Here is a 144,179-nt window from a genome sequence, read left to right on the forward strand (position 1 = left end):
CGATTGGGGGCTTCGGCGTACGCCTACTTCCTGGATATGTTAGATTATCTGGTTGTGGGGTCACCGAACCTGATCGGATGCTGCTATGTCTTATGGGTGAGTTCTCTCAACTTTGCCTTTTTCTCTTTTCCCTCTTTTTTTTTGTTTTTATTTTATTCTTATTTTTTTGAGCTCATTTATGATTGCCTATTGCAGACGTGGAGCTATGAGATCCTTCGGTTTCGGGTCCCTACTTTCAGACCTGGGGATGACCTCGGAACCACCTTTCCTCGGACTACGCGATGGCATAAGTCCCACTTGCTCAGGAGCGATCGCCATAAGGACCTTGGGTCCATTCGCGGCCTCCTAACGAGCTGCAGCCGACCGAGGTAAATTTAAAGTGATTGTTTATCTTATTTTCTCTTTTCTCCTCTTTCTTTTTATTTTTGCATTGATCTGGTGTCGCTCTTGACAGGCTTCTCTCCGTCCTTATTTGGGGGAGGTGATTTTAGCGCCGGATATGTTTGACAGGGCCTCAGCTCTCTCCACTCGCAGGGTCCTTTTTGAGGGCCCATGGGGGTTTGCTTTTTACTTGGGAGAGCGAGTGTCCCTATAGTGGTCCGAGGCTCGCTTGGTGCCCTGCCCTCCTCTGCTCGGGTCCATCGCCAGCCTTGATGGATCGGGATGAGATCAAGCCTTTGGAGGGTTGGTGAGCCCGCGATTGGGTTGGTGCTAGCCGAGACGGACTACACCGACTTCCTTCTTCGAGAGACAGGTTTCGTCCCCTCACCCGCGAGGGTCCTCGAGTAAGATCTCCTCCATTTTCCCCTCTTCTCCTCGATTGTTAATCTATCTTTTATTCGATGTGTTTCTCCTCTTGACGGTTTCGAGTGTCGCCCCATGATTCCGGGGTCTATGGTGGTGGGAGTTCTTCGCGCCTCCCAAGTAGGGGAGGTGGAGTCGGTGTTGGGCCTTACGGAGAGGTTCCAGACCTGCTGATTGCTGGTCAGACGACCACATCCCAGGGTATCGTTTGTGGTTCATTCGCCACCACGAGCCTTGGATGGTTGAGGTCATCTTATCACCCCCTCGGGCTGCAGATACGGACCTAGGCCTCCCTCTTCCTTATGATGGGGTAAGCACATCCGACTTTCCTAACTTCATCCATTATTTTTCAAACTCTTGACATCTTGGGTGGTTATCATGTTTAGCTGGATGCGAGCCGATACGCCGATATGAGGCGCATGATGGCGAGCATGGATGAGATGATCATCTCGCGTGTGGACACGGGCCATAGTATGGTAATGCTTCGTCTCTTCCCCCCCCTTTCTTCTTTCTTCTTTTTCTTTTTTTATTTCAATTTTTTATTATTGTTATTTCTTGCTTAACTTTTGATTTTCCTCTCTCTCTCTTTCTCTCTCCTTTTTTAGAGGGTTGAGCTCGACCATTGTCGGAGAGAGATTGAGAGACTCAGGCTTGCAAATGATCAGCTGCAGTTCAACCTTGCGCGGGCTGAGGTCGAGAGGGATGCCTTGATAGCGTCCCAAAGCGGAGAGGGGGGAGGCTTGGATGTTGACGATTACTCCCCTGAGTCATGACCGCTCCTCTTTTTACTAGTTTTTTTTATTTTTTTTTTATTATTTATTTTTTTTTTATTTGGAAATATTGTTACACTTATGTACATTTATTTTCCTTCCCTTCTCTTTTTTGTTTACACACTTTGGTATGGATACTGGTGCAATTTTTATGTACACGTTTCTTCTTCTTTTTTTTGTACACAAACGAATTGTCTATGAATTCATTGGATATTTCTTTCTTTGAAATGCACATGAGACTCCATCCCTTTTCTTAGAAGCACAATTTCCATTGGTGAATGGTTCCATTACATGAGCAAGGATAGAGAAATTGATAAAAGAAAGACAAACAAGTAAAGATAGGAACATCCAATTGATATCACTTATTTGTAACATTTTTCGGATAATAGCATCACCACTTCTTGTGTCACATCTCTGAGGTTCTGAAATTTTCCATCTTAGGTTGTTCCTGCCTCGGAGATACTAAGGAAGTGATATAAAAATTGATGTGAGTTAAACCCATGAATGTCACATAATTGTTCCCTGATGTTTTTGATTTTTCTCTCTCGGCCTTCATCCAAGGGCAGTTCCACTGGATTTCTTGGACATCTCTCTCCTCCAAATATTTCTTCCAGTCTTGGACCTTGTGGAATTCTGACTTTTCCCTCTGTATGTGTAATGCATAGGCCGGAGATGAGGACACGGAATTGTTGTGACCAGTTTTAGTTTTTCCATCAACCACATTTGGAATACCGCCGGAGATCCATGAAGGAAGTCTGTACCGGACTTCTGAGACTGACTCATGGTATCGAACCCTTTAAATGTTTCTGCTAAAATGGTAGGAGCGATGTCGCATCCTTCTTCAATTTGCCTCACCACTTCTGCAATTATTGGCGACATGCCTTTTCCTGGAGATGCTAACAAGTACCTCCCAATCATACAGAATAAGTATGCCCACCTTTTGCGTCGGATCTGTCTTTCTTCTTCAAATCCATTGTTGTTGAAGATCTTCACAACTTTTAACGCATCCACCTTGTCATAATTGAGAACTTGCTTTAACTTCTTCTTATTCATGGCAAAGAAATCTCCCAAATTTTTGAAGAGCTGTTCTTTCTTCATAGTTGGGAGGAACTACTTTCCTTGAGGGGGTGACATCATGCAAGCCCGGAATTCTTCAATGGTCGGAGCCAACCAGACTTTTCCGAAGTGAAACGCGTGCAATTGGGGGTTCCAGCACTTCGACACTTCCCTTAGTAAATCATGATGGAGCTTGAAGCAACCAATCCTTCCCAATACTATCAGATGGTGATTCTCTAGGAGTGTAGGCTCGTCCACATTCATCCGGAGAGTCCACCGACGCAATCGCTCGTCGAGTCCTTCTTTCTTTGGTCCTCTCATGCTACCTGTATCAAGGATTGGGTTAGCATTTTGCGACACAGAATGAATAAATCCTTTGTTAATAACCAGCTCTAGATGACTTTTACTCCTAAGCTAGGTCAAGGATGGAAGGCCAAATGGCGAGATTTACCCATATGTGCAAGGGACGCCGGCTGGCAGAATTTATGGGAGGAAACCGATACAATGCCCTCTTTTTTTTTTGAGACCGTACCCGAATACATCGAGTTGCCTACGTATCCCTTCGGAGGAATCAGGTCGAACGTAGTTCAAATTGCTTCACATATCTCAGACAAAATACTTCTTTAGCTGGTCCATATTAACCAGACCTCAAAGATCTTCTCCGTCAAGATCAGAGAGTTGGACCGCCTGTCCTGGCAATATGGTCTTGACTTTGTAGGGTCTACTCCAATTGGGTCAGAATTTTCCTCTTGGGTCGTGGATTGGAGCTCTTGCTCTCTAAGGACCAAATCTCCCTCCTCAATGCTCGAGTGCGGACACCTTTATTGAATGCCCTAGCCATTCTTTGCTGATATTTCTTGAGATTATCCATGGCCTTCATCCTTTTCTCATCCAGGAGATTGAGCTCTTCGTACCTGGCCCTTACCCATTCTCCTTACGGCAATTGACTATCGAGTAAGACTCGAAGAGAAGGGACCTGAATTTCTACGTAATACGGCTTCCATCCCATATACCCGGAGAATAGGGGGTAGCTCCGGTAGAGGTTCGGATAGATGTCCGATATGCCCATAAAGCTAGTGGAAGTTTCTCTGCCGAGTCATTGTGTGTATCTGCCATCTTTTGCAATATGACCTTCATATTCTTGTTGGCTGCTTCTCTTTGCTCCATTAGTACGTGGTCGGTAAGTAGTAGACTTATGCCTCTTAATGCCAAATTGGTTATAGAGTTCTTCCACTTTTCCCCTGAAATGCAGACCTTGATCGAAATCATTGTGACGACCCGTATCTGCAGATGAGATTCTCTTTTATGAACTTTGCCACCTTGGCGGAAGTTAGGACTGCGTAAGATTGAGCCTCTACCCATTTTGTGAAATAGTCGATGGCGACTAACACGAATTGATGTCCATTTGAAGCCTTTGGAGTTATTTTTCCAATCACATCAATTCCCCAGGTAGAAAATGGCCAAGGGGCATTTAATGAGTGCAACTCTGTCGAAGGAATATGAATGATGTTGGCAAATACCTGGCATTTATGACATTGCCTTATGAAGGTAGCACATTCAGCTTCCATAGTGGCCCAATAGTATCCCATCCTGAGAATTTTCTTGGTCAGCATCCTTGCATTCATGTGTGGTCCACATATTCCTTGATGGATTTCTTCCATAATGATTTGAGCCTGATCCTCATCCACACATAATAGTTGGACACCATCATAAGACCTCTTATACAACAAGTTTCCTTGGAGGATGAACTGAGTGGCATATTTTCGTAAATGCCTCTTCTCTCTTTCTGAAAACTCTTCAGGATATCTCCTTTCCTTGATGTAGTCGACCACTGGAGCATACCAAGGTCTTCCATCCTCGGTGAGCGTATTGACTGGTTCTCCATATGCTGAGCAAGTCCTTCTTTCTATTAGGAAGGGTTGGATCTTGTCTCGAGTATCACATTCTACCATGGACGCCAAAGTGGCTAAAGCATCGGCGAACCGATTGCTATCCTGAGGCGAATACTCAAAAGAAACTTCCTTGAAGCATTACGTCAGTTGTTCCGAGATAGACTTGGTAGGGCTTCAACTTCTCATCCTTAGTCTTCCACTTTCCTTGTGTTTGACAGATTACCACAGAGGAATCCCCATAAACTTTAATTTTGTCAACTCCTACAGACAGAGCCATTTCTAACCCAATAGCACAAGCTTCATACTCTGCTATGTTATTGGTACAACTAAATTCCAATCTGAAGGCCATCGACAAGTAAAAGTCTTCTGGGGTTATCAATAACACCCCTGCGCCAAATCCTTTTTGATTGGCGGCTCTGTCAAAGTACAGTTGCCACCCCCTAGTTGGTCCGGCTTCTACGGAGTACAAATCTTCATCTGGGAAGAGGTCATCTGTTGCTCGGGAATCATGCTCTGAGGGAAATGCTGCTAGATGGTCAGAGATTGCTCGCCCTTTCACAGACTTTTGACTGACATAAGTTATGTCGAATTCTGATAATAGCAACAACCACCTAGCCATCCTTCCTGTCAATGCTGGTTTCTCGAAGAGGTACTTAATGGGATCCATACGAGAGATCAACCTGACGGGATGTGACACCATGTAGTGCCTCAGGCGCTTAGTTACCCAAACCAGAGATGTACATATCTTTTCTACTGGGGCATATCGAGTTTCATACTCGATGAATTTCTTGCTCACATAGTAGATCGCATGCTCTACTCCATCCGCCTTGCCAACTTGGGCCATCATTGATCCGACCGCTGTTTCTCCTACTGACAAATATAGGAGCAAAGATTCACCGAACACTGGAGGGACAAGTATGGGAGGAGAAAGTAGATACTCTTTGATCTTCATAAAGGCATCTTGACATTTCTCGTTCCATTCTCTCGGCTCTTTCTTCCTTAGGAGTTTGAAGATAGGTTCACAAGTGGATGTCAACCGAGATATGAATTTGCTGATGTACTGGATGTGGCCCAAAAACCCTCGAACCTCTTTTTCTGTCCGAGGTGGTGGCATTTCCGTGATGGCTTTTATCTTGTCAAGGTCCACTTCTATCCCTCTCTCGCTGACAAGAAATCCCAGTAATTTTCCTGCTTTGGCCCCAAACACACACTTCTGAGGGTTCAGCCTTAGCTTGTATTCTTTGATTCTTTCAAAGAACTTTCTGAGAGCTGCAACATGGCCTTGTCGGTCAATGGATTTGACTATCATATCATCGACATATACCTCTACTTCTTTGTGTATCATGTCGTGTAGGATAGCCGTGGCCGCTCTTTGATATATTGCCCCAGCATTTTTCAACCCAAAAGGCATTACTTTGTAATAAAATGTGCCCCAGGGTGTGGTGAAGGCAGTTTTCTCCCTGTCCTCCGGGCACATACTAATTTGGTTATATCCTGAGAAACCATCCATGAAGGACAGTAGAGCCTGGCCTGCAGTGTTGTCTACCAAAATGTCAATGTGGGGTAACGGAAAATCATCCTTCGGGCTGACCCTATTTAGGTCACGAAAATCCATACACATTCTGACCTTCCCATCTTTCTTAGGGACTGGGACAATATTGGACAACCATTGAGGGTACTGAGTTACTTGAAGAAATCCTGCATTCCATTGTTTGATTACTTCTTCCCTGATCTTCTCACTCCATTTTGACCGCATACTTCTTAACTTCTGCTTGACTGGGCGAGCCTCCGGATATATTGGTAATTCATGTTGCACAATCTTTGGATCGATGCCGGGCATATCCTTGTAGGACCAAGTGAAGACTTCCTCAAATTCCTTGAGGAGAGAGATCATTTGGGATGTTTCGTTATTGTTGAGAGAAGCACCAATTTTGATTATTCGAGGGCATTGATCGGTCCTTATATTTACGGGGTGGGTATCCTCTTGGACGGGTTGAGCTCTTCTTTGCTCCAATTGTTCTAACAGATTACGATGTTCTAAGACATTATCATCATCAGAAGAATAGGAAGAAGAAGAAGAAACATACTCAGAATCAGTAATTTCATTCATGATAAGGGGAAGAGTACAGATAGACCCAATGGACTGGACATTTCCACCGGACTCAGATACTGACTGAATCTGAGACTTAGACTGGACTATGCTAGAGCTGGTTACAACTTCAGATTCATCAATATGGAAATCCTCCATCATTCTTGCCCAATTCGCTATGGATCCTTAGAGAGGTTGTATGAGAAGATGTGGTGCCGGTCCTTCTTCTTCTTCTTCAATGATCACTGCTACTTCGAACAGTTTGCCGATCCCTTGATCCCCTGTGACTTCCTTCTTGCTGGCTTGATCCAATTCCATGGCTATCCGATCGCCCGTTCTTAAAGAATATTTCAAGTCCTGGTAGACGTTCGCCCTGTTCTTGATCGAACCATGGTTCTGGATTTCCACAGTAAGGGAAGTCTTCTCCCTCTTTCACGAAGTACCCGTTCAGGGTCTTGAAATATGGCTCACCATTTGCCGCACTATTCGTCTGTCCTGTGGCTTTCTTCCCTGGGTTCTTCAGGTTAAACCCTAATCCACAACGGTTGGCATTGGCTGGTATCTCCGGGAATGCCAGTACCCCTTGTTGGTTTTTACCCAATCCTAATCCAGGGAAATATTTCATCTTTCTCATAATCTTTACAGAGGGTCCGCTCCATATTGTCAGGAATTTCCCTAGACTCTGGTCTTCTTCACTTGCTGAGGTAGTACAAATGTGGCCAATTTCAAACCCACCCAGTTGCACTTCTTGCGAGGATGAACCACCTACTTCAATGTTGGCCAAAGTGTGTACCATTTTCGGGTCTCCAAAAATGGTAATCACTTTCTGATCATATATGAACTTCAGCTTTTGATGAAGACTTGATGCTAGGGCTCCCGTTGAATGTAGCCATGGTCTTCCAAGCAACATATTGAAGGATGCTTGAATGTCGATGACTTGGAAGTCTATGGTAAAGCAGGCTGGTCCAATCTTGACACTGGTGGTAAGAATCCCAATTACCTCCCTTCTAAAATTGTCGTATGCCCTGATGGTTTGATTGGACGACTTCATTTTGTCTAGAGGTAAACCCATGCATCTGGCTGCTTTGAGGGGCATCACATTGAGGCGGACCCATTGTCTATCGAACACAGGGGACTGATTCTTGTTACATTCCACCGTAATGTAAAGTGCCCGGTTGTGATTCTTTCCTCCGGGGTAAATCCTCTTCGAGAAAAAGAGTGACTGAATGGCATAAGTGGCCCCCACTATGTGAGATAATTCTTCAGGCCCCATTTCTATGGGCACTTGAACCTTGGTAAGAGCTTTGGAACGCTTCTCGGTGGGTTGGTGATGCCATTAATAAACCCCAGATTGAGATGTTGGCTTGGGCTTTCTTCAATTGGTCTAGTACTCGGTTTTACGGCTCAACAAGCTGTGGACTGGCTAGACCGATATTTTTCCACATCAACTCTTTATTCTTGAAGTTTCAGCCACTCCTGGTTTCGCCACCTCGACTCTCTTTCTTTAATGACCAACCGGACTGGGCAAAAGTCCCCATCTTCTTCGTCACTATCAGTGATGATAAGAGGACCCTTGGGACAAATTCGGGTTTTACCTCCTTCATCAGACAAGGCCACGATAGGCTTCCGGGCTTGATTTAGGATTCCTGACAGGGTTTCTCGCTTTTCAGCAACCTGCTGGACTGTATGGGGTTCTTCTGGCATCAATTGGCCAATGGCATGAAAGGCTTCCGAAGCCGCTTGGTACATCTTCCTTGCTTCCGCCAATGACTCATAGAAGCTGCGATCCTTCTTTTCTCCTTGAGAAACTGAACTTTCAGACCTCTTTTCTGGGGTTGAAATAACTGGGTGGATATTCCCTGTTGGGTCATTTACTGCTTCTCCCTCATTGACATGACACATATAGAAATCATCATGTGCTCTTGCCCATGCGCGGTATTCTCTGTCACCCTGATAGGGAGACGAGGGAGGAGTCCCACACAGGTCTTATGTCAAGGCCAAAGTTAACTTTACAGAGTTTTCCAAATGGCGAATTGCTTGAGGGAGCGCCCACTGTTCTCTAACAGATTCCAGCTGTTGAAGCTCCTCCTGGTACTTATCATCCAAGACCACTGTCCTCATGAGTGTTTCCTGGATTTTATCTACATCCCGGTGGATCTTGTTCACCCGGAATGATAATTCCCATGGTGCGGGTCCACAAATGTTCTCATACTTCTCCAGACGTGTCCTTGGTTGCCAAGGTTCCTCATCCTCCGTTTCTTCTTCCCCTTCAGACACTTCAACATTGGATTCCTCTGATGCAGATTCTTGCTCACTTTCATCTTCTTCAGATGATTGTTCTTCTTCCAACGGCTCTTCCCCTTCATCATCGATGTCCATAGAAAAGATACCTCTGGTGGGGTCAATCTGAAATTCCCCGAGGCTGATATCATTGATCCATGCGTCCCATGTTTCACTTCTTGGGGTGGATGCGGATAGGAGAATGAATCGAATACAAGACCAGGTCTTACGGAGGAGTTCGAGCAGATCACGAGGCCAAAGCATTGACTAACCAAGTCATATTTTTCAGCTCATGGAGGGTTCGAGCGAGTTCATCGCTCTCATTTGGCATCACCAAGCTCTCACAACGTCTTGCAAAGTTACTACACACCGGATCGGAAAAGAGAAGTAGCCTTGTACAGGATCTCTTGAGTATGGGTGGAAACGTCGAGTATATCTGTGACTTGATAGAAGGAGCTCATGTTCCAACGCTCGAAATCTTCTCTGGACACCGTCCAATCGCCTCTGGGAACCTCTGGAGATGATATCTCCTCATCATCTCTGCTTTCATACTCATCTGATGATAGGGGTTGAATAAGGCCGGTAGGGTCATTATTATGATCGCTTCCGATGTTATTTACCCAATCCATCTCTTCTACTCCTTCGTCCTCCATCGTTGGACTTTGCTCGGCATACTCTATCCATCCCTCTTGGATATCTTGGTCGTCTTCCTCATACGAGCTGTTGTCAATATCTCCCCTTACATGGGCAAGAGAGACTTCTTTGGTCGAGCTTGTCCAATAGCTAATCTTGAGACTGCTTTAAGGAGCGAGGTGTGACTCTGGTGATTTCGGTCCCTTCTTCTTCTTCGGGAACCATGTGAGATATTTCGGATGATGAGAAACCATACTTGCACAATGGTGTCATTATCTCAAGACCCTCTAATCCATACTCCAAGAAATCCAACTTCCGAAGCCAGTTGATGGATGCTATACCTCTACCTTGGTCACATGGTTGCCCGCCTGTTCAGATATTCCCGTCACAGTTGGTTCGGGCGCAATAAACGCAAATCTGCATCCTTTCTGCCCTTGCTTGCTGTGACTGCTCATCTCTTCCTGAATACCACGAGATGGGCCGGATCAATGTGGTAGGATCTTGGAATGGTGTCTCTTCCTGCAGCATGTTCACTGATCCCGTAGACGACTCTGGGGAATAGGTCCCCTTTACCAATGGTTGTGAGATTTTCCATGCAGGTATCTGGTATTCTGCCCATGTGGCACCTTCTGACTTTGGATGATAGAAAGGGGAATCGGGCCGATCCACTTCCTGAGACACCTCCTCTCGAATCTGTGGTTCTTTTTCCTCCTTAAGTTTCTTGGTCAACATTGCTATATAGACGTGTGCCTTCATTAGCTTCCTCTTCCCGACTGGTTGAATCAAGGTAGTAGGATCTGCTTGCTCGGCATCCTCTTGAATCATATTTACTCCATGGTTAGGTAGAGGATTTGTGGTGACATTTGGCGGCTGCTTCTTCTGAAGTTTAATTTTACCCTCGTCAATCAAGTCCTGGATTGCATGCTTAAGAGCTAGGCACCTATCCGTATGATGGCCTTGTTGGTCGTGGTAATGACAGTACAGATTGGGCTTATACCAGGTAGGTGGATTGTTCAAATCCACAGGCTTAGGAGGAACGGAATTGATCATTCCCTGTTTCTTGAGCTTGGTGAATAACAACAAGGGCATCATTCCTTCAAAGTTGAAATTCCTCTGGGTGCTTGATTCGATTTGGATCACGAGAGGGGTGGATCTGTGGCTACCACCGGACTTACGCCGCTGGCTGCTTGTCCCTACACATTTCCTCCTTTGGCTCTTGGGCTTTTCCTTGCGAATAGCTTCACGATGCTTCACGGGTCATACCCGATTTTGCCTTTCTTTAAAGATCTTATCTTCAATCTTCTTCCCGATTGTCATAAGAGCATCAAATGTTTTGATGTCTTTGGTAGTATATCTTCTCACGGTACTCCCCATACAGATTTTCTAACAATATCTCGACTGCTCCTCCTCGGTGGGCGGTTCCACATTTTTGCGGTCTTCTCCCTGAACCGCATGATGTAGTTTGAGAACTCTTCATTTGGTTCTTGCCTCAAGGTTTCCAATTCTCTTCGAGTAATATCCATCTCAGTGTTGTATGAATATTGCTTAGTGAAGGCTTTAACCACAGAGGCCCATGACTGGGTTTGGGTGTGATCAAGCTAGGTTAACCACCTCAAAGCAGATCCGGCCAAAGAATATAAGAACGCCTGTCCCATTTGGTTTTCAGAAAGTCCCCATGATCTGGCAATGGTGGCAAAAATCTTGAGATGAGCCCTAGGATCTCCCGATCCGTCGAACTTATCCAATTTTCATTTGAAATCTTTGGGGATTTTCCCTTCGGGAAAGAACACCAGGTCTTCTTCATCTTTTTCTTTGACTCTGCCCTTGACAACCACTTCCAACTCGGCTACTTTTTCACTCATTTTCTTCTCCCTTTCAGTCTCAGGAGGGTCCATAGGGTGGCTATCTTCCCCTTCTTCTACTGGTATGATGATTGGAGTCTTGAGGGTTGCGGGGTTAGTTTTTCGGACTTCTTGCTCTGCTGGTTCAGCTATGGATCCGCCCCTAGATAGTTCATTGACTGACTGAACTAGTTGTGCCATGAGTTGGTGCATTTGGGCCATGTCTACTTGCAACCTATCCACTCGATCTTCGACGTGACTTTCAGACAAGTGATCCTCCGGAGGATTCATGTTACTCACAAATGATATCTCAGAAGATGAACTAGAAGACTGAGAAGGAATCAGGGATCTTGAGGAGAATGGTGGGTTGGCTCGAATCAACCTTCCATCGCGTCGGACCCAGATGGATAAGGACGGAGTCGTGCTTCTACGAAAGAGAGAAGAATACCTAGTTTAGACCCTAAGAAGGCTAAAGAAGAATTTTATTTTATTTATCTATTTTTTTTTTCCTTTTGAGTTTTTTTTTTGATTTTTTTTTTGGTATTTTATAACATTTGTTTCATTTTATTATTTTATTCGACTCAAGTAATCGGAGTGATCATCGAGTTTCAGCGGACTCTTTCGAGACCGGACTTGAATGCCGTCATTGCCCAAGCATTTCGAACACAACAACAAAAAAACAAACAAAAGAAAGATCCTAGTTACGGGTCATTGATGATTATGTCTAGAGTCAAGATGAGACGCCTTCTTTTTTTTTTTTTCGAGGGACATGTAAGGTTCCATTATATGGAAGTGGACTTCCATTTTTCTTTGAGGGACTATCATGGGACTATGGAATTCCTTATCTTTGATGGTATCTCATATCAAAACCAGGTTAATCATCAAATGACCCTAAACTCGGTCTTTCTTACAGCTAACAAATGTTAGTTTGTGTCGTACCCTAATCATATGTGGTCTATTTTCCTACATGATGCATATAATGGGTAGGCTTCCATAGGACAGAATAAGGCCACCCTTGAGAACCGATATACCTATCGCTCGTGGTCGCGAATTGTAGGCACGTGGTTCTTTTGACATACACGGAGAATAGGTCACACAAACTCGAGTAATCGAGCTAGTGCCTTTTTGAGCGGCAGAGCACTCCACAACACACTAATGAATACCCTCGCTGGTGATTCTAAACTCGTCGAGTAAATATCAAGATAGCCGCGCGAATTACCCATGACTACTCATGGGGTCCAACGACTAACTACGGGGGTAAGAGGAGTTTCTATGCGGTGTATGTGTGCAAGAAAGTGGTACAGGAAGCGGCTATCATCCGATCTCAGAGTACTTAGCATGACGTGCCTCACCTCCCCGGGGCTAAAGGCACGACAGGGAGTACCCTCGCCGTTTGATTTCACTTCGAGCACTATGCATGATGCGGTTAGTACACACAAGGGTTAGCCAGACAAATATATTATGGTATTTGTTTTTTTTTTTTTTTTGTATTTTGTTTTGTATATTTTTTTTTTGTTTATAAAAGTTTAGAGAGAACATTCTGTCATTTATTGATAGCACTTATTTAGAGAGTTTGACCTCGGGTGGACATTTGTCCACCATCTCCCCAGTGAAGTCGCCACTGTAAGTACAGCAGTCCTTCGGGACGAAGGTCATCCTCGGCCCTTTTGTTGGCGTATTGGCACCATAGGGTTTTGGGAGATACATGTGTGTGTGTATGGATGTGGATATCATTGTCAATGTATGATGAATAGGGGATTGGGATCATGCATTAAAAATGTTAACATAATGAGAAGTCGCCACCTAGGGTTAGGGCCTAGGACCCATTAAGTGTAGCCCTACCCGTGGTGAGCGGAATCGGGCTACGTGACTCCATATGGTCTGACCAAAGGTTCGGGTAAGGGGTCAGGTTACGAGTGTGGGAAGGTGTTAGGCACCCACCTTGCCCGGTCGAAGCCGGTCTCTCTGTGTTATATGCTACGTAAGGACGAATGTTGTTTCTCTCTTATTACGGGGATGGGGGATATTATGAACTACATTCAGATGCTATGAATTAAACTAAAGTACAATAAACTACATTATATATATGAAAAGTGCAGACTAAAGCGGTAAAATATGAAAGGACTACATTGGATCGACAAAAATGCAATAATTATACCTGTATGGTTATATGCCCCTGGCTCAGGGGAGATGGACGAATGGACCGATGCTGCTTCTTTCTCGATAGAGTAACGGCTCTTTCGAGTGATTTGGAAAAGAGTAAACAGACAGAATAACGTCTGTAACTAGGGAGCTTCGATAGTTATCCGTGCACAGATGGGATACCAAAGCTAATGAGCCAAAGCGCTCTATACTCAGAGGGACAATCGAAGGATCTGTCCACCCCAGGAAAACCTCACATACTCACACACTCATGAGAGAAGGAGGAGAAATGAGGGTGAAAAGGGAGAAAAGATGCTAGGAATCACTTGGGGAGGGTCTCTCTACCCAAAATTCCTTGGGAAGTGTGGGAGGGGACCCTCCTATTTATAGGGAGGGACCTTTTCTCTCTCCTGGCCGAAGAAGTCCTCTACAGTGCCGTGGGGGACTTTTCCACGGCGCCGTGGGTGACGTCAGCAGGCTGATGTCACACCCCCTCATAGCGCCGTGGAAATCTGATACACCTCCCCACGGCGCCGTGGGAAGAGTCCACGGTGCCATGGGCGCACAGTGCCATTTTTCCTTGTTTTTGGGCCTAAAATGGGCCATTTTGTGCTCAGCATGGTTCTTGGTCTTATGGACCAGGTATCTTTGGGTCTGAAAAGAGGGGGGGTGCGTCATCCATCGTCCATGTCCCGTTGTCATCATCGCCAATTAGGAGGTGACAAAAATCAGCGTCTACAGTTTGCCCCTCTTTGGCCGAGGCCTGTGCCAATCGCCGAAGGGTAAAGACAAAAGACCAACTAATTTTGTCACCAAAAGCATGTACTACTGGCGCTTTGCTCAAAGGCGGCAAAGTTGCTAAAAATAGACGGTTAATCGTGATGAAATCTTTCGATAATCCTCAAAAGAAAAACTCGAAAGAACCAAATCTTTATCTTGTGAGCATTGCTCAAACAATTTTTGAGGGTGATAAGGCACCGCTCGACCAAAGACCTAGGTAAGGCACCACTCGGCCCACCAGATTGAATATGAGGGACTCCACTGGGATAAAATTTTTGGGGGTGATAAGGCACCACTCAACCGAAGATCTAAATAAGGCACCACTCGGCCCGAAGATCCGATTTGAGGGTGATAAGGCACCACTCGACTGAAGATCTAGATAAGGCACCACTCGGCCCGAAGATCCAGTTTGAGGGTGATAAGGCACCACTCTACCAAAAGTCAAACTTGGATGGTTATAAGGTTCCACTCGACCGAAACCATCAAGTTTGGAGGGTGATAAGGCACCACTCGACTGAAGATCTAGATGAGGCACCACTCAGCCCGAAGATCCAATTTGAGGGTGATAAGGCACCACTCAACCAAAAGTCAAACTTGGATGGTTATAAGGTTCCACTCGACCGAAACCATCAAGTTTGGAGGGTGATAAGGCACCACTCGACCGAAGATCTAGATAAGGCACCACTCGGCCCGAAGATCCAATTTGAGGGTGATAAGGCACCACTCGACCAAAAGTCAAACTTGGATGGTTATAAGGTTCCACTCGACCGAAACCATCAAGTTTGGAGGGTGATAAGGCACCACTCGACTGAAGATCTAGATGAGGCACCACTCGGCCCGAAGATCCAATTTGAGGGTGATAAGGCACCACTCAACCAAAAGTCAAACTTGGATGGTTATAAGGTTCCACTCGACCGAAACCATCAAGTTTGGAGGGTGATAAGGCACCACTCGATCAAGATCTAGATAAGGCACCACTCGGCCCGAAGATCCAATTTGAGGGTGATAAGGCACCACTCGACCAAAAGTCAAACTTGGATGGTTATAAGGTTCCACTCGACGAAAGTTAGTATTGAGAGATTTCACTAGGGATATTTTATATATATATATATATATATATATATATATATATATATATATATATATATATATATATATTTTTTTTTTTATTTTTATTTCTATTTCTATTTTTATTTTATTTTTTTTTATTTATTTTTATTTTTTTTTATGGTCCACGGTGCCGTGTGCGGGTCCGCACGGCCCAGTGTATGGGCGACACCGTGCTTGCACGGCCCCGTGTGCACGGCTCCGTGCCAGACTTCAAGGCTCCATGGGCCATCCTCCACGGTGCCGTGGGCTGCTGTTCCACGGGACCGTGGAGAATTCCACGGCGCCGTGGGCGCGATAGAGAATTTATAAATAGAGGGTTCTCTCCCTCATTCCTTCACTCCCATTTCTGCTGCGAAGCTCTGCTATTTTTGATTTTTGACTTCAAACCCTTTTTATTTGCTCACACCAAGTCTTTCCGTCGACAAGGACGCCAGTCTCACCGGGAGCCGCTACTCGGTACCACTGTTCGCGATGCACGGGCTGCATGATATCTTTCAGGGGTCACCCTGGCCGACACGGCCCGCCATGGTTGCCACTCCATATGGGGCCAGGTCAGTATTCTTACTCTTTCCCTTTCAATTTATGCATTCATTTATATTAGCTTCATACCTTACCTCATAGATTAGAGGTAAGGTCCCTAGACTCTGCCCCAAGCTCCTAATGGCACGCAAATCCAAGTAATGCCCCTAGATATCATCCTAGGCACCTAGTAGCACACAAATCACAGCGAGGCCGTTAGACACTACCCTAAGGGTCCTTTAGCACGCAAATCAAGGTAACGCCTCTAGATACTCTCCTAGGCACCCAGTGGCACGTAAATCAAAGCAAGGCCATCAGACACTATCCTAAGTGCCCTTTGGCACGTAAATCAAGGTAATGCCTCTAGATACCCTCTTAGGCACCCAATGGCATGCAAATCAAAGCAAGGCCATCAAACACCACCTTAAGTGTCCTTCGTCATGCAAATCTAGGTAACGCCTCTAGATACCCTCCTAGGCACCTAGTGACACACAAATCAAAGCGAGGCCATCAGACACTACCCTTAAGTGTCCTTTGGCATGCAAATCAAGGTAACGCCTCTAGATACCCTCTTAGGCACCCAATGGCACGCAAATCAAAGCAAGGCCATCAGACACCATCTTAAGTGTCCTTTGGCATGCAAATCAAGGTAACGCCTCTAGATACCCTCCTAAGCACCCAGTGGCACGCAAATTAAAGCGAGGCCATCAGACACCACCTTAAGTGTCCTTTGTCATGCAAATCTAGGTAATGCCTCTAGATACCCTCTTAGGCACCCAGTGGCACGCAAATTAAAGCGAGGCCATCAGACACTACCCTAAGTGTCCTTTGGTACGCAAATCTGGGTGACGCCCCCTTTTACAGCCTCTCCCTCTTTCTCTCTTTTTTCTTCTTCTTTTTATTTTATTTTATTTAATTGTTTAATTGTTGTCCTCACTATCTCAGCTAACCATTTGCCTTATTTTTCTTTGCAGGGCAGCTCCCTTCCTTCGTCCAAGAAATATTGTGGGCTGGAGGCAGTTTCAGAGTGGTACCGCACACTTTGCCCAGCGGTACAGTCACGGGTTGTTCGGACCGGGCTAGGGCACGTCGCCTCGTCCCTGGCTCGCGAGTTGGACAGTCCGACTGTGAGAGCTCTGATAGAGAGGTGGTGGCCGAGCACCCATACATTTGACCTTCCCTTTGGTGAGGCGACGGTCACCCCCTTAGATTTCTACATGATCACGGGACTCCCCTTTGGTGGATTACCCGTGACACTGACTCCGGAGGAGAGGATTATAGCCTCGGCAGAGCCATCAGAGCGCCTGGAGTACTACAAGCAGCAGTTGGGGATTGCCGTTACAGGGAGAGAGATCCCCGCGTCGGTCCTAAGGGGTAGCTGGGATGAGAGGGTTGTTACAGACCAGTCGTCGTCCGTCCTTCAGGATCAGCATGCTCGATGCTTCCTCCTATTCTTGCTGGCAGAGGTGATCTTCAGCGATATAACGGGTACGATGACAGTCGACGCCACGTATGTTCGCTTCTTTGAGCATTTTGACGTGGCCGCGGGCTACGATTGGGGGGGCTCGGTGTACGTCTACTTCCTGGATATGTTAGATTATCTGGTTGTGGGGTCACCGAACCTGATCGGATGCTGCTATGTCTTATGGGTGAGTTTTCTCAACTTTGCCTTTTTGTCTTTCCCCTTTTTTTTTTTATTTTACTCTTACTTTTTTTTGAGCTCATTTATGATTGCCTATTGTAGACGTGGAGCTATGAGATCCTTCGGTTTTGGGTCCCTACTTTCAGACCTGGGGATGACCCCGAAACCACCTTTCCTCGGACTACGCGATGGCATAAGTCCCACTTGCTCAGGAGCGGTCGCCATAAGGACCTTGGGTCCATTCGCGGCCTCCTGAACGAGCTGCAGCCGACCGAGGTAAATTTAAAGTGATTGTTTATCTTATTTTCTCTTTTCTCCTCTTTCTTTTTATTTTTGCATTGATCTGGTGTCTCTCTTGACAGGCTTCTCTTCGTCCTTATTTGGGGGAGGTGATTTTAGAGCCGGATATGTTTGACAGGGCCTCAGCTCTCTCCACTCGCAGGGTCCTTTTGAGGGCCCATGGGGGTTTGCTTTTTACTTGGGAGAGCGAGTGTCCCTGCAGTGGTCTGAGGCTCGCTTGGTGCCCTGCTCTCCTCCTGCTCGGGTTCATCAGCCAGCCTTGATGGATCGGGATGAGATCAGGCACTGGAGGGTTGGTGAGCCCGCGATTGGGTTGGTGCTAGCCGAGACGGACTACACCGACTTCCTTCTCCGAGAGATAGTTTGCGTCCCCCTCACCCGCGAGGGTCCTCAGGTAAGATCTCCTCCATTTTCCCCTATTCTTCTCAGATTGTTAATCTATCTTTTATTCTGATGTGTTTCTCCTCTTGACAGTTTCCAAGTCGCCCCATGACTCCAGGGGTCTATGGTGGTGGGAGTTCTTCTCGCGCCTCCCGAGTAGGGGAGGTGGAGTCAGGTGTTGGGCCTTCTGGAGAGGTTCCAGCCCTGCGGATTGCTGGTCCAGACGACCACATCCTAGGGTATAGTTCGTGGTTCATTCGCCACCACGAGCCTAGGATGGTTGAGGTCATCTTACCACCCCCTCGGGCTGCAGATACGGACCTAGGCCTCCCTCTTCCTTATGACGGGGTAAGCACATCCGACTTTCCTAACTTCATCCATTATTTTTCAAACTCTTGACATCTTGGGTGGTTATCATGTTTAGGTGGATGCGAGCCGATACGCCGATATGAGGCGCATGATGGCGAGCATGGATGAGATGATCATCTCGCGTGTGGACGCGGGCCATAGTATGGTAATGCTTCATCTCTTCCCCCCCCCCCCCCTTTCTTCTTTCTTCTTTTTCTTTTTTTATTTCAATTTTTTATTATTGTTATTTCTTGCTTATCTTTTGATTTTCCTCTCTCTCTCTTTCTCTCTCCTTTTTTAGAGGGTTGAGCTCGACCATTGTCGGAGAGAGATTGAGAGACTCAGGCTTGCAAATGATCAGCTGCAGTTCAACCTTACGCGGGCTGAGGTCGAGAGGGATGCCTTGATAGCGTCCCAAAGCGGAGAGGGGGGAGGCTTGGATGTTGACGATTACTCCCCTGAGTCATGACCGCTCCTCTATTTTATTATTTTATTATTATTTTTTTTTTTTATTTGGAAATATTGTTACACTTATGTACATTTATTTTCCTTCCCTTCTCTTTTTTGTTTATACACTTTGGTATGGATACTGGTGCAATTTTTATGTACACGTTTCTTCTTCTTTTTTTTGTACACAAACGAATTGTCTATGAATTCATTGGATATTTCTTTCTTTGAAATGCACATGAGACTCCATCCCTTTTCTTAGAAGCACAAATTCCATTGGTGAATGGTTCCATTACATGAGCAAGGACAGAGAAATTGAGAAAAGAAAGACAAACAAGTAAAGATAGGAACATCCAATTGATATCACTTATTTGTAACATTTTTTGGATAATAGCATCACCACTTCTTGTGTCACATCTTTGAGGTTCTGAAATTTTTCATCTTAGGTCGTTCCTGCCTCGGAGATACTAAGGAAGTGATATAAAAACTGATGTGAGTTAAACCCATGAATCTCACATAATTGTTTCCTGATGTTTTTGATTTTTCTCTCTCGGCCTTCATCCAAGGGCAGTTCCACTGGATTTCTTGGACATCTCTCTCCTCCAAATATTTCTTCCAGTCTTGGACCCTGTGGAGTTCTGACTTTTCCCTCTGTATTTGATAATGCATAGGCCGGAGATGAGGACACGGAATTGTTGTGACCAGTTTTAGTTTTTCCATCAACCACATTTGGAATACCGCCAGAGATCCATGAAGGAAGTCTGTACCGTACTTCTGAGACTGACTCATGGTATCAAACCCTTTGAATGTTTCTGCTAAAACGGTAGGAGCGATGTCGCATCCTTCTTCAATTTGCCTCACCACTTCTGCAATTATTGGCGGCATGCCTTTTCCTGGAGATGCTAACAAGTACCTCCCAATCATACAGAATAAGTATGCCCACCTTCTGCATCGGATCTGTCTTTCTTCTTCAAATCCATTGTTGTTGAAGATCTTCACAACTTTTAACGCATCCACCTTGTCATAATTGAGAACTTGCTTTAACTCCTTCTTATTCATGGCAAAGAAATCTCCCAAATTCTTGAAGAGCTGTTCTTTCTTCATAGTTGGGAGGAACGACTTTTCTCAAGGGGGTGACATCATGCAAGCCCGGAATTCTTCAATGGTTGGAGCCAGCCAGACTTTTCCGAAGTGAAACGCGTGCAATTGGGGGTTCCAGCACTTCGACACTTCCCTTAGTAAATCATGATGGAGCTTGAAGCAACCAATCCTTCCCAATACTATCAGATGGTGATCCTCTAGGAGTGTAGGCTCGTCCACATTCATCTGGAGAGTCCACTGACGCAACTGCTCGTCGAGTCCTTCTTTCTTTGGTCCTCTCATGCTACCTGTATCAAGGATTGGGTTAGCATTTTGCGACACAGAATGAATAAATCCTTTGTTAATAACCAGCTCTAGATGACTTTTACTCCTAAGCTAGGTCAAGGATGGAAGGCCAAATGGCGAGATTTACCCATATGTGCAAAGGACGCCGGCTGGCGGAATTTATGGGAGGAAACCGATACAATGCCTTCTTTTTTTTCTTTTCTTTTTTCTTTTTCTCTTTTTTTTTTGAGACCGTACCCGAATACATCGAGTTGCCTACGTATCCCTTCGGAGGAATAAGGTCGAACGTAGTTCAAATTGCTTCACATATCTCAGACAAAATACTTCTTTAGCTGGTCCATATTGACTAGACCCCGAAGATCTTCTCCATCAAGATCAGAGAGTTGGACCGCCTGTACTGGCAATATAGTCTTGACTTTGTAGGGTCCACTCCAATTGGATCGGAATTTTCCTCTTGGGTCGTGGATTGGAGCTCGCTGCTATCTAAGGACCAAATCTCCCTCCTCAATGCTCCTAGTGCGGACACCTTTATTGAATGCCCTAGCCATTCTTTGCTGATATTTCTTGAGATTATCCATGGCCTTCATCCTTTTCTCATCCAGGAGATTGAGCTCTTCGTACCTGGCCCTTACCCATTCTCCTTCTGGCAGTTGACTATCGAGTAAGACTCGAAGAGAAGGGACCTGAATTTCTACCGGTAATACGGCTTCCATCCCATATACCAGAGAATAGGGGGTAGCTCCGGTAGAGGTTCGGATAGATGTCCGATATGCCCATAAAGCTAGTGGAAGTTTCTCTGCCCAATCATTGTGTGTATCTGCCATCTTTTGCAATATGACCTTCTTATTCTTGTTGGCTGCTTCTACTGCTCCATTAGTCTGTAGTCGGTAAGTAGTAAACTTATGCCTCTTAATGCCAAATTGGTTACAAAGTTCTTCAACTTTTCCCCTGAAATGTAGACCTTGATCTAAAATCAACTATTGCGGCACCCCGTATCCGCAGAGGAGATTCTCTTTTATGAACTTTGCCACCTTGGTGGAAGTTAGGACTGCGTAAGATTGAGCCTCTACCCATTTTGTGAAATAGTCGATGGCGACTAACACGAATTGATGTCCATTTGAAGTCTTTGGAGTTATTTTTCCAACCACATCAATTCCCCAGGTAGAAAATGGCCAAAGGGCATTTAATGAGTACAACTCTGTTGGAGGAATATGAATGATGTTGGCAAATACCTGGCATTTATGACATCGCCTTACGAAGGTAGCACATTCAGCTTCCATAGTGGCCCAATAGTATCCCATCCTGAGAATTTTCTTGGCCAGCATCCTTGCATTCATGTGTGGTCCACATATTCCTTGATGGATTTCTTCCATAATGATTTGAGCCTGATCCTCATCCACACATAATAGTTGGATACCATCATAAGACCTCTTATACAACAAGTTTCCTTGGAGGATGAACGAGTGGCATATTTTCGTAAATGCCTCTTCTCTCTTTCTGAAAACTCTTCAGGATATCTCCTTTCCTTGATGTAGTCGACCACTGGAGCATACCAAGGTCTTCCATCCTCGGTGAGCGTATTGACTGGTTCTCCATATGCTGGGCAAGTCTTTCTTTCTATTAGGAAGGGCTGGATCTTGTCTTGAGTATCACATTCTACCATGGACGCCAAAGTGGCTAAAGCATCGACGAACCGATTGCTATCCCTAGGCAGATACTCAAAAGAAACTTCCTTGAAGCATTGCGTCAGTTGTTCCAGATAGACTTGGTAGGGCTTCAACTTCTCATCCTTAGTCTTCCACTTTCCTTGTGTTTGACAGATTACCACAGAGGAATCCCCGTAAACTTTAATTTTGTCAACTCCTACAGACAGAGCCATTTCTAACCCAATAGCACAAGCTTCATACTCTGCTATGTTATTGGTACAACTAAATTCCAATCTGAAGGCCATCGGCAAGTAAAAGTCTTCTGGGGTTATCAATAACACCCCTGCGCCAAATCCTTTTTGATTGGCGGCTCCATCAAAGTACAGTTGCCACCCCCTAGTTGGTCCGGCTTCTACGGAGTACAAATCTTCATTTGGGAAGAGGTCATCTGTTGCTCGGGAATCATGCTCTGAGGGAAATGCTACTAGATGGTCAGAGATTGCTCGCCCTTTCACAGACTTTTGACTGACATAAGTTATGTCGAATTCTGATAATAGCAACAACCACCTAGCCATCCTTCCTGTCAATGCTGGTTTCTCGAAGAGGTACTTAATGGGATCCATACGAGAGATCAACCTGATGGGATGTGACACCATGTAGTGCCTCAGGCTCTTAGTTACCCAAACCAGAGATGTACATGTCTTTTCTACTGGGGCATATCGAGTTTCATACTCGATGAATTTCCTGCTCACATAGTAGATTGCATGCTCTTCTCCATCCGCCTTGCCAACTTGGGCCATCATTGATCCGATCGCTGTTTCTCCTACTGACAAATATAGGAGCAAAGGTTCACCGAACACTGGAGGGACAAGTATGGGAGGAGAAAGTAGATACTCTTTGATCTTCATAAAGGCATCTTGACATTTCTCGTTCCATTCTCTCAGCTCTTTCTTCCTTAGGAGTTTGAAGATAGGTTCACAAGTGGATGTCAACCGAGATATGAATCTGCTGATGTACTGGATGCAGCCCAAAAACCCTCGTACCTCTTTTTCTGTCCGAGGTGTTGGCATTTCCGTGATGGCTTTTATCTTGTCAGGGTCCACTTCTATCCCTCTCTCGCTGACAAGAAATCCCAGTAATTTTCCTGCTTTGGCCCCAAACACACACTTCTGCAGGTTCAGCCTTAGCTTGTATTCTTTGATTCTTTCAAAGAACTTTCTAAGAGCTGCAACATGGCCTTGTCGGTCAATAGATTTGACTATCATATCATCGACATATACCTCTACTTCTTTGTGTATCATGTCATGTAGGATAGCCGTGGCCGCTCTTTGATATGTTGCCCCAGCATTTTTCAACCCAAAAGGCATTACTTTGTAACAAAACGTGCCCCAGGGTGTGGTGAAGGCAGTTTTCTCCCTGTCCTCCGAGCACATACTAATTTGGTTATATCCTGAGAAACCATCCATGAAGGACAGTAGAGCATGGCCTGCAGTGTTGTCTACCAAAATGTCAATGTGGGGTAACGGAAAATCATCCTTCGGGCTGACCCTGTTTAGGTCACGAAAATCCACACACATTCTGACCTTCCCATCTTTCTTAGGGACTGGGACAATATTGGACAACCATTGAGGGTACTGAGTTACTTGAAGAAATCCTGCATTCCATTGTTTGATTACTTCTTCCCTGATCTTCTCACTCCATTCCGGCCGCATCCTTCTTAACTTCTGCTTGACTGGGCGAGCCTCCGGATATGTTGGTAATTCATGTTGCACAATCTTTGGATCGATGCCGGGCATATCTTTGTAGGACCAGGCAAAGACTTCCTCAAATTCCTTGAGGAGAGAGATCATTCGGGATGTTTCGTTATTGTTGAGAGAAGCACCAATTTTGATTATTCGAGGGCATTAATCAGTCCCTATATTTATGGGGTGGGTATCCTCTCGGACGGGTTGAGCTCTTCTTTGCTCTAATTGTTCTAACAGATTACGATGTTCTAAGACATTATCATCATCAGAAGAATAGGAAGGAGAAGAAGAAACATACTCAGAATCAGTAATTTCATTCATGATAAGGGGAAGAGTACAGACAGACCCAATGGACTGGACATTTCCACCGGACTCAGATACAGACTTAGACAGGACTATGCTAGAGCTGGTTACAACTTCAGATTCATTAATATGGAAATCCTCCATCATTCTTGCCCAATTCGCTATGGATCCTTGGAGAGGTTGTATGAGAAGATGTGGTGCTGGTCCTTCTTCTTCTTCTTCAATGATCACTGCTACTTCGAACAGTTTGCCAATCCCTTGATCCCCTGTGACTTCCTTCTTGCTGGCTTGATCCAATTCCATGGCTATCCAGTCTACTTCGTTCTTAAAGAATATTTCAAGTCCTGGTAGACATTCGCCCTGTTCTTGATCGAACTATGGTTCTGGATTTCCACAGTAAGGGAAGTCTTCTCCCTCTTTCATGAAGTACCCGTTCAGGGTCTTGAAATATGGCTCACCATTTGCCACAGTATTCGTCTGTCCTGTGGCTTTCTTCCCTGGGTTCTTCAGGTTAAACCCTAATCCACAACGGTTAGCATTGGCTGGTATCTCCGAGAATGCCGGTACCCCTTGTTGGTTTTTACCCAATCCCAATCCAGGAAAATATTTCATCTTTCTCATAATCTTTACAGAGGCTTCGCTCCATATTGTCAGGAACTTCCCTAGACTCTGGTCTTCTTCACTTGCAGAGGTAGTACAAATGTGGCCGATTTCAAACCCACCCAGTTGCACTTCTTGCGAGGATGAACCGCCTACTTCAATGTTGGCCAAAGTGTGTACCCTTTTCGGGTCTCCAAAAATGGTAATCATTTTCTGATCATATATGAACTTCAGCTTTTGATGAAGACTTTATGCTAGGGCTCCTGTTGAATGTAGCCATGGTCTTCCAAGCAACATATTGAAGGATGCTTGAATGTCGATGACTTAGAAGTCTATGGTAAAGCAGGCTGGTCCAATCTTGACACTGGTGGTAAGAATCCCAATTACCTCCCTTCTGGAATTGTCGTATGCCCTGATGGTTTGACTGGACGACTTCATTTTGTCTAGAGGTAAACCCATGGATCTGGCTGCTTTGAGGGGCATCACATTGAGGGCGGACCCATTGTCTATCAGAACCTGGGGGACCTGATTCTTGTTATATTCCACCGTAATGTAAAGTGCCCAGTTGTGATTCTTTCCTCCTGGGGGTAAATCCTCTTCTGAGAAAAAAAGTGACTGAATGGCATAAGTGGCCCCCACTATGTGAGATAATTCTTCAGCCCCATTTCTTTGGGCACTTGAACCTTGGTAAGAGCTTTGAAACACTTCTCGGTGGGTTGGTGATGCGATAATAAACCCTGATTGAGATGTTGGCTTGGGCTTTCTTCAATTGGTCTAGTACTCGGTTTTTGGCTCAACAACTGCCGTGGACTGGCTAGACTGATATTTTTCCACTGTCAACTCTTTATTCTTGAAGTTTCGGCCACTCCTGGTTTCTGCCACCTCTGACTCTCTTTCTTTAATGACCAACCGGACTGGGCAAAAGTCCCCATCTTCTTCGTCACTATCAGTGATGATAAGAGGACCCTTGGGACAAATTCGGTTTTACCTCCTTCATCGACAAGGCCACGATAGGCTTGGGCTTGATTTAGGATTCTTGACAGGTTTCTCGCCAAACCTCTGGACTGTATGGGGTTCTTCTGGTATCAATTGGCCAATGGCATGAAAGGCTTCCGAAGCCGCTTGGTACATCTTCCTTGCTTCCGCCAATGACTCATAGAAGCTGCGATCCTTCTTTTCTCCTTGAGAAACTGAACTTTCAGACCTCTTTTCTGGGGTTGAAATAACTGGGTGGATATTCCCTGTTGGGTCATTTACTGCTTCTCCCTCATTGACATGACACATATAGAAATCATCATGTGCTCTTGCCCATGCGCGGTATTCTCTGTCACCCTAATACGGAGACGAGGGAGGAGTCCCACACAGGTCTTGTGTCAAGGCCAAAGTTAACTTTACAGAGTTTTCCAAATGGCGAATTGCTTGAGGGAGCGCCCACTGTTCTCTAATAGATTCTAGCTGTTGAAGCTCCTCCTGGTACTTATCATCCAAGACCACCGTCCTCATGAGTGTTTCCTGGATTTTATCTACATCCTGGTGGATCTTGTTCACCCGGAATGATAATTCCCATGGTGCGGGTCCACAAATGTTCTCATATTTCTCCAGACGTGTCCTTGGTTGCCAAGGTTCCTCATCCTCCATTTCTTCTTCCCCTTCAGACACTTCAACATTGGATTCCTCTGATGCAGATTCTTGCTCATTTTCATCTTCTTCAGATAATTGTTCTTCTTCCAACAGCTCTTCCCCTTCATCATCGATGTTCATAGGAAAGATACCTCTGGTGGGGTCAATCTGAAATTTCCCGAGGCTGATATCATTGATCCATGCATCCCATGTTTCACTTCTTCGGGGTGGATCTGGATAGGAAATGAATCTGAATACAAGATCAGGTCTTCTGGAGGAGTTCCGAACAGATCACAGGCCAAAGCATTGACTAACCAAGTCATATTTTTCAGCTCATGGAGGGTTCGAGCGAGTTCATCACTCTCATTTGGCATCACTAAGCTCTCACAACGTGCTACGAAGTTACTACACACCAGATCTAGAAATAGAGAAGTAGCCTTGTACAGGATCACTTGAGTATGGGTGGAAACGTCGAGTATATCTGCAACTTGATAGAAGGCGCTCATGTTCCAACGCTTGAAATCTTCTCTGGACACCGTCCAATCGCCTCTGGGAACCTCTGGAGATGATATCTCCTCATCATCTCTGCTTTCATACTCATCTGATGATAGGGGTTGAATAAGGCCGGTAGGGTCATTATTATCATCGCTTCCGATGTTATTTACCCAATCCATCTCTTCTACTCCTTCGTCCTCCATCATTGGACTTAGCTCAGCATACTCTATCCATCCCTCGTGGATATCTTGGTCGTCTTCCTCATCTGAGCTGTTGTCAATATCTCCCCTTACATGGGCAAGAGAGACTTCTTTGGTCAGAGCTTGTCCAATAGCTAATGCTGAGACTGCTTTAAGGAGCTGAGGTGTGACTCTGGTGATTTCAGTCCCTTCTTCTTCTTCAGGAACCATGTGAGATATTTCGGATGATGAGAAGCCATACTTGCACAATGGTGTCATTATCTTGAGACCCTCTAATCCATACTCCAAGAAATCCAACTTCTGAAGCCGGTTGATGGATGCTATACCTCTACCTTGGTCACATGGTTGCCCGCCTGTTCGGATATTCCCGTCACAGTTGGTTCGGGCGCAATAAACGCAAATCTGCATCCTTTCTGCCCTTGCTTGCCATGACTGCTCATCTCTTCCTGAATACCACGGGATGGGCCGGATCAATGTGGTAGGATCTTGGAATGGTGTCTCTTCTTGCAGCATGTTCACTGATCCCGTAGACGACTCTGGGGAATAGGTCCCCTTCAACAATGGTTGTGAGATTTTCCATGCAGGTATCTGGTATTTTGCCCATGTGGCACCTTCTGACTTTGGATGATAGAAAGGGGAATCGGGCCGATCCACTTCCTGAGACACCTCCTGTCGAATCTGTGGTTCTTTTTCCTCCTTAAGTTTCTTGGTCAACATTGCTATATAGACGTGTGCCTTCATTAGCTTCCTCTTCCCGACTGGATGAATCAAGGTAGTAGGATCTGCTTGCTCGGCATCCTCTTGAATCATATTTACTCCATGGTTAGGTAGAGGATTTGTGGTGACATTTGGCGGCTGCTTCTTCTGAAGTTCAATTTTACCCTCGTCAATCAAGTCCTAGATCGCATTCTTAAGAGCTAGGCATCTATCCGTATGATGGCCTTATTGGTCATGGTAATGACAGTATAGATTGGGCTTATACTAGGTAGGTGGATTGTTCAAATCCACAGGCTTAGGAGGAACGGAATTGATCATTTCCTGTTTCTTGAGCTTGGTGAATAACAACAAGGGCATCATTCCTTCAAAGTTGAAATTCCTCCTGGGTGCTTCAGATTCAGTTTGGATCACGAGAGGGGTGGGTCCTGTGGCTACCACCTGGACTTCTGCCGCCTGGCTGCTTGTCCCTACAGCATTTCCTCCTTTGGCTCTTGGGCTTTTCCTTGCCGAATAGCTTCCTGATGCTTCATGGGTCATACCCTGATTCTGCCTTTCTTTAAAGGTCTTATCTTCAATCTTCTTCCCGTTTGTCATAAGAGCATCAAATGTTTTGATGTGCTGGTAGTATATCTTCTCACGGTACTCCCCATATAGATTTTCTAACAATATCTCGACCTGCTCCTCCTCAGTAGGGCGGTTCCACATTTTTGCGGCCTTCTCCCTGAACCGCATGATGTAGTTTGAGAACTCTTCACTTGGTTCTTGCCTCAAGGTTTTCAATTCTCTTCGAGTAATATCCATCTCAGTGTTGTATGAATATTGCTTAGTGAAGGCTTTAACCACAGAGGCCCATGACTGGGTTTGGGTGTGATCAAGCTGGGTTAACCACCTCAGAGCAGATCCGGCCAAAGAATATAAGAACGCCTGTCCCATTTGGTTTTCAGAAAGTCCCCATGATCTGGCAATGGTGGCAAAAATCTTGAGATGAGCCCTAGGATCTCCCGATCCGTCGAACTAATCCAATTTTCATTTGAAATCTTCGGGGATTTTCCCTTCGGGAAAGAACACCAGGTCTTCTTCATCTTTTTCTTTGACTTTACCCTTGACAACCACTTCCAACTTGGCTACTTTTTCTCTCATTTTCTTCTTCCTTTCAGTCTCAGGAGTGTCCATAGGGTGGCTATCTTCCCCTTCTTCTACTGGTATGATGATTGGAGTCTTGAGGGTTGCGGGGTTAGTTTTCCGGACTTCTTGCTCTGCTGGTCCAGCTATGGATCCGCCCCTAGATAGTTCATTGACTGACTGAACTAGTTGTGCCATGAGTTGGCGCATTTCGGCCATGTCCACTTGCAACCTATCCACTCGATCTTTGACGTGACTTTCAGATAAGTGATCCTCCGGAGGATTCATGTTACTCACAAGTGATATCTCAGAAGATGAACTAGAAGACTGAGAAGGAATCAGGGATCTTGAGGAGAATGGTGGGTTGGCTCGAATCAACCTTCCGTCGCGTCGGACCCAGATGGATAAGGACGGAATCGTGCTTCTACGAAAGAGAGAAGAATACCTAGTTTAGACCCTAAGAAGGCTAAAGAAGAATTTTATTTTATTTATCTATTTTTTTTTTTCCTTTTGAGTTTTTTTTTTGATTTTTTTTTTGGTATTTTATAACATTTGTTTCATTTTATTATTTTATTCGACTCAAGTAATCGGAGTGATCATCAGAGTTTCAGCAGACTCCTTCTGAGACCAGACTTCGAATGCCGTCATTGCCCAAGCATTTTTGAACACAACAACAAAAAACAAACAAAAGAAAGATCCTAGTTACAGGGTCATTGATGATTATGTCTGGAGTCAAGATGAGACGCCTTCTTTTTTTTTTTTCGAGGGACATGTAAGGTTCCATTATATGGAAGTGGACTTCCATTTTTCTTTGAGGGACTATTGTGGGACTATGGAATTCCTTATCTTTGATGGTATCTCATATCAAAACTAGGTTAATCGTCAAATGACCCTAAACTCGGTCTTTCTTACAGCTAACAAATGTTAGTTTGTGTCGTACCCTAATCACATGTGGTCTATTTTCCTACATGATGCATGTAATGGGTAGGCTTCCATAGGACAGAACAAGGCCACCCTTGACAGAACCGATATACCTATCGCTTGTGGTCGCGAATTGTAGGCACGTGGTTCTTTTGACATACCTAGAGAATAGGTCACACAAACTCAGAGTAATCGAGCTAGTGCCTTTTTTGAGCGGCAGAGCACTCCACAGCACACTAGTGAATACCCTCGCTGGTGATTCTAAACTCGTACAGTAAATATCAAGGGCTGTAGCTTCGCCATGAATTACCCATGACTACTCATGGGGTCCAACGACTAACTACGGGGGTAAGAGGAGTTTCCATGCAGTGTATGTGTGCAAGAAAGTGGTACAGGAAGCGGCTATAATCCGATCTCAGAGTACTTAGCATGACGTGCCTCACCTCCCCGGGGGTAAAGGCACGACAGGGAGTACCCTCGCCGTTTGATTTCACTTCGAGCACTATGCATGATGCAGTTAGTACACACAAGGGTTAGCCAGACAAATATATTATGGTATTTGTTTATTTATTTATTTTTTGTATATTTTTTTTTTATATTCTTTTATTATTATTATTTTTTTGTTTATAAAAGTTTAGAGAGAACATTCTGTCATTTATTGATAGCACCTATTTAGAGAGTTTGACCTCTGGTGGACATTTGTCCACCATCTCCCCAGTGGAGTCGCCATTGTAAGTACTGCAGTCCTTCGGGACGAAGGTCATCCTCGGCCCTTTTGTTAGCGTATTGGCGCCATAGGGTTTTGGGAGATGCATGTGTGTGTGTATGGATGTGGATATCATTGTCAATGTATGATGAATAGGGGATTGGGATCATGCATTAAAACTGTTAACATAATGAGAAGTCGCCACCTAGGGTTAGGGCCTAGGACCCATTAAGTGTAGCCCTACCCGTGGTGAGCGGAATCGGGCTACGTGACTCCATATGGTCTGACCAAAGGTTCGGGTAAGGGGTCAGGTTACGAGTGTGGGAAGGTGTTAGGCACCCATCTCGTCTGGCCGAAGCCGGTCTCTCTGTGTTAGATGCTACGTAAGGACGAATGTTGTTTCTCTCTTATTACGGGGATGGGGGATATTATGAACTACATTCAGATGCTATGAATTAAACTAAAGTACAATAAACTACATTATATATGTGAAAAGTGTAGACTAAAGCGGTAAAATATGAAAGGACTACATTGGATCGACAAAAATGCAATAATTATACTTGTATGGTTGTATGCCCCTGGCTCAGGAGAGATGGACGAATAGACCGATGCTGCTTCTTTTTCGGCAGAGTAACGGCTCTTTCGAGTGATTTGGAAAAGAGTAAACAGACAGAATAACGTCTGTAACTAGGGAGTTTCGATGGTTATCCGTGCACAGACGGGATACCAAAGCTAAGGAGCCAAAGCGCTCTATACTCAGAGGGACAATCGAAGGATCTGTCCACCCCAGGAAAACCTCACATACTTACACACTCATGAGAGAAGGAGGAGAAATGAAGGTGAAAAGGGAGAAAAGATGCTAGGAATCACTTGGGGAGGGTCTCTCTACCCAAAATTCCTTGGGAAGTGTGGGAGGGGACCCTCCTATTTATAGGGAGGGACCTTTTCTCTCTCCTGGCCAAAGAAGTCCTCCACGGCGCCGTGGGGGACTTTTCCATGGCGTCATAGGTGACGTCAGCAGGCTGATGTCACACCCCCTCATGGCGCCATGGAAATCCGGTACACCTCCCCACAGTGCCGTGGGAAGGTACCCACGGTGCCGTGGGAAGGCGTCCACGGCACCGTGGGCGCGCAGTGCCATTTTTCCTTGTTTTTGGGCCTAAAATGGGCCATTTTGTGCTCAGCATGGTTCTTGGTCTTATAGGCCAGGTATCTTTGGGTCTAAAAAGAGGGGGGGTGCGTCATCCATCGTCCATGTCCCGTTGTCATCATCGCTAATTAGGGGGTGACAAAAATCAGCGTCTATAGCGACCAATTTTTGGAAAATGTATGATGAGATGACATCACGACCAATTTTGGAAAACGTACGATGAGATGGCATTGTGACCAATTTTTTGGAGAATGTATGATGAGGTGGTATCGTGACCAATTCTTGGAAAACCTACGATGAGATGGCATCGCAACCAACTTCTTCTTTTGGAAAATGTACGATGATATGGCATCGCGACCAATTTTTGGAAAATGTACGATGAGATGGCATCGTGACCAATTTTTGGAAAACGTACGATGAGATGGCATTACGACCAAATTTGGAAAACGTACGATGAGATGGCATCGTGACCAATTTTTTGTAGATGTACAATGAGATGGCATCGTGGCCAATTTTTTTTTTGAAAATGTACGATGCGACGGCATCGTAACTGAAAAGATGGGGTCATTGAGTGATCGAGCCATACGCAAGTATAGCAAGGATAAAAAAACCACAGGAGATCGGACCATACATGAGTATAGAGGAGATCAGAGGACCACGGGAGGTCGAACCATACACAAGTATAGCGGGGATTGGAAAACCACGGGAGGTTAGACTGCATGCGAATATAGCAAAAATTAGGAGACCATGGGAGGTCGGACTATATGCAAGTATAGCGAAAATTAGGCAATGGGAGATCAAGCTATATGCAAGTATAACGGAGATCGGGAGATCATAGGAGGTCAGACTATATGCGAGTATAGAAGAGCTTAGGAGACCACTGGAGGTTGGGTTATATATGAGTACAACGAAAATCAGGAGACCACGGGAGGTCAGACTATACACGAGTATAATGAAGATCAGAAGACCACAGGAAGTTGGACTATACGCGAGTATAGCGGAGATCAGAAGACCACAGGAGGTCAGACTATACACGAGTATATCTGAGATTAGGGAGATCATGGGAGGTCGGTCTATATGCAAGTATAGCGGATATCAAGAGACCATGGGAGGTTGGACTACACGTGAGTATAGTGGAGATCGAAAGACCATAGGAGGTCGGACTATACGCAAGTATAGTGGAAATCAGGAGACCATGGGAGGTCGGGCTATACGCGAGTATGTCAGAAATTAGGAGACCACAGGAGGTCAAACTACACGCGAGTATGGTGGAAATCAGGAGACCACACGGGAGGTCGGTCTATACACGAGTATAGCAAAAATCAAGAGACCACGTGAGGTCAGACTACACCCGAGTATAGTGGAAATCGGGAGACCACGGGAGGTTGGTTTATACGCGAGTATAACGGAAATCAAGAGACCACGGGAGGTCGGACTACACGAGAGTATAGTGGAGATCGGGAGACCACAGGAGATTGGACTATACGCGAGTATAGCAAAAATTAGGAGACCATTGGAGGTCGGGCTATACGTGAGCATAATGAAAATTAGGAGACCACGGGAGATCGAACTATATGCGAGTATGGCAGAAATCAAGAGACCATGGGAGGTCGGACTATACGCGAGTATAGTGGAAATCAGGAGACCATAGGAGGTCCATTTATATGCAAATATAGCGAGGATCTGAAAAGTCAATGATTAACTTGTACACGAGTACAAGGGGATCAAATTTGTAGGGCAATCAAATTATGCACGAGTATAGTGGGTTTAATGAATGATCAGGCTATACACGAGTATAGTAGAGATTAAAAGGATCAAGTTGCACAAGAGTGCGAAAGTTTTAAAGGTCATTGATGAATTCAGTAGTGGTCAAATAATCAAATTGCACGAGAGTGCAGAAGAGATCGAAGGTTTGGTCAAGCCAAACATGAGTGTGGTGTGAGTTAAATAATATGAGATCTAGTTGTATACGAGTTCAATGGTGATCAAATGAGTAAGTTGCATGTGAGCATAACAGAAATCAAAGCACTGGACGATACATAGGACAATGCAATCCTTATGCATGGTAAAAATTGAAAAGTAATCCAATATATATACCATGTGAAGTCAAGTAGTGCGCGGGTACTACAATGACAAAACATAATTTAAATTACAAAAGTGAAAATAATCCTATGTATAAAAAAACATTTTATGTAAAGAGAAAACAATCCTATGCAAATGTTTATGATGTGAACATCGACAAATGAAACACAATCATATACAATTAGAGATGTTTACCAAATATCCTTCAATTTTGTACTGCACAACACCTATTCTTCACAAAAGGTTAGTGAACAATTGTGATGGAATCATTAAAAACCTAGACAATCTAAGAGTCACTCAAGCATTTTCCATGATTGTGATTCACACTCTTTATTTAATTTTTTTTTTTCTCTTTTCCTCTTTTTTTGTTCTTGAAAAAAAAATTATTTTGCAAAAGCATTTATTTTGAAACCCTATTGCATAATTCCATGTAGGCATATTATTCACATCCCTATTACACGCATCGGCTCGTCGAACATTGAGGGGCCAAGGTCGAATGGGTAGAATTTTGCCCCAGTAGGTCAGAATGGATGCAACCAAGATGGGTGGATAGGTCATTCTTCCCTTCCTCCATGGGTAGCATTGTCTTTCTTTTACGTGTGGTCATCGAGGTTCTTCAATGATTAGGAACTAATCCCCATGGATAGGATGCCCCTCTTATTTCAGATGCTCTTTCCTGATAGACTGTCCCAGGGAAATAAACTTTCTTCCTCATGCCCCGTCATTTCGGATAGAGATTCCCCCAGTACAACTTGATTCCTCTTCTGGTATTCCCCTGGTCACCTTGCTAGTTAAAAGGATGAGTACACTACTGCTGATGCTCCGATCCTTAGGATTTTATAAATCATAAATTCCCTTGATCTTGGTAGACAAGCTATTTTTTTTTTCTTTTTTTTTAATCTATCATTGGGTTGCATCAAAGAGAGAGACACTGAAGAATGAAGGAATAGAGTGGAAATATGGAGAGTAGAAGAGAGAAGAAGCAAATGGATGAACGGAAGATTGTATATGTTTGAGGACCGAACTTGATTGTCCTTTTTATCAAGTTGCCTATGTAACCTAAGTAGGGATCAAGTCGAACGTAGTTCAGGACAAAGATGTTCCAACGTCAAAACCCTGATAATTAAGTTCTGTCAAAGTTGGGTGAGCTCGAAGCTGCTGAGGAGAATCTCATCATTGTTTAGCCCGAGAGGACTTTACTAGGTTGTAATGGGGTTTAGGACTGGGTTCCAAAGGATGGTAGAGGCTCAAATGTGCCCCTAGGGTCCAACCATGGCATGACACTTCTGCTCTCAAAATTCTACCAGGAATCTAGTAATTGAATTCTTTTTTCTTTTTTTTTTGGGGATTTTGACAATTTTTCTTTCCAGAAGTGCAATCGAGAAGTTAGACAATCCTTCTCATTTTAACTGAGGGCTTTACCCTCGAAGATTGACTGACTATTTTGACAATATTGTCTCCGAAGGAAAAGTGGCAATTTTTGCCCCATGGTCTAATTGCTCCTAATTGTTTGTAAGATCTTGAGCCAATGCATCCTCTATTTTTCAAAAAAAAAAATAAAAATTTACTCCCATTTATTTTTGCTCTCTTTGTTTTTTTTTTTTTTTTTTTCTTTGGGACTCTTCATCATTTTTTTCTTTCGAATTCTCTCTTTTTTTTTTTTTTTTTTGGACTCTTTCATCATTTCCCTTTTATTTTATTTTTTTGGAACTCTAATTTTTTTATTGGCTCAACTTTGGTTTTGGAGACGGAGCTTTTCTTTTCTTTTTATCCTTCGGAAACGTGTTACCCTTGTGACATCATCCTTCAAGACGGAGACTCCTTCCGGTCAAACCCTAGAAGCTATTGGGATATTTGATAAGCAAGAGGATGTAAGGATAATGGGGTGTAGGTGGGCCAAGATGAGGTTTTTTTTTTTTTAGAAAAGGTTAAGGCACAACTGGGGGACTAGCGGGTTTTACTGTCGTAGGATTTATCTGGGATAACTAGCGGCCAAAGGGGGGCCTTCTTTAACAAGCTTTATGAGATGAAATCTTCATCTAAGCTTTCGGCTCATTTGAAGGGGATCAGATGTATGGAAAGTTCAAGATCTTTGACCAATCAAGACTTTGACATTGGAGAATAGGGTAATGATTTTTTTTTTTACTAACAGTTAGGAGATCATCCTAAACTGTCATTCGAATGAAAGTAAAAAGAAAGAGATTGGATAGATGGAAAGGAAAACATGTTCAATGACAGCTAATAGACAATACACTGTGGATGAGATTACAGAAGGAAATTTGACTGAATGAAAAGACCTAAAGACCTAAGGGACGTGGACCCAATGATGTCTTCAATGCGATCATGTCTACACAAGAGTGAAGTACTATCACTGCTTTGTCACGGGATTGTGCAGTTTATACCATCAAAAGTGCCCTTCTAATCAGAGCTAGGTATTGGATCCATTTTAAGTCGGCCAGCGAGACTGATGCTCATCAAGTTAATGACCATAGTTTAACGCCTTCAGGTGACAGTGATATCCTCAATCAGTGTTCTCCCTCGGTTTAAACTTTCCTGCTTCTAGTAGGTCTTGGATAGCATGCCAGAGTACAATGCATTCATTATTAGGGTGCCCCTTTTGGGTGTGATAGTCACAATTGTGACCTGGGTCAAGAGGGTGGAGGGTCTCTGATCGGTCGTGGTCAAACCGTGCCCAAAAGCCCTAATTTCTTTAATTCGGTGTATGCCATAGACATAGTCATGCCCAAATCAGTGAACTCACGCTGACTTGAATTTACCATGTTCACCTCCAGGTTTTGGTTCTAATTTTGCATCATGTGATTGTCCTGGCCGTTTGCATCTCTGAACAATTTATTTTCAATGCGCTTCCCTGTGGCTATGAGCGCTTCGAAAGTTGTGAGGTGTTGACAGTAGAGACAATCATGATATTCTCCATACAGATTCTCCAAGATCATCTCCACCTGTTCTGATTCCGTCGAGCGGCTCCATAGCTTTACGGCCTTCTCTCTAAACCTCATGATGAAATTGGAGAACCCTTCATTTGGACCTTGCCTTAGTGTCTCCAACTCTCGTCGTGTGATATCCAATTCAGTGTTGTAAGAATATTGCTTTGTGAATGCCTTCACAACTGCTGACTAGGTTTAAGTTTGAGTCTAGTCCAACTGGGTGAGCCACCTCAGAGCTAATCCAGCTAATGAGTAAAGGAAGGCCTAACCCATCTGGTTTTCTATGAGTTCCCATGACTTGGCCACAGTGATGAAGATTTTTAAGTGGGCTTTGGGGTCTCCAGTTCCATCGAACTTATCTAGCTTCCATTTGAGATCTTTGGGTATTCTTCCTATCGGAAAGAAGACCAAATCATCTTATGGCTTCGTAACTATTTTACCTTTCACGACGATCTCCAATTTCTTGACCTTTTCTCTCATTTGCTTTTCCCTTTTAGTCTCAGGCGGATTCTGGAGGGTGTTAACAAGCACAACCTCCTCTTCTTCTATCACAACTTTGGGTTGCACCCTAGGTACCATCGGTGTCATCCTAGATTCTCCGGGGCTTTGCGCATTATCTCCTCTAAATTGGCCTTGCATCGCCTGAACCATCTGTGTGACCAACTGTTTCATCTCTGTCATTTCTTTTCGCATGCTGATCATTTCCTGATTCAATACTTCAATTGACGGGCTGACATTTGACGGATCCATGGTGCTCACACTGAGTGATGACCTTACTAGACTCTGCCTGTATGGGGGGAATGGAAGTATTTAAGACCTCCGAGGATCAAATTGGACCAACTCAGGTTAGCCCATTATCATGACGGGCCCACACGAGTAACAGGAATATTTATTATCGTGGATTGTGCTTTATAAACCTATTTTAGGACATGAGAAGATTGTTTTTATGATTTTATGATTTTTTATTTTTTATTTGTACTAGAAGATATACACAAACAAATATATACAAATAAAGTTAGTCTGCATAATAATTTGCCTTCGACCTCTTGGTTCCATCTTATTCAGGTAATTAATGGTGTAATTACGTCAACACCCTAGATTAATCAGGGAAGGCCCTTATAATCTCAAAATTGATGTAGTGACACCATAAATCCTTCGTTGTTTGATGGTTTAGGTCAAATTGGAATCGTTACACAGCTACAAACAAAATGGCCTAATTGAGAATCTCTCAATGGTCTATCCTTTACTAATACGGGATGCCTTGTATCGCGGGAAGCTCAGAGCTCTATCATTGACATACCATACTGGATAGCGTATCATTCTCCGAGGGACGAGGCAACATTTTTTTCCTCAATACACTAGCCCAGACGAAAATGTCATTTTTTACGAGGGACTATCGAGGGACGGATAGAGCCCCTTCTTGTGACAAACAATCCATATTAAGAAAGGTAGACCACCGAGAATCTCGCTTTTAGCCCTACTATGTTAGTTTGTAGCGTATCCTAATCATATATGGTCTAATTTCCTACATGATGCATGCAATAGGTAGGATGATAGGACAGAACAAGGTTACCCTTGACAGAACCGATATACCTATTGCTCGTGGTCGCGAATTGTAGGTACATGGTTCTTTTAATATACCTGGGGAATAGGTCACGCGATCTCAGAGTAATCAAGCTAGTGCCTTTTTTGGGTAGCGAAGTACCCCACAACACACTAGTGAATACCCTCGCCGGTGATTCTAGACCCATACAGTAAATATCAAGGGTTATGGCTTCGCCGCTAATTACCCATGACTACACATGGGGTCCAATGACTAACCACGAGGCTGTGTGTTTCCATGACGTGCGTGTGTACATGATAGTGGTGCAGAAAGCGGCTATCATCAGATCTCAGAGTACTTAGTATGATGTGCCCCACCTCCCCGGGGTTAGAGATGCAACAGGGAGTTCCCTCGTCGTTTGATTTCACTTCAAACACGATACATGATGCAGTTAGTACAACAAAATGGGTTAGCCAAACATGTTATCAATCAAACAATGTGGAAGGGAGAATATTCTTACGTTCAACAGTACCATCTAGTATTGAAAGCTTGACCATCAATCCCCAGCGGAGTCGCCACTATGAGGATCCGTTCACAAAACCATGCTTTCCCTGGCGCTTGGTTCGAATGGGGTTGGGTTATGCCCCTCTGTTGGAGAGAGAGAAGGAATACGCCTTCTCAATGGTTATGATTTATCAGGGGATTGGGGTCATACAATTAAATGAAATGGAGTTGCCACCTAGGATTAGGGCCTAAGACCCATTGGTGTAGCCCTGTGAAGGGCTACGAGACTTTGCTTGGTCTAGTCAGAGATTCGGGGTAAATGGGAAGGTGTTAGGCACCCACCTCGCCCGAGTAAATCGGTCTTTCTACTAGATGCTGGTTTTCAAATATTCTCTCTTCATAAATGTCTTATTTCCACATGTATACCTAAAATGAAGCACAAACTGCTTAAAGTTAAACTAATTTAAATTAACTAATGTACACTATACAAGAGTAATTTAAAAGTCTACATTGTTACGAGATTAAAGTGCGATGAAAGAATTAAATACTTGTATGCTTTAAACCAATGCAACTATACGGGAGGGATCGTGTCCCCCAGCTTAGGAGGAGGCAAAAGACTGGCTTCACCCTTCGTCGGACAGAGTAACGGCTTACGAATATCGGGTAATAGGGCCTCGGATAGAATAACAGCGTCAAAAAGCTTTAAAAAGTAATTACCTAAATGTCGGCCAGAGTAACGGCTCACAAGTGTCGGGCACTAGGACCTCGAAAAGAGTAACGGTGTCAGAAAGCTTTGGAAAGTAATCATCTGAATGTCGGGCAGAGTAACTGCTCACAAGTGTCGGGTACTAGGACCTCGGATAGCATAACGGCGTCTGAAAACTTCAGAAACTAGGCATTAGTACGTCGGACAGGGTGACTAGGCCATGAGAGACTTCAGGGGCTTGGATGGGTTAGGGAAGGTGGATTCTGGGGACCCAAACTTCGGACAAAGGGAAGAGGCTCGAAGGCTCGAAATCAGACTGGGGAAAGGCCCCGAAACAAGGAAACTAGGCTTTGGAAGGGAAACAGACAAAGATTCAGAGTCTAGGAGCTTCCCCCCCCCCCATCTAGGAAACTTGGAATGTGGAAATGAGGGGATGGAGGGGGTTATTTATAGGTAAAAATCGCGTTTGGCAGCGCCACAAGGCACAAAAAAATGAAAAAAAGTTTTTGGGCCACCCCGCAGTGCAGCGCCCAGGGTGATTTCCCTACGGGGTGCGACGCTATCGTGCGGCACATAATGTGTGGCGCTACCATGCGGTGCCGTGGCTACACGGGGCCGCCTGTCACACCCCAAACCACCCCCTAGGAGGATTAGGTAGGTGACCCGAATTGCATAATAGCAATCCGCCAAATCCCACGGATCTAGAAGCAGTTAATACATTCGCGGACACACACATCCATAACATTACCACAAGAATGATCAGAGTGCTGCAGATAATCTACAATTATAAAAAGAAAGAGAAAGCGTAGCGATATGGGAAATGATTGTGATACATATACATAGGTAAGATTTGTTCCATTCCCCATTACACCCACAAACAGTATAGTAAGAACTGACATATACATAAGCTGAGGTAAAAGTAACTATATACAGGGTGAGACAACTCAACCCCAAAAAGAAAAGGAGAAACTAAAATAGAAACAAAGACGGGGATAAACTCCTAACAAAAATCAAAATGGAGTCCCCAAAACAAAAGCATCAAGAGCGCCCCTCACTGGTCTTCATCAATAACCACTGAGAACACTCGGATCATCGGCACGACCTCCATTAGGGTCCACACCAATATCATCATAACCACAAGGGCTCTCCTCCTCGTAATGAGCCTCTATGCCACAGTGGCATCGATCTGCACAATCATCTAGAAAGAAAAACATATATAACAGAGTGTGAGCCCCACTGAGCTCGTGAGTAAAACATGTCATCATGCATGCATATGCAACCACAATCCACATGATTCTACATGATATGCAAGTCCAGATTAATTATTAGCCACCTAACAATACAACTAAGTCAGGTTAGTGCTACTACAATCCCCAATACATGTATCCCTGGTGTGGGCTTGGTTACCCCTTCCCTCGATACACCCATTGAGTTGTCAGAGAGGACCAGTCAGCTCCAGTGCACTAGTCCTTAGTCAGCCTGACCGACCCTCTGTGATTAAAGCTGTGAGGTAACCGGCTTAATATCAAATTCACCTTTTCGGTGCTTCCCGATATGTAGATCGAGGATAAACTTTATTTGGCATATAGCCATGATTCACCTATCGGTGCTTCCCAAGCATGTAGCTGAGGCTTCCCGGCGTAAACGCCCAAGGTTTTACGGTAGTCCTCACAGTTATCCAACACCTTAACCCCTGTTGGCAAGGGTACGTAGCACGGGTGATGAATCTCTAACCCCATGTCTATATGGCATCGTATGAGTCAGGCGGTGTCAACCGTATCCCATAATATGGGCTACGACAGGCCTCATTTCCAAGTCGGCTACGGCATCTAGTCTAACATTCACAGTCATCAAAATATATCCAACAGAGTTGATCAACAGTCACACGATGTGTAATAATTATGAAATTGAATTTGATTAAGTAACAAAGCATTATAATTAAAGAATTTAATTGTCGGTATAATATTATTGTTACACGTACATACACGATAACATTTCACTCACCTAGGTCTGGTTCTATAAACTCAGTTGTAGTTTCAGTTTCGGCTGCAGTCTGGCAGTAGGCCTCGAGCATAGGATCAAATCCTAGATATAAATCAGAAATATGTTATTGAATATTCCAAACTATTTTTGGATGTCCTAGGGTTGATCTAGGCTCACTGGGTTGACTCGGTGCACAATTGGTCATCATTTGGAATTCTCTGGGCCTTGCACGAGGCCTTAGGCCTATGTCCCGGTGCATCATCCAGAGATTGTGGCTTAGGGGCAGAATGGTCATTTACCACAGTAGTACATAATCCTAGGTCATAATAGCCTCACAACACTATCCCCAATTCAGCAGTGCTGCTGGACCAACACAAACAGGGTTTCCAAGCCCTACGGGGCCCACTTGGGCACCCAAGGTATTCATATTTATGGACAGATGTGGGGAGGGGAATTTTGGTCATTCACCACCTCCATACACAGTTTACAGTCCATACGTGGAGGTCCCCATAGCAGATCAGCAAAATTGCCCTTTTTAATTCTCTGGGTGATGTCTGCATCGCCCAGTGCATCGCCCAAAGCCTGTTTAGAACGTGAACAGGCTTCAATTCCTAGGTTCGGCACCATGGGCAGTGCCTTAATCATCCCCTTATGCATGTTAGGTCATCATGGACCCCTTGGGGTGTACTTTGCACTAAACCTCATGGATTTTTACCTGGGCCCACCACTTGGCTGCTAGGCGCTGCCCAAACAACCCAGTGAATAGTAACCCAATGTAGCTTCAGCTGTAGACTATGGATTTGGCTACGAACACTTGAATTAGAATCTTAGTTACAATTTGAAGAACACTTGATGAAATTACAACTTGAACTTGAAGAAATAAAATTTAAAATGTTTGAAAGGGATCCCTGTTAGATCTTTTGATGATAGAGAACTTTGAAGAGCTGAGTTACAGCGATGCTGCGTACTACTATTTTCCTCTTCCAAATTCTCCTTCTTCCTTGAGAAGACGAAGGGTCTTATAGAGCTTTGGAGGCTTTTGACGCTTTACTTTTCCACCGAAAGCAAACCTTATCTCAAAGGAAACTTTGGCAGAGCGTAGAAGCAAGTGGGCGTGGGCCCGAACTATTGAAATTTGGGGCAGAGTCTTGACTTTGGAGGCAAAAGGCGCCGAAAGTATTCTTGGATGGTAGTGAGCATGCTACAGTAAAAAGTCAATTTTACTATTCATTCCTTTGTCGGTAGAACTATATATATATATATATATATGAATTTTCTTATTGACATTTCAAAAGCTGTTAAATAATTTATGACCTTACTTTTTTGCCTTTTTGGTATGAGACATAATTTCCCAATACGAGTAATAGTGTCATTTCATATGCTTAGTCGAATAATGTGCATAACAATACCACCTTTTGATAATGACATGATTATATGTCATTTTAATTTAATTTTTAAAGCTCTTCTATATCCTATCTTAAAAACATTTTGAGAATGAGATAAATGGCAATTAAAAGTTGTCAAGTTCTAAATAAACCTATAGAGGAGGTTTTCTGGTCCGCCAATCCTATTAAAATGTGTACGTGGAAATGAGATGAATTATTGAATTTGTAGCTGAAATTTGACATATGGGGTATATCACCCATTTGTAGCATCCAGATTAGTACAACACCGGTTAGATCGGCCGTTGTGGATCCTATTCCAACTCTACAAGTCATCTCATCGAGTCATAGACCATGATTACAAAAAAAAAAAAAAGAATGAGTAAGAAATCTTGACCCGAGTGGATCTTTCAATATGGACACATTTAAACGGCATGACCCATCTAAAACATCCAGATTGGTACATCACCACTTGCATGACCCATCTAAAACATTCAGCTTGGTACATCACCACTTGGATCCGTATTCCAACTACAAGTCACACTGTATGATAGGGGTATAAAAGTTCATTCCAAACCGGTAGGACCAAACTGAACTATTTTTGGCTCGACTTCGGTCTGAGTTTTTATGAAACCAATAGAAATAGAAACCTAATAGACCAATCGAAACCAATGGAAAAGCAAAATGAACTTGATAAAAAGCGAGAAAATTCAATAAAAAATAAAATTTCATAAATATTTTTTTGTATATATATATATATATATAGATATATATATATATGAATTTTCTTATTGACACTCCAAAAGGTGTTAAATAATTTATAACCTTATTTTTTTGCCTTTTTGGTATGAGACATAATTTTCCGGGTAATAGGGTCATTTCATATGCTTACTCGAATAATGTGCATAACAATAACACTTTTTGATAATGACATGATTATATGTCATTTTAATTTAATTTTTAAAGCTCTTCTATATCCTATCTTAAAAACATTTTGAGAATGAGACAAATGGCAATTAAAAGTTGTCAAGTTCTAAATACACCTATAGAGGAGGTTTTCTGGTCCGCCAATCCTATTAAAATGTGTACGTGGCAATGAGATGAATTATTGAATTTGTATCTGAAATTTGACATATGGGGTATATCACCCATTTGTAGCATCCAGATTAGTACAACACCGGTTAGATCGGCCATTGTGGATCCTATTCCAACTCTACAAGTCATCTCATTGAGTCATAGATCATGATTACAAAAAAAAAAAAAGAATGAGTAAGAAATCTTGACCCGAGCGGATCTTTCAATATGGACACATTTAAACGGCATGACCCATCTAAAACATTCAGATTGGTACATCACCACTTGGTTCCGCATTCTGGATCCGTATTCCAACTACAAGTCACACTGTTTGATAGGGTGTATAAAAGTTCATTCCAAACCAGTCGGACCAAACTGAACTATTTTTGGCTCGACTTCGGTCTGAGTTTTTATGAAACCAATAGAAATAGAAACCTAATAGACCAATCGAAACCAATGGAAAAGCAAAATGAACTTGATAAAAAGCGAGAAAATTCAATAAAAATAAAATTTCATAAATATTTTTTTGCATATATATATATATATATGAATTTTCTTATTGACATTTCAAAAGCTGTTAAATAATTTATGACATTACTTTTTTGCCTTTTTGGTATGAGACATAATTTTCCAATACGAGTAATAGTATCATTTCATATGCTTACTCGAATAATGTGCATAACAATAACACCTTTTGATAATGACATGATTATATGTCATTTTAATTTAATTTTTAAAGCTCTTCTATATCCTATCTTAAAAACATTTTGAGAATGAGACAAATGGCAATTAAAAGTTGTCAAGTTCTAAATACACCTATAGAGGAGGTTTTCTGGTCCGCCAATCCTATTAAAATGTGTACGTGGAAATGAGATGAATTATTGAATTTGTATCTAAAATTTGACATATGGGGTATATCCAGACCATCTCTTAGGTATCCAAATGGTCGGATATGTCAGGGACTACCAATTCAATCAGATCAGCTGGAATCAGGATCAGCCTCGGCTGATTTCATGCCGATCCAATCTGATTTTTAATTCACTGGGCAGGACCCATCTCTCTGTGTATAGTTAAAAGAACAATGACCAACAATCACTTAGATTGGCAAGAAGAAGAAACACTTGAAACATCCATTTATTTAGTTATGAAATGTGTATGTTATGGATCTGAACACTTATATATAATCATCCAATCTCTGTTAAAATTACAAGATAGGAATCGTTTAAGTCTCAACATCAATAAAAACTATTGCTTCCATTATTTCTTGGAAGTAACAAATCAACAGGTTACAGTAATAACTTACAGTGACTGCCACCATAAAAATAGGGTCCATGGACACACGGGTCTATCTCTTCTAAATAAACCACCCTCCTATTTCTTTTGGTTTTCTGTGTTTCTGGGGATTGGAGTAATCTCCATACAATAGCTCGGAATCATTGTTGGCACTCTATTCGTTCTACACTTGTCTTCCATCGTGCCCGAACGGCTTAGTCCCTCAAAGGACACATCAATCATCCACTCTAGAGTTCAAGACTCAGGCTTTCATTCATGATCATTATGACATACCATCAGTTGCTCCACAATAGAGTTCAGCAGCTTCTTCATAAGTTGCCTAGGCCCTCGAGTACTACATACACTGGAGATACAAACTTGAACATGATGGCCCCACCAGAGCAAGATTCCCATACTCAAAACACCAGATACAACTTTAGATAAGAAAAATGCTGACTCCTCCCTCTTTTGTATTATGCCAGTGCAAAATCTTTTATTCTCTGCTTGATTTGCTGTGAAGAGACAATAGACCCACATAAAGATGGAACGGAAATTGGCATGATAAAACAAGAGGACTTAAGAGGCAATTTAAAAGTAAGGAACTGCACATGGGGAACAAAAATTACCCTTAGTTCTTCATGAAGCACAATAAATATCTTCTTTAGCCGTTTATGCCTCTGCAGAAGTTGGATCCTAGTTAGCTTCTTATGGACTTGAAAGTAAGTGAGAAAAGGAGAACCTGAAGCAATTGAAGCATTGTATAAAAGAGAATAAAACTAATTAATTAAACTATCAATACCACTGTTCCGGTACCAGATGATGACTAGAACAACTATCATTTTCTTTTTCCATTAAGTTACTAACTCTTTTTTTCCCTAGAAGGTCAGCAAGTATATATTATAAGAGAAAAGAATGTACAAGCAATGGAAGCTAAGGTGATCCTCTAGGGATCAACAACTCTGAGAAGAGCAAAACAAAGAAAAAGCTAGCTGAAACGAAAGTAGGGCCTGCCCACAGCTTCCCAGCTGATAGAGTGAGCTAAGAAGCCTGGAGTGTCATTCCATTGCTCAGAAATTTTGCGCCTAGCAGCTCGGTTGGCCAGGGTGTCTGCAGGGACATTACTTTCTCTGAAACAGTGGGTGATATGCCACTGAATGGAGGAGAGGTAAGGAGCTGCGTTCCACCAATGTTGCAGAAAAAACTAGGGAATATTTGATGTCAAGCTAGTGACCACATTCCCAGAGTTGCTTCACTTCTAGATCTTTTGCATTTTTAATGCCTAAGAAGGAGGCTGCCATCTCTGCCTGGTTATTAGTTCCCATTCCTTGGAAAGAAGAGAAGCATCTTTTAGTGATCCCCAAGTGATCCCCAAGCATCTTTTACCTCGAGCACCCTTTTAACAGAAGGAGCAGCAACAGCAACATTGAAAAGCTTGGCAGTCATAAGGTCATTGACTGTAGATACTTGGATTTCCTTGATTGTTGAGCAGTCTTTGATCTCCATAATGCACCTATGCACAATTTGCCTTGGTAAGAGCCGTTGGTTTTCGAACCGTCTTCTAGTCCTTTCTCCCCAAATTTGGTGGCATACAATAGAAATAAGGGCCTTCCATATGCCTGGCAGCCTTACCATTTTCGCCTTCCTTCGCCACCATGAGAAGAGGAGCTCAATAGAAGGGAAACCATTCTAATTTTCCTGGAAAAAACTGAGCATCTCACTTGGATTGTAAAACCACAATTAAGAAATATGTGGTCCCTTGAATCTTCTTCGGTTTCACAAAGATCGCATCGAGAAACCAGCGGGACAGCTCGACGACGAACATTATCATCCGTGGCCAGGGCGTTGTGAAGTAATCTCCAACTAAACAAAGAGATGTGGGGCTGAAGATTATTGTACCAAACAGCCCAGGTCCAGTCCGGTTTGAGGCTTTTTTGTCTCTGTGCTTCCCAAGCTGAAAGAACAGAGAAGGAACCCGATTTAGTGAGGGTCTAGATTCAAGCATCCTCCCTATTTGAAGGCGTAATTTTCTGGCTTTGGATCTTATTAACCCTGAAGAAGTTGATTATTCACTTGGGGCAGAACCCAATTATCACCTTCAATAAAATCTGAAACCATGGCCGAAAAATTTCTAGGAATTTGGAGAGGCATAAGTTGGTTGGTTTTCAATGCTTTGACCACCCAACCACTTGTCATACCAAAAATTAATGGACTCACCGTTGCCCACTATCCAACGCTCTTCTGCTTGAACAAAACTCCAGACTTTCTTGAGGCCTGAAAGCATTGTAGATCCCACATGTTGCTTTAAGGACCCATCCCTGTTGACCAGTCTTCCTCGCATGAAAGGCGCAAGACTTGTTTTTCCACTTTTAATAGACCAAGCAAATTTTGCTAAAAGAGCTAGGTTGATCTCCCTATGACGCCTTATGACAAGACCTCCTTCAAACTTTGGTTTGCATAGGGCATCCCACCTGACAGTGATTGCTTTGGATTTATCAGAATCTCCTGACCAAATAAAATTATGAACCCACCTCTCCATATTGGCAATTGTGGGTGCAGGCCAATAATAGACAGAGAAATTGTGTATCGGGATGCTGCTCATCACTGATCTGACCAACTCAACACGACCTGCTAAAGAAAGAAGATGACCCTTCCATGCTGAGAGTTTTTTCTTGAAGTGGTCAAAAAGAGGGAGAACGTTTGCCTTAGTGATACGCCCCTTGATCAATTCCACTCCCAAGTACCGAGTAGGAAAACTGCTGGCAAGGATATCAAGGACAGAAAGAATTCTTTCTTTGCAAGGCATAGGAACTCGGCCCAGGAAAACCTTGCTTTTCGCAAGATTGATATGCTGCCTGGAGGCATTGCCGTATGCTTCCAAGAAGGATTTGATGTTCTTTACACTTTTAAGATCTGCTCTCATGAAAATGAAAAGATCATTAGCGTATAAGAGGTGAGTGGGAGGGGATACCTGACGGCCTGAGAGAGGCCTAATTTTGCCTTGGTTACCCAGAGCACCAATGCCACAGCACAGAACTTCCTCAAAAAGGATAAACAGGAGGGGGGAGAGGGGGTCTCCCTGACGAAGGCCTCTTTCCACATTGAAAAAACCCACCGGACCCCCATTGATTAAGATGGAGATTTTGGTGGAGAGCATAATCTGCTTGATCAGATGAATCCACAAATCAGAAAAGCCAAAAGCCCGGAGAATTGCAAAAAGGAAATCCCACTCTAGAGTGTCGAAAGCCTTCTATATGTCCAGTTTAAGAGCAAGACCACCTCTCCTGCACTTAGAGTGCATAATGTTTGTCAACTCCGAAGCAACCCCAATGTTGTCATGAATAACCTTGCCTTGTTGGAAGGCGCCCTGTTCTGCTGAAACCAATTTATGAAGAATAGAGGAGAGCCTGGTAGCCAATATTTTGGGAATTAATTTAAAGAAAAAATTTCCAAGGCAGATTGATCTGTATTGGCCCACTTGATTGGCATTTTCAACCTTAGGAATGAGAGTAATAAAATTATTGTTTATACCTTTGGTGACCACACCTTCTCTGAAGAAGTTTTGCACTCCGCGACAGACATCAGGGCCCACTATGTCCTAGCAGACTCTGAAGAATACTCCTGGAAAACCATCTGGACCAGGGGCACTAGTAGGATCTAGGCTGAAGACAACAACTTTGATTTCTTCTATGTAAGGCACACGAGCTAGAAATTCATTGTCTTGATCCGTGACCAGCCTTGGAATTGATTCAAGCAAATCATCCCTTTGTCGAATAATTCCCCTCTTGAAAAAGTTCTCAAAGTGGGACACAAGGCACTCCCCTATTTCTGTTGAGTTAAAGAGGGTTGTTCCATCTTCTAACACAAGAGTTTTTATGTTGCTCATAGCTCTTCTGATTTTAGTAGAAAGATGGAAGAACTTGGTGCATCTATCTCCAAGTTTGATGCGTTTGTTTCTGGCTTTCTCACTCCAAAGTTGTTCTTGCAGCAAAATGGCTTTGTCAAGATCTTTTCTAGCTTGCATGTCCCTCTTGAAATTATCATCTGAAAGGCCTTCCACTTCGATTATAGATTGAAAGTTAAGTTACTAACTCAATTTCAAGGGAGATTGCAATTGTATAAAAAAATAATAAAACTATCAATAATACTGTTTTGATACCAGATGATGACAGGAACAACTATCAACTTTTCTTTCCATTTAGTTGCTAACTCAATTTCAAGGGAGATTGCAATTAGTTTTCATACACCATGTGTCGAATGTCAGTTCAATCACTGCTCACTACTCTTTTCTAGGGAAAGAAAAGGGGGAGGGGGTGATAATAAGAGGAAGAACATTAAGTCATCCATGTTATAAAACATGCTCAAGTCATTGACGTTATATAAGAGGAATGACTTCAACAAGTATGTTATTGTATATCATTAAGAGGTAAAAATTCAGAGCAACCAAGCATTATCTGAATCACTGGCATAGTTGTCCCGGCGTCTAGGAAACCCAAGGCATTGCTAGGGGTCAGGCATTGCAGGGGGTCCAGATGCAAGGTGACACCAAGGCATAGGCATCCAAGGCGCCCACCTAGGCGACGCCTTGAAAACTGTATTCTTTGGGGCTGAAAATATAAAATTAATCAGGTTAGCATAAAATTTTTTTTTAAATGATGAAAGAATTGTAATATTTCTTTATTGAATAAAAAATTGCCCAAGCTAGATACAGCTATTTGTCGCAACCCGTATCTTAAGCACTAAAGCAAAATATTAGAATTACACCTTTATACAAGGTGCCTTGTAAACACCAAGGCAATAGCACATAACAGATGCATGGTGTTAGTCCAACTGGATTGTACATTAGATTTAAGAACAAATTACTCAGACCTCCCCTGACCTTTCTGACAATTCAGGGAACCTCCCCTACCCTTTAGACAACTACTCAGACCTCCCCTGTTTTCAAACTGGGCTTCACTTAGCCCAAATCTGTTAGTTTTTTAACACTAGGTAACGGATAAATTTGAAAAAACTAAAAAAACTACCAATTATAACTTTTTGATCTGTAGGAAGTTACCCCATTGCCCTCACACCCTTTCCCTTTCTTCTTTTTCTTCTTCGAATCTCTGAAAACGTAGACAAAGGCACCCAACACCGGAAAACTTATCTAACGCTGCCATTTGAACCACCTTAACTCATCTGCGCAGAAGAAAAGTAGAACTCCAATCTTGGATATTCTATAAATGGACATCCTCTTCGCTCAGATCCAGGCTGATCTACGTTCCAATGATGCAATTTGTCAGTCCAGTGCCCTTCTGCAAGCTCTTCAACAGTTAGCTACCGGCAGAGACATTTCTGTCATTGCAAAATCAGCTTGCGACCTTGTTCTTCACCTCCGCTGACTGCAACTTCACCTTGTTCAGTAGAGACAGAGGGAAAAAGAAAAAAAATTTAATGTACATTCAACAGAAAATTCTGGAAATTTGAGAGAAAGGGGGAAGAAAAGAGTTCAACAAGACCGAGTTGAGCGATTGAACAGAAGAAAAGAAAAAATGCAGTTTAAATCAAACGCAATTACAGAGGAAAGAAAGAACGATTCAAACCTAGTATACACCAATTGACTTAAAGACGGAGAGAATACACGTAAAAGGAGAGGAAACTGAGAGCGAGAACAAAACAAGGCTGCAATAAAGATCTTGAGAAATCATCCGGTATTTATAGGCTATGAGACGAAGACTTTCATGAATTCCCTAAATCGAAAACTCCTAATTCCCAAATCGAAAACCCTTTTTTGATTCTCTACAGCTCGTCATTGTTGTTTACTGTTATTTGAGCATGCATTCGCAATGCACCTATGCAAGAGACTAGATTAGAAGACTGCTAGTAGTAGTAGTTAGTCAGTTCCTACCCGAAAAAGAAGCATTTTATCTTTTCTTTGCTACTGAAGTATGCCGACGCACGCCATTGGGGCAGGAAAGATCAGAATTTTAGGGATAGGGTTTGGACCTTTTGATGGCTAAAATTCTGATCTTTCCTGCCCTGAACCATCAAACACTTTTTCCGGCTAAAATTCTGATCTTTCCTGGGAAAGATCAAAATGGAGGTGAAGAACAAGGTCGTTGGACTGATTAAACCCATTCTAGTGGATGGGTTTAATCTGGGTTCTAGATCAGAATACGTTGGTGGGATGGAATTTACAGATGGAGGGGGTGAGTTGGGGTAGGGAGAATATGGTGGGGCGGTGGCTGTGGAGGTAGTACTGGCGGTGGCAGTGGTAGGAGGAAGAAGAAGGAGAAGAAGGAGAAGAAGAAGAAAGGGAAAGGTGTAAGGGTATTTTGGTCACAACAGATAATTTACTAACATCGTTAACAGACTTGAGTTAAGTGAAACCAAGTTTGAAAAATAGGAGAGGTCTGAATAGTTGTCAAAAAGGTAGGGGAGATTCCTTGAATTGTCAGAAAGATCAGGGAAGGTTAGAGTAATTTGCTCTAGATTTAAAAGTAAATATAAAAACTGTGCGCAGCACTGCAAGCTAGGATTTGTCTCTTGGTGTAAAAAGCTCAGGCTGCCAGGGTGAACATGCATGTTCAAATCTTGAGAATGGCCACTTTCTACAAAAATACCGAGGTTAGGACCCACAAACGATCCCCCTTGGCCCCCCAAAAGTAGGACTTGCACCAGGAAAATGCCATTATGGGATTCCTTCGACATAAAAGCAAGCACAATAATTCAGAGAAACTGGATGATGAGCCGTTAGATCTCACTTGTGAGATGGTATTTTGGTGGATGGTAAAAAAGCCAACAAAGAAGAATGCTTAAATGTTAAAGTCCCTCTTTATCCAACTTCTTACTGCTGCTGATCTCACTAACCAAAAATAGAGGACATGGGGTTCACAACATTATAGCAGAGAAAATGGTTATCTCTCAAACTAAAGAGTTGCAGAGCCAAGCAAACCTTTTGTCAGTTGCTTTTTAATTTCTTTTCTGTTTTTGTTGGGGGTAGGGGAGTGTGGGGTAAAAGGAATTTTAAAAATTACGCTAGTTTTTTTGGTCAACATAAGCAAAAGAAACCCGGGGAGAATCTCCTAACCAGCAAAAAAAAAAAGATCAAGTAGACACACAGGTGGCGTTACCACCAAACACGTGAGAGTTTCACGCACTAGAAGCCAAAAACTGGGCTTCCTTGGAAAAATGCGAGAAACAAAAGAAAAAGATACATGAGAAAAATAAGAAACCAAAAGCTTAATATCATCCACAACAGCATCCCTGGCCAAGTCCAGTGATCCAGAAGAGTTGTTAAGTCTAGCAATAAGTGGCCGACAAACAGAGAATATAGACAAGTGCTTAATGGGCCAGAATGAGAGCATCATGAATGGCCTCCACCTCCATAGCTGAAGCAGAAAAACCCAAGCAATAGGAGCACTTAGCAGCAATGAACTCTCCCAAACTAGATCTGATAACCACTCCCCTACCACGTTGGCTGATACGCCATAATTTGCACTTCCAATCCTGACCTTACACGTGGTCCCCTCAGGTTCGCAAACAAAAGGAAGCTGGGGGCGTGCTTGGAGAATCCCACGCGCATGACGATTATGAAGCTAGGCCCACTATGGCAGTTACGTAACCATCAAGAGAAGACCCCACATGCATTAAGAATCTTGGAGATCCCAAGATTTGTGGGGGATCACAATCAGAATGGGAGTTTCCTAAAACCGTGCAACCAGAAAAGGAAACTATTAAAATAGGAAGTATCGCCCAAGATCCCATCCATTACTATAAATTAAGGGCTTAGACCCACATGTAAGGGGACTCGATAGACAGCATTCAATGATCAATAAAGAAAGCGTATTATTCCCCAGTCTCATCTTTGTTATTCCCAATTCCATCTAGTTTCTACACTAGCATATCAGTTGTGCCGCGGGTAGATTTCTCTCCGGCAGAAATCTTTGCACAACATTTGGCGCCATCTGTGGGAACGGAGAACGAAGACCTAAGAAAATTCCACTATGACCAACACAAGAAACCAGTCAAGGATCACTCGATCCACTGTTGCCGCAGCGGCTATTCCTCCTCCAGGGCCTTCTGCCGCTAGTCAAGGAGGAGCCTTAGCCCGTCCGACTGCTTCCCGGCAAGAAGGTGAAGATCCTATCCCAAAAGACCAGGAGCTGCCGCGCCAGGAGGAGTCTCATCCAAGGCTCCTAGGGACCCACCACGCCACGTAACAGTGGAATAGTTCGACGCAATGTAGGCCCGCTGGGATGACAAGATGGAGCAGATGTTGGAGATGCAACGCGGTCTCCTACAGGGGATTCCCATACCCCCACCTCCACTATCGAAAGGAGAAAGATCTCCTTCCCCGAAGCATAGCGAGAACCATAGCAATGCAAACAACACTCGGCGAAGGAACAAGGAGATATAGGGAAACGCCAAGAATCAAGATTCGCATGTGACGAAGGTCCTGAACGACAAAGTCTTGGAACTCCAAGACCAAATTCAAAAGTCATAAGGGGAAAGAACCAAGCCCCGATTCATAATTTTCACTTCACTACGGATTTAGCATTCACTGATGAGGTACGGTTCAAGACCCTCCCAAAAGGGTTCAAGATGCCAACCATAGAGCAATATGCAGGCACCACAGATCCGGAGGATCACTTGGATACTTTCAAGTCCCTCCTGTTCTTTCAAGGCACTTTAGACGCTATAATGTGCAGGGCTTTCCCCTCCACCCTGAAGGGAGAGGCGTGACAATGGTTCTCTCGGCTCCCTCCACGATCTCTCTCCAATTTCACAGATTTGGGGCAGGCCTTCTTGGCTCATTTTGTGAGTAGTAGAGTTCACAAGAAGACAGTCGCCAATCTTCTGGCCATAAAGCAGCGCCCCGACGAGTCCATCAGGGGTTTTCTTATAAGGTTCAACAAAGAAGCCCTGGAGGTATGAAACTTGGACCAAATGGTGAAGTTCCAGGGGTTGCATAGCGGAATTCAAGATGTCGAGTTAAAAAAATCCTTAATCATGGATGAACCAGGAGACATGTATGAGCTGTTCTCAAGATGTGAAATGTATATCAACTTGGCCGAAGTTCTTACGGCCGAGAAAGAAGATAAAACCGAGAAGAAAGCTCAGGAAAAGGAGGAGACCCCCCGAGAAGTTGGCGCAAACCATAGTTGCGATGATAAGGATGGCAGAAAAAAGAAAGATGAAAGGAAAGCTTGGGTCCCCAAAGCTGCAGATCTGGAATCCGAGTCGGTTTATACGGCCCAGACTCATAACCGAGCACACATATTGAATGAAATTAAGACTAAGTGACCCTACGGTGGCCGGCCAAGATGGTCAAGCCAGCGCATGAGTGCAACAAGAACAAGTACTGTCGCTTTCATCAGGACCACAATTAAGATATCGAGGAATACAGACAACTGAAGGATGAGATAGAGGCCCTCATCCAAAGAGGATGCCTAGGCCGATTCGTCAAGAAAGAAGGGAACGATCGGAGGTCAGACTATCATGCTCGGGAGCCAGAGGGAAGACAAAGATTACCCCCCAGAGCTGATAAAGAGGAACTACACCGAGGTAAGCCCCATACTGAGAATGTACCCCTGAGGGAAATAACAACTATATTTGGTGGGCCTGGCATGGGAGGAGAAACCTCAAATTCCCAAAAGCAACACACTCGAAATGTACTCCAAACCGAGGCAACAGTCAAAAGGAGGAGAACTGATTATCACATAACCTTCTCCGATGAAGACCTGGCGGATATTCAATCTCCCCATGATGATGCCTTGGTGATCAAGATGGTTATCGCCAACTGCAAGGTAGGGAGGATCCTGGTGGACAATGGGAGTTCAGCTGACATCCTATACTATGATGCATTCGAAAAGATGCTCCTGAAACCTGAGATGCTAAAAAGAGTGGAGTCTCCCCTATACGGATTCAATAGGGCCCCAGTACAGGTGGAAGGATCAATTGAGCTGCTGGTTACCTTGGGGACAGAACCCAAACTCTCTACTGTGATGATGAACTTCCTAGTGGTAAAGGTGAATTCCACGCATAATGGAATATTGGGGCTGCCAAGACTCAATGCGCTGCAGGCGGTGGTCTTAACCCCACACCTAGTGATGAAATTCCCAATTGACCATGGGGTAGGGGAATGTCAAGGAAGCCAGGTGGCGGCCTATCGCTGCTATGAAGGATACCTGAGAACCAAAGGAAAGGAGCCACAACTGCATCTAATCAATTTGGATGACAACCGAGATATCAGTAAGCAGGAAAGGAGTGAGCCAGCCGAGGAGTTGGTCCCTATGGAGATAGTGGAGGGGGACGCGAAGAACACCGTCTAGATAGGCGCAGGCCTGAACGACGAAAGAAAACCCTCCCTCATAAACTTCTTGAGAACAAACGTAGACGTATTGGCCTGATCCGCTGCTGACATGCCAAGGATAGACAGGAAAACAGCTGAACACAGGCTCGGCGTATACCCCATTGCGAAGCCGATGTTTTAAAAGAAAAGAACCTTTGCTCCTGAGTGACAAGAAAAAGTGATCGAGGAGGTAACCGAGCTGCTTGAGGCCGGCTTCATTGAAGAGGCCATCTATCCAGAATGGCTTTCCAATGTTGTAATGGTGCCCAAGCCAAATAGTAAATGGCGAATGTGTATTAATTTTACAGATCTGAATAAAGCTTGTCCTAAAGACTACTACCCTTTGCCTTGTATTGATTTATTGATAGACGCCATGGCAGGCCATGAAATGCTTTCTTTCATGGATGTCTACTCAAGGTATAATCAGATTAGGATGTATGAACCTGATATATTGAAACTTCTTTTATCGCGGGGAGGGATACATACTGTTATATTCACATGCCTTTCGGATTAAAGAATGCTGAAGCTTCCTACCAGCACTTGATAATTACCTTTTTAGGCACCAAATAGGACGCAATATGGAAATATATGTAGATGATATGCTGGTAAAGAGCTTGAAAGCACAAGATCACATTGCAGATTTGAATGAGGCATTCCAGGTTTTAAGAGAAAGCAAGATGAGGTTGAACCCGATCAAGTGCACCTTTGGGGTCACTCAGGAAAGTTCCTGGGTTTCATGGTCTCAAGTAGAGGGATAGAGGCAAATCATGCAAAGATCAAGGCTATACTAGAGATGCGTCCACCTGGAAGAGTTAAGGAATTACAAGAACTCACGGGAAGAATAGCGGCGCTCGAGAGATTTATCTTGACTTCAGGGGACCGCTGTTTGCCTTTCTTTAAGGCTCTCAAGAACCGAGCAAGGGAACGGGAGACCAAAGGGGCCAAGCTCACCTTTGAATGGACCGAAGAATGCCAGACAGCCTTCACTGAGCTAAAAAGATATATGGCGCAGCCACCTCTTTTGTCCAAGCCGAAACCAGGGGACACATTGCAGCTGTACCTGGCCATTACCACTATTACAGTTAGCGCGGTATTGGTCCGAGGAGACGAGCGGGCCCAAAAATCGGTATATTATGTCAGCAAGGTACTCCTGGACGCCGAGACCAGATATAGTGGTGTGGAGAAATATGCCTACGCGTTGGTTACGGTGGCTCAAAAGTTAAGGCCATATTTCTAAGCTTACACCATTGAAGTGATCACCAACCAGCCTTTGAAGAAGATATTAGCCAAACCCGACCACTTAGGAAGGCTAGTAGTGTGGTGCGTAGAATTGGGAGAGTTTGACATCCGATACAAACCCCGAACTGCCATAAAGGCACATGCCCTAGCGGATTTTGTGGTGGAATGCACACTCCCTGAAGAAGAAATCCCCACCACCACAGAACCTGAAGAAGTGGTAGAAGAATGGACACTGTATGTGGATGGTTCATCCAGCGCACAAGGGTGTGGGGCAGGATTGATACTAACCAGCCCTAGAGGGTTCCTTATGCAGTACTCGCTGAGGTTCAAATTCCAGACAACCAATAATGGGGCCGAATATGAAGCCCTGATTGCAGGACTAAAACTGGCACAAAGTCTGATGGTAAAGCATAACACCATCCACAGTGATTCACAACTGATAGTTAATCAGGTCAAGGGGGAGTATGAGGCAAAAGAATCGTGAATGGCCCAGTACCTGAGAAGAGTGCAGGACCTGATCACGAAATTCAGCCATTTTGAGATACTTCAGGTACCCCGGACACAAAATGCATCTGCAGATGCCCTCTCTAGGCTAGCCACCTCAGATTTTCAAGACTTGGGTAGAACAGTATACCTATACGTGCTCGGTACTCCAAGCATAGAATAATCCGAGGAAATATTACCAATCGAGGTGGAACCTTACTGGATGGACCCTTTAGTCAACTACCTCTAGGAGGGCATCCTGCCCACCGACAAGGAAAAAATAAAGAAAGTCAGAATGAGGGCCGCAAGGTACACGATAATAGGGGGAACACTATATAAAAAGGCATATGCAATGCCCTATTTGAAGTGTCTCCAACCATCTGAGGTAGAGTATGTTCTACTGGAGATACACATAGGCATTTGTGGACAACACTTGGGGGGCATGGCACTCGCCCATAAGGTCATTAGACAAGGATACTTTTGGCCATATATCCGCAAAGAAGCAATGAGTTTCGTCTGTAAATGCCTGAAATGTTAGAAGTTTGCACCCATCACGCGCCAACCTGCAACGGAGCTTACTTCAAATTCAAGCCCATTGCCCTTTGTCTAATGGGGAATGGAGATACTGGGACCCTTCCCCAAGGCATCTGGAGGCAGACAATTTGTGGTGGGGGCCGTGGACTATTTCACTAAATGGGTGGAAGTGAAAGCTTTGGCAATAATCACTGTGGTAAAGGTTTGGAAATTCTTCCTTCATTCAGTTATCTACAGGTATGGAATCCCGAGAACCCTCATTACTGACAATGGAAAGCAGTTTGAACAAAAGTTCAAGGAATTTAGTGACCAATATGAAATTCTACTAAGGAAGACCTCAGTAGCCCACCCCCAATCCAATGGGCTGGCAGAAGCAATGAACAAAATTCTATTAGGTGGGATCAAGAAAAAATTGGAAACGGCCAAAGGATTGTGGGTGGAGGAACTGCCTAACATTCTATGGGCATATTGAACAACCACGAGGTTGGCAACTGGCGAAACACCCTTCATGCTGGCATATGGAACATAAGCAGTACTCCCCATGGAGATGGAGAAATCTCGCTGACGGTGCAACTCTACGATCCTGAGGTTAATGATGAAGAATTAAGAATAAACTTAGTTCTGTTGGAGGAAATCAAAGAAACAACTCGGGTAAGGAATGCAGTACACCAATAGCGAACAACATGCTACTACAATACAAAGCTGAAAGCTAGAAGGTTCCACCAGGGAGAACTGGTCCTACGCAAGGTAGAAGCCTCAGACCCGAGATCCATGAGAAAGTTATCACCCAACTGGGAAGGACCATACAGAATCTCCAAATAAGTAGCCCTAAGAGCCTATCATCTAGAGACCCTAGAGGGGGTACCAATTCCACGATCCTGAAATGCAGAGAACTTGCAAAAATTTTATCAATAAAGGTCAGTTCCCAGTTGTTTGAATCCCAAATTATCAATTGTTGAAAGTTCAGGCCACGGCCAATAAAGACATCAATGATTAATCAAGCAAGTTAATGGCAAGCATAATGACTCTTTGCAATATTATTATTTTTGTTACTAATGATGTCTCAGCAATCAACATAATGGTGAGTTGCACCATAGGGGCGTTTCCCCAAATCAAAGGCAATGGTCACACGACCATAACAGTGAGTTGCACCATAGGGGCGTTTTCCCAAATCAAAGGCGATGGTCACCTGACCATAATGGTGAGTTGCGCCATAGGGGCATTTCCCCAAATCAAAGGCGATGGTCACCCGACCATAATGGTGAGTTGCACCATAGGGGCGTTTTCCCAAATCAAAGGCGATGGTCACCCGACCATAATGGTGAGTGGCACCATAGGGGCATTTTTCCAAATCAAAGACGATGGTCACCTAACCATAATGGTGAGTTGCACCATAGGGGCATCCCCCTAATCAAAGGCAACATTCATCCGACCATGGAGGTAAGCACGAAACAGGAATATAAAGCCAAGCCACACAAAAATAAAGTATACAAAGGAAGTATACAAGAAAAATTTCTCGGTGTAGATGCTGATTTTTTGTCACCCCCTAATTGGTGATGATGACAACGGGACATGGACGATGGACAACGCACCCTCCCTCTTTTCAGACCAAAAGATACCTGACCCATGGGACCAAGAACCATGCTGAGCACAAAATGGCCTATTTTAGGCCCAAAAATAAGGAAAAATGGCACTGCGCTCCCACGACTCCGTGGACTCTTCCCACGGCGCCGTGGACGCCTTCCCACGGCACCGTGGGGATGTATACTGGATTTCCACGGTGCCATGAGGGGGTGTGACATTAGCCTGCTGACGTCACCCACGGCGCCGTGGAAAAGTCCCCCACGGCGCCGTGGACATCTCCACGGCGCCGTGGAGGACTTATCCAGCTAGGAGAGAGAAAAGGTCCCTCCCTATAAATAGGAGGGTCCCCTCCCACATTTCCCAAGGAATTTTGGGTAGAGAAACCCTCCCCAAGTGATTCCTAGCCTCTTTTTCTCCCTTTTCACCCTCATTTCTCCTCCTTCTCTTGTGAGTGTGTGAGTATCTGAAGTTTTCTTGTGGCGGACAGATCCTTCGATTGTCCCTCTGAGTATAGAGCGCTTTGGCTCCTTGGCGTTGGTATCCCATCTGTGCACGGATAACCATCGAAACTCCTTTGTTACAGACGTTATTCTGTCTGTTTACTCTTTCCCAAATCACTCGAAAGAGCCGTTACTCTGCCGAGAAAGAAGCAGCGTCGGTCCATTCGTCCATCTCCCCTGAGCCAGGGGCATACAACCATACAGGTATAATTATTGTATTTTTGTTGATCCAATGTAGCCCTTTCGTATTACCATTTTAGTCCGCATCTTTCACATATATAATGTAGTTTATTATGCTTTAGTTCAATTCATAGCATCTGAATGTAGTTCATAATATCCCCCATCCCCGTAATAAGAGAGGGACAACATTCATCCTTATGTAGCATCTAACACAGAGAGACCGACTTCGGCCCGGCGAGGTGGGTGCCTAACACCTTCCCACACTCGTAACCTGACCCCTTACCCGAACCTTTGGTCGGACCATATGGAGTCACGTAGCCCGATTCCGTTCACCACGGGTAGGGCTACACTTAATGGGTCTTAGGCCCTAACCCTAGGTGGCGACTTCTCATTATGTTAACATATTTCAATGCATGATCCCAATCCCCTATTTATCATACATTGACAATGTTATCCACATCCATACACACACATGTATCTCCCAATGACCCTATGTCGCCATATACCAACAAAGGGCGAGGGCAGAGGAAATGTTTGTCCCGAAGGACCGCGGTACTTACAGTGGCGACTCCACTGGGGATATGGTGGGCAAATGTCCACCCGAGGTCAAACTCTCTAAATAGGTGCTATCAATAAATGACAGAATGTTCTCTCTAAACTTTTATAAAAAAAATATACAAAACAAAATACAAAATAAATAAATAAATAAATACCATAATATGTTTGTCTGGCTAACCCTTGTGTGTACTAACCGCATCATGCATAGTGCTCGAAGTGAAATCAAACGGCGAGGGTACTCCCTGTCGTGCCTTTACCCCCGGGGAGGTGAGGCACATCATGCTAAGTACTCTGAGATCGGATGATAGCTGCTTCCTGTACCACTTTCTTGCACACATACACTGCATGGGAACTCCTCTTACCCCCGTAGTTAGTCGTTGGACCCCATGAGTAGTCATGGGTAATTCGCGGTGAAGCTACAGCCCCTGATATTTACTATACGAGTTTAGAATCACTAGCGAGGGTATTCACTAGTGTGCTGTGGAGTGCTTTGCCACTCAAAAAAGGCACTAGCTTGATTACTCTGAGTTTGTGTGACCTATTCTCCAGGTATATTAAAAGAACCACGTGCCTACAATTCGCGACCATGAGCGATAGGTATATCGGTTCTGTCAAGGGTGGCCTTGTTCTGTCCTATGGAAGCCTACCCATTACATGCATCATGTAGGAAAATAGACCACATATGATTAGGGTACGACACAAACTAACCTTTGTTAGCTGTAAGAAAGACCGAGTTTAGGGTCAATTGACGATTAACCTGATTTTGATATGAGGTGCCACCAAAGATAAGGAATTCCATAGTCCCACGATGGTCCCTCAAAGAAAAATTGAAGTCCACTTCCATATAATGGAACCTTACATGTCCCTCGAGAAAAAAAAGAAGGCATCTCATCTTGACTCCAGACATAATCATCAATAACCCGGTAACTAGGATCTTTCTTTTGTTTGTTTTTTGTTGTTGTGTTCGAAAATGCTTGGGCAATGACGGCATTCGAAGTCTGGTCTCAGAAGGAGTCTGCTAAAACTCTGATGACCACTCCGATTACTTAAGTTGAATAAACTAATAAAATGAAACAAATGTCATAAAAAAAAATCATCATAAAAAAAAAAAAAAAAAAAACCCAAAAGAAAAAAAAAAATAGATAAATAAAATGAAATTCTTCTTTAGCCTTCTTAGGGTCTAAAATAGGTATTCTTCTCTCTTTCGTAGAAGCACGATTCCGTCCTTATCCATCTGGGTCCGACGGGATGGAAGGTTGACTCGAGCCAACCCACCATTCTCCTCAAGATCCCTGATTCCTTCTCATTCTTCTAGTTCATCTTTTGAGATATCACTTGTGAGTAACATGAATCCTCCGGAGGATGACTTGTCTGAAAGTCACGTCGAAGATCAAGTGGATAGACTACAAGTAGACATGGCCGAAATGCGGCAACTCATGGCACAACTAGTTCAATCGGTCAATGAACTATCTAGGGGCGGATCCATAGTTGGACCAGCAGAGTAAGAAGTCCAGAAAACTAACCCCGCAACCCTCAAGACTCCAATCATCATACCAGTAGAAGAAGGGGAAGATAGCCACCCTATGGACCCTCCTGAGACTGAAAGGGAGAAGAAAATGAGAGAAAAAGTAGCCGAGTTGGAAGTGGTTGTCAAGGGCAAAGTCAAAGAAAAAGATGAAGAAGACCTGGTGTTCTTTCCCGAAGGGAAAATCCCCGAAGATTTCAAATGGAAATTGGATAAGTTCGACGGATCGGGAGATCCTAGGGCTCATCTCAAGATTTTTGACACCATTGCCAGATCATGGGGACTTTCTGAAAACCAAATGGGATAGGCGTTCTTATATTCTTTGGACGGATCTGCTTTAAGGTGGTTAACCCAGCTTGATCACACCCAAACCAGTCATGGGCCTCTGTGGTTAAAGCCTTCACTAAGCAATATTCATACAACACTGAGATGGATATTACTCGAAGAGAATTGGAAACCTTGAGGCAAGAACCAAGTAAAGAGTTCTCAAACTACATCATGCGGTTCAGGGAGAAGGCCGCGAAAATGTGGAACCGCCCTACTGAGGAGGAACAGGTCGAGATATTGTTAGAAAATCTATATGGGGAGTACCGTGAGAAGATATACTACCAGCACATCAAAACATTTGATGCTCTTATGACAATCGGGAAGAAGATTGAAGATAAGATCTTTAAAGAAAGGCAGAATCAGGGTATGACCCGTGAAGCATCAGGAAGCTATTCGACAAGGAAAAGCCCAAGAGCCAAAGGAGGAAATGCTGTAGGGACAAGCAGCCAGTCGACAGAAGTCCAGGTGGTAGCCACAGGATCCACCCCTCTTGTGATCCAAACTGAATCTGAAGCATCCAGGAGGAATTTCAACTTTGAAGGAATGATGCCCTCATTATTATTCACCATGCTCAAGAAACAGGGAATGATCAATTCCGTTCCTCCTAAGCCTGTGGATTTGAACAATCCACCTACCTGGTATAAGCCCAATCTGTACTGTCATTACCACGACCAACAAGGCCATCATACGGATAGATGCCTAGCACTTAAGCATGCAATCCAGGACTTGATTGACGAGGGTAAAATTGAACTTCAGGAGAAGTAGTCACCAAATGTCACCACAAATCCTCTACCTAATCATGGAGTAAATATGCTTCAAGAGGATGCTGAGCAAGCAGATCCTACCACCTTGATTCATCCAGTCGGGAAGAGGAAGCTAATGAAGGCACACGTCTATATAGCAATGTTGACCAAGAAACTTAAGGAGGAAAAAGAACCACAGATTCGACAAGAGGTGTCTCAGGAAGTGGATCGGCCCGATTCCCCTTTCTATCATCCAAAGTCAGAAGGTGCCACATGGGTAGAATACCAGATACACTGCATAGAAAATCTCACAACCAATGGTGAAGGGGACCTATTCCCCCAGTCGTCTGAGGATCAGTGAACATGCTGCAGGAAGAGACACCATTCCAAGATCCTACTACATTGATCCAGCCCATCCCATGGTATTCAGGAAGAGATGAGCGATCCACGGCAAGCACGGGCAAAAAGGATGCAGATTTACGTTTATTGCGCCGAACCAATGTGGACGGGAATACCGAACAAGCGGGCAACCATGTGACCAAGGTAGAGGTATAGCATCCATCAACCGGCTTCGAAAGTTGGATTTCTTGGAGTATGGATTAGAGGGTCTCGAGATAATGACACCATTGTGAAAATATGATTTCTCATCATCCGAAATATCTCACCTGGTTCCTGAAGAAGAAGAAGGGACTGAAATCACCAGAGTCACACCTCAGCTCCTTAAAGCAGTCTCAGCACTAGCTATTGGATAAGCTCTGACCAAAGAAGTCTCTCTTGCCCATATAGGAGGAGATATTGACAACAGATCAGATGAGGAAGACGACCAAGATATCCACGAGGGATGGATAGAGTATGCCGAGCAAAGTCCAACGATGGAAGACGAAGGAGTAGAAGCAATGGATTGGGTAAATAACATCGGAAGTGATGATAATAATGACCCTACCAGCCTTATTCAACCCGTATCATCAGATGAGTATGAAAGAAGAGATGATGAGGAGATATCATCTCCAGAGGTTCCCAGAGGCGATTGGACGGTGTCCAGAGAAGATTTCGAGTGTTGGAACATGAGCGCCTTCTACCAGGTCGCAGATATACTCGATGTTTCCACCCATACTCAAGAGATCTTGTACAAGGCTACCTCTCTATTTCCAGATCTGGTGTGTAGTAACTGCGCAGCACGTTGCGAGAGCTTGGTGATGCCAAATGAGAGCGATGAACTCGCTCGAACCCTCCATGAGCTAAAAAATATGACTTGGTTAGTCAATGTTTTGGCCTGTGACCTGTTCGAAACTCCTCCAGAAGACCTGGTCTTGTATTCAGATTCATTCTCCTATCCAGATCCACCCCGAAGAAGTGAAACATGGGACGCATGGATCAATGATATCAGCCTCGGGGAATTTCAGATTGACCCCACCAGAAGTATCTTTCCTATGGACATCGATGATGAAGGGGAAGAGCCATTGGAAGAAGAACAATCATCTGAAGAAGATGAAAGTGAACAAGAATCTGCATCAGAGGAATCTAATGTTGAAGTGTCCGAAGGGGAAGAAGAAACGGAGGATGAGGAACCTTGGCAACCAAGGACACGTTTGGAGAAGTATGAGAACATTTACGGACCCGTACCATGGGAATTATCATTCTGAGTAAACAAGATCCACCGGGATGTAGATAAAATCTAGGAAACACTCATGAGAACGGCGGTCTTGGATGATAAGTTCCAGGAGGAGCTTCAATAGCTGGAACCTGTTAGAGAATAGTGGGTGCTCCCTCAAGCAATTTGCCATTTGGAAAACTCTATAAAGTTAACTTTGGCCTTGACACAAGAGCTATGTGGAACTCCTCCCCCGTCTCCGTATCAGGGTAACAGAGAATACCGTGCGTGGGAAAGAGCACATGATGATTTCTATATGTGTCATGTCAATGAGGGAGAAGCAGTAAATGACCCAACAGGGAATATCCACCCAGTTATGTCAACCCCAGAAAAGAGGTCCGAAAGTTCAGTTTCTCAAGGAGAAAAGAAGGATCGTAGCTTCTATAAGTCATTGGCGAAAGCAAGGAAGATGTACCAAGCGGCTTCGGAAGCCTTTCATGCCATTGGCCAATTGATACCAGAAGAATCCCACATAGTCCAGTAGGTTACTGAAAAATGAGAAACCCTATCAGGAATCCTAAATCAAGCCTGGAAGTCTATCGTGGCCTTGTCTGATGAAGGAGGTAAAACCCTAATTTGTCCCAAGGGTCCTCTTATCATCACTGATAGTGACGAAGAAGATGGGGACTTTTGCCCAGTCCGGTTGGTCATTAAAGAAAGAGAGTCAGGGGTGGCGGAAACCAGGAGTGGCCGAAACTTCAAGAATAAAGAGTTGACAGTGGAAAAATATCGGTCTAGCCAATCAACGGGGGTTGTGGAGCCAAAAAACCGAGTATTAGACCAATTGAAGAAAGCCCAAGCTAATATCTCAATCTGGGGATTATTAATGGCGTCGCCAACCCACCGAGAAGCTGTTTTGAAAGCTCTTACCAAGGTTCAAGTGCCCATAGAAATGGGGCCTGAGGAATTATCTCACATAGTGGGGGCCACTTATGCCATTCAGTCACTCTTTTTCTCAGAAGAGGATTTACCCCCAGGAGGAAAGAATCACAACCGGACGCTTTACATTACAGTGGAATGTAACAAGAATCAGGTCCCCCAGGTTCTGATAGACAATGGGTCCGTCCTCAATGTGATGCCCCTTAAAGCAGCCAGATGCATGGGTTTATCTCTAGACAAAATGAAATCGTCTAGTCAAACCATCAGGGCATACGACAATTCCAGAAGGGAGGTAATTGGGATTCTTACCACCAGTGTCAAGATTGGACCCGCCTGCTTTGCCATAGACTTCCAAGTCATCAACATTCAAGCATCCTTCAATATGTTGCTTGGAAGACCATGGCTGCATTCAACTGGAGCCCTAGCATCAAGCCTTCATCAAAAGTTGAAATTCATATATGACCAGAAAGTGATTACCATTTTTGGAGACCCGAAAATGGTACACACTTTGGCCAACAATGAAGTAGGTGGTTCATCCTCGCAAGAAGTGCAGTTAGGGGGGTTTGAAATCGGCCACATTTGTACTACCTCTGTAAGAGAAGAAGACCAAGGTCTAGGGAAATTCCTGACAATGTGGAGCGAGGCCTCTGTAAAGATTATGAGAAAGATGAAATATTTCCCTGGATTAGGACTAGAAAAAAACCAACAGGGGGTACCGGCGTTCCTAGAGATACCAGCCAATGCCAACCGTTGTGGATTAGGGTTTAACCTAAAGAACCCAAGGAAGAAAGCCACAAGACAGAAGAATAGTACGGCAAATGGTGAGCCGTATTTCAAGACTCTGAATGGGTACTTCATGAAAGAGGGAGAAGACTTCCCTTACTGTGGAAATCCAGAACCATGGTTCAATCAAGAGCAGGGCGAACGCCTACCAGGACTTGAAATATTCTTTAAGAACGAAGTAGACTAGATAGCCATGGAATTGGATCAAGCCAGCAAGAAGGAAGTCACAGGGGATCAAGGGATCGGCAAACTGTTCGAAGTAGCAGTGATCATTGAAGAAGAAGAAGAAGGACCGGCACCACATCTTCTCATACAACCTCTCCAAGGATCCATAGCGAATTGGGCAAGAATGATGGAAGATTTCCATATTAATGAATCTGAAGTTGTAACCAACTCTAGCATAGTCCTGTCTAAGTCTGTCTCTCGAGTCAGATCGAGTCCGGTGGAAATGTCCATCCATTGGGTCTGTCTGTACTCTTCCCCTTATCATGAATGAAATTACTGATTCTGAGTATGTTTATTCTTCTTCTTCCTATTCTTCTGATGATGATAATGTCTTAGAACATCGTAATCTGTTAGAACAATTGGAGCAAAGAAGAGCTCAACCCGTCCGAGAGGATACCCACCCCGTAAATATAGGGACCAATCAATGCCCTCGAATAATCAAAATTGGTGCTTCTCTCAACAATAACGAAACATCCCAAATGATCTCTCTCCTCAAGGAATTTGAGGAAGTCTTCGCCTGGTCCTACAAGGATATGCTCGACATTGATCCAAAGATTGTGCAACATGAATTACCAACATATCCGGAGGCTCGCCCAGTCAAGCAGAAGTTAAGAAGGATGAGGCCGGAATGGAGTGAGAAGATCAGGGAAGAAGTAATCAAACAATGGAATGCAGGATTTCTTCAAGTAACCCAGTACCCTCAATGGTTGTCCAATATTGTCCCAGTCCCTAAGAAAGATGGGAAGGTCAGAATGTGTGTGGATTTTCGTGACCTAAACAGGGTCAGCCCGAAGGATGATTTTTCGTTACCCCACATTGACATTTTGGTAGATAACACTGCAGGCCATGCTCTACTGTCCTTCATGGATGGTTTCTCAGGATATAACCAAATTAGTATGTGCTCGAAGGACAGGGAGAAAACTGCCTTCACCACACCCTGGGGCACATTTGGTTACAAAGTAATGCCTTTTGGGTTAAAAAATGCTGGGGCAACATATCAAAGAGCGGCCACGGCTATCCTACACGACATGATACACAAAGAAGTAGAGGTATATGTCGATGATATGATAGTCAAATCTATTGACCGACAAGGCCATTTTGCAGCTCTTAGAAAGTTTTTTGAAAGAATCAAAGAATACAAGCTAAGGCTGAACCCTCAGAAGTGTGTGTTTGGGGCCAAAGTAGGAAAATTACTGGGATTTCTTGTCAGCGAAAGAGGGATAGAAGTGGACCCTGACAAGATAAAAGCCATCACAAAAATGCCACCACCTTGGACAGAAAAAGAGGTACGAGGGTTTTTGGGCCGCATCCAGTACATCAGCAGATTCATATCTCGGTTGACATCCACTTGTGAACCTATCTTCAAACTCCTAAGGAAGAAAGAGCCGAAAGAATGGAACGAGAAATGTCAAGATGCCTTTATAAAGATCAAAGAGTATCTACTTTCTCCTCCCATACTTGTCCCTCCAGTGTTCGGTGAACCTTTGCTCCTATATTTGTCAGTAGGAGAAACAGCGGTCGGATCAATGATGACCCAAGTTGGCAAGGCGGATGGAGAAGAGCATGCAATCTACTATATGAGAAGGAAATTCATCGAGTACGAAACTCGATATGCCCTAGTAGAAAAGACATGTACATCTCTAGTTTGGGTAACTAAGCGCCTGAGGCACTACATGGTGTAACATCCCGTCAGGTTGATCTCTCGTATGGATCCAATCAAGTACATCTTTGAGAAACCAGCATTGACAGGGAGGATGGCTAGGTGGTTGTTGCTATTATCAGAATTTGACATAACTTATGTCAGTCAAAAGTCTATGAAAGGGTGAGCAATCTCTGACCATCTAGCAGCATTTCCCTCAGAGGATGATTCCCGAGTAACAGAGGACCTCTTCCCAGATGAAGATTTGCACTCCATAGAAGTCGGACCAACTAGGGGGTGGCAATTGTACTTTGATGGAGCAGCCAATCAAAAAGGATTTGGTGCAAGGGTGTTATTGATAACCCCAGAGGACTTTTACTTGCCAATGGCCTTCAGATTGGAATTTAGTTGTACCAATAACATAGCAGAGTATGAAGCTTGTGCTATTGGGTTAGAAATGGCTCTGTCTGTAGGAGTTGATGAAATTAAATTTTACGGAGATTCCTCTATGGTGATCTATCAAACACAAGGAAAGTGGAAGACTAAGGATGAGAAGTTGAAGCCCTACCAAGTCTATCTGGAACAATAGACGCAATGCTTCAAGGAAGTTTCTTTTGAGTATCTGCCTAGGGATAGCAATCGATTCACCGATGCTTTAGCCACTTTGGCATCCATGGTAGAATGTGACACTCGAGACAAGATCCAGCCCTTCCTAATAGAAAGAAGGACCTGCCCAGCATATGGAGAACCAGTCAATACGCTCACCGAGGATGGAAGACCTTGGTATGCTCCCGTGGTCGACTACATCAAGGAAAGGAGATATCCTGAAGAGTTTTCAGAAAAAGAGAAGAGGCATTTACGAAAATATGCCACTCAATTCATCCTCCAAGGAAACTTGTTGTACAAGAGGTCTTATGATGGTATCCAACTATTATGTGTAGATGAGGATCAGGCTCAAGTCATTATGGAAGAAATCCATCAAGGAATATGTGGACCACACATGAATGCAAGGATGCTGGCCAAGAAAATTCTCAGGATGGGATACTATTGGGTCACTATGGAAGCTGAGTGTGCTGCCTTCGTAAGGCGATGTCATAAATGCCAGATATTTGCCAACATCATTCATATTCCTCCGACAGAGTTGCACTCATTAAATGCCCCTTGGCCATTTTCTACCTGGGGAATTGATGTAGTTGGAAAAATTACTCCAAAGGCTTCAAATGGACATCAATTCGTGTTAGTCGCCATCGACTATTTCACAAAATGGGTAGAGGCTCAATCTTATGCAGTTCTAACTTCCGTCAAGGTGGTAAATTTCATAAAAGAGAATCTCATCTGTAGATACGGGGTGCCGCAACAGTTGATTTCAGATCAAGGCCTGCATTTCAGGGGAAAAGTAGAAGAACTCTGTAACCAATTTGGCATTAAGAGGCATAAGTCTACTACTTACCGGCCACAGACTAATGGAGCAGTAGAAGCAGCCAACAAGAATATGAAGGTCATATTGCAAAAGATGGCAGATACACACAATGACTGGGCGGATAAACTTCCACTAGCCTTATGGGCGTATCAGACATCCATCCGAACCTCTACCGGAGCTACCCCGTATTCCCTGGTATATGGGATGGAAGCCGTATTACCGGTAGAAATTCAGGTCCCTTCTCTTCGAGTCTTACTCGATAGTCAATTACCAGAAGGGGAATGGGTAAGGGCCAGGTACGAAGAGCTCAATCTCCTGGATGAGAAAAGGATGAAGGCCATGAATAATCTCAAGAAATATCAGCAAAGAATGGCTAGGGCATTCAATAAGGGTGTCCGCACTCAGAGCATTGAAGAAGGAGATTTGGTCCTTAGAGAGCAGCAAGCTCCAATCCACGACCCAAGAGGAAAATTCCTACCCAATTGGAGTGGACCCTACAAAGTCAAGACCATATTGCCAGGACAGGCGGTCCAACTCTACGATCTTGATGGAGAAGATCTTGAGTCGGTCAATATGGACCAGCTAAAGAAGTATTTTGTCTGAGATATGTGAAGCAATTTGAACTACGTTCGACCTGATTCCTCCGAAGGGATACGTAGGCAACTCGATGTATTCGGGTACGGTCTAAAAAAAAAAAGAGAGAGAAAAAAAAAAGAAAAAAAAAGAAGGCATTGTATCGGTTTCCTCCCATAAATTCCGCCAGCCGGCGTCCCTTGCACATATGGGTAAATCTCGCCATTTGGCCTTCCATTCCTTGACCTAGCTTAGGAGTAAAAGTCATCTAGAGCTGGTTATTAACAAAGGATTTATTCATTCTGTGTCACAAAATGCTAACCCAATCCTTGATACAGGTAGCATGAGAGGACCAAAGAAAGAAGGACTCGACGAACAGTTGCGTCAGTGGACTCTCCGGATGAATGTGGACGAGCCTACACTCCTAGAGGATCACCATCTGATAGTATTGGGAAGGATCGGTTGCTTCAAGCTCCATCATGATTTACTAAGGGAAGTGTCGAAGTACTGGAACCCCCAATTGCACGCGTTTCACTTCGAAAAAGTCTGGCTGGCTTCCACCATTGAAGAATTTCAGGCTTGCATGATGTCACCCCCTCGAGGAAAGTCGTTCCTCCCAACTATGAAGAAAGAACAGCTCTTCAAAAATTTGGGAGATTTCTTTGCCAAGAATAAGAAGGAGTTAAAGCAAGTTCTCAATTATGACAAGGTGGATGCGTTGAAAGTTGTGAAGATCTTCAACAATAATGGATTTGAAGAAGAAAGACAGATCCGACGCAGAAAGTGGGCGTACTTATTCTGTATGATTGGGAGGTACTTGTTAGCATCTCTAGGAAAAGGCATGTCGCCAATAATTGCAGAAGTGGTGAGGCAAATTGAAGAAGGATGTGACATTGCTCCTACCGTTTTAGCAGAAACATTCAAAGGGTTTGATACCATGAGTCAGTCTCAAAAATACGGTACAGACTTCCTTCATAGATCTTCGGTGGTATTCCAAATGTGGTTGATGGAAAAACTAAAATTGATCACACCAATTCCGTGTCCTCACCTCTGGCCTATGCATTATCAAATACAAAGGGAAAAGTCAGAATTCCACAAGGTCCAAGACTGGAAGAAATATTTGGAGGAGAGAGATGTCCAAGAAATCCAATGGAACTGCCCTTGGATGAAGGCCGAGAGAGAAAAATCAGAAACATCAGGGAACAATTATGTGAGATTCATGGGTTTAACTCACATCAGTTTTTATATCACTTCCTTAGTAACTCCGAGGCAGGAACAACCTAAGATGAAAAATCTCAGAACCCCAGAGATGTGACACAAGAAGTTGTGATGCTATTATCCAAAAAATGTTACAAATAAGTGATATTAATTGGATGTTCCTATCTTTACTTGTTTGTCTGTCCTTTCTCAATTTCTCTGTCCTTGCTCATGTAATGGAACCATTTACCAATGGAATTTGTGCTTCTAAGGAAAGGGATGGAGTCTCATGTGCATTTCAAAGAAAGAAATATCCAATGAATTCATAGACAATTCGTTTCTATGTACAAAAAAAAAGAAGAAGAAGAAACGTGTACATAAAAATTGCACCAGTATCCATACCAAAGTGTATAAACAAGAAAAGAGAAGGGAAGGAAAAAAAATGTACATAGTTGTAACAATATTTCCAAATAATAAAAAAAAAAGAGGAGCGGTCGTGACTCAGGGGAGTAATTGTCAACATCCAAGCCTTCCCCCTCTCCGCTTTGGGACGCTATCAGGGCATCCCTCTCAACCTCAACCCGCGTAAGGTTGAACTGCAGCTGATCATTTGCAAGCCTGAGTCTCTCAATCTCTCTCCAACAATGGTCGAGCTCAACCCTCTAAAAAAGGAGAAAGAAAGAGAGAGAGAGGAAAATCAAAAGATAAGCAAGGAAAAAAATAATAAATAATTGAAATAAGAAAAGAAAAAAAAGAAAGAAGAGAAGGGGGGGGGAAGAGACGAAGCATTACCATACTATGGCCCGCGTCCACACCCGAGATGATCATCTCATCCATGCTCGCCATCATGCGCCTCATATCGGCATATCGGCTCGCATCCACCTAAACATGATAATCACCCAAGATGTCAAGAATTTGAAAAATAATGGATGAAGTTAGGAAAGTCGGATGTGCTTACCCCATCATAAGGAAGAGGGAGGCCTAGGTCCGTATCTGCAGCCCGAGGGGGTGGTAAGATGACCTCAACCATCCCAGGCTCATGGTGGCGAATGAACCACGAACGATACCCTAGAATGTGGTCATCTGGACCAGCAATCCGTAGGGCTGGAACCTCTCCAGAAGGCCCAACACCTGATTCTACCTCTCCTACTCGGGAGGCGCGAGAAGAACTCCCACCACCATAGACCCCTGGAATTATGGGGCGACCTGGAAACTGTCAAGAAGAGAAACACATCAGAATAAAAGATAGATTAACAATCTGAGGAGAAGAGGGGAAAATGGAGAAGATCTTACCTGAGGACCCTCGCGGGTGAGGGGGACGTAGACTGTCTCTCGGAGAAGGAAGTCGGTATAGTCCGTCTCGGCTAGCACCAGCCCAATCGCGGGCTCACCAACCCTCCAATGTCTGATCTCATCCCGATCCATTAAGGCTGGCTGATGGACCCGAGCAGGAGGAGGGCAGGGCACCAAGTGAGCCTCAGACCACTGCAGGGACACTCGCTCTCCCAAGTAAAAAGCAAACCCCCATGGGCCCTCAAAAAAGACCCTGCGAGTGGAGAGAGCTGAGGCCCTGTCAAACAGGTCCGGCTCTAAAATCACCTCCCCCAAATAAGGACAGAGAGAAGCCTGTCAAGAAAGAGTCAAGATCAATGCAAAAATAAAAAGGAAGAGAAGAAAAGAGAAAATAAGATAAACAACCACTTTAAATTTACCTCGGTCGGCTGCAGCTCGTTCAGGAGGCCGCGAATGGATCCAAGGTCCTTATAGCGACCGCTCCTAAGCAAGTGGGACTTAGCCATCGCGTAGTCCGAGGAAAGGTGGTTTCGGGGTCATCCCCAGGTCTAAAAGTAGGGACCCAAAACCGAAGGATCTCATAGCTCCACGTCTGCAATAGGCAATCATAAATGAGCTCAAAAAAGTAAGAATAAAATAAAAATAAAAAAAGAAAGAGAAAAAGGCAAAGTTGAGAGAACTCACCCATAAGACATAGCAGCATCTGATCAGGTTCGGCGACCCCACAACCAGATAATCTAACATATCCAGGAAGTAGGCGTACGCCGAGCCCCCCCAATCGTAGCCCGCGGCTACATCAAAATGCTCAAAGAAGTGAACATATGCGGCATCGGCTGTCACCATACCTGTCATATCGCTGAAGATCACCTCCACCAGCAAGAATAGGAGGAAGCATCGAGCCTGCTGATCCTGAAGGACGGACGGTGACTGGTTTGTAACGACCCTCACATCCCAACTACCCCTCAGGACCAACGCGGGGATCTCTCTCCCTGTAACGGCAATCCCCAACTCGCGCCTCTGTAGTACCCAGGCGCTCGATGGCTCGCCGAGGCTATAATCCTCTCCTCCGGAGTCGTGTCACGGGTAATCCACCAAAGGGCAATCCCTGATCATGTAGAAATCTAGGGGGGTGACTGTCGCCTCACCAAAGGGAAGGTAAAATGTATGGGTGCTCGGCCACCACCTCTCTATCAGAGCCCTCGCAGTCGGACTGTCCAACTCTTGAGCTAGGGACGAGGCGATGTGCCCCAGCCCGGTCCAAACAACCCGCGACTGTACCACTAGGCAAAGTGTATGGTACCACTCTAAAACAGCCTCCAGCCCATAATATTTCTTGGGCGAAGGAAGGGAGCTGCCCTGTAAAGAAAAATAAGGCAAATGGTTAGCCGAGATAATGAGGACAACAATTAAACAATTAAATAAAAAAAAAGAGAGAAAGAGGGAGAGGCTGTACAAGGGGGCGTCACCTAGATTTACAGGCCAAATGACACTTAAGGTGGTGTCTGATGGTCTCGCTTTGATTTACATGCCACTAGGTGCCTAGGAGGGTATTTAGAGGCATTACCTAGATTTGCATGCCAAAGGACACTTAAGGTGGTGTCTGATGGCCTCGCTTTGATTTGCATGCCACTAGGTGCCTAAGAGGTGTTACCTAGATTTGCATGCCACTAGGTGCCTAGGAGGGTATCTAGAGGCGTTACCTAGATTTGCATGTCAAAAGACACTTAGGGTATTGTCTGATGGCCTCGCTTGGATTTATGTGCCACTAGGTGCCTAGGAGGGTATCTAGAGGCGTTACCTAGACTTGCATGCCCAAGGACACTTAAGGTGGTATCTGATGGCCTTGCTTTAATTTGCGTGCCACTAGGTGCCTCGGAGGGTATCTAGAGACGTTACCTAGATTTATATGCCAAATGACCCTTAAGGTGGTGTCTGATGGCTTCGCTTTGATTTGCATGCCACTAGGTGCCTAGGAGGGTATCTAGAGGTGTTACCTACATTTGCGTGTCAAAAGACACTTAGGGTATTGTCTGATGGCCTCGCTTGGATTTATGTGCCACTAGGTGCCTAGGAGGGTATCTAGAGGCGTTACCTAGACTTGCATGCCCAAGGACACTTAAGGTGGTATCTGATGGCCTTGCTTTAATTTGCGTGCCACAAGATGCCTCGGAGGGTATCTAGAGACGTTACCTAGACCTGCGTGCCAAAGGACACTTAAGGTGATGTCTGATGGCCTCGCTTTAATTTGCGTGCCACTGGGTACCTAGGAGGGTATCTAGAGACGTTACCTAGATTTACGTGCCAAATGACACTTAAGGTGGTGTCTGATGGCCTCACTTTGATTTGCATGCCACTAGGTGCCTAGGAGGGTATCTAGAGGCATTACCTTGATTTACGTGACAAAAGATACTTAGGAAAGTATCTAATGGCCTCGCTTTGATTTGCGTGCCACTAGGTGCCTAGGAGGGTATCTAGAGGCGTTACCTTGATTTGCATGCCAAAGGACACTTAAGGTGGTGTCTGACAGCCTTGCTTTGATTTGCGTGCCACTGGGTGCCTAGGAGGGTATCTAGAGGCATTACCTAGATTTGCATGCCAAATGACACTTAAGGTGGTGTCTGATGGCCTTATTTTGATTTACGTGCCACTAGGTGCCTAGGACGGTATCTAGAGGTGTTACCTTGATTTACGTGACAAAAGATACTTAGAGAAGTATCTAATGGCCTCGCTTTGATTTGCATGCCACTAGGTGCCTAGGAGGGTATCTAGAGGCATTACCTTGATTTGCGTGACAAAAGATACTTAGGAAAGTATCTAATGGTCTTGCTTTGATTTGCGTGCCACTAGGTGCCTAGGAGGGTATCTAGAGGCGTTACCTTGATTTGTATGCCAAAGGACACTTAAGGTGGTGTCTGACAGCCTCGCTTTGATTTGTGTGCCACTGGGTGCCTAGGAGGGTATCTAGAGGCGTTACCTAGATTTGCATGCCAAATGACACTTAAGGTGGTGTTTGATGGCCTTATTTTGATTTACGTGCCACTAGGTGCCTAGGACGGTATCTAGAGGCGTTACCTTGATTTACGTGACAAAAGATACTTAGAGAAGTATCTAATGGCCTCGCTTTGATTTGCATGCCACTAGGTGCCTAGGAGGGTATCTAGAGGCGTTACCTTGATTTACGTGCCAAAGGACACTTAAGGTGGTGTCTGATGGCCTCACTTTGATTTACGTGCCACTAGGTGCCTAGGAGGGTATCTAGAGGCGTTACCCTGATTTACATGCCAAAAGACTCTTAAGGTGATGTCTGATGGCCTCGCTTTGATTTGCATGCCACTAGATGCCTAGGAGGGTATCTAGAGGCGTTACCTAGACTTGCGTGCCAAAGGACACTTATGGTGGTGTTTGATGGCCTCGCTTTGATTTGCATGCCACTGGGTGCCCAGGATGGTATCTAGAGGCATGACCTAGATTTACGTGCCAAATGACACTTAAGGTGGTGTCTGATGGCCTTGCTTTGATTTACGTGCCAAAAGACTCTTAAAGTGATGTCTGATGACCTCGCTTTGATTTACGTGCCACTAGGTGCCTAGGAGGGTATCTAGAGGCATTACCTAGACTTGCATGCCAAAGGACACTTAAGGTGGTGTTTGATGGCCTCGCTTTGATTTGCGTGCCACTGGGTGCCTAGGAGGGTATCTAGAGACGTTACCTAGATTTGCGTGCCAAATGACACTTAAGGTGGTGTCTAATGGTCTCGCTTTGATTTACGTGCCACTAGGTGCCTAGGAGGGTATCTAGAGGCGTTACCTAGACTTACGTGCCAAAGGACACTTAAGGTGGTGTTCAATGGCCTCGCTTTGATTTGCATGCCACTGGGTGCCTAGAGGGTATCTAGAGGCGTTACCTAGATTTATGTACCAAATGACACTTAAGGTGGTGTCTGATGGCCTCGCTTTGATTTGCATGCCAAAAGACTCTTAAGGAAATATCTGATGGCTTCGCTTTGATTTACGTGCCACTAGGTGCCTAGGAAGGTATCTAGAGGTGTTACCTAGACTTGCGTGCCAAAGGACACTTAAGGTGGTGTCTGATGGCCTCGCTTTGATTTACGTGCCACTGGGTGCCTAGGAGGGTATCAGAGGCATTACCTAGATTTACGTGCCAAGGCACTTAAGGTGGTGTCTGATGGCCTCGCTTTGATTTACGTGCCACTAGGTGCCTAGGAGGGTATCTAGAGGTGTTACCTTAATTTGCGTGCCAAAGGATACTTAAGGTGGTGTTTGATGGCCTCGCTTTGATTTGCGTGCCAAAAGACACTTAGGGCATTGTCTGATGGCCTCGTTTGGATTTGTGTGCCACTAGGTGCCTATGATGATATCTAGGGGCATTACCTAGATTTGCGCGCCATTAGGAGCTTGGGGCAGAATCTAGGGACATTACCTCTAATCTATGTGGTGAGGTATGAAGCTAATATAAATAAATGCATAAATTGGAAGGGAAAGAGTAAGAATACTGACTTGGCCCCATATGGAGCGGCAACCATGGTGGGCCGTGTCGGCCAGGGTGACCCCTGAAAGATACCATGCAGCCCGTGCATCGCGAGCAGTAGTACCGAGTAGTGTGTCCCGGTGAGACTGGCGTCCTCGTCGACGGAAAGACATGGTGTGAGCGGATAAAAAGGGTTTGAAGTCAAAAATCAAAAACAGCAGAGCTTCGCAACAGAAATGAGAGTGAACAAATGAGGGAGGGAGCCCTCTATTTATAAATTCTCTATCGCGCCCACGGCGCCGTGGAATTCTCCACGGTCCCGTGGAACAGCGGCCCACGGCGCAGTGGAGGATTGCCCACAGAGCCGTGAAGTCTGGCATAGAGCCGTGCACACGGGACCGTGCAAGCACGGTACCGCCCATACACAGGGCCGTGCGGACCCCCACATGGCGCTATGGACCAAAAAAAAAAAAAAATCCCCAGTGAAATCCCTCAATACTAACTTTCGGTCAAGTGGTGCCTTATCACCCTCCAAACTTGATGGTTTCGGTCGAGTGGCACCTTATAACCATCCAAAGTTTGACTCTCGGTCGAGTGGTGCCTTATCACCCTCAAATTTGATCTTCAGGCCAAGTGGTGCCTTATCTAGATCTTCAGTCGAGTGGTGCCTTATCACCCTCCAAACTTGATGGTTTCGGTCGAGTGGAACCTTATAACCATCCAAGTTTGACTTTTGGTCGAGTGGTGCCTTATCACCCTCAAATTGGATCTTCGGGCCGAGTGGCACCTTATCTAGGTATTTGGTTGAGTGGTGCCTTATCACCCTCAAATTTGATCTTCGGGCCGAGCGGTGCCTTATCTAGATCTTCGGTTGAGTGATGCCTTATCACCCTCAAAATTTTATCCCAGTGGAGTCCCTCATTTTCAATCTGGTGGGCCGAGTGGTGCCTTACCTAGGTCTTTTGTCGAGCAGTGCCTTATCACCCTCAAAAATTGTTTGAGCAATGCTCACAAGATAAAGATTTGGTTCTTCCGAGTTTTTCTTTTGAGGATTATTGAAAGATTTTATCACGATTAACCGCCTGTTTTTAGCAACTCTGCCACCTTTGAGCAAAGCTTCAGCAGTACATGCTCTTGGTGACAAAATTAGTTGGTCTTTTGTCTTTACCCTTCGGCTGTTGGCACAGGCCTCGGCCAAAGAGGGGCAAACTGTAGACGCTGATTTTTTGTCACCCCCTAATTGGCGATGATGACAACGGGACATGGACGATGGACGATGGACGACGCACCCTCCCTCTTTTCAGACCCAAAGATACCTGACCCATGGGACCAAGAACCATACTGAGCACAAAATGGCCCATTTTAGGCCCAAAAACAAGGAAAAATGGCACTGCGCTCCCACGGTGCCGTGGACTCTTCCCACGGCACTGTGGATGCCTTCCCACGGCATCGTGGGCGCCTTCCCACGGCACCGTGGGGATGTGTACCGGATTTCCACGGTGCCATGAGGGGGTGTGACATCAGCCTGCTGACGTCATCCACAGCACCGTGGAAAAGTCTCCCATGGCATCGTGGACATCTCCACGGTGCCGTGGAGGACTTATCCGACTAGGAGAGAGAAAAGGTCCCTCCCTATAAATAGGAGGGTCCCCTCCCACATTTCCCAAGGAATTTTGGGTAGAGAGACCCTCCCCAAGTGATTCCTAGCCTCTTTTTCTCCCTTTTCACCCTCATTTCTCCTCCTTCTCTCATGAGTGTGTGAGTATCCGAAGTTTTCTTGTGGCGGACAGATCCTTCTATTGTCTCTCTGAGTATAGAGCGCTTTGGCTCCTTGGCGTTGGTATCCCGTCTTTGCATGGATAACCATCGAAACTCCTTTGTTACAGACGTTATTCTGTCTGTTTACTCTTTCCCAAATCACTCGAAACAGCCGTTACTCTGCCGAGAAAGAAGTAGCGTCGGTCCATTCATCCATCTCCCCTGAGCCAGGGGCATACAACCATACAGGTATAATTATTGCATTTTTGTTGATCCAATATAGCCCTTTCATATTTTACCGTTTTAGTCCGCATCTTTCACATATATAATGTAATTTATTATGCTTTAGTTCAATTCATAGCATCTGAATGTAGTTCATAATATCCCCCATCCCTGTAATAAGAGAGAGACAACATTCGTCCTTATGTGGGTGCCTAACATCTTCCCACACTCGTAACCTGACCCCTTACCCGAACCTTTGGTCGGACCATATGGAGTCACGTAGCCCGATTCCGCTCACCACGGGTAGGGCTACACTTAATGGGTCCTAGGCCCTAACCCTAGGTGGCGACTTCTCATTATGTTAACATATTTCAATGCATGATCCCAATCCCCTATTTATCATACATTGACAATGTTATCCACATCCATACACACACATGTATCTCCCAATGATCCTATGTCGCCATATACCAACAAAGGGCGAAGGCAGAGGAAATCTTTGTCCCGAAGGACCGCGGTACTTACACTCGGATAACGAGATTCTTTTATTAGTATTCAAGTCTACCAGTACAAGTATTCCATGACTCAGGTACAAGCTTACAAAGCAGTCGTAACTTTCAAATACAAGTACACAATAAGGTTTACAAGTACCCATATAAAGCTATGCTCTGTTTTAAAACAAGTTCTCCGAAAGGAGAAAACATAGCAAACTAATAGGGGAACTACACCGACAGGAGGAAACCGACTTTGTGCTCCAGAGCAGAAGAAGGCTGATGAAAATTGAGCACTGGGGGTCGCAAAGTGTGAGACAGGGGTAGCATTGACAACAGCATCACACATAACGATACTTAGCTCGTCATTCATGACGCAGCACCACCTGCTCCAAAGCAATTCCGAGAATCAAGAGCCCGCTGCCTTACCAAATGGGATTCACCATCAGCACGCTAAAGCACCAAAATAGCCCCATTACTACTCCTCTCAACCCACAAGAAGTGAGGAGCCCGAAGAGCACTGGGCATATCGCTGGCTTTTTGTTCCCCAGCGCATTGACAGATCCACACCACCACCCACCAAATACGTTAACAGTGGAGTCAGCGGGAAGCACCCTCCTCAAGATCCTCCACTTCTCTAATGGAACATTCCCTCTCCAAAGAGTTGGCAAAGGGAAGGCACACAGAGAGGGACCCTCACGGCCCGTCAACCCAAAAGACACAGCGTGTCGATTAAGGATCGAAGCTATGAAGGCCAATGTCGATTGAAGATTGAGGCCGAAAGTAGCACTTCTAAGAAGGTAAACCTTCAAAAACATGCAACCTCTGCATCTAAGAAAACAGCGGCAACCAAAACACCATAAGAAGCACAGAATTTCTACAAAATGGCAATGGAAAGACAACATTGAAGAACCCATATCTCCATGAGAAGCAAAAGTGTGAATGATACCAGCCCTATTTATAGGGCAAAACGACGGTTCGAAGGCGGAAGAGAATATTAAGGGAACAACTACCCCACTTAATGGGAAGTTACACCCAGGGCCACGTGCTCCAACCCTAATGGACAAACATTTCTCCAAAAACTGGAAGGGGTGCAAATACCCAGACGGCGATTCTGCTTTTGCGCCAGCTCCATTAATGATAAGGTATGTGAAACATCAGTCAAACAAGGAAATAATAAATGTTAGCGTGGGGAATCTATAAAAAAATCTCTGAAAAAATATTCGTGCCATAATGAGTATTTACGCCACAGAGAAGGGCAAACGTCACCAGAAGCCAAGGAAAAAGAAGGATTTGACAACTCAAGGAAAGAAAAGCCAAGTGGCGTAGGTTCAATAAATACCGAGCATAAAGCAAAACCCACCATATACATCAGAGGGGCAAAAACCGTTACCCGAGATACAACAACAGCAGTTACAGGTGTGTGAGCTCGGGACGAGGTGGATTAGGGGGTAAAGGCCCTGGAACGTTTTGTGGAGGGGGAAAGAAAGGTATGGACAGTGCTAAGGGGTCAAGCACAACCTCCCATACTAGAACACGAGGGTTAAAACCCAATCTCATCTTCCCCCAATGAAAATAGGGGGCAACTCCTTCACCAGTTTTATATAGGCGTTGAGCGCCTTCCAAAGCCTTATCTTCACAGAAATGCTTAAATGCAGGCGATTGAACCACATGGTTGATCGTGAGGTTCACCGCAGCATATTTCTCAGCCCAGAGATAGTCATTGATGTTGTTCACAATATCCCGAGCAAACTCTAGCCTTCCTAGTAGATCTTCCTCCCAGCGCTCAAGGGACTTATGATACTCCAATTCCGCCTCCAAATGAGAATTACACTTCCTCAGTATAGCATTAGCTTTGTCATATGCTTCTATCCAAGATTGCAATTCCATCTCACACTCTGAAGCTTCCAGAGCCACAATACCGGGCAAGGGAGGATGATCCTAGGCAAAAAAGGGGTAAGGAGTCATGGTCGGATATGCAACAAGACAAAGAAATCCAAAATAGCAAATAAAACCTGTGGCCATTTTCCATTATCTAAAGTACGCGGGATTACAAAAAAAACACAACACAATAGCATCTGACGGAATAGAGAAATTAAACCATAGGGGTGTCTACAGCATCTTTGGAGGTCAAGAGGGCAACTGGTGTGGTTGATGGGACTGGGGGAGTATTCTCCTCTCCCTGCTCGACACTCTGCATAATACTTTGCTCGGGGGTAGTCTCAGAAGGAACCGAGATTATTGTCTGGCCAGTTCCACTGGCAGTAGCTCCTTCAAGGCTGACCAAAGAGCTTTGCTCACCGGCCTCGCTGAGGGGCATCTGAGAAGTCATAAAGGAAGAGGGATGAAGAATGTCCAATTTTCCAACCGAAAAGGCAGGCTTGTAGGCGCCTGACTCTAATCGCATAAGCATATGCTCCACTTCGGACATCCCCTGGAAGTTGAAATCTGGTTGCCTCTCCTTCACTTGAACCTAGATAGAGTGAGCAGTCTTCAGCATAGCCAGAGAAGCGGTCGCCATGTGATTAACCCTGCAAGCTTCAAATTCAAGATATTCATTAATGGCCTTGGCTCCAACATCATTAACTTGAACCTTTATACTATCAATCTCAACCTGCAGCTCACGGAGCAGTTGTTTCTTCTCGGCCAGCTTCTTTTTGACCTTCCTATAAGAGGTCACGGAAGATTGGACTTGCCCCTCCACCTTCGTCAGACTCTCCTGAGCTGCTGCTAGCGCTTTCACTATGGAATCTTATTCTGCCCTCAGAGTGGTCAACTCGTTATTTAGGAGAGAGGTCTATTCATCGTTGTACTTGACAGCCTTCCTCAACTCCATCATTTCCTTCTCGGATTCCTGTTATACCGAGGAGACCTTCCTCTTGCGCTCTACCAACTCCAAAGCAAAAGCTAAAGCCTAAAATGGAGAGAGAATGAGGGTCAACAAGTAGGGAGAAACAAATAGGAGTACAAACTACGGAAAGAACATGACCTCATAGGCCAGTACAAGGGAGGATTTCTCCAACGTCTCATCGAACATCTCAGAAAGCCAGTCCTGGTCTGCTGGAACAATGCAATTTAGAGCCATATTCTCGGTAGCTGCAATATTTCCAATCACCCTCTGGTCGTTGCTAATGGACCATTGGGGAACGAACACTTCGAGATTGGCCTTGCCCTTGCCCTTGTCCCTCTTGGTATTATTAGGGGGGGGAAGACCTTTCAGGATTGTGGAGGACCCCTCCTCCCAGGAAACTAAGCCTGAGCCAGGAGTCTTCTCTTTACTCGAGGAAGCTTCTACAACTTCTACACCTCAGGGAGGCACGGGGGGAAGCTTGAATGATCCCTTCTTCAGGGAATCCTTACCCAGCTCATTGGAGGGCACTTTTCTCTTCTTTCTCTTGTCCAAGGGGGTTAGAACTTTATCCCCAACAACTTGAAGGTCTTCCTTCTCTATGAATAACGCAAGGGAATCTAAAGAAAACTCCACTGCAGCCAACAAAAGGAAAGTATCAAAAAAAGAAAAGGTTATAACATAACCTAAAACACCCCAAGAAGGGGGAAGGGAGGAGCTCCTGAGATGCTCACCCCGCTCCAGCTCGCCCATATCCTGGACATCGATAACCTCTGCCTTAATGCGGCTCCTATCCGCTATCACCTCCTCCAAAGTCGCCTGATCCTCAGAGTCCAAGGGTGGAATTTTGTTCCCAGCCGTGGTATCGGGGTAACTCCATGCGGTGGGACACCTAGGCCCCTCACAGACTGCCCAGAAAAACCTCTGCTTCCAACCATGGTTGGATGAGGGCAGAGAATCCACTATAGGTACACTACGTTGGCAAAAATAGTACCACCCAGGGTAACCGCTATTTTGATTCAAGGTAAAACACCTGATGAATAGGGCAGGGGAAGGGCGTCTCCCTAGTCGAAAGCACTTGATTAAAAAGGCTCCCACACACCTCCAGCCATTGGGAACCTGTTGGCTGGGAGCCATTTTATAATGCCTGAGGAGTTGACCCACAAAAGGAGAAAAGGGATATTGAAGTCCAGCTTCAAAGGCATCAAGGATAAGCCCAACCTCCCGGGGTCGTGGCTGATTCAGTCTATCTTCGGGAGAGGGAACTTTGAGAACAACCCCCTCTGGAATTGTATAGACATTTTGAATCTCCAAAAGGTTATAATCAGTCAGAATGGAAGGAATCTCGTTAACCCCTTTTCCAATGGTAGGATCCTGTTGCGGTTGTCGAACTCGATAACCCTCCTCCCTAGCCGTTCCATGGAGTCAAGGCTGGAGATGCTAGCTAACACACCAGTGGAGCTCCGAGGAACAAATGCTGAGATCCTAAAACTTGCGCCTTCAGCTAGGGGCGATCAAGGGGAGATTCCCTGGTTTCCTTCCTAGGCAACCCCGTGGAATAATCTCTCACCCTCATCTAACAGGGATTTTACTTCTGTTTCATCTTTGAAGGAAGAACTTCTCTTGGATTTCCCCATTTCCTTGAAGCGGATATAAAAGGAAGAGAAAGGAAAGGCAGATAAAAAAAGAGGAGAAAGAGAGAAAAGCACTTACTTAGGACGAAGAAGATTACGATTGAAGGAGATAGGAAGGCACAGAACGATGCTATGGCAAAACTTGAAGAAATATCTTTGGCAGAAGAGCTTGAAGACGATGAGATGCGAAAACTAAAGAAGGCTGAAACATTTTATACCCTTGGGGACACCCTCGTAACTCCGATTAGATCCAACTGCTCAATTATTTTCGACGGATCAGATGATTGGGAGAGGAAAGGACCTAGACCTCGAAGGAAGAGCATCATCATCAAAGAACACTGGGAAAGCAAGGAAGTTAAAAAATTAAACTTTATGACGTCCCATCAATCTCCCCTCAAAAGGCGCAAAAAATGGCAGATACTTCGCTCCCACGTGCTAACAGCAGCTAGTGGCGGCGCATTTATAAATAGCCAATGAAGGGTAAAAATGTCCAAAAGAGGAAGAATCATCTCCAACCAGGAATGGCTCTGTGCTAGCCAGACCCAGACAAGCAACCCGAGCTCTGGGCAATTCATCAAGGCTCATCGTCGATACTTATCAAATTACTCCCTACACCTTAACCGAGGCAAAGGGAGTAGGGGTCAAATGATACACCATAATTTATACTTCAAATCCTGACCTTACACGTGGTCCCCTCAGGATCATAAACAAAAGGAAGTTGGGGGCATGCTTGGAGAATCCCACGCGCAGGACAGTTATGAAGCTAGGCCCACTACGACAGTTACGTAATCATCAAGAGAAGGCCCCACATGCATTAAGAATCCCAAAGATCCCAAGATTTATGGGGGATCGCAACTAGAATGGGAGTTTCCTAAAACCGTACAACCAGAAAAGGAAACTATTAAAACAAGAAGCATCACCCAAGATCCCATCCATCACTATAAATTAAGGGCTTAGACCCACATATGTAAGGAGACTCGATAGACAACATTCAATGATCAATAAAGAAAGCACATTATTCTGCAGTCCCATCTTCGTTATTCCCAATTCCATCTAGTTTCTACACTAGCATATTAGTTGTGCCACCGGAAGATTTCTCTCCTGTAGAAATCTTTGCACAACATTGGCAATTCTAAGGGAACCAAGAGCCATCAGCATGAATGCTGATGTGGTGAGCTAGAATAGAAAGGGCAATGGAAGAGTGGCGGAGGAATAGCCTCAGGAACCAGAGTTTTGAGAAGGCAGCCAAAGATTGGATTCAATAATTCGCCTAAAAGCCTCCATTGTGCCAACCAAAGATGGGTCCAAATAATGAAAAATGGCTTGATTCCTGGCCTTACAGATTTTCCACAGAAGTGATGCCCAAAGCAAATGGAAATCTTGGGGATTATGGGAAGATATAGCAAGGGTATGGAAGAAACCCACCCAATCTCAAAACTGGAATCAGAGAAAAGAATGAACCTCAAGGCAAAGAGGGGAAGCGAGCCAGCAAGCTACGACATCGGGACAAAGGAAAAGGGCATGAACAACAGATGCATCAACCAAAGATAGCGAAGCCAGTTGCTTAGCCAATCCCAGCTCCTTGGTCATCAGCGTATGTGGTATTAGTAGCAGTACATCCAGTAGCATCCCAACACTTGGACGTTTAGCGCGAAGAAAACTACAGGGTGGTCTATGATCAGGGCTTCTATTTTTGTCACTTGAGCGCACTTCGGCTTTTCAGCCTCCCCTAGCGTGCACAGAGAGGACAAGTAGGGGAAGGAGATAGCTTCCATAGAGAGATTTTTGTTGACAACAAGAATATTGATGCAAACCGCCAAAGAAAAAGTTTAAGCTTTGCCAAATTTCTCACATGGGGTTAGGGGAAGAAGGGAGATGCAGTGGCTCTAGAGTGGTTGGACCAATACAACCAGCCTTGGAAACCCAAACCTAAACAGTACAGGTTCAACCTAGGTTTTTGGTCCAACAGTCTCTCCATAAAAGTGGGGGTAGGGCTGCATACATATGCCCCTCTCCGGACACTATAGTAGAGGGAGCCTCGTGCACTGGTTACACCCTTTTTAAGGACTGGTAGTAAGTTATTTCCTTATTTAGATTTATTGTGTAATTTGTTATTTCTTTTACTTTGGGTAGGCTATGTATTTAGTCAACCGTTGTTTTGAGTTGAAGTCTTAGTTTTACAACTTTAAATATGGCTATGCTTGTAATCGCAGATTTGCATAGAAATAAAGTGGGTTACCTACTATTAAGGCGTGGTGCGACTACAGGCCATGGACCTTTCTTCTTCCTTTCTCTGCGATTTCTGAAATTTGTATTCAGGTACTCTCTCCTTCTTTCCTCCATCCTTCTCTTTATTCTTTCTAGAGTCTTCCCCTCCAACCTTTCCTCTCTCTTCCTTTTGTACTCTGTTCTTACCCCTACCCTGTTACTGTTGAACCAATTGAAATGCAAGAGACTAGATCAAACTATCTAACGAGAGCTGTTCATTGAGTCTGAGATTTGGAACGAAGGAAGGCCGTCCATATGTGACCTAAAACATAGGAACCTTCATCCTTAATCATCTTCTATAGAGGGGTATAACATTAAACCCAGATTTGGACCTTTGCTCTACCACATGATTTAGTTGTAGGTCCTAAACTTCTCTCCTTACCATTTGTTAGGCCTACTTGTACTAAATCAAAGAGGGCCTTTGCTGCGATTCGAAAACCAAAGCCCTAGTTAGATTGAGTTCTTGCAAGTGAGTTCTTCCTCGAAGTTTTCCCTTATTGCTGTTGGTTGCATTGTCTTGAGGTCAAAGATTGTATGGGCACCATAAGTCATCCCAGAAACACTGGATTGGAGACTCAGGTAATAGGCTGTGTTGGACAAGTGTGTGTCCATCAAACCCGGTTCGATCCGGTTCAACCCGATTCACCTTTGTATTGAACATTTATACATTTTGGTTTAATATTGTCACATGCGATATAAATTTTTTGAGCATTATGTGTCCGTAAGTTTTACTTAAAATGGTAGTCACGACCAAGGTTTGGGCTAGGCACCCTTATCATATAGTCGTTCCATTGGGTATCCCTAGACATGTGTGATGTCAGGGTACGAATGCGAGTGCTCACATGTTTGATGTATGCATTGGTAAAGAATCTACTTTGTTGATTCCCTCATGTATTACTGCCAGATGTAGAAAGAGATAGACATGTGTCACCGACGCCCTATGCCTGAGGGAACCCTGTCGCTGCTAAGTGTGACCGCATTCTTTGATTTATCAATGATTGAGACTCAAGCGAGTCAAAGTTGGTGTTCTGGGAATGCATGAACACTTTATGAGTGAAGGAGTTACCCAACATGGTCACCACTGCCCGATTGGGGAACACCTAGATTGAGACTGTCTGTGTATGGTCGGATTAGAATCTGGATCCAGTGCCGTTTTGGAAATGGTTTTCCAAAAATCTATTTTACATAAAATGATAGATTATTTATGCTTATTTTGAACAAAGTGTTTTGTCGAGTTTTGTGGGACCCAATCAGATGCACAGACGCTCTTATATGGCCATGTACTATGGATTGGGGTTTGGCAGTACATGTGTAAATGCCCTAGATTCCATAATGATGGTGTTGATTAGTGGGGGGGTTGTATATGATAATTGTTATCATATAGGGAGTTATTTGGAATTTGCTAATTTAATTGGTTCTTTATTTAATTAATGGATATGGTGGTGATTGTAATTATCCATTAATAATTAAATAAAGTAACTAATTAAAACTTTCCCTATTAGATTCTTCTTCACCTTTTTGAATCCTGACATGCAGAGGATCAAGATTAAGCTCAGCCCATAAGGCCCCACCTTGGAAACTCAGCCCATATCGATTTTGCAGCCACTGGGCGATGCACTGGGCGATGTAGACATCGCCTAGAGCCAATGCCCAGTGAAGGGAAATTGGCTGGATTGATGGACAGACTTGGGGGATCTCACCCTTTGACCCCTGGACATTATGGGAAGGCTAGAAAATTACCAAAAAGCCCTTCCTCACATCTATCCTTAGTTGGAGATGCTTTGGAACCCTAGTGGGCCCCGCAGGTGGAAGAAACCCTGCTGTGCTTGGTCCTACAACACAGACAAGCTGTGGACAGCACTGTGGACCTGATCTGACCTAAGGTCAGGTACAACCATTGAAATAACCATTTTACCCTATGAGCCACTGACATTGGTTGATGCACCGGGACACAACCTAAGGCCCAGTGTAAGGCCAGTGATTCCAAGTGAGAACTAACTGAAGCCCGGGTCAACCCAGTAAGTTTAGGGTAACCCTAGGACTTCTAGTGATAGACTGACAATTTAACATGACAACTTTTGATTTACTTTTAGGACTTGCTCCCGCGCTCGAGGACCGCTATCAAACTGCTGTGGGAACTGAGTTTGCAACTGAGGTCTTAGAACCCAACTCAAGTGAGTGAATAATTCTATCATATGTGTAAATGTAATCATGATCTGATGTTGGCTAATAAGAATTGAATATAATTACTGTGTTATTTACTTTTGTTCAATTACTCAAATCACTGCATAATGACTGTCTGTGGATCAACACTGTGAATTCTTCTATGATGATTGTGAATGTTAGACTAGATGCCATAGTCGGCTTGGAAATGAGGCCCGTGGTAGCCCATAGTATGGGATGCGGTTGACACCACCTGACTCATACAATGCCATATAGACATGGGACTAGAGCTTCATCACCCGTGCTACGCACCCTTGCCAACAGGGGTTAAGGTGTTGGATGCCTGTGGGGGCGACCATCAGAAAAACGAGAAAAGAGAAAATAAAAAAAAATAGAACACCGAAATGGTGCATGAATGAAAGAACACCGGAATGGTGATATTGGGCTATATGCCGGGCTATAAGCCAGAAAAGAAAAGAAAAGAGAAAAGAAATGGATTGTCCCACGGGTTAATTACAGAGGGCTGGTCGGGCTAACCTTGGTGACTGGTGCGGGAGCTGATTGGTCCTCTGCGATAACTCAATGGGTGTATCGCGGGAAGGGGTTAGAAGCCAGCACCAGGGATACATGTATTGGGGATTATAGTAGCACTGACCTGAGTTAGTTGTATTGTTAGGTGGCTAATAAATAATCTAGACTTGCACATCATATAGGATCATATGAACTGTGAATTGTGATTGCATATGCATGCATGATTGATGTTATTTACTCATGAGCTCAGTGGGGCTCACACTCTGTTGTACAATGTTTTTCTTAGATCATTTTGCAAGTGGATGCTGCTGTGGCATGGCGGACTATCTCGAGGAGGAGAGTCCTGGTTGTTACGACGATGTTGGTATGGACCCCGACGGAGGTCATACCGATTTTGCGCACATTTTCGATGGTTTTCTATAAAGACCATTGAAGTGTGTCCGTGACAGATTTTTGGCTGGGGGACTCCTTTTAGGCTATCTGGAGTTATCCCCGTTCTGATTTGGTTGTTGTAGTTTTTACCTTTTTCTTTTTGGGGTTGAGTATGCTCGCCCTGTACATGTTTTTGTATGTAGTACTGTACTTATCAGCTTTGTTTCTTTGCTTTCTTTGTGTGTGGGTTGATGGAAAATGTAAAACTTTTGTATGTATATATTATCACTGTTTCTCCGTATCGCTATGCTTCCTTTTGATTATCAAATTGTAGTTATCTGCGGCACTCTGATTTTACCTATGGTAAAGAGATGGTTGTGGTTCCATGATCGTTAGCACTACTTCTAGATCCGTGGGATTTGGCGGATTGCCGTTATGCAATTTGGGTTACCTACCCAATCCTCCCAAGGGATGGTTTGGGGTGTGATAGAGCTTGGTATCAGAGCGTGAGGCTCTTCTTACGATTATGGATTGCAAACTAGGACTAATAAGCTTTAAAGAGTAAAATATGTAATAATTAAAAGCCATAAGGGGGGTAGATGTAAATAAACAAAAGTGCATAAATTCCATTAACTAAAAGATAATTACAACTAAGCCATTACATAAGATTTAATTACATGGACTGAAATGCAATAACTACATAGGTGATAAAAAAAAACAACAAACAAGCACTAAACCAAATTCGTTTCAAACAAAGAAAAGTACATAAGCATAAAGAAAAAAAAAAAAAAAGTAATCAGAACCACGTAGCGAGAATGTCCAAAACTGCTGAAACTACTTAGTCGAAGGCAGATCACTAGGAGGAGGTTGAGTCTGACGAGAGTCAACTCTATAGAACCTGTCCCAGAAGTCTAGACGCTACTCCACAGACCCCACTCTCATCTCTAAAGAAGTGAAGCCCTGATCCACCCTGGTCGCCAAGCTAGAGAGCTGAGTGCTAAGACTCTGGAAGTGTGTCATCAACTGCGCCCACTCTGGAGGTCCTGGAACCTGGAATCTAGTAGTGTCTGTCACCTCATAAGCGGGTAAGTCACAAAACTGAGTGTCAATGCCCTCAAAACCACCCTGACCTGTGCCTTGCTCCTCTACATGTATGCTCTGGGTAGCTACCCCGATGTCTCCCTGCTCCATCCCCTGCACCTCCTCATCATGCACATCATCACCATGCTCCACTCCATGCTGCTCTCCCTGTTACATCCCTCTCTACCTCTCACCCTCTGGTGGATCCTCCCCAGGCACCTTCATCTTCAGAATGGAAGTCTTGTCTATGGGCCTGGATCTAGTCTTATCAACATACTCACCCTCCAATGGAACCCTAAAATACTAAAAGACTAAGGTGAGGAACTTCCCATAAGGAAGGTTCCCATCAGCTGGGTTTCGGGCATGGTAGAGCATCACCTGAAGTAATAAATAGGGAAGATTGATGACTGGACCCCCTTGACCAGCTCCTAAGAGACAGTAAGTAATGTATGCCCTCATCATGGATATGTTACCCTTGTTACCGCCTTTAGGGTAGATGTTGTAAGTCACACATCTGCTAATGACACGGGCACTGGGTTTGTAAGAAATCTCGGATTTGGGTGTGCTTTGTGACCCTGTCAATGCTTGGAAGACCATCCTCCTAGTCTCCAAAGAGAACATATCTGATATGTCCATACGAGGCTGATAGTAAACCCTCTCTCCTGTGTTAGGTAAGCCCAAAATCTCTGCCAATAGGGTAGTGGTTAGCCTGATATCCACTCCCTTCACCCTACTCTCCACTCCAAACTCCTGGGCACTGGAAGGCCCCAGGTTACAATAGAAGTACCGAACCAAGTTGGGATAACAAGGTTCGATAGGAGACAACATCGATGCCCAACTTAGGGCATTGAATCTGGTGAAGAGGTTGTATTGGTGGAAGTTGTCTACTCGCACCACCCGGCCATTCACTTTACGAAAATGAAATTCTTCCACTCTTTAGCATACTCATACCTGGAGAAAAGATGGTGGTCAAAATCTGGTTCCTCGGAAGATGAATCCTCTCTAGGGGACGAAGGAGGTACCGAAGAATAGGAAGATTCCTCGGATTCGACCCGTAGCCTCTTTTTGGCTACCAATTTCCTAGCAGTACGATGGCTTGTAGACATCTCCTATAAGGAATAACAAAAATAACTAGGTTAGGGTAAGGAAGAATAGAGAAAACCCTAACCCAAGGAAGGATTTAAAGAAATAAACATCTATCTAGGTAATGTAGTGAAGAAAGCATACCTAAGCACGTGTAGACTTGCAAAAATCATGGGGGATTGTGAGGAATTGGTGTGGAATAGGTCACACTACCCTCCAAGAGCTTCTCCCAGGTGATTAGGTGTGTTTTGAGAGGAATAGAACCAAAATGGGCCCCTCTCGGACTTAAAAAGCCTGCGCCCGATTCTCTGGGTAGCAACGCCCAAAGACATCGCCTAGTGTGTGCAATTTTGCTGTTTTGGGCTATTTACATGCAAGGACTTGAGATTTGACCATATTACCCCTAATGAACATAAAAATATGAACTTTCTCAAATGGTTATAAAAAAAATAATAATAATAAATTAATCGAGTACTAAGCAAACACAACCTTATTAAACCCAAAGGGGTGAAATTTCTATTTAAAGGTTGAATAGAGCACATAGGGTTTGAAAAACTTTTGTTGACATGTTTATGATAAATATTTAATATATATAGGTAAATGTGTATAATGATTGGTGAATACTACCTAGGTACTATATGCTTGAATATTGTGATGTACAAACTGATTGGAGTATTGCTATGCAAACAGAATTTAGATATATAGGTATGTTGTAATAAGGGATTAGTAAATACGGGGAGCGTAGATCTTACCCAAATCGTGGACTAGGTCGACCAAGAATAGGCTGTCTAACCAATCGAAGTACTTAGATGATAGGGTACCTCGAGCCAACCCAAAAGTTAGAATTTTATCCGTAGTCACTAAAATTTCAGTACATATGTACTTAATTCTTTTAATTAAGTATGCCCTAATCCCTAGAACCATTTTCTGTGGTAGGACCTATTACCTCAGCCAGGCTGGAGACCCTAGCATCATGATCTGTATTAGACATCTATGAGAGAGACTGAGACGGATTCAGTTAGTGTTGCCCCGAGCCGAGAACCGGTTGGATTTCTATTTAGCCATCGCTGCCATTAGTGGACCCGAAGAACAAGAGTATTTTATGACATTGGCTGAAGAGGTGAGAGCTGACATAGAATTTCTACTGGCAATGGAATTTGTGACTGGGAAGAAGCTGGAGATGCTTGCCTGCTAGATCAGGTAAATAATTAAAAGTCTTTATCAAAAAGTCTGAAATTTTTTCATTAGTGCAATGCATAGCATCTTGACCCTTAAAATGCATAAGAAAGTGAAACATAAAGCATTCAATAAGACACGTCACTTAAGAAACCAAGATAATAAATCTAACAAACTACCTTACTAGTATGACTCATGATACTCATTAGAACTGTGGACTGGATTTGTACCTACTTAGTTAGGAAACAACTATTTATCCACATAGATGAAATTGGAAATATTGAACAAGCTCCTCTTTTCAGAGAAGCAACAATGGTCAACACTAGAAGTTCTCTTGGAGGTCGTAAAGGTAAACAACCTAGAGTTATACCGGAGGTTAAGCAACCTAATGGAATTGAGGTTCAAAACTCTGAGGCATCGGCTACTTCCTCAGAAGCACCAGTGGTTGCTGAAGCCACTCCTACTGTACCTCAGCCAAATGTGGCAACTGGTGATGCGACTGCGTTCATGACCACTATGATGCGGACCATGCAACAGCAACAAGAATTGCTTGGTCAAATGTCAACTCAATTTGCAACCATGATGCACGAGCGCGCTGCACCACCACCACCACCACCCAATCGACCCGTACTATTTCTACCACCAGCACCTCAGCATTTAGCGGAAAACTCTACCGCCAAGGTTATGGAGAGGTTCAAGAAGCTCCAACCTCCTGCATTTTCCAAAGTAACATCAAAATCGATGCAGTCGAAGCGGTGGATCAGTGCCCTGGAAAAGGTATTTGAAGTACTTGAGTGCACGAATGCACAAAAGTTGATATGTGCGGGTTATCAATTACAGAATGAAGCCGAAGCTTGGTGGAAGGCAACTAGGCCTAATTTGGAAGCTACTCACCCGAACCCCACGTGGGAGCAATTCAAAGAGGTCTTCTTTAAGAACTACTTTCCTGAGAGTTTTAAGGACAGGAAGGAAGCAGAATTTATCGCACTGGTGCAAGGAACTAAGTCAATGCTGGTCTATCAACAGCGATTTGAGGATTTGTTCCATTTTGCTCCAGAGCATTTGAAGGGAGAAGTTAGTAAGGCAAAGAAATTTGAGAAAGGACTCAAGACTGTGATCGGATCCGTGTTGTCAATCATGGACATTCGGGATTATGCTCAGATGGTCGATAAGGCAAAAACTATGGAAGATAGACTTAAGGAGAAAGAGAAAGAGAAAGCTGTGACGTCGTTAGTGGACAAAAGGCCAAACAATTTCCAAACTTATACCTAGCCAAATAAAGTTTACCGTGGAACCAATTTAGGCTCCGTCTCGACTTCGTATCGTAGGCTGAACGTGGGTCAGAACCCTTTTCACCCCACATTTAATCGACCTGCTCAACCTGTGACGAGCCAAGCGACAACAGCAGCTTTGCCAGCCCAACCAACAACAAGTCAAGTGAGCCAAGCCTCAACACCTACTGCTCACCTGCTGCTCCACCCTTTAAGTGTTACCAGTGTAATAAGGAAGGGCATATGGCCAGAGATTGTAGAGCGCGTGGGTACAGCAACAACTCACAGAATTAGCCCTACGCTAGGACTTTCCAGCCACGGGACAATCGGACGCGAGGAAAGGTGTTCGCAGTAACGAATGAAGAAACTAAGGTGAATCCTGATGTATTGACAGGTAAGTTGCTAAACGCTACTAACTTATAGGGACTAATTGGCTTACTTCATGTAACTTAAACTACCTACAAACCCTAGGTACCCTGAATGTCTCAACCATACCTGCACAAGTACTATTCTACTCGGGCGTAACCCACTCTTTCATCTCCTCAACCTTTGCGAGTAAGATGAAAGATCAATCGAGAGACATCGGGCACGAGTTAGTGGTCAGTACGCCGACAGGGAGTGTCATGAGCTTGAAGGAGGTCTACGACCCTTGTCAGATTGAAATATGTGGGAAGGAACTAACCGCACGATTGATACAGATGGATATAAATGATTTTGACGTAATCAAAGGCATGGACTGGTTATCGGCCTATGGTGCAAACGTCTTATGTGCGGAGAAGAAGATAAATTTCAACTTGAAAGACGGGTTAACCTTCACCTATCAAAGTGAACCCTAGAAGAAATCTAGGAGAATAACTCTGTCAGCCCTCCAGGCGCCTATGTTGCTTGACGATGGATGCCAAGGCTTTTTGGCCTCGGTAATAGACACGGAGGCAAGGATAAAACCATTAGAGGAACTAGAAGTCGTCAGAGAATTTCCTGATGTCTTTCTAGAAGATCTGACATAGCTACCGCCTGACCGCGATATAGAATTCACAATTGATCTAATTCCTAGAGTAGCACCGATATCTAAGGCACCATACAGAATGGCGCTGGTCGAGCTGAAGGAGTTACAGGTTCAACTTTATGACCTACTGAAGAAAGGATTTATACGCCCAGTGTATCACCCTGGGGAGCACCCGTGCTATTTATTAAGAAGAAAGATGGTAGTATGCGGCTGTGTATCGATTACCGCAAGTTAAATAAGTTGACAATCAAGAATCAATATCCGTTGCCGCGTATCAACGACCTATTTGATCAACTACAAGGAGCGAGAGTTTTCTCCAAAATTGATCTTAGGTCGGGATACCATCAATTGAAGATTAAGAGCAATGATATCCATAAGATGGTGTTCCGAACTTGATACGGACATTATGAGTTCTTAGTTCTGTTGTTCGGGTTAACCAACGCCCCCGGCAACATTCATGGATATGATGAACAGAGTGTTCCATGACGTGCTGGACAAGTTCATCATAGTATTTATTGACGACATCCTAGTGTACTCTTAGAATGAGGAGGAACACGCGTGACACCTTACTTTCGTGTTGTAGCGGTTGCGGGAACACCAGCTCTTTGCCAAATTCAGTAAATGTGAATTATGGTTTCACCAAATTGGTTTCCTGGGGCACATCATCACCAAAGACGGTATCAAAGTAGACCCAAGTAAGGTGAATGTGGTTCTCGAGTGGGAGATTCTGAAGAGTGCTACTGAGATCCGAAGTTTCTTAGGATTGGCCAGTTACTACCGACAATTTATTGAGAATTTCTCATGGATTTCAGCACCCATGACAAAACTCACAAGGAAGGGAGCCAAATTTGAATGGAATGAATCATGTGAGAAAAGTTTTTAGGAATTGAAGAACCGGTTGGTAATAGCTCCAATTCTAACCATTCCAGACAGAACCGGAGGAATGGTAGTATACACCGACACATCCAGAATAGGATTGGGTAGCGTCCTGATCCAGAGAGGTAAAGTAGTCGCCAACACCTCCAGGCAGTTGTAGGAACACGAGAAGAACTACTCCACTCATGACTTGGAATTGGCGGCGGTAGTTTTCACGTTAAAAATCTGGCGACATTACCTATATGGTGAAAAGAGCAAGATCTTCAGCGATCACAAAAGTCGAAAGTATTTCTTCACCCAAAAGGAGCTGATTATGAGACAGAGGCGATGGTTGGAATTGGTGAAAGACTACAATTGTGAAATCCAGTACCACCCTGGTAAGGCCAATGTTGTGGCGGATGCACTAAGCAGGAAATCCTAGACTACATCTCTCGCCTCCTTAATTATAAGCGAACAACTGGTAGAGGAAGCTCAAAAATTTGATCTGAAACTCGTGATTGAAGGAACGGCTATGCAATTAGTAGCTATGGATCTACAACCATCGATACGAGAAGAAATAGTTGTGAAGCAACCATTGGATCCCGAGCTGGCCAAAATAGATTGGGAAGTTCAACAAGGTGTCCATAAGGACCCAGATTTTTCCTTGGCCCATGATGGTGCATTGAAGTTTTGAGATAGACTGTGCGCGCCTGATGATTTTGACATCCAAGACAGAATCCTTAAGGAGGCGCACAACTCACCCTACATAGTCCACCCACGAAGTACAAAGATGCACAAAGATTTGAAGAAGTATTACTGGTGGATGGGAATGAAAGCAACCATAGCAATATACGTATCCAAGGCCTGTCAACAGATAAAAGCAGAGAGACACCAATTGTATGGTTTGTTGCAGCCACTTCCCATACCTGAATGGAAGTGGGAAAGGATAACTATGGATTTCATAACAAACTTGCCCAACACCAGGAAGGGCATGAATGCAATTTGGGTGATTATAGACAGACTAACAAAGGCAGCTCACTTCATACCAATCAAAATAAGTTATCCAATGGAGAAGCTTGCCCAGTTATACATTGAAAACATAGTCCGCTTACACGGCGTGCCTGTCAGTATTGTGTCTGACAGAGATCCTCAGTTCACCTCAAGGTTTTGGAGAAGTTTGTAGAAGGCACTGGGATCTCAACTAAATCTTGGCATGGCTTTCCATCCGCAGACGGACGGACAATCGAAAAGGACTATTCAGACTCTAGAGGACATACTTTGAGCCTGTGTTTTGGAAATGAATGACAATTGGGATGCTCACATACCTTTCATGGAATTTGCATACAATAATAGCTATCACTCCACCATTGGCATGGCACCGTTCGAAGCACTCTATGGAAGGAAGTGTCAAACTCTGCTATATTGGGATGAAGTTGGTAAGTGGAAATATCTTAGACTTAAAATGATTCAAGCGACCTGCGATAAGGTGGATGTCATAAGAGAAAAGATCAAGACAGCCCAATTAAGACAGAGAAGTTATGTGGATAATCAAAGGAAAGATATTGAGTTTGACGTCAGAGAAAAAGTATTCCTTCGAGTATCTCCAACCAAGGGATTGCTATGCTTTAACAAGAAGGGCAAGCTGAGCCCAAGATTCATCGGTCCTTACAAAATTCTTAATAAGGTGGGACCCGTAGCATATCAACTGGCGTTACCACCATCTTTGTCGGGCGTCCACAACGTTTTCCATGTGTCAATGTTGAGGAAGTATATTCAAAACCCGACACATGTATTATCAACTGAACCTGAATAGTTGGATGTGGATATGACTTATGAAGAACAACCCACGGAGATATTGGACAGAAAGGAGCATAACCTCCATAACCGCACCGTCGTTTTTGTAAAGGTTCGATTGGAAAACAACCCGATAGAAGAAGCTTCATAGGAACGTGAAGAAGAAATGAAAGAGAAGTATCCTCAACACTTTGGATTACAAGGTAAGAAAATTTCAAAGACAAAATTTTTGTAAGGTGGGGAGAAATGTCAAACCCTGCTCCTAACTGGTTGGATTCTTGATTTAAGGGCAGGAATCCCTGTCCAGGAAACCAGGATCACTGTGGAGCATCACACCACTCAATGAGATCAATGGGAATACTTTGACCAGGTTTCCCTGTATACCTGTTAGAAGATGGATAGCGGATCCTTGCAACTGTGCAGCTCACAGCCTGATGTATGACTTGGATCCAAGGTAATCTCTCTCCTCCCCAAATAGTGGGACCCACCTACGTGAAAAGTGTGTAAAATATTCTATTTGGAATGTGGGGACAATACCCTGACTTAGGGTCAAACCCTGTGCAAGCCCCATTGAATTTCAGCTTGTTGGAATTCTCAGGGCGATGGCACTGGGTGATGCAGCAAGGCCCAGAGACATCGCCCAGTGATTGATTTTGAATATTTTAATGGATTTTATTTATGGGGACCAGCTAATATGAATATGGGCACCCTCCACTGATACAGGGAAGTCTGAGGGACCACCTCATGCCCTCAGTTCACTATGGACCCCACCAGTGTGCCCAGAATCAGTCAAAATCAGTTTAAAAACTGATTTTTTTGAAAGAGGCCTTCACAGACAAATAGGCCTCAGTGAGGGCTGAGTCTATAAATAGGAGGGGTTTGAGTTCATTTAGAACCCTTAGTAAAACTGAAATCCGTGGGAGAGAAGAGAGGAAAGAAAGGAGAAAAAGAAGAAGAAGAAGGAAGAAGGGAGGAAGAAGAAGGGTTGCTGCCACCACCCATCTAGGCTGGAAACCGAGCCCTCCTTGGCTCTGTGCAGGTATAAGAACACCCTCTATGCCTGCTATTTCTATTTCCCTCTCTCATTTTCTGTGTTTATGCTTCCTGGGCAGCCCAAACTAGCTAGGGTTTGCCCAGATCTGATCCAAATCAACCATGCAGACCTTGTGCATGGAGGATTTGAGATTTTTATAGAAAAATAAAAGGTTGTTATGCTGTTCTTGAGGCCGAAACCTGGCTGTGCCCACCTGCACTGCCAGTTGACCCTATTGCCCTATAGATTGGAACCCTGGGCATGAGCTAGGACTGCAGAGACCAAACCCTAGGTGGTTGCAGCCATGAAACCTTGTTTAGCATCCATTTCCAGCCTTGCATGTGGCTGAAATCAGATTCCCAAGCTTGACAAAACCCTGTGACACTATTTACTGGGCTGTCAAAGGCAGCCTGATGGTGGATCTGATGGAGGATCCAACTGGACCAATAGGTGGGACATCTCAAGGGCTACCAAACCCCCTGACATGCAGAGGATCAAGATTAAGCTCAGCCCATAAGGCCCCACCTTGGAAACTCAGCCCATATCGATTCTACAGCCACTGGGCTATGCAGACATCGCCCAAAGCCAACGCCCTGTGAAGGGAAATTGGCTGGATTGATGGACAGACTTGGGGGATCTCACCCTTTAACCCCTGGACATTGTGAGAAGGCTGGAAAATTACCAAAAATCCCTTCATCACATCTGTCCTTAATTGGAGATGCTTTGGAACCCTAGTGGGCCCCGCAGGTGGAAGAAACCCTGCTGTGCTTGGTCCTACAGCACAGACAAGCTATGGACAGCACTGTGGACCTAATCTGACCTAGGGTTAGGTACAACCATTGAAATGACCATTTTACCCTTTGAGCCATTGACATTGGTTGATGCACCGGGAGACGACCTAAGGCCCAGTGTAAGGCCAGTGATTCCAAGTGAGAACTAATTGAACCCCGGGTCAACCCAATAAGTATAGGGTAACCCTAGGACTTCTAGTGACAGACTGACAATTTAACATGACAACTTTTGATTTACATTTAGGACTTGATCCCGTGCTCGAGGACCACTATCAAACTGCTGTGGGAACTGAGTTTGCAACTGAGGTCTTAGAACCCAACTCAAGTGAGTGAATAATTCTATCATATGTGTAAATGTAATCATGATCTGATGTCGGCTAATAAGAATTGAATGTAATTGCTGTGTTATTTACTTCTGTTCAATTACTCAAATCACTGCATAATGACTATCTGTTGATCAACACTGTGAATTCTTCTATTATGATTGTGAATGTTAGACTAGATGTCGTAGTCGGCTTCGAAATGAGGCCCGTGGTAGCCCATAGTATGGGATGCGGTTGACACCACCTGACTCATATGATGCCATATAGACATGGGGCTAGAGTTTCATCACCCGTGCTACGCACCCTTGCCAATAGGGGTTAAGGTGTTGGATACCTGTGGGGGCGACCATAAGAAAATGAGAAAAGAGAAAAAGAAATGAATAGAACACCGGAATGGTGCATGAATGAAAGAACACCGGAATGGTGATATTGAGCTATATGCCGGGCTATAAGCCAGAAAAAAAAAGAAGAGAGAAAAGAAATCGATTGTCCCACGGGTTAATTACAGAGGATTGGTCGGGCTGACCTTGGTGACTGGTGCGGGAGCTGACTGGTCCTCTGTGACAACTCAATGGTTGTATCGCGGGAAGGGGTTAGAAGCCCGCACCAGGGATACATGTATTGGGGATTGTAGTAGCACTGACCTGACTTAGTTGTATTGTTCGGTGGCTAATAAATAATCTGGACTTGCACATCATGTAGGATCATATGAACTGTGAATTGTGATTGCATATGCATGCATGATTGATGTTATTTGCTCACGAGCTCAGTGGGGCTCACACTCTGTTGTACAATGTTTTTCTTAGATGATTTTGCAGGTGGATGCCGCTATGACATGGCGGACTATCTCGAGGAGGAGAGTCCTAGTTTTAACGACGATGTTGGTATGGACCCCGACGGAGGTCATACCGATTCTGCGCACATTTTTTGGTGGTTATTGATGAAGACCATTGAAGTGTGTTCGTGATAGCTTTTTGGCTGGGAGACTCCTTTTAGGTTATCTGGAGTTATCCCCGTTCTGATTTGGTTGTTGTAGTTTTTACCTTTTTCTTTTTGGGGTTGAGTATGCTTGCCCTGTACATGTTTTTGTATGTTGTACTGTACTTATTAGCTTTGTTTCTTTGCTTTCTTTGTGTGTGGGTTGATGGGAAATGTAAAACTTTTATATATATATATAGATATATTATCACTATTTCCCCGTATCGCTATGCTTCCTTTTGATTATCAAATTGTAGTTATCTGCGATACTTTGATCTTACCTATGGTAAAGAGATGGTTGTGGTTCCATGATCGTAAGCACTGCTTCTAGATGCCTGGGATTTGACAGATTGCCGTTATGCAATTCTGGTCACCTACCCAATCCTCCTAGGGGGTGGTTTGGGGTGTGACAGCTTCTATTGCAAGAAGGAGGGTCACTGGAAAAGGAACTGTCGTGCTTACTTGGCGACTTTGAAAGACAAGAAGCCGAATGAAACAGAGGCTGCTAAAGAAGGTACATGTGATGTTTACGTTCTTTATGAGTCTAATTTGTCTTTTGAACCGACCAATTCTTGGTTGGTGGATAGTGGTTCCACTGTTCACATTTGCAATGATTTGCAGGGGTTCAAGGAGACAAGGAACCTGGAAAGAAATGAGGTGCGTCTTCGGATGGGCACTGGAGCTAAAACCATGGCGATGGCTGTGGGAACTTTTGTTTTGAATTTAAATTCTGCTAGTTTAGTTTTAAAGGATTGCTATTATGTACCCTCTTTCAAGAGGAAGATTATTTCAGTTTCAAAACTTGTTTTGGATAGATATAGTTTCTCCTTTAATTCTAAGTTAATTATTCATTTTAATAATTCCTTTGTGGCATCCGGATATATGCAAAGTGGTTTGTATTTTCTAGATTGCCCTGTTAGAACGAATGTTGTTTCAAATGTTGATTTGAAACGGAAAGCAGCTCCAATGAACTCAATATACGCGTGACATCTAAGATTAGGTCATATTAACTTGGACCGAATCAGTAGATTGGTGATGGATGGCCGGGCTCTTAGAGAGTCTGAGGGTGGAACCATTCCCCACATGTGAGTCATGCCTTCAGGGTAAAATGACCAAGAAACCCTTTAGTAATAAAGGTGCTAGAGCCACAGATCTGTTGGAGTTGATACACACTGACGTGTGTGAACCCATAAACATACTAGCAAGGTATGGGTATGAGTACTTTATCACATTCACCGATGATTACTCTATATATGATTACATATACTTGATGCGTAGGAAATCGGAAGTCTTTGATAAATTCAAAGAATTTCAAGTCAAGGTCGAAAGACAGCTCGATAAACGTGTCAAGTCCTTACGATCAGATCGTGGAGGGGAGTATCTATCGGATGAATTTAAAGTATATCTCATATCACAAGGGATAGTTAGTGAACTAACTAATCCAGGCACACCACAACAAAATGGTGTATCTGAACGACGTAATCGGACCCTATTAGATATGGTCCGGACGATGCTCACTTATAGTGAGCTGCCTCTCTTTCTGGGGGTACACTTTAGAGACTGAAATTTATATCTTGAATAGGGTTCCATCCAAGTCTGTATCCAAGACACCCTTTGAGTTGTGGAAAGGGCGCAAGCCTAGTATTCAACACCTTCGGGTATAGGGTTGCATAGCACATGTGCGAAAGTAACAGACAGATAAGTTAGAATCCAAGACTTCAAGATGCTATTTCTTAGGCTACCCCAAAGGCATGATAGGCTATTATTTCTATGACCCGGTTGATCAAAAGGTCATTGTAAGTAAATACATCACATTTTTGGAGGAAGAAATGATGACCCAGAGGTCCGAACCAGTAGTCATTAAAGAGCTATCAGATAGCTCAGAAACGTCACTTCCAGAAGTGAGACCAATTGACATACCCGCTGAAATACCAACACCTGAAGAACCTCGATGCAGTGGGAGGACTATTAGACCACCCCACCAGACTTACTCTTCTAACCGAAGAGGAATCAGTGGAAGAGTTCCACATGGTATCAGTTGAATCGAATGATGATCCGATGACATACTTTGAGGCTCTATAGGATGTTGATGCCACTAGGTGGCTGGAGGCAATATGCTCTGAAATCAATTCGATGCATTCCAACAAGGTCTGGACTCTAGTCGATCCACCACTTGGCGTTAAGCCGATTAGATGTAAATGGATCTTCAAGAGGAAGAAGGGCGCAGATGGAAAGGTCAAAAGATTCAAAGCGAGACTGGTGGCAAAGGACTATACCCAGAAAGAGGGTATAGACTATGAGGAAACCTTTTCACCAGTGGCGATGATGAAATCCATTAGGATTTTTTTGGCTATCGCTGCACACTTTGATTATGAGATCTGGCAAATGGATGTGCAGACTGTATTTCTAAATGGGTTCCTGCAAGAGAAAATCTACATGGAACAGCTAGAGAGGTTCTCTCTTTGGAGGAAGAAAGAAAGGTGTGCAAGTTGCAAAGGTCCATTTATAGACTGAAGCAGGCTTCCAGGAGTTGGAACATCAGGTTTGATCAATCAATCAAATCGTTTGGTTTTGATCAAAACGTGGATGAACCATGTGTTTGTAAGAAGATCAGTGGGAGGGCAGTATGTTTTCATGTTTTATACGTAGATGACATATTGTTGATTGGTAACGATGTTGTTTTTCTTTCATCAGTAAAACAGTGGTTATCTACAATGTTTTCGATGAAAGATCTTAGTGAAGCTAGCTATATCCTTAGGATCAAACTCGTAAGAGATCGCTAGAGAAGGATGCTAGGTTTGTCACAGGTTACCTATATAGACAAAGTCCTGGCCAGTATTGGGATACACAGATTCAGATTTTCAAACTGACAAGGATGACAGAAAAGCCACATTTGGGATGGTATATCTAATGGGTGGAGGTGCCATTATGTGGCGAAGTGCAAAACAGAAGTCTACAGCCGATTCCTCTACCAAAACAGAATACCTTACAGCTTGTGATGCAACAAAGGAAGGTGTTTGGCTGAGGAAATTCCTATCAAATTTGGAGGTAGTCCCTAACCTTATCAAGGGCCCCATTCCCCTATTTTGTGACAACAGAGGGGCCATTGCATAAGCTAAGGAGCCTAGGGGTCATTAGAGGAATAAGCACGTGCAGCGGAAGTATCACCTCATCAAAGAGATTATCCAGCAGGGCGACGTGAGTATCTCCAAAGGGGACACAACTGAAAATGTGTCTGATACCATGACAAAGGGTTTGTCTCCAGGAGTGTTTGAGAAACACATGGAGGGCATGGGTTTAAAATGTAAGGGGAATTGGCTTTGATGTACAAGTGGGAGATTGTTGGATAAGTGTGTGTCCATCAAACCTGGCTCAGTCCGGTTCAACCCATTTCACCTTTGTATTGAACATTTATACATTTTAGTTTAATATTGTCACATGTGATATAAACTTTTTGAGCATTATATGTCCATAAGTTTTACTTAAAATGGTAGTCACGACTAGGGTTTGGGCTTGACACCCTTATCGTATGGTTGTCGCATTGGGTATGCGTAGACATGTGATGTCAGGGTACGAATGTGAGTGCTCACATGTTTGATGTGTGCATTGGCGAAGAATCTACTTTGTCGATTCCCTCATGTATTACTACCAGATGTAGGAAGGGATAGACATGTGTCACCGACAACCTATGCCTGAGGGAACCCTGTCGCTGCTAAGTGTGACCGCATTCTTTGGTTCATCAATGACTGAGACTCAAGCGAGTTAAAGCTAATGTTCTGGGAATGCGTGAACATTTTGTGAGTGAAAGAGTTACCCAACATAGTCACCACTGCCCGATTGGGGAACACCAAGATTGAGACTGTCTGTGTATGATCGGATCAGAATCTGGATCTAGTGTTTTTTTGGAAATGGTTTTCCAAAAATCTATTTTACATAAAATGATAGATTATTTATGATTATTTTGAACAAAGTATTTTGTCGAGTTTTGCGAGACCCGATCAGATGCACAAACGCTCTTATATGGACATATACTATGGATTGAGGTTTGGCAATACATGTGTACATGCCCTAGATTCCATAATGATGGTGTTGATTAGTAGGGGGTTGTATATGATAATTGTTATCATATAGGGGGTTATTTGGAATTTGCTAATTTAATTGGCTCTTTATTTAATTAATGGATATGGTGCTAATTATAATTATCCATTAATAATTAAATAAAGTAACTAATTAAAACTTTCCCTATTAGATTCTGCTTCATCACCTTTTTGAAGTACTTCGAGTTTAAACAGAACTGCCAAACTGAGAGAGAGACAGAGAGAGAGTCAGACTCTTACTGGGATTAAAGTAATCCATCAGGGTTTTTAATTAAACCCTACATCTATAAAAGGGGACCAAAACGCAGAGGGGGCACACAGTGCTATGCGTTTCAGCCTGGCCCCCTCTCTCCTGCATTTTGGTCTCTCTCTCTCTCTCTCTCCCTCTTGTGATCTCTCTCCTTCTTCTTCTAGTTTCTCTCATCTGTGTTTGAGAGTTAGGGTTTGTGAAACCCTAGATCTATGCTGAAGAATTCAAGAGCAACTGGAATTGGCTTGAAGAACCTTGGTAGCACCATTGGAGGTTCAGATCTGTTTACTTAGAGCGCTCACTGGAGGAAGAACCATTGTTTATTGGAGGAGCAACACTTGAGGCTCACCAGGTTAGCAGTTCTTGATTAATTCTTTCAGTTTTAATTGTTTAATATTTATGGGATGCGAAAGAAACTCGAATCGATTTATTTTCGCTACGCATTCGAGTATGGGATGGATCCCTCTTGCCATATGATGGATTAGAGATGTTTTTCTCTGTCCCTAATGCATTCCATAATTCCGTGGGACACATGAGGGAAGGAGAAATCCTAACAGGGATGCGCTAGGGTTCCCATGGGCAACCATGGAAAACCCTAAAATTTAAATGAGGCACCCATGGGACACCATAGGATAACCCAGGATGTGCAAAACCCTAATTTTTCTGTATATTGGTTTGCCATGGTGAACCATAATGATCTTACAGGAAATTTTCTATCATTAGAGAGGTTCCAAAGCCACCCATCGCTCTTTGCTTCAACACAAAGGGGCAATTGAGCAATAGCGGGGGCCTCATACATGTAGAACAGCGAGTAAAAGGATGAAACATGCCATTTATTGGTGCCTCGATTAATAAGGTCCAAGTTCAGTCTGAAATTTCTATCCTTAGGGGAACTATGAATCCTCCCCACCCCCCACCCCAACCCAAAAAAAAAAAAAAACCAAGGTAGGAACCTAGGGGTTATTGTATTATGCTAGCTTGATTTCATGTAATATAGAGAAACTTCCAATAATAATAATGCTTTGACATGAGCTCTCAAGAGAATCTAGGACAGCCGGGTTCTTGGAGCACCTAGGAAATACAATGCTAGTGTATTCATGTCCTTTTGGTATATGTAGTTCCATTTCCAGGGATAATACTTTTTAACTTTGAGCCTCCAGACTACAATGAGAAGCAGTTAGGACAACATGGTTATTGAAGGAGATGCTGCCTTAGTTTTAACTGGATGGAATAGAGCGACCATGGGCCTTGGAGATCTTCATCTTATTGGAACAGACAGATCTCTTAGCACTTCCAGAAACTTTTCATTTTAAACGATGCAATATGCTCGTCAGTTGGCTGATGAGTGGACCAAATCTGGGTTGGACTGAATTTATTTGTAATAGGGGCCTTATCCAATAGTCTTGTCAGCTTGCTGTTTTGCTTCTTGTTCACTTGTCTAGCTTCAGCTAGTCCTGTTCTTGTTATCATTATATAACTTTGTTCCCTTTTTATCTCTTAATGAATTCTTTGGTTATCTATAAGAATTTTAAAATGAAGGTTATAATGATATCCACTTTCCTTGGAGGGAATATATATATATATATATATATCTTACTCCGGTAGCTTGTAGAAGTAGGGATGTAACTAAATAGCACGTTTAACAGTTAGCAACTAACTGTACGAGCACAACACACTCCTTGCACCTCCCAGTTATCGAACACCCGACCTCCTGGCTTTAATACCAAATATTCTTTTGTGGAGACTTGATTTGCAAGTTGTATCAATTTGTGGCAAGAAAGAAGAGGTTAAGAGGAAGCAGAATGGAAGAAGTGCAGGTAGGTGTGTAGGTTAAGGCAAAGCCCCTCCCCTCGCCCAGGTGCGGTCTCTCTACCACGAAATGTAAAGATTGCTTGGAAGAGAAAACTGGCCATTCTGCACTACGATGTTATTTCAAGAGGATGATATTCCACAAGCCTTAGCAGCCATGACTTTTAAGTGATCCTGCAGATGATGCAGCTTGGCTCCCCGAAACAAGGGCATCCTCACATATGACAGGGATCCCTGGTAAGCTTCACAACATCCGTCCCTATCTGTGAAGTGATATGGTGATGATTGGAAATGGCTCTTTCCTTGTTATCACAAATGTCAGAAGAAGGCTTCTTCTGACAACAAAAATTTTCCATTGAATAAAGTGTTATATGTTCCAAACTTGAAGAAGAATTTATTATCAGTGAGTTTTGAATTCTCTGACACTGGTTTTGATAACGGATAGGAAAACGGGTTGAGTTATAACGAAAGGAGCTTGCAAGGGTGACCTATATACATGGTTGGAGAGAGAAACGTGGCATATTTCTCAACTTGGTTTAGATCTGCTACACAAGATACTAGGAATCAGTGCTTGGGACATCCCCATTTTCCTACAGTTAAACATCTTGCAAATAAAGGGATTATTAAAGGTAGTTTTTCAGATAATTAATTATTCTGCGACAGTTGTCACTCGTCAGTGGGGAAAAACTGAGAAACTTCCTTATGTTACTTTGGCTTTCAAATCTCTAGATCTTTTTTTCAAAAAAAATTTATTGTGATCTATGGGAACCAGCCCCTGTTTCTCCTTTTAATTTTTTTTTTAAGATTTTCATTTTTGCTGTTGTTTTGTTGATGATTTTTCCCGCTATACTTGGCAGTACCCTCTCAAATGCAAGCTAATCTCGCTGTCTGAAGTCGGAACTCTCCAAGTCTTAAAAATATGTAGCTTCGGGCCCAAGGAAATGAATTCATCACATAGAGAAACTTCAATAAACAAATCTAGTTTATTGTTATCCCTAAACTAGCAATCTTTCTACTGAAAACCAATGAATCAAAAGTATGCAAATCATGGAGTTGAACTTTGATATTTTTAAACAGAAATCTGGGCACTAAGTCGAGTAACAGGTGAAAATTGCACATATAAAACCTCTCATTGTCCTAGGAAGATGCCGTGCACATCTTAATCAATAGGAAAAGCAACACCATAGAAATGCAATTGCATAGCATACCGTTCCACATTGGCGATACGTTTCCTTCAACTGCTCTATGATGTTATAATAACCCTCCATATCCCAGTCTTTTGCAACTTCAAGGTCATGTCCCAGTTTGTGGAAGTCATTCCTGCACAGAATAGGATCTCAGATAAATTAGAAAAAAAATTATTGTTTAATTAGTTGTTTTCTATTTTCCAAAGACAAAAAGAAAAACAAAACTAATAGATATTTGTAAAACAAAAACCCTAAATATGGGCAAGGAATCCTCATAGTACCTGTAAGTCTCTAGGATCTTGTTTAAAGAGCAGTAACTCCCGAATTTCTCACGGTACTCTTGGACGTATTCCTTATATCTGTAAGGAGCATATACAAGATATCATCATAAAAATTTGATCTGTTCCAGATGTATTTGAATTAACAATATATACTTACTGTGAGAAATCTTTTATTGGTCCTTTGAACTCCGGTTCGTCTTTGTCATACTTAGAATAAGAACAACTATCTTCTTCTGAAGAAGATTCCCTCCTCTTACGATTGCTGCTATTGCTTTCGATCCAAAAGGAACCGTTCCTTCTATCAGTTACATCTGCCACTGAGTTAGACTTATGGGGTTTACTTTCTTTGGTCGTGTTGGTAGCCACTGCTTGTCCTGTGTGTTTAGGCTCATGCTGTTGTGCTGCACTTGTAGGTGCCTTCTTGGGATTGCTTCCATAGCCTTCCGGACCAACGTCCTTGCTCATGTAGGCCTCATTCTTCCTGGATTTTCCACCCATATCCACGAAGTTATTTGACTGGTGTCCAACTTCATTGTCCGCACAATCTACTCCCGACAACTGCTAAGGCTGAGAGAGTGCAGCCTTCTGCTGAGGCCTCATAGAATCTTCAGCATCATCTTCTGAGGCCCTTTCCTTAAATGGGGCTTCTTGGCTACTAGAAAACCCAATTCTTGAGTAAAGTGGGGATGGCTGCTTTCTTGAGCCTTGACTTGCCTTTGCCACTGTTTGTCCGTTACTGAAATCTGAATTCCAACTATTGAAGTGTGTAAATTGGATTTCAGTGTATTACTAATCTCTCTCAAAGAGAGAGTATAAATACTAATACAATTACAAGATATTCACTGTGGTTATACAAGGAAACAAACCACATAAAATATGGAAGATATTGTAGGCAATATTCATGAGATCCTATTCCTTATCACATGTGATAACGATTCTGAGTTGCCATCTATAGAGAGATTTGATATCATATGTGGGATGCTCAACAAGATTTCCGCCACATATGATCTTGAGAGGAGAAAGACATGTATACCCTTGATACACCCCCTCAAGGTGGAGATTCCAGGACGTGAATCTTCAGCTTGTCCCTAATGAATTGGAACTGCACAGTGCCCAATGGCTTTGTGAATGTATTAGCGAGCTGGTCTTTTGTGGAAATAAATTGAACCTGAAGCTGGCGCTTGGCAACCCGGTCTCGCACAAAGTGGAAATCAATTTCCACATGCTTTGTGCGAGCATGGAAAATCGGGTTAGCCGAGAGGTATGTGGCGTCTATATTGTCGCACCAAAGTATTGGTGGGCCTTTCAACGGGAACCCAAGCTCGCAAAATAAAGATTCTAACCATATTAGCTCAGCAGCTGCATTAGCCAGGGACTTGTACTCTGCTTCTGTAGAGGAGCGTGCAACAGTGTGTTGCTTGCGGGACGTCCAAGAAATCAAATTGTTGCCGAGAAAAATGGCAAATCCAACTGTGGATTTTCGATCAGAATTGTCTCCAGCCCAGTCTGCATTGAAAAAGGCTTGCAATGTATTCGTGGATGCTCTATCAAACAGTAAACCATGAGTTCGGGTATGCTTCAAATAGCGCAATATGCGCTTGACAAGTTGCCAATGTTCAACTGTAGCTGAATGCATATACTGGCACGTTCTGTTGACTGAGAAAGACACATCAAGGCATGTTAGAGTCACGTATTGCAGGGCTCCTACAATGGATCAGTACTCAGTGGGATTAGGCATAGCAGCACCCCCTGAGTCAGATGGTAGCTTAGTGCTGGACATAGGCGTGGACACAGGCTTGCAGTTATCCATTCCAGCCCTATGTAACAAATCTGATATGTATCTTGCCTGGCACAAAAGTAATCCTTTCGAATGGGGCAACACCTCAATGCCCAAGAAAAAGTGCAAAGGCCCCAAATCCTTGATCGAGAACTCCTTAGAGAGGTGTTGAAGAAGAGAGTGAACCGCAGTTTGGTCATTGCAGGTGACCAAAATGTCATCTACATAAATCATTATATAACAAATATGGCTTCCTTTACGACGAATGAATAGAGAAGTGTCTGTCTTGGACCCAACAAAGACAAGCTGCATCAGAAATTCAGTGAGGTGCTGGAACCACGCCCTTGGTGCTTGCTTTAAGCCATATAAGGATCGTTGTAGATGACATACATGGTGAGGCCGATTGGGGTCCACAAAGCCTGGAGGTTGAGTCATGTAAACCTCCTCCTTGAGCCGGCCATGTAGAAAGGCGTTGTGGACATCTAACTGTCGTATTGGCCAGCCTTGGGAGATTACGATGTAGATAACACTACGAATAGTCGTTGGCTTGACCACCGGGCTGAATGTTTCCCCATAGTTAAGGCCCTATTGTTGGTGAAAGCCCTTCGCAACCAGCCGAGCCTTATAGCGCTCTAGACTCCCATTTGCCTTCTCTTTATTCGAAAGACCCTCTTGCACCCAATAAGATTTTGGTGAGGTGCAGGTGGGACTAATTTCCAGGTGCCATTCCGTAGCAAAGCATTAAACTCTTTGGACATTGCTACACGCTACTCTGCACTTTTAGATGCCTGTGTAAAACATGTAGGCTCAACATAATCATTAGAACCATTAGTAACTGTAAAAGCACTGGATCGATGTGGGATGGGCTCAGTGTAGGCATAAATGTCCTGTAAAGGGCTATACCTGGCAAGGGGGAAGGTGGGGATAGGTGTGGTGAAGGGCTTGGTTGAGGTGAGGGAGACAGTTGTGGTGATGGCAGACTTGGTGGTGGGCTGGGTGTAGGTTGAGGCTACGGTGGAGGGGAAGGTGGTGGTGGAACATGGTGTGGTAAGGGCGCACTTGTGGTGGAAAGGTGCACAGGTGCAACACCTCACGGCTGAGAGGAACTAGAAGCCGCAGGTGGAGCACCAAGTACAGACTAAGAGAAAGGAAATGTATTTTCATCAAACCTGACATGTCGGGCAATAATAAACTTCCCCATGGAAGGATTAAAGCACCGATATGCATGATGAGAAGTGCTATAACCCAGAAAAATACAAGGAGCTGACCGAAAGTCCATTTTATGAGTGTTGTAAGGCCTGAGATAAGGAAAATAGCGACACCCAAAAACCCTTAAGAAATTATAGTCAGGCACCCTGTGAAAAACAAGCTGATATGGAGAAATATTATTAGTGACAGATGACGGCATTCTATTAATGAGAAAGATAGCCGCCTCAAAAGTAAAATGCCAATAAATTCGAGGAACACTACCCTACGCAAGGAGTGTGAGCCCTATCTCAACTATGTGACGGTGACAGCGCTCAACACTCCCTTGCTGCTCATGGGTGTGGGGAGCAGATAAACGATGTGTAATGCCCAACTGAGTAAAAAAGGAAGGAAGAGTGCAAAATTCCCCACCCCAATCTATCTGGATAGCTTTGATTTTACGTTCAAAAAGACGCTCAACCAGAGCCTTAAATTGTATAAAAATGAAGAATACATCAGATTTGCGCAAAAGAGGGTAGAACCAAATATACTTTGTATGATCATCCACAAAAATAATATAATATTTATGACCATTACAAGATGCAGTGGGAGAGGGTCCCCAAACGTCACTAAAAACAATATCTAATGGAAACACACTACGACTACCAGTAAGAGGTAAAGATAATCTACTAGCCTTGCCCAATTGACAGGCAGTACAAACCGAATTTAAATGAGAAGAACTAAAATGCAAATTATTAGAACTAAGCATAGAGCGAAGAAGTCGCTCATGCGGATGACCCAGACGACGATGCCATAAATCAAGTGAAGTAGAGACGGCTATATGCGCAAAAGGAGAAGAAGGCAGAGGTAACTCATAAAATCCACCCTTACTCGGACCGGACTGCAGAATGGATTTGGTGACCTGATCCTTCACAAGAAAATGAGAGGGGTGAAACTCAAAATAAACATTATTATCTTTTGCAAACTTATGAACAGAAAGCAGCCGTTTATTAATTTCAGGAACATGAAGAATGTGATGTAAATTCAAAGACCTATTAGAAGTAGTACGAATGAAAGAGTGACCAAGATGGGAAATGTGCAGCCCCTTACCATTACGAACGTGAAGCTGATTGGACCCAGTGTAGTCATCATACTATGAAAAGCCATGTAGATCCGGTGCTACATGATGGGTAGCACCCGAATCAGGGTACCAAGGCAGTGAATGGTTGGCGGGTGGAGTGGGCAGCAGTGGAGGGTTGGATGAGCCATATTGGGGTACAGTTGATGGATAAGTGTAATTGGCCGTGGGGAAGGGTCCAGATGGTGGGTATTGCTATGGATTGGGATTTGAGTAGGGTTGTTGCTGACGGTAGAAACATTGATCAGTGCTGTTATTTGTCCGTCGGTAGATAGCACACCAAAATCTACCATATGATTGGCCACCATGGCCACCGCGACCACCACGGGTTGTCGAGGCTGAAAGAGAATCATTGGCTGGAGATGTGCGTTGAGGAATGTTGGCAAACGGCGATGCAGGAGCAGATGTGGGATGCCTTAGAGATGGAGAGCTTACTCAGAAATGAACCATTGAGAAATTCGTGACTGAGAAGCATAGCATGTAAGTCATCATACTCAATAGGGTCTGTCCGCGTCAATAGAGAAGAAACCATAGGGTGAAACTCGGACTTGAGACCACGAAAAATATGGAGATTGAACTGTGATGGGCACAGAGGCTGACCTGAGGCAACAAGCTCGGCAGCAATAGCTTTTGCACGCTGGAGAAATCGAGAAATAGATTCTTCTGGCTTTTGTTCAAGGTCCTGTAATGCCATGGATAGGGACATGAGTCGGCTCTTTGATGGAGCCGAGAAGGCAGTGCAAAGAGTAGTCTAGATGTCATGGCTGTGCGTTTTCCAAGTACTAAAGAGAAGACTTCTTCGGACAGTGATGCGAGTAGGAGACTTTGTATCATAGAGTCCTGGCGATGCCATTGGGTTGTAGCTGCAGGCTCGGTTGGACATGTTGTAATGCCATCGACATGACCAAAAAGGCCAAGTCTTTCAAGAAACGGTTCCACTTGAGTTTGCCAATAGAGGAAGTTCTTCGACGTTAGTTTAATGGAGATATAGTGATATGCATTGGGAAAGGAGGGGAGGCTGGGTAGAAGATAGGGATCCTTCGGTCATGGCTAAAAAAAAAAAAATTTAAAGAGATAGAGAGCTCGTTGGAGTTATGGCTCTGATTACCATATTGAAGTGTGTAAATTGGATTTCATTGCATTACCAATCTCTCTCAAAGGGAGAGTATAAATACTAATACAATTACAAGATATTCACTGTGGTTATACAAGGAAACAAACCACATAAAATATGGAAGATATTGTAGGCAATATTCATGAGATTCTATTCCTTATCACATGTGATAACGATTCTGAGTTGCCATCTATAGAGAGATTTGATATCATATGTGGGATGCTCAACAAGATTTCCGCCACATATGATCTTGAGAGGAGAAAGACATGTATAGCCTTGATACCAACTATTTGAAGCACTTATGTTTATTCTTGGACAGTTTGAAAGAAGTTTTTCTTTCAAACTGCTTCTTTACCACCTGTGTCTCCTCCCCAGGCATGGGTTCACGAAGTTCACCCAACTCCAAATCTGAAAGCTCCCTTCCCAGTAAAGCCCCTCTTCCATTGACAACTGGGGATTTTTCTTCATCACTCCTATTGTTATGCATAGGGAGAGGCCCCATGTCTGGGTGCAACATATGGCCTGCATCCTTGGACTTCCCCACTTGTTCAACATGGTTCCTGTACTGCATGTTGGACAGCAATGAAGATCTGTCACCATTAACACTTTTCCGGACATTTTTGTTCATTAATTTCTCATAAGCACAACTATCTTCATCATGTTTTTCTCTAGGCATGGAACCCTTTTCATGTGCATGCATACTCCTGAAAGCCGACCCATTCGATTCATCGGGGACAACAGAATTCTTTTCAGATAGTTTAAGACCACGCCCCAAGTTCTCTACATATTTGTTGGATCTATCCGTCCTGTCTGGAGCCTTTCCTCGAGCACTGATTTCGAGAGATCTTTGACCTGGCTGGTGGGCATCAGAAATAGATAGATCTCCCAGGTATTGCCACGCCGTGCCTTTTTTGTGAACCAGTATCTGCATTCCCATCCTTACCAACTCTGTCATTCACCTGTATGGCATGGTCCTCGTGGGAATCCTGGTTCAACCTATGAGGAGATAAATGATGGGGAGTGTCGGAGAACAGAGCATCCCTTCTCCTCCCAGCTGATGGTTGAGATGGCATTCCCTCCTTGCTGCTAGAAGAACCATTACTTTCACTATCAGTACTGCTGCTCTCACTTCCACTTCCAGCGGGGCTGCTGCTTTTTCCTACACTTCTACTCTGGCTTCCGCTGTCACTTCCACTGTTACTGTCGCTTCCACTGTCACTAGAGCTACCTGCCTGCCCTTCACTATTGCCAGAAAGTTTTTTATCACCAAAGATATCAGGAGAACTTTGTTGAACATCGGTTTTCTCCATCTCATTTGATTCTTCTACTAGTTTAGGGCTCAACTGGCCTGGCTTCTCAAATCCTTCAGTTGTAGCTTTCTCTGGGACAGGGGTTTGACCACGGATGCACTCAGGTGAACTGCAGAAGTCATTAAAAGGAAAGGTAATTCAAATTAACACCAAACAGATCTGATGAATAAACACTTCTGTCCTAAGCTAATAAAGAACAAATATTGAGCATTGCATATGATTGATCACAGTTTCAGAAGCTTAATTCAACAACAATAAGGTAGTACTTTTTCCTTCTTTTCTTATTTCAACTGGAAACGAGCATCATTTAACAAAAGCCACAAGCAAACCTGCTTTCAAAACAAAGATCTGACAACCATGGAGGGGAACTGGGATGTCCACTACTCCACTGACTACTCTAGCATGACCCCAGGCCTTCTTTGCCAAACTATGGGCTATCTCATGAACAAGATCTGTTATTCTATGAGAAAAGCAGTTGATAAATTGAGAATATATGTCATGTCATCATGCATATGATAGGGAGTACACAGGACTTCTCTCTCTCTCTCTCATATTCCACAAATAATTTGGGAAACAGAAAATTTGGCCTGAAAATATTCGGTTTCAAAAAGAGAAGTCCTTGAGAACAAGTGACAAATAATCCAGGAAAGAAATAATTCGACCCCAAAAATTTCGGGATTCTTACACAACTTTTAAAAAAAATAAAAACTGCCCTTTTGTTCCTAAATATTTGAAACATAAACGTTCAACACCTGAATCTGAATTTTCCAACTATGATCCAAACTAAAAATGTCACTGAAAATGCAGGGTAAGAACCACACAATCATTTAGCCCCGGGTGCCCTTTTTCTGTTGTTTTATCTTTGTCTTTTCTCCTTTTCAGTTGCCTTAAGTGTGCTCACTCTCTTATTTAAAGACTTAAAAAACCCAACAGGAATTTCTAAACTGAGATCCTTCTTAACGCTAATGAGAACTGAAATACAAGTAATAAGCACATAACTGGACTTGACTAGCAATATGAAAGCACTTTATAGAAATCAAAGTGACCTTTCTATGAAATCTATCTACACTTCTCCAAAAATTGCTGAAACTTAAAAATAGAATACTATGCTGTGGGCATGCACCACTGATGCAGTTAGACGTTGGATTAGTTAGGGATAATTATGTAAATTTGCTTTTATTAATTGTCTTTATCTTGTTAGATTCGTAATCATAGCTGTCAAAGCTTCGCCTAGGCACCGTGTAGGCAATAAGGCTTTTTTGGGAACCTAGGCATTCCATCGCCTTACTGTATTGAATGCTTGGTATTTTTTTATTATTATATAAGATTAAATGTCTTTTCTAATGTTTTGATTGGATTTGTGTAGAATGTTTATATGAAGTGTGATGCGTGGGATCATGTCTTTGTATTAAAACAAATAAAGAAGAAAAACCAAAACAAAAGAAAGAAAGAAGGTGAGAAGAAGATTTCATTGTGGGACGAAGGAACCAAAGTCGGTACCCTTCTCTACTACTTGCTTCCTTGGTCAGTTGGTTGTTTTACCCATAGTATTATATCTTGCGATATATCGGTATCTCAGGCTTACCGAGATATCCGAAATATCTAAAATTTGACGAAATTTTGTCAAAATATTATATTTTTTCTGTAATATTTCGGGAGTCTATCTCGGTGGGTATTTGGCCATATCTAGGCCTGATACTTCATGGACACCCTTATTTAAACTAAATAAACACATTTAAACCTTCATATTGCAAAAAAATGAACTCAAAGTGGTGTTTTGGATTTGCACCCTTGATTGACTGTATACGATCGGACCCTGTTGTATAAAATAGTTAAATACATATTGTTTAAGTACTAAAAGATATAATAAGAAATTTAAACAAAGTAATGAAACAAAAATAAAGTCAAATGTAGCCTTTAGTTTAAAATTTAAACTCATAAAGTCATAAGTGCATAAGTCATAACTCATAAACTTCATAATAGTCAATAGTTCAATACTCAATACACAAAGTATTTCTACGAAATTTACCGAAATATATTGAAATGTACCGAAATATGCTGCTCAATATATAGTATTTCTACAAAATATATCGAAATATACCGAAATTTCGTCAAAATTTGAACTTTTTTCATTTCGGAAGCCCATCTCATCTTGTCCCTATCGAAATTACAGAAATTTCACGATATATCGCGATATCTTGTACCATGGTTTTACCTAAACTATTTGACTTTAATATAATGGTGAAAAATATAAACAAACGGACAAGGAAGGAATCTAATCGGCAATCTCAAGAATGTCTCAGTGTGTCATCTGACTCCTCATTTCCTCCGCTCCACTACCCTTACGATTCATGTGTGTTTTAACAAAAACAAATATTTATATATATATTCTGGGTGATTTTTTCTGACAGATATTTATATATATGTTCTGGGTGATTTTTTCTTTTTGGGCGTTACAAACTTACAGGTAACACCAAAGGGGATTTTAGGGTGGACAGTTGTGTCCATGAACCAGCCACATAGTTTATGTCCCTTACAGTATCCATGTTTTAAAACTGTTCATGCATGCTCAGGTTGCCTAGGTGCCTCCTAGCGGTAGGCATATCGCCTAAGGAAGGCCCTCCAGTGCTCGAGTCGCCTAGCACTTTGACAATTATATTTGACTTTTTGTTTGATTCTATAAAACTGCACGTAACCCAACGATCAGGATTGGATTTTTGGGAATTAAATAAAGTTTTTTTTTTTTTTTTATCGTATGCTGCTGTGAGCTGCGATTGGGTTTCTTCTTCCTTCCTACTAGAACTGGATTGCCTGATCTTCTCTTCCTCAGGTCAGGACCCTTCCCCTCCTTTCTCTTATTCTCTTCACATCTCCTTCTTCCTCTGTTTTCTCCTTTACCTTAGCTTCCTAAACCTTATACTGTGTGCTCTGTTTCTGGCGACCAGTCCCCACGTCTGGGCATTGCTTTCATTTAGTAATTCTATAAGCTACTAATTTCCGCCCTAAATCTTGTGTTATTTGGACTAATAGTAGAAGAGTTCTGTTGATCGAAATCAAGTCAAGTTCCGCTGGTTGCTCTCGATATAGAGGTTCAACCTCTATTAAATTCCATATCCCGATTTACATAAATCCTTTGGTTCTTATTTTATTCCCTTCCTTCATCAATCCTTTATTAATTTCCAGAATTACACGCCCTAAGTAGTTGCTTTCAATTTATGCCCTTAACTCTATTTCCTTCTCTTCATTGATTTTGAAATTCAAGATACTTACAGAATTGCCACTAGCGATGCAACTTTAAGGGTTTTAGACCCGTGATTGCATCAAGCACTTTCTCAAATGACGCGTCCATCCGGTCAAACAATGCTGACTGATTAGTGATACATTTTTAGAGTCTTAAATATCTCATCAGAAAGACCCCTCCCAAAAACCTACCTAGAGATACTAATTTCCTTCAGTTTTAGAAACTGAACATAAGCCTTGAAATCTTTCAAAAGTGAAATTTTGGTTTTGGTCACAAAGCAGGAAGTAAATATTCTGAAGATGAGTTAGACTGACTAGGGGATGCTGGCAAATTCTGCACCAAGGTCATCTTGGCCACTAAATCCATGCCAAATCCTTCCATAGTGACTCAAAAGCTTAAAGTTAGATGCTAAATTTGCATCAGGGTTTAACTTTTAGAAGTTAGTTTTGCATCAGAATCCAACTTTCACAAATATTTTAAGATAAAAATGTTTCCTCATTAATTCTTCCACAATTCCACTATAATGCCCTTTCGGACAAGTAAAAAAAGAGATGAACCTGGATAGAAACTGTTGTAATATAGGGTATAAGGGTAGAACTATCCTTAGGGCTTATTTGGTGTTTCCCTAGGGGTTGTATTGTCTTCATACCACATATTTCATTATTATAAATAAAAATGGGTTGGTGTCTCATAGATACAAGTCACAATTCCCAAAGTCATCATGGTATCAAAGCAGAATCGACCTTGGGATCCCCAATCCTAATCGAATCTCTCCTCTCCTCTATCTCTTTCTCGATTTCTTCCCAGCGCCTCCACCACCTAGCCGCCGCCATTGCTACCATCTAACCACCACTGTCTCCCTCCCTCTCGGTTTCTCTCAGCGTCTCTCTCTCTCTCTCTCTCTTTTCTAGCGCCACCGAGAGGCAGGGTTACCGCCTCCCACCCTTCCGCCACCCTCGGTGGTGATTTTCTCCACCACCAAGGGCTTGTTTGTTCTCTCCTGTTTTTCCAGCCTTATTTCATGATTTGAAAGGCTGTTTTTCCCTTTTGTGGATTTTTTGTTGGTGATTGGTTGATGTTCTAGCATCTCTTCTTCAGCTTTGTGCCTTTGTTACCCCGTGGGATATTTTTTGGTAACAATGGCAACCATTTCAGATCTTTCTTTTGCTAAATCTGGAACTGAAGGGCAAGTTCATGTTTCTCATGACGGCTTCCCCACATTCCCTGTATGCTCCGTTCATTTGAATGGGAGCAATTATTTGATGTTGTCTCCATCCTGTTATCTCTCCATTGACTTCCGCAGATATTTGGGTTATCTCACTGGTACGAAAGGGAAACCCACCACTAAAGGTGCTGAACAAGAGAGGTGGAGTTCTGCTAACTCCCTGGTTATGTCATACCTTCTCAGCAGTATGCAACCAACAACCCCAGCTTGCTAGGGGTTATCTCTTGTTGGACACTCCTACAAAAATTTGGAAGGCTGCTCAAGAAACTTATTCGTAGGTTGGGAACGATGCTTAGGTCTATGAACTACACAGGAAACTTCATGAGACCAAGTAGAAGGAACTCAGCCTGTCACAATATTATTCTAAGTTACGCAGTTGGTGGAAGGAATTGGATTTCTATGATACGTTCCAGGCCTTTACCCCTGACGATGTTATCAAGTTCAAGAAACGTGAAGATAAGTTCAGGATGTATGACTTTTTTGTTGGACTTAATATGGAGTATGGCCAAATCCGTGCTCAAGTTCTTAGCAGGGATCATTTCCCCACTCTGGAACAGGCGTACTCATTAATTCAACTAGAGGACAGCTATCACGTTGTAATGCTGCCTCCCTCTCCCCAGGACTGATCGGCCCTCCTTTCTGGTCCTCCCATACAGCCCAAAAGTGGGCCTTCTTGCCCTGGTGATCGTTTTGACCATGACCCTATCAAGTGTGAGTATTGTGGGAAAGAAAGACACACCAATGAGTTTTGTTGGAAGCTTCATGGTCGTCCCATTGCTTCTTCCAACAAAGGTCTTGGTCGCGGGAAATCATCAGCAAATCATACAGAGGCTACTTTAGTTGATTCTCTACCTGGTGCTGCCCCTTCCTCCTCTCAAGATGAGCTTACTAAGCTCCTTAGTCAGTTGGTAACCAAGTTGGGCTCATTCGGCTCTGGCAGCCCTGCTTCCGCTTCCTCTTCCATGTTGGTACCCTCAGACTCTGCTTCCCTAGGTACTTATTTTGCTGGTCATTGTGCATCAACTATTTCCTGTCCCTGGATTATCGACTTCAGTGCCTTTGACCACATGATCAGTATTGCCAATCTTTTCTGTAAATAATCTCCTTGTTCTGGTAAAGACAAGGTTCACATTGCTGATGGCTCTCTTTCCTCTGTCTCTGGGAAGGGGTCTATTGCAAGTACTCCCACTTTGACTTTAAATTCAGTTTTACATGTTCCTAACCTTACTACAAATCTTATTTCTATTAGTTGTCTCACTTCCGACCTTAATTGTAAAGTGACATTTTTCCCATCTCACGGTCTTTTTCAGGATTTAGTAACGGGGGAAATGATTGGCTCTTGTAGGGCTCATGATGGTTTCTATTTGCTCGATGAAGTTGCTTCATTTCCTAGTCGTGCTCATAAGACTGTTTCTGCTTCCGCTCCCGTAGTTTCTCCTAAACTACTTCTTTGGCATAGACGTTTAGGTCACCCTCCCATGGGTACTTTGGTTAAAAGTTTTCCCAATTTATTTTCAAAATGTAACCCAAAGGATAATTTTTGTGATGCTTGCATTTTAGCCAAGCAAACTCGTTCGTCTCCATTTATGTTAATCCATTCAAATTTGTGGGGCCCTGCCCGTAGTACTTCTATTTCTAAACATAAGTGGTTTGTTTCTTTTATTGATTATTATACCCGTTGCACTTGGCTTTATTTGATGCACCACAAGAGTGAGGTTTTTGTCTACTTTCAATCCTTTCACAATTTTGTTCACACCCAATTTAATGCCAACATTCAAATTCTCCGTAGTGATAATGGGACGGAGTATAAGGATGGGGCATTCTAGGCATATCTTGCATCTCATGATATTCTCCATTAGACCAGTTCCGTTGACACACTAGCTTAGAATGGGGTGGTTGAACGCAAGAACCATCATTTACTGGAAGTGGCGCGAGCAATTATGTTTGAGATGCTTGTTCCACCACAATATTGGAGTGAGGCTGTTCTAACTGCTGCCTATCTGATCAACCGAATCCCTACACGTGTTCTTGATTTTTGCTCACCTATTCTGGTTCTCCAAGGATCCAATACCTTCATTATTCCACCAAAAGTATTTGGATGTGTTTGTGATGCCCGAATCCATCAGCATCCCAGTAAATTGGAACCGCGTGGCTTAAAGTGTGTTTGTTGGCTATTCTCCTACCCATAAGGGCTTTACCAATTTACCATCCACCAACCCGCCACATGTATGTGACTATTGACGTTATTTTGAATTAATGAAGTTGCACCCTATTTTTCTTCGGCATCTCGTCAAGGGGATGAGTCTCCATGGTTTGGTGAAAATATGCCTAATATGCCTCCTCTTGTTGGTGAAGATAAGACTCCTGTTCAGGGGGAGACTCAACCCATTGTTGTTATTCCTCCCATTGTCCGTACATATTCTTATCGAGCTTGTGAGAAGCTAATAGACACCCACTATAGCTGCTCCAAGTCGACTAGATCCTCCTACATTGGATCTACCACCTAGTAATCTCTCTCTATAGTCCCCCATTGTTTTCGATCCTTCTTTAGATCTTCCCATTGCTGGCCCCCATTATTTCTCAGGTTGTTTTGTATGAGTCTCTTTCCCCCCCCTCATACCATGTTTTTGTTTCTTCTTTGTCTTCTGTCTCTCCCCCTAAAAACTGGCAGGAAGTTCTCCAAGATCCACGGTGGAAGGCAGCCATGATTGAAGAGATGTAAGCTCTAGAAAAAAATGGCACTTGGGATTTAGTCTCCCTCCCCAGAAGAAGACAGTAAGTTGCAAATGGGTGTTTGCTGTCAAACAAAATATGGATGGCACTGTGGATAAATAAAATGCCTGGTTTGGTAGCTAGGGGATTCACGCAGACTTATGAACTTGACTACCAGGAGACGTTTGCTCCTATTGCAAAGATGAACACTATCTGTATGATTTTGTCATGTGTAGTTAACTTTGTCTGGGATTTGCAACAAGAACATAAAAAATGCATTTTTCCATGGGGAACTGGAAGAAGAGGTATATTTGTATATCCCTCCTGGTTTTGCTACTCCGAAGACTCCATGAGGAACTGGAAGAACAGGTATATTTGGATATCCCTCTTAGTTTTTCTACTCCAAAGACTCGTGGGAAAGTATGCAAGCTGAAATATGCTTTGTATGGATTAAAACAGTCCCCACTAGCTTGGTTTGGAAGATTTCACGGTGTGATGATCCCTTTTGGCTACACACAAAGCAATGCTGATCACATCCTCTTCATCAAAAAATCTGGATCCAAAATTGCCCTTCTTATAGTTTATATGGACGATATTGTTGTCACTAGCAGTGACATTGAGTAAATTTATCATCTCAAATCCTATCTTGGAAAGGAATTTGAGATCAAGGACCTTGGTCGATTGAGGTACTTTCTTGGTATTGAGGTTGCCCATCTACCAAAGGGGTGTTTCTCTCTCAATGGAAATACACTTTGGATTTTTTTATCTGAAATTGGCATGTTAGTGTTGAGGGTACGGTGTTTAGTATTCCGTTGCTTGGTTTGTGGGTTGATTACAAAGGGCCATTAAGTGGCCATAGGCCTCAAGGCCAGGAGGAATCGGCCCACTTGCACATTAATCTACTGTTTTGGTGGGACTTCGACGAACTAGCTGGGGTTTGGGGGCGGCAGCCGCAACAAAATTCTCTTGAGGACTATATGAGTATTTCAGTAAAATTCCCATATAGGCTTTCGTTATAAATATGTAGCGAGAGTTCTTTCTCTGTATAGAAATCTGAGAGAGGTATGAGGACAAGCGGCTGTAATCCTATTCTCCATTGATAGTGCAACAGATCTCATCTCACCTTGGACATAGGCAATCTTGCCGAACCACATAAATCCTTGTGTTCATTGTGTGATTGTTGTTCGCGATTTCCATTATTTTCTTCATCGTGTTAGGATTTGTTTTTCAACAATTAGGGTGTAAACCTTCAGACACTCCTCTTGAAGCAAACGCTTGGCTCTCTAGCAAGACTGGTGATCCTATGGATAAAGGGTTGAAGAGGCTGGTTGATATCCCCTTCACTCCTCATCAACATCCTCTTTAAGGGGAGAATAGTGGAATGAAGAAGCTGTTGATATCCCCTTTCTCCGACCTTTGCCTACTCCATTTCTGTTTGATATTGGGAAACACAAAGAAGGGGCTGTTGTTGATATTGATGATCAATCAGGTGTTGGTTTTGGCGATAAGGGGTTAATTGTGTACAAAAGAAAGAGAAGGAAGAAGAAGACGTGCAAAGAGTCCTCTTTGGACCCACATCCTGAGATCCGCCTCTCTCTGTCAGGTAACATTCCCTCTCTTCCTTTTGACTTAGACCTTCCCATTCGAAAGGGAAAGAGAGCTTGCACTAATCCAATAGCCCAGTTTGTTTACTATGATGCTATCTCTCTTACTGGTACTGCCTTCACTACATTGCTTTCATCCATTTCCATCCCCAAGAATGTCACTGAGGCCATGTCTAACCCAAAGTGGAAGCAAGCAATGTCTGAGGAAATGATGACACTTGAGAAGAACTGTACTTGAAAATAGCTTGATCTTCCCAGAGGGAGAGTTTCGATTGGATGCAGATGGATCTATACAGTCAAGTACCAATTAGATGGTATAGTTAAGAGATACAAGGCCAGGTTGGTGGCCAAAGTTTACAATCAGGTGTATGGGATTGATTATCAGGAGACATTTACTCCCGTGGCTAAACACAACTCAATAAGAGGTCTTTTATCTTTATTTGGTAATAAAGATTGGCCATTGTATTAGATGGAAGTTAAGAACACTTTCCTCCATGGCAATCTCGAAGAGGAAGTGTACATACAGACTCCACTTGGCTTCAAGTTTCCCTTAATAGAAGGGAAAGTATGTCTCCTCAAGAAGGCACAGTATGATCTCAAACAATCCCCAAAGGCTTGATTTGAGAGGTTTAGACAGGCGATTTTGAAGAATGGGTATTCCCAAAGCCAAGCTGACCACACCTAATTACCCGACGAGGTAATGGTACCATCACAACCCTTATTGTTTATGTTGATGATATGGTGGTGACTGGAGATGATAGGGTTGAGATAGCTAGACTGAAGACCTACTTGGCCCAACTATTTGAGATTAAAGATTTAGGACCCTTGAAGTATTTCTTGGGGATTTAAGTATCAAGATCTAAGAAGGGAATAAATATATGTCAAGCTAGGAGAAGACTGTGGACCTTCCCTTGTTGATGCAGGGAAATACCAGACGCTTGTAGGGAAGTTGATTTATCTCTCTTTGACTTGCCCAGATATCACCAATGTAGTTAGGGTGGCGAGTCAGTTTATGCATGCCCCTAAGAGTGGGCACTTGGATCTTATATACCAGATCCTCAGATAATTGAAGTCCTCTCCAGGTAAAGGTCTTCTATATGCCAAGCACAACCATTTAAGAATTGAAGGCTACACTAATGCTGATTGGGCTGGTTCAGTTTCTGGCAGGCGATCTACATCTGGCTACTGTACATTTGTGTGCGGTAATATGGTCACATGGAGGAGTAAAAAGTAACTAGTTGTTGTTCGGTCAAGTGCAAAGGTAGAATTTATAGCTATGGCTCACGAAGTATGTCACACCCCAAACCACCCCCTGGGAGGTTTAGGTAGGTGACCCGAATTGCGTAATGGCAATCCGCTAAATCCCACGAATCTAGAAGCAATTAATACATTCACGGTCCCACATTCATAACATTACTACAAGATCAGAGTGCTGTAGATAATCTACCATGATAACAAGAAAGAAAGCATAGCGATACGGGAATGATGATGATATATATATACATAAGTGAGTTCTGATACATTCTCTCCCAGTATAACCCACAACTAAAAGATAAAGCTGACAAAAGCTAAAAGGAAATACACACATATATATACAGGGTGAGATAACTCGACTCCAAAAAAAAAGAGAAAACTACAAACTAAATCAGAAGTAGAGACGGGGATAAACTCCTATCAAAAGCAAAAAGGAGTCCCCAAGACTAAAAGCATCAAGTGTACTCCTCACTGGTCTTCATCAATGACCACCGAGAATGCACGGATCATCGGTACGACCTCCGTCGAGGTCCACACCAATATCATCATAACAATTAGGGCTCTTCTCCTTGTAATGAGCTGCCATGTCACAGCGGCATCCACCTGCAGAATCATCTAGAAGAAAAACATATATAACAGAGTGTGAGCCCCACTGAGCTCATGAGCAAAACATATCATCATGCATGCATATGCAACCACAATCCACATGTTCCTACATGATATGCAAGTCCAGATTATTTAATTAGCCACATAACAATATAGCTAAGTCAGGTTAGTGCTACTACAACCCCCAATACATGTATCCCTGGGGTGGGCTTGGTTACCCTTTCCCGCGATACACCCATTGAGTTATCGGAGAGGACCAGCCGGCCCCAGCATCTCCCTACCCAGGACAGCCTGACCGGTCCCTTGGATTAACTCCTGTGAGGTAACCAACTCATTATCATATTTACCTTTCCGGTGCTTCCCGGTTGAGATCGAGGATCATCTGTATTTGGCACGTGGCCATAAAAATTCACCTATTGGTGCTTCCCAAGGTTGTAGCCCGAGGCTTCCCGACATATTTACCCTAGGGCATCCCAGCTGTGCTGAGGCTTCCCGAAGTAAATGCCTCTAGGGTTTTATGGTAGGCCTCACAGTTATCCAACACGTTAACCACTATTGGCAAGGGTGCGTAGCACGTGTGATGAAACTCTAACCCCGTGTCTATATGGCATCGTACCAGTCGGGCGGTGTCAATCATATCCCATACTATGGGCTACCACCGGCCTTGTTTCCAAGCCGACTACGACATCTAGTCTAACATTCACAATCATCATATAAAAATCACAGTGTTGATCAATAGACAATCAATGTGTAATAATTTTGAGTAATTGAACAGAATTTAAATAACTCAGCATTTATAATTTAAGAATTTAATTGCCAGCATAATAATAATACAGTTACACATACATACATGATAATATTTCACTCACTTGGGTGTGGTTCTAAGAACTCAGTTATAAATTCAGTTCCGGCTACAGTCTGGCTGTAGGCCTCGAGCGTGGGGATCAAACCCTAGAAACAAATTAGAAATTTTTATTTAATATTCAAAACTATTTTTGGAGGTCCTAGGGTTGATCTAAGCTCACTGGGTTGACCTGGTATACAGTTGGTCATCACTTGGAATTCTCTGGGCCTTGCACTGGGCCTTAGGCCTATGTGTCAAACCCTGCTCCTGACTGGCTAGAATTTTGATGGAAGGACAAGAACCCCTGAGCAGGCAACCAAGAACACTGTGGAGTATCACTCCAGTGATTTGGATTGATGAAGAAACCCTGTGTGGATCATCCTACATGCCTGTCAGAAGATGGACAGTTAACCCCTGCGACTGCACAGCTCACAACATTATGTATGGCCTGGACCCCAGGTAATCTCTCTCCTCTCCATAACTGTGGGACCCACCTCTAGAAAAGTGTGTAAAAAAACTCTAATTGGCATGTGGGGACAATGCCCTAACCATGGGTCAAACCCCTGTGCAAGCCCCACTGAGATTCAGCCTTGCTGAAATCTTTGGGCGATGCAGACAAGGCCCAGAGACATCGCCCAGAGTGCAAAATAGTATATTAAATTGATTTTAAATTATGGGGACCACTCATATTGGACATGGGCACCCTCCATAGGTAGAGAGGAGTCTGAGGGGCCACCTCATACCCTTGGATCACTGTGGGCCCCACCAGTGTGCCCAAAATCACTAAGAAACAGTCCAAAAACTCATTTTGAAAAAGGGCCTTAGCAGCCAAACAGACCCTAGTATGGGATGGGCCTATAATAGTAGTGCCATGGGTTCATTTAAACCCCTTGGCTACTGTTCACATCGTGGGGAAGGGAGAAGAAAGAAAAGAGAGGAAAAGAGAGGGAGAAGGAGAAGAAAGGGAAGAAGGAAGGAGGGGAGGAGCAGCTCACACATCTGAGCTCAGATTTTGTGGCACCCAAGCTCAGTTCATGTCTATAATCACTGCCCCTACCTGTTGCTCCATTTGAATGCTTGTGTTTTGGATGATTTTCTACTCTCTGGCAGCCCAAAACAGCTGGGAACTGCCTAGAACTGCACCAGATCTGCCATGCAAGTATAAAGCATGGAAGATCTGAGAATTTTATGTGAAAATACAGATCTGTTATGCTGGTCTTGGTGCCAAAATCTGGCTGTGCGTGGCTGTACTGCCAGATGCACTGCTATTTGGCTGTTTGGAGTCTTGGATGCAAGCCCTGGCTGCATGGGACCTAGCCCTAGGTAGTAGCAGCCCTAGTTTATCATTTGATGTGTAAATACAGATTTGCATGTGACTAAAACCAAGGTTTGAGGCTGGGAAAATTCGTGGGTTACTATTCACTAGGCTGTCTGGGCAGCCTCTGGCAACCAAGTGGTGGGCCCAGTGAAAAATCCTCATGGACCAAAATGAAGATCACCCCTGGGAGTACCTAACACCCTAACATGCATGGGGAGATGCTTTGGTCACTGCCCATAACCAGCAGCCTTGGAAACTCAGCCAAATCTCGGTTTGAAGACTCTGGGCGATGCACCCAACTCCCAAAGCCATCGCCCAGTGAGTGATTTGTTGCTGTTTTGATGTTCTGACTTGGGGGACCTCACCCATTGGTCATGGTACTATGTGGGAAGGTGGGAATGACCTAAATGCCCCTCCACACATCTGTCCATATGAAAGAATGCTTAGGAATCCAAGTGGGCCCCGTAGGACTTGGAAACCCTGCCTGTGTTTGGTCCCGTAGCACTGTCAAGTTGAGGACAACACTGTAAGTCTATTATGACCTAAGATCAGGTACTAATACTATAAATGATCATTTTACCCCTATGCTACCATCTCTGGATGATGCACCGGGACATAGGCCTAAGGCCCAATGCAAGGCCCAGAGAATTCCATGTGAAAACAAACCGCACACTGGGTCAACCTAGTGAGCTTAGGTTAGCCTTAGGACCACCAGAGATAGATTGGAATATTAAAATGATAATTTCTTATTTATATCTAGGATTTGATCCTGCGCTCGAGGCCTACAACCAGACTACAGTTGGAACTGAATTTGCAACCTAATTCTTAGAACCAGACCCAGGTGAGTGAAGTATTATCATATGTGTATGTGTAACTATGATACTATGCCAACAGTTAAGAATCTTAAATTATAAATGTTGTGTTATCTAATTTTGTTCAATTACTCAAATTGCTATACATTGATTGTCTGTTGATCAACACTATGAATTTCATCCGATGTTTGTGTAAGTTAGACTAGATGTCGTAGTCGGCTTGGAAATGAGGCCTGTGGTAGCCCGTAGAATGGGATACAGTTGACACCGCCCGACTCATATGATGCCATTTAGACATGGGGTTAGAGTTTCATCACCCGTGCTACGCACTCTTGCTAACAGGGGTTAAGGTGTTGGATGCCTGTGAGGGTGACCATATGTGTATATGAGAAAAGAAAAGAAATGAAATGAAAAGAAATGTGTTTGCACCGAAATGGTGATTATGGGCTATAAGCCAGGAAAGAAAAGAAAAGATAAAAGTGATGGATTGCCCTACAGGTTAATCACAGAGGGCTGGTCGGGCTGACCTTGGTGAACGAATGCGGGTGCTGACTGGTCCTCTCTGACAACTCAATGGGTGTATCGCGGGAAGGGGTAACCAAGCCCGCACCAGGGATACATGTATTGGGGATTATAGTAGCACTAACCTGACTTAGCTATGTTGTTAGGTGGTTAATAAATAATTTGGACTTGCATATCATATAGTATCATGTGGAATGTGGTTGCATGTGCATGCATGATGATATGTTTTGCTCACAAGCTTAGTGGGGCTCACACTCTGTTATATATGTTTTTCTTTAGATGATTTTACAGATTGATGCCGCTATGGCATGGAGGCTCATTACAAGGAGGAGAGCCCTGGTTATTATGATGATATTGGTGTGGACCCCGACGGAGGTCATGCCGATGATGCGTGCAATCTCGATGGTCATTGATGAAGACCGTTGAGGAGTGCACTTGATGCTTTTTATCTTGGGGACTCCTTTTTGTTTTTGTTAGGAGTTTATCCCCGTTCTGCTGTAGTTTTCTTAATTTCTTTTTGGGGTTGAGTTATCTCGTCCTATATATATATGTATGTATATGTATGTATTTCTTTCTTTCTTTTAGCTTTTGTCAACTTAGTTTCTCTTTGTGGGTTGTATCTGGGTGGGAATGTTTCAGAACACTTGTATATATATATATATATTACCATCATTCCCGTATCGCTACGCTTTCTCTTTTGTTATTATAATTGTAGTTTATTTGCAACACTCTGATCTTTTGTAGTTTATCTGCAACACTCTGATCTAGCTTATGGTAAAGTGATGAATGTGGATCCGTGAATGTATTAACTGCTTGTAGATCCGTGGGATTTGGCAGATTGCCGTTATGCAATTCGGATCACCTACCTAATCCTCCCAGGGGTGGTTTGGGGTGTGACAGAGCTTGGTATCAGAGCGTGAGACTCTTCTTACATTCACGGAATGTAGATTAGGGTTAATAAGCTACCAACACTAAAACAAGTAATAACTAAAAGCTACAGGGGAGGTAGGTGCAATTAAATAAAAGATACATAATTTTCATTAAATAAAAGATAATTGTTGCTGAGCCATAAAAAAAGTTTGGTTGATAGTACTACTTTCAAATATTTACATAAGCTGACAAAAAAACAAAAACTAAATACATCTCGAACAAAAAAGAAGTACATTACCTAAGAAAAAAAGATATGTCAGAACCATGTAGCATAGACACAATGCTGGTTAGAAGAACTACTTGGTAGGAGGCAAGTTGCCTGATGGAGGCTGTGACTGGCGTGAGTGTACACGATAGAACCTATCCCAAAAGTCCAAGCGCTACTCGACAGATCCCACCCTGCTCTCCAATGATGTGAAGCCCTAGTCCATCCTAGTCGACATATCAGAGAGCTAAGTACTGAGGCACTGGAAGTGTGACATCATCTGTGCCCACTCAGAAGGCCTAGGCACCTGTGAGCTAGAAGCACCCGTCGCCTCATAAGTAGGCAAGTCTGTAAACTATGCACCAATGCCCTCAATGTCATCATGCCCATCACCCTACTCCTCTCCATGCTCACCCTGGATGTCACCCTGCTCATCACCACCCTGCACCTCATCCAGCTCCTCATCCCCCTGCTGCTCATCTCCTGGCATCACCATCTCCTAATCCTCCGGTGGATCACCCCCTGGCACCTTCATCTTCAATATCGAGGTCTTATTGATGGGCTGGATCTATCTTTCTCCATATACTCACCAGCCAAAGGAACCTCAAAGTGCCGAAAGACTATGGTAAGAAACTTCCCATATGGAAGGTTCCCATCAGATGGGTTCTGTGCATGATATAGCATAACCTGGAGTAATAGGTATGGGAGGTTTATGACTGGACCCCCTCTACCTGCTCCCAATAGGCAGTATGTGATATAAGCTTTCATCATAGATATGCTACCCATGTTACCACCTTTGGGGTAGATGTTGTAGGTTACACACCTACTAATGACTCGGGCACTGGGCTTATAGGAAGCCTCAGATTTAGGTGTGTCCTATGACCCTATCAATGCTTTGAAGACCCTTCTCCTGGTCTCCAAAGAGAACATCTCAGAAATATCAACTCGCGGCTTGTAGAAACACCTCTCTCCAGTATTGGGCAGCCTCAATATCCTTGCTAGCGAGGCAGTGGTTAACCTAATATCCACTCCCTTCACTCTACTCACCAATCCAAACTCTTATGCCCCAGATGGCACCAAGTTGTAGTAGAAATACCGAACCAAGTTGGGATAACAAGGTTTAGTAGGAGTCAACGTAGAGGCCCAACCTAAGGTGTTGAACCCAGGAAAGAGACTGTATTGATGGAAGTCATCCACCCGTACTACCCGGCCATTGACTATCTTTAGGGACTCAAACTTCTCCCAATCCTTAAAATGCTCATACCTAGAGAAGAGGAACCGGTCAAACTCGGGCTCCTCCGAAGATGAATTGTCCCTAGGTGAAGATGGTGGTACCGTAGATGATGATGATGATGAATGATCACTCTCAACCCAAAGTCTCTTCTGTGCCACGGACTTCCTAGCCGTACGGTGACTAGTAGACATTTTGTTGCAAAAAGAAAAGGAAAAGAAGTAGTTAGGGCAAGGAAATTTAACAAAACCCTACCCAAAGAAAGAAGAAACAAAGAAAAACCTATTCTAGTAAAAACAACCAAGAATCCTTACCTAGGTTCGCGAAAGACTTGAGGAAATGTGTGGAAATGGTCACACTACCTTCCAAAGTGCTTCTCTAACTGTTTAGGGAAGTTTGGGAAAAGTTAGAAAGGAAATGGGCCCCTCTTGGACTCATATACCTGCGCCCCGATTCTCTGGGCGATGGCACTGTACGATGTAGACAACACCCAGAGACATCGCCCAGTGAATGCATTTTGCTGTTTTTGAAGTTTTAATACAAGGGAACTTGGATTTCACCTATAATAACCTTGTTAAACCTAGAAATATAAACTTTCATTAATGTTTTATGAAATTATGTATAAAAAAAAAAATAATTAATTTAAACTAATTAATTAAACAAACACAAATTCCATAAGACTAAGGGAGTACAACCACTGTTTGGGGATTTTAGTAAAACACATGTAAATTGATTTCTTTATTAGTATATATATATATATATATATATATATATATATACTTATGAGAATTGATGTGTGTGTAAAATATTTAGTTAATATGTGTTTGATATTGTGATGTACAAACTGAGTGGAGTGCTGCTATGCAAAACCAAACATAGATATGTAGGTATGTTGTAATACGTATTTACGACGTGTAGGGAGCGTAGATCTTACCCTATCCAAGGTCTAGGTCAGCCAAGAATAGGATCTAATAGGTTGTCTAGCCAATCAAAACACTTTAGACGGTAAGGTACCTTGAGCCAACCCAAGTATATTTTTATTGATTCTTAGTCATTTAAATTCTGGTAGGCATGTACTTAATTCTTTTAATTAAGTATAACCTAATGCTTAGAACCATTTTCTATGATAGGACCCATTACTTCAGCTAAGCCTGGAGACCCCGGTAGTATGCGATAGGCAACTAAGAAGGAGATTGATCAGGATACGTACGGTGTAAGCCTGTGCTGAAAATCAACTAGTGATCTACCTAACTCTTGCAGACGCTAGCGAACCCGAATATCAAGCCATTTACTTATCCTCAGCGGATGAAGCTAGAGGAGACATAGCTTACCTTTACATGTAGACCATCATTACTAGTTAGCAATTACAGAGGCTTGCCTATTAGACTAGGTAAATAATTAAAAGTCTTTTATTTAAAAATTTGAAATCTCTCATATAGTGTCATGCATAGCATATCATTACATAAAATGTATAAGAAAGATAACATAATAAATGAAAGAAGCAATTCAAAACAAACAAAGAAGATGTATCTAACAATCCACCTTACTAGTGCGACTCATGAAATTCATTAGAACCATGGACTAGGTTTGTACCTGCACTAACTAGGGAATAATTGTTGATCCCAAAGGGCAATATTAGAATATTGAACATGCTCCTCTTTTCAGAGAAGTAATGATGGTTAACACAAGAAGAAGTTCTCATGGTGGTCTCAAAGGAAAACAACCTCGTGTTATATTGGAGGTTGAACTGCCAAATGGGATTGAGGCTCAAAATTCTGAGGCATCGGCTGCTTCGTCAGAGGCACCAGCGGCTGCACAAGCCATTGCTATAGCACCTCAGCCAAATGTGGCAGCCGGTGATGTAACTGCATTCATGAACATTATGATGTGGGCCATGCAACAGCAACAAGAATTGCTTGGTCAGATGTCCACACAGTTTGCAACCATGATGCATGAACGTGCGGCACCACCACCACCACCCAACCGGCCCATACTATTTCCACCACCTATGCCTCAACACTTAGCGGAGAACTCTACCGCCAAGGTTATGGAGAGATTCAAGAAACTCCAACCGCCTGCATTTTCCAAAATAACTTCTGAAGCAATGCAGCTAGAACGGTGGATTAATGCCCTAGAGAAGGCATTTGAAATACTTGAGTGAACGGATGCACAGAAACTAATATGTGCGGGTAATCAGTTACCAAATGAAGCCAAAGCTTAGTGGAAAGCTACTAAGCCTAACTTGGAAGCTACTCACCCGAATCCCAAGTGGGAGCAATTTAAAGAATTTTTCTTCAAGAACTACTTCCCGGAGAGCTTCAGGGATAGGAAAGAAGCTGAGTTCATTGCACTGGTGCAAGGGACCAAGTCAGTGTTGGATTACCAACAACGATTTGAAGACCTATTCCATTATGCTCTAGAGCACCTGAAAGGGGAAGTTAGAAAAGCAAAGAAATTTGAGAAAGGACTCAAGACTGAGATCGGATCAGTATTGTCAATCATGGACATCCGAGATTATGCTAAGATGGTCGACAAGGCGAAGACCATGGAAGATAGATTTAAAGAGAAAGAGAAAGAGAAAGTTGTGACGTCGTCTGTAGGCAAGAGGCCAAATAATTTCCAGACTTATGGCTGGCCAAATAAATCTTACCGCAGAACCAATTCAAATTCCAACTCGACTTAGTATCGTAGGCCAAACATGGGTCAGAACCCTTTCCGCCCCACTTTCAATCGACTTGCTCAACCGACTGTGAGTCAAGTGACAACAGTAGCTTCGTCAGCCCGACCAGCTACCAGTCAAGTGAGCCAAGCCTCAACACCCGCTGTTCCACCCTGTAAGTGCTATGTGTGCAATAAGAAAGGGCACATGGCTAGAGATTGCAGATCGCGTGGGTATGGTAACAACTCGCCGAATCAGCCCTACACTAGACCTTTTTAGCCACGAGACAGTCGGACGCGAGGAAAGGTGTTTGCGATGACAAATGAAAAAGTTGAGGCGAACCCCGATGTATTGACAGGTTAGTTTGCTGAACACTACTAAATTATAGGGAATAACTGGCTTACTTCATGTAGCTTAAATTATGTACGAACACTAGGTACCCTGAGTGTCTCGATCGTACCTGCATGAGTATTATTCGACTCGGGCACAACCCACTCTTTCGTTTCTACCACTTTTGCGAGTAGGAAGAAAGATCAACCGAGAGACATCAGGCACAAACTAGTAGTCAGCACACCGATGGGTAGTGTCGTGAGTTTGAAGGAGGTCTATGACCCTTACTAGATTGAGATCTGTGGGAAGAATCTAACCGCACGGTTGATAAAGGTAGATATAAAGGATTTTGACATGATACTAGGCATGGATTGGTTATCCGCCTATGGTGCAAACGTCTTATGTGCAGAGAAGAAGATAGTGTTTAAAATGGGTGATGGGTCAATCCTCACCTATCAAAGTGAACCTATAAGGAAACCCAGGAGGATAACCTAATCAGCCCTCCAAGCGCAAAAGTTGATAGACGATGGATGCCAAGGCTTCTTAGCCACTGTGATAGACATGGAGGCAAAGATAAAACCCTTGGAAGAACTTGAGGTCATCAGAGAATTTCCTGATGTTTTTCCGGAAGATCTAATGCAGCTACCGCCTGACTGTGATATAGAGTTCACAATTGATCTAATTCCTGGTGCAGCACCGGTATCCAGGGCACCATATTGGATGGCGCCAATCGAACTGAAGGAGCTGCAGGTTCAACTTCAAGACCTGCTGAAGAAGAGATTTATATGACCCAGCGTATAGCCTTGGGGAGCACCCGTGCTATTCGTAAAGAAGAAGGATGGTAGCATGCGGCTGTGTATCGACTACCGCGAGCTGAATAAGCTGACTATCAAGAATCGATATCCGTTGTTGCGCATCGATGACCTATTTGATCAGTTACGAGGACCAAGAGTTTTCTCCAAAATCGATCTTAGGTCAGGATACCATCAATTGAAGACCAAGAGCGGTGATATTCACAAAACGGCATTCCAAACTCGACACAAACATTATGAATTCCTGGTTTTGTCGTTTGGATTAACCAAAGCCCCGATAGCATTCATGGACATGATGAACAGAGTATTCGATGACATGTTGGATAAGTTCGTCATTGTGTTTATTGACAACATTTTGGTGTACTCCAAGAATGAGGAAGAACACGCTCGACACCTTACTTTTGTGTTGCAGTGGTTGCGGGAGCACCAACTTTATATGAAGTTCAGTAAATATGAATTCTGGCTTCACCAGATTGGATTCTTGGGACACATCGTCACCAAGGACTGCATTAAAATGGATCTAGGAAAGGTGAAAGTTGTTCTCGAGTGGGAGACTCCGAAGAGTGCCACTGAGATTCGAAGTTTCTTAGGATTGGCTGAATATTACCGATGGTTTATTGAGAATTTCTCATGCATCTCGACACCCATGACAAAACTTACAAAGAAGGGAGCCAAATTTGAATGGAATGAAGCATGTGAGAAAAGTTTTCAGGAATTGAGAAACCGATTGGTGACAGCTCCAGTCTTGACCATTCCAGACGGCACCGAAGGAATGGTAGTATATACTGATGCATTTAGGACAGGATTGGGTGGCATCCTGATGTAGAAAGGTAAGGTAGTCGCCTATGCCTTCAGACAATTAAAAGAACACAAGAAGAACTACCCCACTCATGACTTAGAGTTGGTAGCGGTGGTCTTCGCGTTAAAGATATGGTGGCATTACCTATATGACGAAAAGTGTGAAATCTTCAGCAATCATAAAAGTCTGAAGTATCTGTATACCCAAAAAGGAGCTGAACATGAGATAAAGGTGGTGGTTAGAACTGGTGAAAGATTATGACTGTGAAATCCAGTACCACCCTGGTAAGGCTAACGTTGTAGCTGATGCATTAAGCAGAAAATCTCAGACGACATCTCTCGCTTCCTTAGTCGTAAGCGAGCAGTTGGTAGAAGAAGCTCAAAAGTTTGATCAGGCACATGGATTGAAGGAACGGCTATAAAATTAGTGGCCATGGATCTATAGCCGTCGATACTAGAAGAGGTAATTGCGAAGCAACTATTGGACCTCGAGCTAGCCCAGATCATTTGCTAAGTACAACAAGGTGTCCATAAGGACCCAGACTTTTCTTTGGCCCATGATGGCGCACTAAAGTTTCAAGACAGACTATGCGTGCTTGATGATTATGACGTCTAAAACTGAATCCTTAAAGAGGCGCATAACTCACCCTATACAGTCCACCCCGGAAGTACAAAGATGTACAAGGACTTGAAAAAGTATTATTGGTGGATGGGAATGAAAGATACCATAGCTATATACGTGTCCAAGTGCCTCACCTATCAACAGATAAAAATAAAGAGACACCGACCGTATGGTTTATTACAGCCACTTCCCATACCTGAATGGAAGTGGGAAAGGATCACTATAGATTTTGTGACAAATCTGCCCAACACCAAGAAGGGCATGAATGCAATTTGGGTGATCGTAGACGGACTGACAAAGGCAACTCACTTTATACCAATCAAGATAAGTTATTCTATGGAGAAGCTTTCCCAATTATATATAGAAAATATAGTCCGCTTACACGGCATGCCTGTCAGTATTGTGTCTGACAGAGATCCTCGGTTTACCTCAAGGTTTTTGAGGAGTTTACAAAAGGCATTGGGATCTCAACAGAATCTTAGTATAGCTTTTCATCCGTAGACGGACAGACAATCAGAAAGAACTATTCAGACTCTAGAGGATATGCTCCGGACCTATGTTTTGGAAATGAATAATAGTTGGGATGCTCACATACCTCTGGAGGAATCTGCATACAATAATAGCTATCACTCCACCATTGGTATGGCACCATTCGAAGCTCTTTATGGATGAAAATATTGAACTCTGCTATATTGGGATGAAGTTGATGAACGAAAATATCTTAGACCTGAGATGATACAAGCGACCTGCGACAAGGTGGATGTTATAAGTGGATGTTATAAGAGAAAAGATCAAGGCAGCCCAGTTAAGACAGAAAAGTTATGTGGATAATCGAAGGAAGGACATTGAATTTGAAGTCGAAGAAAAAGTATTCCTTCGAGTGTCTACAACTAAAGGATTGCTACGTTTCAACAAGAAAGACAAGTTAGGCCCAAGATTCATCGGTCCTTACAAAATTCTTAACAAGGTGGGACTCGTAGCATACCGACTGGAAATACCACCATCTTTGTTAGGAGTCCACGATGTTTTTCATGTGTCAATGTTAAGAAAGTACATCAACAACCCGACGCATGTATTATCAACTCAACCTGAACAGTTGGACGTGGATATGCCCTACGAGGAGCAACCAACAGAGATATTGGATAAAAAGGAGCATAACCTCCGTAACTGTACTGTCGCATTCGTAAAAGTTCGATGGGGAAACAATCCTATAGAAGAAGCTTTGTGGGAGCAAGAAGAAGAAATGAAAGAGAAATATCCTCAACTCTTTGAATTGCAAGGTAAGCAAATTTTGAGGACGAAGTTTTTGTAAGGTGGGGATAAATGTCAAACCCTGCTCCTGACTGACTGGAATTTTGATTGAAGGACAGGAACGCCTTAGCAGGCAACCAAGAACACTGTGGAGTATCACTCCAGTGATTTGGATTTATGAAGAAACCCTTTGTGGATCATCCTACATGCCTATCAGAAGATGGACAGCTGACCCCTGCGACTACACAGCTCACAACATTATGTATGGCCTGGACCCCAGATAATCTCTCTCCTCTTCATAACTATGAGACCCACTGATGAGCACATTTATGTGTGAAATCTTAGGGCATAAAGCGTACATTTTACTATATTGGATAGAGTTACTTTGGTGCTTTCTTGTGTTTTTCAGGTTTTGGGCTATTTTGGGCTATTCTGGACTATTGGGAGCTGCATGTCCCAAGTTACATGTAAAGTTGTCATTTTTCTTTCCATGGCTATAAAGAGGACTAAATTTGGAGTAAGTTGGACGTGACGGAAAGCAAGTATGCATTCGTCTAGCCCACCGTACATTTGATTATTTTTTTCAGCCCAAGAAAGGATAATGGGTCAGAAAGGAGCCGTAATGCAAGCCCATAGTCAGTCTACCACTGCCCAAGGACATTTTTGACATTGTAAAAGATATTTCTAGGCAATGGTGGAGATCTACTACAAGTATAGGGCCATTTCGGTAATTTTGCATTCTTGAAGAGAGAGAAGGACTGCTACCCACATAGAGGGACCCACATTGCCATTAGATTCCATTAATTTTGAAGGCCCATAAGATATCCACGATTTTTTTGGGCTGCATTTAATGCCCCACGATTTTTAGAGGACACATTGGGGATTTTGTTATTTGGTTTAGTGGAATCCTAGTCATCACTATCCTAGTCATTACTCTTTCTCTCTCGTCTAACTTTTCAAGGGCATTCTTGGAATTTCACTTAGGATAGATTTATTTTGAAAGATATTTTCTCATCTATGGAAGGTTGAAAAATCAAAGATGGTTTGATTTTATTGCTTGGAGAAGATATCTACAAAGAAAAGAAAGCACAAGTTAGAATTAGAAATTTACTTTTCTAGAAATAGAAGGTTTATGTAACAATATTCTTTTCTCTCCCTCTTTCTATTTTTTTCTTTTTCCTTGGGATTCAAGGCAATATAAAGGAGGAAGGAGAAGAGAATATTCTCTTTTCTTAGGAAATATTTCTTCTACACTTCCCTCTTCTCCCTTCTCCCCTTTCCCCTTTCAATACCCCTTGCCTCTCTTGTAAATTTGGCTCATTCACTTAGTGAAATTTCTTCTCTTCTTCTCCTTCTAATTTGTGATTTTTGGCTTTTCTAAGTTCTAGTTTGCTGTTTTTTTTTTTTATTTTCATTTATTGGTTATAATAGGTTTAGTTTATGCTTTAATTTCAATTTAAGTTTTCAATTGGGTTTTAATTTCTTAATTCTAGTTTAGGTTTTAAGCCTTCTAGTCTAAGTTCTTAAGTTGATGACAAGACTTGAAGATTTAGAAGAGGAGGCCATGGTAAGTTTATGCAAGTATTCAAGCTTTTCAATTACATTCATGCAAGCACATCCAGGTTTTACTATCTAAACTCTCAATCTCATTCTCCATCTCCTCTGTCTCTCTCTATCTTCTTCTTCTTCTCCCTCTATTTCTTTTATTTTAATTTTATATGGTTGTGGTTTGTGGATGCATTTTAATTCTCTTATTTCTTTTTATGTGGTTAGTATGTGTGGCTGCATTTTTATTCTTTTCAATTCGCTTTAGTTTGATAGGTTAGATGCTCATGTGTTAGGACGCCGATTTAATCCCTTAATTTTCTTAGATGCTTATGAGTTAGGATGCATTGATTTTCGTTAGTTTAATTAGTTTAATTTAACACTTTAATTTGATTCACTTTGCATTACTTTTAAGTTAGTCAAATAGAGTGGCGTATATCTCATCGTGTTCGACCTGTAGCTACGATTGACCCGTCTTGCGATTTTATTTTAACTCAAATAAGTTTTTGGCGCCGTTGCCTGGGAGATTATTGTCCATTTTATTTATCTGATTTTTAAGTAGTTCAAAGTGTTTTAGTTTATAATTTTCTCTTTTTTTTCTGAAAAAAAAAAATCAATTTTTGAAAACCTCTTCTTGTTTCTCTTCTGTTTCAAATAGTGTACGCCCAATCTAAAGTCCTTCATATGCTTCGACCCTCCATCTTTTGGTGTCCCTTATAGGATTAAGTTACCTATGATGCTACATCTTGATTTGGTTGGGTGGATTGGCACGTGACTTATCTTTGGAGGTGACCACTCTTGATAATAGGAAAGTGACATAGTGAAAGCGTTGGAAACATAAACGTATAGTAGACCTCCACTCTATTTCAGAATCCATTTAAAGTCGACCATAGGTGGCTATAGAAGACTATACGGGTTCCCTTGCTGTCAACCTATATGGTATCCTTATAGTTTTTGAACCATCGTTTCGATTTTTTAGGGATAGATGCACTATCTACCTTGGGCTCCCTCTTGTTTTTTGTACTTTTTCTTAAGTCTTTTATTTTTCTTCAATTTTTTTAAAGGAGACCTCATATCTATTTAGGTGGCTATGGTGTGGACTCGTGATTCATCTAATCGTCTTATTAGAATTCCACCTTCTCTATTACCCTTAACCCCACCTTTGACCATGGGTGACCAACAACCCAAGGCTCTTAAGGATAGGTTTTACCCTACTAGGGCTGCACAACCTTCTTGTATCAACTTACCATCTGTTACAAGAAACAATTATGAACTTAAGTCCAACTTTATCAGCATGCTACCCCACTTCCATGGGATGGCCAATGAAGATGCATATCTCTTCCTTAGAGAATTCGAGGAGGTCTATGTTCTAATTAAGGTCCAGAATTTGACTGATGATGCAGTTAGGCTTAGGTTTATACCATTTGCCCTGAAAGACCATGCCAAGAAGTGGCTCTATGGACTGCCTACAAATTCCATTAATACATGGGATGAATTTACTATCGTCTTTTTGAGAAAATTCTTCCCTCTTCACAAGACCAATAAGCTTAAGAGTGACATCCTCCAGTTCAGGCAGAAACCACATGAGTCATTTTCTAAATTCATGAAAATATTCAAGGACCTCCTCTTAGAATGCCCTCACCATGGTTTCGACTTGTAGCAGCTATGCCAAATTATTTAGGAGGGTATTGATTATCAAACAAAGCAACTTGTAGAGTCCATGTGTCCTGCAGGCTTTACTTCTTTTTTCTGAGAAAAATGATGCATAGACATTCTTAACCAACTTGGCTGATAAGACTAGGGAATGGGAATCTTTCCAAGAGGCTGAAAGGATCACTAAGGGGTATCTCATTGAGGGTATGCCAGCCAAGGAGGCCAAACTTGACAGCCTCATAAAAAGGTTGGAGTCCATAGTTCTTAAAGAGTCAATACCAGTTAACTAGGTCAACCAGGTGACAATATGCAGTTGGTGCCAAACACCTGGACATATTTTGGAGGAATGCCCCAACAACTTGGTGGGCAATTTCAGCACTGAGAATGTAAGTGCTCTCTACCAAAATAACCCATATAGCAATACTTATAATCCAGGATGGAGAAATCACCCCAATTTCTCCTGGAATCAAGGGAACCAAGCAGACACATCCAACTTTAATCATCAAGGCCAGCTTGGTGTCCAAAGGTCCAACTATGCACCACAAAGCCAAAGAATGTCTCCCAACCCCTTTCCCCCTCATCCTCATCTAGGACCTTCTATGAATTTTGCTAAGCCTCCTCTCCTTTCACCCTATCAGCCACCCCCAGGGTTCATCAATACAGGAGAGGCACCAAGAATAGGTGAGATTGAGAAAAGAATGACCCTTATGGAGAAGCAACTCACCCAACTTATCACAATTTTGCATGAGAGGAAAACAGGGAAGTTACCTAGCCAACCTGAACCAAATCCTAGGCATCAGGTTTATATTCAACAAGGTACCCAAGCTCCTCCACTCAACCCGGTACAAGGGCAACAGCTTCAAGGCCCCTCCAGCTAGGTTAATGTTGTCTATGCTTTAAGGAGTGGCCGTGAGTATCAACAGGCTAGTATACCTCAGTCTTTACCATCTCATACTTATATTGACTCTCCCCCTTCTAAAGAGGCCATTGAAGTGCCTACTATTCCTGGTTCGTCTGATGAACCTGAGATGATCCCAGATGATTTGGTTAAGGAAACCAAAGATGATTTTATTGAGAAAGTAAAAGAGACCACCCCTGAAAGAGTTTATATCCCACCTGCCCCTTTCCCAAATAAGTTAGTTAGCAAGAAGTTTTCTTCTGTGGAGAAAATTTTGGATGTTTTTAAATAGGTTCAGGTGAATATCCCCTTGTTGGATGCTATTATCCAGATCCCCGCTTATGCTAAAGTCCTTAAAGACTTATGCACCTACAAACGGACCACCAATGTGCCCAAAAAGGCATTCTTGGCTGCTAACATTAGTTCTCTCATCTCACAGCCAGTAGTAGCCAAGCATGAGGATCCTAGAAGCCCCACCATCTCTTGCACTATAGGCAATCCCACTATTGATCATGCCTTATTGGACCTTGGTGCAAGTATGAACCTCTTACCCTTTCATGGCTACCAACAACTGGGATTGGGAGAACTGAAACCGACCAAAATTATTGTTCAACTTGTAGATCGATCGGTTAAAGTTCCTAAGGGAATGATTGAGAATGTCCTATTGAAGGTTGGGAAATTTATTTTTCCTGTGGATTTTATTATTTTAGATACCCAACCTACTGCCAACTTCAAGAACCAAATCCCTATCACCTTGGGTAGGCCATTCCTAGCTACCAATAATGCTTTAATAAATTACAGGAATGGTCTCATGAAATAATCTTTTGGCAATACTTCTGTTGACTTCAATGTGTTTAGGTTGGGTAAGTAGCCTGATATGGATGAAGAGGTGCATATGCTTCAAGGATTTCCTGATGATATTGATACGTTCTTTGAGATTGATTTTGATTCAAAATTCCAAGAATGTATATCTGAATTAGAGGGTGTTGATGATACCCCCTTATCTGAGGTCTGGGGCATCCAACTATCTTTGGAGCCCCTTGGACCCCTATTCACCTCCATTCCCAAACCCTCTATTATTGAGCCCCCCACATTAGAGTTGAAGGCATTGCCCTCCACCCTCAAGTATGTCTTCCTAGGGCCAGATCATACTCTCCCTGTTATTATTACTTCTGATTTGACTTCTATTCAGGAAGAAGAGTTGATTAAGCTTCTAAAGGACCATAAGGAAGCCATAGGTTGGACCATGTCTGACATCAAATGTATTACTCCCTCCATTATTCAACATCATATTCATCTGATGGAGAATTCTAAACCTTCTAGGGAACCCCAAAGAAGGGCTAATCCTGTGATGAAAGAGGCAATCAAGAAAGAGATCCTAAAGTACTTGGATCATGGCATTATTTATCCTATTTTTGATAACCAATGGGTGAGTCCTGTGTAGGTTGTGCCTAAGAAAGGAGGAGTCACTGTAGTTGAGAATGCCAATAATGAGTTGATTCCAACCCGTATCCAAACGGGATGGAGAGTGTGCATTGACTATAGAAAATTGAATGCGGCAACATGGAAGGACCACTTCCCCTTGCCTTTTATTGATCAGATGTTAGAGAGACTAGCTAATCATGAATATTATTGTTTTTTTTATGGTTATGCAGGCTATAACCAAATCCCTATTGCTCTAGAGGACCAACACAAGACCACTTTCACATGCCCTTATGGAACTTTTGCTTACCAGCGTATGCCTTTTAGGCTTTGCAATGCCCCTGCTACATTCCAAAGGTGCATGATGAGTATCTTTTCTGATATGGTAGAACACTTCTTAGAGGTGTTTATGGATGATTTTTCTATTCACGGCTCTACCTTTTCTAATTGCTTGCATCATCTCTCTTTGGTTCTCAAAAGATGCATAGAAAAGAACTTGGTCTTGAATTGGGAGAAGTGCCACTTCATGGTGAAGCAAGGCATAATTCTTGGTCACATTGTGTCCAAAGAGGG

At 43.4% G+C, this 144,179-nt stretch overlaps 2 protein-coding genes across 2 annotated transcripts; both read right to left on the reverse strand.

The window, feature by feature from the left end:
- Positions 1-45,041: 45,041 nt before the first annotated feature.
- LOC122657722 lies at positions 45,042-109,263 on the reverse strand. The gene is made up of 5 exons (XM_043852521.1): positions 108,746-109,263; positions 108,589-108,666; positions 108,329-108,440; positions 45,763-45,813; positions 45,042-45,648 (listed from the first exon to the last, which is right to left on the reverse strand). The coding sequence occupies exons 1-5, from the start codon at positions 109,084-109,086 to the stop codon at positions 45,610-45,612; spliced, it is 621 nt and encodes a 206-aa protein (XP_043708456.1). The 5' UTR covers positions 109,087-109,263; the 3' UTR covers positions 45,042-45,609.
- A 4,825-nt stretch (positions 109,264-114,088) lies between these two features.
- LOC122650718 (lisH domain-containing protein C1711.05-like) lies at positions 114,089-119,186 on the reverse strand. The gene is made up of 3 exons (XM_043844110.1): positions 119,173-119,186; positions 114,762-115,221; positions 114,089-114,658 (listed from the first exon to the last, which is right to left on the reverse strand). The coding sequence occupies exons 1-3, from the start codon at positions 119,184-119,186 to the stop codon at positions 114,089-114,091; spliced, it is 1,044 nt and encodes a 347-aa protein (XP_043700045.1).
- Positions 119,187-144,179: the final 24,993 nt, after the last annotated feature.

Source organism: Telopea speciosissima, chromosome 1 (assembly GCF_018873765.1).
Source record: "Telopea speciosissima isolate NSW1024214 ecotype Mountain lineage chromosome 1, Tspe_v1, whole genome shotgun sequence".
Lineage (NCBI taxonomy): Eukaryota > Viridiplantae > Streptophyta > Magnoliopsida > Proteales > Proteaceae > Telopea > Telopea speciosissima.

Bases quoted from the DNA above. Each gene is read 5' to 3' on its own strand.
- LOC122657722 (XM_043852521.1), bottom strand. From the start codon at position 109,086: ATGGGTGGAAAATCCAGGAAGAATGAGGCCTACATGAGCAAGGACGTT. The intron at 108,667-108,745 runs GTAAGTATATAT...TGCTCCTTACAG, and splicing joins CCAATAAAAGATTTCTCACA to ATATAAGGAATACGTCCAAG. The intron at 108,441-108,588 runs GTACTATGAGGA...TATTCTGTGCAG, and splicing joins AAGATCCTAGAGACTTACAG to GAATGACTTCCACAAACTGG.
- LOC122650718 (XM_043844110.1), bottom strand. The intron at 114,659-114,761 runs GTGAATGACAGA...GATGCCCACCAG, and splicing joins ACGAGGACCATGCCATACAG to CCAGGTCAAAGATCTCTCGA.